The sequence below is a fragment of the Amaranthus tricolor genome, chromosome 3 (genome assembly GCF_026212465.1).
Source record: "Amaranthus tricolor cultivar Red isolate AtriRed21 chromosome 3, ASM2621246v1, whole genome shotgun sequence".
Taxonomy (NCBI): domain Eukaryota; kingdom Viridiplantae; phylum Streptophyta; class Magnoliopsida; order Caryophyllales; family Amaranthaceae; genus Amaranthus; species Amaranthus tricolor.
In genome coordinates this window covers 36,594,487-36,722,390 of record NC_080049.1, presented here as the reverse complement: position 1 = coordinate 36,722,390, position 127,904 = coordinate 36,594,487, and the positions used below count along the sequence as shown (strand labels likewise).

Sequence of the window (127,904 nt, the reverse complement as noted above, 5' to 3'; positions counted from 1 at the left end):
GAAAACAAGTTCACATCCCCGATGAATCTGAGAGGGTGATTCCTCCTCAGACAAGGGGGGTGAAAAAGAGTGGGAAGAAGAAGAGGAAGCGGGATTCTTCTTCCCGCAAGGAGAGCTCGGCCAAGCGGCCCTCTGTGGGTGCGATCCCTACGGCCGTACCTCTCCGCATAGGGTCGGTTGAGGAGGAGGCGTCTCCCCCTTCAGACTCTCTACGGCCATCTTCAAAGAAGGGGAAGGAGAAGGTGGGGGAGTCTTCCGCGGCTCCCTCATCACAATTCGCGGAGGTTTATCGTCGTCGGGAAGTTTTTCCTTTTCGACACGAGACACCCTTTCCGGAGTTGGGGCATAAGGGCTTAGTTGTTCGTTTTAACAGGGCGACGTCCAACTTAATCAGCAAGGTGGACGTCGACCTACTAGAATCCATGCCCCCCCGTGACAGGGTGCGTCAGGCACAAGCTTCGGCGGCAGAGGTAATGACTCTTTTATGCTTAGTAGTGTTATTACTTGGTCTCCGGACTTCATCCCTTGTCGTTTCTTTGCAGGCATTCATACGGTTGGCTTTCGAGCTCGACGCAAACCGTCAAAGTGCCGCGGACCAGGAAACCATTGCCGCCCTTACCTCCCGCTGTGAGGAGCTGAATGACGAGATATCAAAATTGCGGGAGGACCTGCCGGGCCTAAAAGAGAAACTGGCCAAGTGTTCCGAGCTGAAAGAGCGCTTGGTCAGGACCGAACAATGGCGGGAAAGGGCAAGGAAGCAGCTGGACCAGACCATCGAGAACTTAGATGCTGCTTCCACCTGGTCTGCGAGCCTCGACCATGAAGTCGGCTTGCTGATGGATACCCATGCCAAGCTCGTTCATCAGAACCAGCAACTTATGCAGCAAGTATCGACTGATTCAGCCCACTTCAAGATGATTCTATCCGCGGCCAAAGTGTATAAATTGTGTCTAACCAGGAAGGCCCGGATGGCTCGAGATTGGCTTCTTTCGGATGAGCCGGAAGCGTCGAAGTTCCTTGGAGATCTGACGGCGGAGATGGTGAGAGCCGGAACCCTGATCAGCGACGAAAAGTATCGTTTGGCTGCCGCAGAGTTGGGCATGGACTTTACATCTCTTCAGCAAACTGCTGATCAGAAGGGAAGTGAAGCCTTGTCCAACCTTGCTCCTGTCTTGGACGGGGAGTCGGCGGTACTGGTCGACGCTGCTTGGGATGCGGATGAAAGGAGAGCCTGGTCCGAAAAGATGAATGCTGAGGCTGAGAGGGAGGCTCTATGCCTAGACTTGGATCAGCTGGCTCTCTCTTCTCCTCCGGCGTCAGATGTCCCGGAAAACTTGACGCTCTCCAACCTGGAGGTTTTGTGCCTTGATGTATCGAATCTTATTATTGACGAAGGTAGGAACCTCCAGGGCTTGTCCCGAGAGCTGTCCGAGATTGGGGTGGAGCCGTTTAACGTTGAAGATTATGTAAGCTTCACCCCCAGTCTTGAAGAGGGAAGGATCGAGCCTCCTCTGCCGCCGGATCAAGACGTCGAGGCTTTTTTGGCGGGTGTATGATCTTGCAATTTTGTAATTTTGATTTTTGTAAACATTCAACTCTGTATTTTGAATATTTGATGTATATATTCCTGATTATGGAGTTTATTCGTGGTATCCATGTTTTTATACGTTGAGCCGTGGCTTCTCTCTTTTGAGGCTGCGGAATAATACTTGGAGGACGTGATTTTTCGATGTCACGCGCAGACGTCATCAAGGAAATTTGTACTTGAAATATTTTCAGCCTTTAGACCCCAGTAAGGGGGTCCGTCTTGTAGATGTCCCGGTTGCGGGTTACCTTAGTGGGAGACCTGGGATTTTCTTTTGAACTCAGGGACCACAAACTGGGGGTCCGACTTATCGATGTCTCGGTTGGGTAGCGTCATAGTAAAAAACTTAGAATATTTTGAACAATAGGGACCCCAAACTGGGGGTCCGATTTATCGATGTCCCGGTTGGGAAACATCATTGTGAAAAACTTGGAATGTTTTGAACTCTAGGGACCCCAAACTGGGGGTCCAACTTATCGATGTCCCGGTTGGGAAACATCATCGTAAAAAACTTAGAATATTTTGAACTCTAGGGACCCCAAACTGGGGGTCCGACTTATCGATGTCCCGGTTGGGAAACATCATCGTGAGAAACTTGGAATGTTTTGAACTCTAGGGACCCCAAACTGGGGGTCCGACTTGTCGATGCTACGAACAGATGGTGAATGCTTCAAATGATTTTTGGTTTTGGAACCCTATTCTAAGGGTCCGAATTATAGCAAGTTTGTTAGTGACAAAATGATTTGATGATGGGCCCCCTCTCAAGGGTCCGACTTATGGATATTATTGATTTAATAAGATTTGCAAAAGAATTTTACCAAACATTTGCGAACATAAGAGCCGGACAATCTGAAAATAGAACCTGTTTATTAATGATTGTTAAGGATACAAGCGATGATTGAAGTAATTTTGAATTACAACGCAATTATGTTGCGGAAGGACTGTAGTCGCGGAATGATGTTGCTAACACTGATACTAGTAACTGATTGCCCCTTGCAAATTTTATTAAATGAAGAATTTCTTTAAGTGGTCTCCATTCCATGGACGGGGTAGTTTTTTTCCTTTCATGTCTTCTAGTTCGAAAGTTCCTGGTTTGACGATTTGGGTGACTCTGAAAGGTCCGTCCCAGTTGGCCCCTAACTTTCCTTTCTCCACGATCTTTCCCGTAGCTTCTACTTTTCGGAGGACTAAATCACCAATTTGAATACGTCTGGTTTTGACATGACGGTTAAAGCTACGGATCATCTTTTGTTTTTGTGCTATTGATCTCAGCATTGCGTTTCCTCTTGTCTCTGGCAGCAGATCTAAGTTTACTCTTTTTCCTTCCTCATTTTCGTCGTGTGAGTAGTAGGTGACCCTTGTAGAGGGTACGCCTATTTCGACTGGGAGCACAGCTTCAGATCCGTATACTAAAGAGAAAGGTGTATGCCCCGTTGCGTCCTTGATGGTCGTTCGACTTGCCCATAAGACGCCTGGTAGTTCTTCATCCCAATTACCTTTGACCCCCTCTATCTTCTTCTTAATGCCATTCAGGATCTCTTTGTTTGCGGATTCTACTTGACCATTAGTTTGCGGCCTGGATACTGAACTGAATCTGATTTGGATGTTAAACTTGTTGCAGTACTCGATGGTGTTCTTGCTGACGAATTGCCTTCCATTATCTGTTACGATCACCCGGGGGATGCCGTACCTTGTGATGATATTCCTCCATATAAACTGACAGACTTGTTTGTCCGTGATTGAACTAAGGGCTTCCGCTTCCACATACTTTGTGAAATAATCAATGGCCACAATGATGAATTTGCGTTGCCCTTTTGCCGGAGGGAAGGGACCAAGGAGGTCCATGCCCCATCTGTCGAAAGGCAGGACGGCTTGCATGGCGGTCAAGTAATTAGATGGCTTCCTTCCTATCTTTGAGTGGTACTGACATTCAGGACATCTTTTGATCAAATACTCCGCGTCTTCTCGGAGTGAGGGCCAATAATATCCACTTCTAAGGACTTTCCCAATGACGGTCCGTACTCCTTGGTGTATACCGCATCCCCCTTCGTGTATTTCGCGGAGGATATAGTTTCCTTCTTCAGGGGATACGCATTTCAGGAGGGGGTGTGTATATGACTTCTTGTAGAGCGTTCCTTCGTGGAATTCGAACCATCTGGCTTTCTTCCGGAGCATTTTGGCCTGACATTCATCTTGGGGAAGTGTCTGACTCCGCAAATATTCGATGTATGGCTCCATCCATGTTTCTGATCTGTCGATGGTATCGACCATGAAGTTGATGCTGGGGTTAGGAAGTACTTCCCAGATTATCTCTCGAGCCGCGGATGTTTCTGCTGAGCTGGCAAGCTTGGCCAAGGAATCAACTTGGGCGTTCTGGGATCTTGGAATGTGCTCCAACGTGAACTTGTCGAATTTTTGAACAAATTCCCTTACTTGCTGCAGGTACATTTTCATGCTGTCATCTTTAGCTTCGAATTCCCCGTTCACTTGTCCAACAATCAATTGGGAGTCGGAGAAGGCGGATAATTTTTTGGCTCCCGTTTCGTAGCAAATTCTCAGTCCCATCAATAATGCTTCATATTCGGCTTCGTTGTTGGATGCTGCGAACTCAAACCTGACCGCCCTTTCCATACGGACCCCGGCGGAAGACACAATTAGGAGTCCAGCACCACTTGCTGATTGGGTAGAGGACCCATCTACATACAACTTCCATTCCTGATTGGGTTCAGGATGATAGGGGAGAGTGCTTTCAGCAATGAAGTCAGCCAGAGCTTGGGCTTTGATTGCCGTTCGAGGCTCATATTCGATGCCGAAATCCGCCAGCTGGTTTGCCCAATCTGTGACGCGGCTTGATTTGTTTTTTCCTTCCAGAATCTTTTTCAAAGGTTGATCAGTCCGGACGATGATCTGGTGGGATTGAAAGTAGGGCTTCAATTTCCTGCTTGCCATGATGATTGCGAATATGACTTTTTCGACTTCACCGTAGTTTCCCTCCGAGCCACGGAATGCATGACTTATGTAGTATATAGGAAGCTGTTTCTTTTCTCTTTCCGCAACCAGTACTCCGGATAACGAATATTCGGAGACAGAGACATATAGGACTAGCTTCTCCCCTTTGATGGGCGAAACTAGTTTTGGCAAGGTGGACAGGTGCTCTTTAAGTTGGCGGAAGGACTCTTCTGCTTCTGCTGTCCACTCGAACTTCTGTTGTTTTATTGTTTTAAAGAAGGGTAAACATTTATCCGCGGACTTGGAAAGAAATCTTCCAAGAGCAGCCAGGCACCCCGTGAGCTTTTGTACTTCTTTTACTGAGGTGGGAGATCTCATGTTTTGTATAGCCCGGATTTTATCGGGATTTGCCTCAATGCCTCGCTCGTCTACCAGGAAGCCCAGGCATTTCCCTCCGGTAACTCCGAACACACACTTGTCAGGATTGAGTTTCATTTGGTGCTTTCGAAGGGTAAGGAACGTCTCTCGTAAGTCTGCGGCGTGCTGACTTGCTTGTTTGCTTTTTGTGATCATGTCGTCTACATATACTTCTAAATTCCGTCCAATCTGAGATTGGAAAACCTTGTTGACCATCCTTTGATAAGTTGCCCCCGCGTTTTTTAATCCGAAGGGCATAACCTTGTAGCAATAGACTCCCATGCTGGTAATGAAGGCCGTGTGAGGTTGGTCTTCAATTGCCAACGGAATCTGATGATAGCCGGCATTGGCATCCATGAAGCTTAATAATGCATGGCCTGCGGTAGAATCTACCAGACGATCTATCTTTGGAAGTGGGTAATCGTCTTTAGGGCACGCCTTGTTCAGGTCCGTGAAGTCGACGCACATCCTCCACTTGCCATTTGGTTTTTTCACCAGGACAACGTTGGATAGCCACTCAGAATACTTGCATTCTTTAATAAATCCGGCTCTCAACAACTTCTCGACTTCCTCTTTGGCGGCCTCAGCCCGCTCTCTTCCTTGATGTCGTAGCTTTTGTTTTATGGGTTTATAGCCTGGTTTGATGTCAAGTTTATGACACGCGACACTGGTAGGGATGCCAGGCATTTCTTCCGTGCAAAAAGCAAAGACGTCGCGGAACTCAGCAATGGTGGCCACTATGTCCTGTTTGACCGTGCTAGGAAGATCTTTCCCTACCTTGATCTGTTTCCCCTCGAACATGTCTACTTCCTCGTATCGTTCTATGGGGCGAGGCCTTTCATGCGTGCTGAGATTTTCCATGTACACGCTCATGACAGCTGGGACATTTTCTTCCCTTTTTCTTTTTGCTCGTGTCTCAGAGGACCCGCGCTTCAAGGTGTTGACGAGGCATTGGCGAGCCGTCACTTGGTCTCCCTTGAGAATGCCAACTTTTCCATTATCTGTCTCGAACTGCAGCAAGAGTTGATGGGGAAAGATTGCAGCCTTGATCTTATTAATGAGTGGGAGCCCCATGATAGCATTGTAGGGGAAGTTGAGATCTACCACTGTGAACCGTATGGGCATAGTCCGGCTTTCACTTCTTTCCCCTACCCGTACGGGGAGAATGATCGTGCCCAACGGAATGACCTGACTCCCTCCAAACCCAATCAGTGGTTTGTCTAGGGGTTGTAAGTACTTTTCCTCGAACTTCATTTTTCTTAAGCACTCCATTGTAATAAGATCAGCCGTGCTTCCCGTATCTACCAGCACCCGTCTGACTTTCATTTGCCCAATTTTGAGAGAGATCACCAGGGGATCGGTATGGGGTTGTTGCAGCGGTTGGGAGGTCGTGGCATCGAATTTCATGACCGGTCCCTTAGATGTGGCCATGGGAGGTCCTTTCAGCAAAGTGTGGACGCTGTTTTTTGCCGCGCGGATAGTGGGATATTCCTCAGTGTATCCCCCAAAAATCATGTTGATCGTTCCTTGAGTGTCGGAACTTTCGCGTCTTGCTTCGTTTGGCTTGGGGGATCGGCGTTTCTGTTGCCATGGCCTCCTTTCCTCTTCTCTTCCAGCATCATAATCTCTCCTGTTGAGGAACCTGGACAGTTTTCCCTCATTAGCCAACTGATGCAAGATGCGCTTTAGTTCGCGACATTGTGCCAGAGTATGGCCGTGCTCTTTGTGATAATCACACCACAGATTATAGTTGCGCCTATCAGAGGGGGTGGTAACTGGAGGTGGAGCTGGCAATTGATCTCGAATAGCGAAGAAAATGTCCCTCCTGTTTCGATTGAATAAGGGGTCGTTTCCTCCATCTCCCAGATTCCGCGTCCTAGTTTCTCCTTCTGTAACATATACGGGTCGAGCTCGTGGAGGTCCCATATCAGACGGCGGCGTAGGATGACGCGGCATGTAAATCTTCTCTCTCCTCGAAGAATGCTCCTCCCTGCTTCGTGAGGATTGACGGGGGGGCCCATCATCTTTTTTCTCAAATTTTCGCCTTTTTGGATCATGTGCTTGACATATCTCTGACGCCGTGACATAACTTTGGCATTGTTTCATGGCCTCTGCATACGTCTTTACTTGACTTTCCACCAACTGGAACTTCAGCCGCTGGGCCTTCATTCCGTTGATTAGGGCGTTCAGGGCAACCGACTCCTCCAAATCAGTCACTTCCAGCACTGCCTCATGGAACTTCTTAAGATATGAGGATATGGATTCTCCTTCCAATTGAGTGACACTAAGCAGGTGGAAGTTTGATTTCTCCTGCCTTCTTGAGGCTATGAAGTGGCCTAAGAACTTGCCCTCTAGTTGGGCAAAGTTGTGGATGCTTCCTCCGGGAAGGGAGGTGTACCATGTCAAAGCTACTCCTGTAAGAGTAGTTGGAAAGAACTTACACCATAACGATGAGTTGGTGGTGTACAACAACATAAGATTCTTATACGCCGTCAAATGTTCCTGCGGACATGACGTGCCATCGAAAGCAGCCATGTTTGGTACCTTTATTTTCCTGGGATTGGGAGTATTCAGTATCTCTCTGGCCAGGGGAGAGACTAATGATATGGGTTCTTCGGGAAGGACACTCTTGTCGTCCTCATTCCGCGGCATGGAGGTGGGAGTGAGGGGACGGCTGGACCCGGCGAGTTGTGCCTTTTTCCTTTCCTCCCTTCTTTTATCTACCAGGGATTGGACGCTCTCAGACGTCTTTCGCTTTTTGCTCTCTATGAAGGTTCGGGCATCTGGAGTGGCGGTTTTGGATTCGCCATCTCGTGTATCTGTCTTGCTATGGTGCGGGTAGGTTTTGGACCTTTCCCGCCTATTTTTATTGCGTCTACTGGAATGGGAAGTCCTCGAGTTCCCGTCTTGAGATTCATGAGATTTTGGTATCTCTTGACGGGGCTCGATTCGTTCCTCTAAGTTCTTTATTTGGTTCGCCATGTCTTCCAGTACCCGTTGTTGAGTAGGGGTATTGTTTATGACGGCGCGGAGTTGTTCAGAGAACGCGGCCGTGAGATTTCGCGCTAGCATGTCCAGATCACGGCGAGTCACGGCTTGATTATTAGCGTGACCCGCTGAAGTGTCTGTGTCTGTGCTATGCACGGTGGCGGTTTGAGTCGGGTTCTTCTTGGGAGCCATGACTTTTTGTATAGTTCCCCACAGACGGCGCCAAACTGTTTCGGTGATGAAACGAGGAAGTGGGATACGCTTGAAATACCTGGAGACAAGTAGAAGTGTGATCAAGAGAAGCGACTTATGATAGGAGGTGACCTGAATTCCTGCAAGATAACGTTAGCCTTGTCCGGGGGGTGATCTCCCGGAAAACCCTTCCGACGCTCAAGTTAGAACGTAAATCGGAAATTAATGAATGACAGATTATAGAATGAATGCAAGAAGGAAGGTCGGGATTGAGATTGCTTGTTCTAGTGCTAGTGGTTGGGAAGGCTTGAGGAGGTAGTGTAAGCAAGGATACTAGGAAAAGCTGTTTTTTTAGATGTCCCTTCCCCTCTGATGGTTGTCCCTATTTATAATATTGAAGGGGGAAGTTACTTCAGAGAGGAAAGGTGGAAGATCATGGGAGTAGTGGGAGTAATGGGAGGTGGACTGGTCATGGGAAGAGTGGACAGTTATTCTCTTGAAACAAGGAGAGCCAAGCATGACTGAAGAGTGGAAGGTGGTGGGCAGTTATTCAACTAAAAAGGAGGATGGCCAAAGAAGATAGATGACATGGAAGTTAAGTATTTCTGAAGGTAAGATGCCATGAGCCTTCCAAGGAAGATGGGAAGTTCAGCAGAAAGCCCATTGACCAAAAGTCAAAGTCGATCCGGAAAGGTCAAGGGGTATTTTAGTAATATGATGTTTAATTAATAAATAAATAAATTAATTAAAAAAAACAGTACCATGACATTACTGTTTATTTTAATAAAATCACTTACGTAATTTAATATTCAATAAATAAATAAAAAATATGCACAATAATATATCTGAAACAATTTTATAGTCCAGCATTTAGCAAGTATGCTAATAATAATGCAAAAAACAAAAAAAAATAATATAAAGATGAAAAATTAGGCGAGGCAACAGACCCACAACGCACACATTCTTTATAATCAAACACAGCAAATAGCTTAGAATCATAATAAATGGACAAAACATGCAAATATATGTTAAGCGGTCAAATTATAGTGAAAGACTTAAACATTTCGATCTACTAATTTCATTTGTATGATCGTTTTTTCAATAGCTAATGAAATTCGCTAATAATGTCTTAATTATAGCAATCATTGCGAAATGTAGCATTACGTGAGTTGTGTGTAATATTTGGATTTTGGAGTCGATCGAAATGGACGAATAAATTATGAAGCAGAAAAGAGGAAATTAAGAAAAGAGAAAAGAAGGAGAAAGGTGAGTAAATAAGAGGATGATGAACACTCATATCAAGCAGGAAGCAGCAAAAATTAGAAGGTGAATTGAATTCCATGAAGAAACATAGAATGCAAATAATATGAAGTCAAGCTCATAGCACATGCCCAATATGAAGATTGGATCATGCTGCCCAGTGAATCAGTAATTTAAAAAACGTGTCCTCTTTTTTATTATTTTATTTATTAGAGTTCTTATTTTTCTAAACTTTTTATAATATATGTTTTTTTGTATAAATAGGAAATCAGGTTTTTATTTTTAGAGGGGATGCCTCTCTTGGTTACAGAGAGAGGGACTCTTATCAGTATAGTTTTTATTTCTTTCTTTTTACCATATTTCTATGAAGGTTAGATTTATTATTTTCTCTTTAATTACTTTCTCCTTAATTGTTTTCTGGGATTTTTTATTTTTATTGTTTTTATTATGACTATTGAGTAGTTCCACTCTAGAGTAAAGAGACGAACTCTCATATGCATGATTTCAAATGTTGTTTGAAATTGTTAATTAATTAACCCATTAAGTTAAAATTTTTGTAAGTCACTAAATCAAGATGCGGGAGGGAGCTGTGATTGAGATTTAACTTTGTCTTAATGTATTAAGTTAAACATTTATTAATTATTTATAAATTATTTGTCTTAATGTATTAACTTTGTCTTGATGTATACATACTAATAATTTTTATAAAAATTATCTCTTATTTTTTAAGTTTTATATTAAGACTAGTATACAAATTCGTGCAATACACGAAGTTTGTTAGTATGAAAATATCTATAAATAAAATTATAAAAAAAGATGCAATTGCATATTATAGTGAACATAATTTGAATATCCCACAATCACATTTTAACTTGTAAAAATTTTTTTATTTGGCAAAACTCTATAAAATCGTCATTTGCAAGTTTCGTGTTCTTTTATAGTATTGTATGATTTGTGTAACACCCAAATTTCCTTTCCAACCCCTCCAACGAAACCAAAATCGTAAAGGACAGGAGGAAATTCAGGTGTTACAATTTGATTTCATAAAATCTTTTTGAAAACTTATCTTTAATACTTAAAATGATAATTAATATAATAAAATTTTTTGAATATCAGACAATCACCTTTGATTATGTACAAATGCTCCATTTAAAAAAATTCTTTAAAATCGCTATTTGGAATTTTTTTCAGTTTTCTTTTGTAGTATTGTATGATTGTATGATTTGATTTAATAAACATTTTTGAAAACTTAACTTTAATACTTAAATCATACTTAATGTAATAAAATCTTTTGAATATCATACAATCACATTTTAACCTATAAAAATGTTATATTTGGCAAAACTGTATAAAATTGTCACGTGGACTTTTCCGGTTCTTTTATAGTATTATATGATATGATGCTCCATTTGGCAAAACTCTATAAAAATGCTATTTGGAATTTTTTTCAGTTTTTTTAATAATATTGTATGATTGTATGATTTGATCTAATAAATATTTTTGAAAACTTAACTTTAATACTTAAATGATAATTAATGTAATAAAATATTTTGAATATCACACAATCACATTTTACCTATAAAAATGTTACATTTGACAAGACTTTATAAAACTGTCACGTGGAATTTTCCAGTTCTTTTATAGTATAGCATGATATGATGTTTATACAAATAATCTATTATTTTTAAATGTCTTGTTTTGTAAGTTTATATTAGGATGTAGTATATACAAACAATCAATAGTAAAAATTTGGTAAAATATACTACTCCGTCCTCTTTGATTTGCATCAAAGAGAAATTTGTGTATTTTTAAGAAAATGGTAATAAATAAAGGGAGAGAATGAATTGTGGGGATGAAATTAAAAGAGAATTAAAATGTGTGGATGAGATTAAAAAAAGTGGTGAGCCATTGTCCAAAAATAGAAATGATGCTGAATTAAGTAGAACGGACCAAAATGGATTATGATACAAATTCAATGGGACGAAGGGAGTAATAATATGTAATAGAATAAAATCAAATTTTCCTTATTTAGTTCAATAAATAAAACAATCAACTAATGTGATTTTTCCATGTGGCAAATTTTTATGATGATGCGACATGAAATTTTTCAATCCTTTTAATTAATTGTATGATGCTCAAATAAACATAATGAATTTCATATTGCTTTAGTAAAAACATTCATAACAAAGTACTAACCTAACATATGAGATATTATTCATAAAATTAAACGGAAACACATAGAGATTTAAGGTTAATTTATAACTATTGTCGAATTTTCTATCAAAATTCTTACATCAACTATTTCTTTCATTTACTAGAAAAATATATAGATGACACTTATATAATATATCTAAAGTCTTTCTAAAGTCAATCTTCAACTCTCAACTGTCAAGAATTATACTTTAGGTTAGTAATTGAAAACTTTTTCACCCTTTTAAGAAGAGTTTAATTATGATCGATTACTTGTCACTAATAAAACAACATTTATATCAATTATTCACAAACAATTATTAAAAAGTTTATTTTTTCACATTTGTGACTCGAATATTAAAAAGTATTCTCTATGCTTCTTTTAATTTATATTACTTTTCATTTAATTTTAATCTGTCATACTAATTTCACGTTTTTTGACAATAGTGCCACCTACTTTCACTTAATCTCATAAACAATTTATGTTGTTATTTATTTTGATCACTTATTTAAACTGTTCACTTGTGTTTTTATCTTGATCGCCAATCTAATTTTCATTTCTACTAACTTTTTTATTTAAAAAGTTATACAAGTGTTAAATGGAGAACACCTCAACGTTTCAGAATTCCCAAACAACCCTACGGGCACCGTCATTCTGAGTTAACGTCTTATCGATGTTAAAGAGTAGGATTTATATACCCCTCTTATTCACCACAAGTGTCTCATTTACTTTTTGGACACTATTTATCTCTTAATCTTAATTTGTATTTTATTATTAATCTATAAGTTAAAACATTGTTAAATGAAATCTTATTTAATTCGTCTCAATATAATGTATAAAACAAATAGGACACTTGTGGTGAATTTTGCGGTGAATTAGAGAAACGGAAACTTATATTAGACACTTCAATATTCATCGATTAAAACGGTCAATTCTTCACATTCCACAAAGTATAAAATTTTACTCTGCCAAATGCTTACAACTGTCAACTGAACAACAAGAAATGGCTCCAAAGAAGGAGGAGACCTCACAGTCACCCCCATCTGTTTCAGATGGCATGTTTTCTGGCATGTTTGTATTCTTAGTTGATTCTGGAGTTCAACCTCGCAGACTGCAGGTTTTATTTTGTCACTCTTATAGGAAAAAAAAACTGGCTACTAAAAAGGGATTTCTTTTTTTTTTTTTTGTTTAATTGTAATTTTGGGGAAGAAGGAGTGAACTTTGATTAAAAAAAAATAAAGTCACAAAACCGATGTTTTTCAAGGGTTATTTTTATTTTCATTTTTGTGCGTTGTGTGTTAAGATAACATTTTGTTGTCCAAAATTTATTTTGAGAAGAAAGTAGTGAACTTTGATTGAAAGATTACAATTTTATTGCTTTTTGATGGGTTAATTTTTCAATTTTGTGCATTATGTGTTTTGATACATTCCCTTGTTTAAAAAATATTTTAGGGAAGAATCTAGTGATCTTTGATTGAAAGATTATAAATTGGTGATGGAGTATTAAAATTTTGATTTTCATGAATTGTGTGTATAGATATGGAAGCAGAGGTTGGAACAAATGGGGGCTAAAATTGAAGACTATTTCTCTAAGAGAGTTACTCATATTTTTGCCATGAATTGGAATGCCCTCAAACAGAAAATTGATTCTGATCGTTTGTCAAATTTCAAAGGAGTAAGTTTTTATTGTTTAGCAAGTTTATATTGTCATTTCAAGTGATGAGCTTTTTGTAGTGATTATGTCTGCTGATTTTTCTGGGCAATACCCTGATCCCCATTATATGATTTGAAATTGTGTTGGATTGTTTTATTGGAAATTTTAGGTCAAATTTGATCATTGCAGAAGATAGGCATAATGAGATTGATTTATGATGTCTTTGAATGATGGAATGCTGGGTTTGTTTCATAATTTGCAAGTCATGTCCAAATTTATACCTTGTAAGAAATTGTTGACAGTTTAGCAATAGATTTAGAACTGAACGGCATTGAGAAATGCACTATGTGTCAAGAAAGAGAGGTTATATTTGGTGTAATACCGACAAATAAGGAGGAATTTTACTAGTGAGTATGTGATGATCTCAAAGTGAATATGTGGATCTTCGATTATGAGTCAATTGTCAGGATTTCGTTTCTTTCAAAAAAATTTTGTTTGATTCATAGCATTTAACTGATAGCTTTCTGTTGAGAGAGCTTGGTGGCAAGACTTTCTTTTATCATGTGTTGCTAAGCCTTTCCCTGTTAATATTCATCAATCTACTATTGTAAATTGTGATTTCATCTTGTTTTGTTCTTCCTCCCAATTCAGGAATAGCAACAATGTGAAATGTGTACTCGGGTTTGGACTGAACTACTTTTCAAAAATTTTATATTTCACTTTGTATTATAGACTTGTGTGATGATTGAATGAGTGTACATTTGGAGTCAATTAATAGATCAACATTGCGTACGAGGTCAACCTTCTTAAATCTCAAAATGGTGCTCTTTTGAATATGCATATATTGGCATTGAGTCGTGATGTGTTGTGACAATAGCAGTTTATCCAGCTGTTTTTCAGTATTCAGTGAGTATATTGACAACATAACATTGATTACATGTCTAATGATTTTCTCGTCATTGTGCATGTTGGCATGTTCACTTTAAATTAACTCTCGGTGTATGATAAAAAACAACCAGCACTTTTTGGAGTTGGCGGCAGTGTTAATATGTTGTCTCTTATGGTAGATTTTTCTTTTTTGCAGATTATTTTAGTGTACCAGTGGTTGGAAGATAGTTTGAGATTAGGGGAAAAGGCGTCACAGGATATCTACATTCTGAAAGATGAAGCTAGTGGAGAAGCTTGCCATCAGTCCTCTGGGGACGTCTCTAGTCATGGAAATGGATACTCTTCAGGCAATGAAGAGCTTCCGCATCACAAGAAGCAGAAAATTTCTTCTCCTGAAAAGCCAAAAGATCCAACCTTGTCTTTGCCTGTAGATTCTAGACATTCAAGTGCTGAGAGTAAGGGAACTGCAACAAGTGATGAACTACACGAAGAGTCACTGACATCAAGGAACTATGATTTGTCGTCTAGCTACTTGGAATCACAGACTGCTAATTTCAATGTTGCTGAAAATCCAGATAAAGTAGTCAATATAAATCCTTTTGTAATTGATCTGAAGTTATTCGGTTTCTTTGTATGTTCTCACCTGCAGACATGTATGATGTAGATGCGTATTTGTTTAGATGGACACTTTTCCTGCTCTTTTCTTGCGGGGGGTGGGGATGGGGGGGTTGAAATAAGGCCATTTGAAGCATTTTGTGACTGATAGTATTGCGTCAGTTTAACTCATCAAGTCGACTTATGAATTTTATAAGGTTTTCTGATAATCCCTCTGCAGGTTAGCACATATAACCCACCTGATTTAAACAAGAATATCACTGATATCTTCAAGAAGCTCATTGACATATATAGGGGTGAGTTTAGACTTTAGAGTTTCATGCAATGATCAATTAGAATTTTGGCCATGTCTATATCTGCATTCTTATTCCTACAATTTTACATGTAATAGCTCTTGGTGAAGATCGGAGGTCATTTAGCTACTATAAGGCCATTCCTGTGATTGAGAAGCTGCCTTTTAAAATTGAGAATGCTGAGCAGGTCAAGCACTTACCTGGGATTGGAAAGTCACTGTGTGATCATGTAAGCCATTGAAAACACGGCCGAGTTTCAATTTTTGTTTTTCAGTGTTTACTCAATAATGACTGCGGCCTTTGTTTTTTATGTTCTTTAGTTTGGAACTTCTTATGGTCTAGAAGTAGACGTGCAGTTACCCTTTTATCTGGTTTATCTTCTTTCATAATGATAACTGTTTTATTTGTAAAACCCTGTGGAGAAGTTGGCATAGGCTCCTCTTAGATTTAGCTAAGACAATGAAAGAATATCTTTTTTGGTTTATCTTGTGGTCCGATTTTTGAATTATTAGGTCAATATACTTGCAACCTTGTCATGGATGGTGTTTATCCTGTTTTCATCTTGTTTAACAGCTTCAATATGGAACACATGCGCGTATTGACTATTGAAGGCTGTCAATGAAATAAATTCCATTGTTGATATGTTTATGTTGCATGAACTACTGATTGTCTTGAAACCGTTTTAGATTTTGGGAAGGATCAGTCTTCAGCATCGGCATATGAGTCTTGTTCATAAGTTAATTCATCTTACCAATTGGCATGTATGTGCATATCATTGTGGGTGCTTGTCTTCTAATCACTTGGTTCTAATTATGAAAAAGCCTTGCCCTTTGAGAATTTCGCTTTGTAAAGAATTGATGTGATATATGCAGGCAGAAACTGTCTTTTGTACTTGAACTGTTCATACTTCCCTTGATTTTTGTGCCTTATTGTTGTTTTATACAACATCAGGATTTGTTATCGAGAATGAAAGCTGCAAAGTCTTGATGATACTTTACTCGTAATAGTTTTTATGCTTCTCATTCAGCTGTTTCCATTTTCATCTGTAAATGACATGTTGAGATTTTTTTTGGCGTATGTTGGAAATTGTTTTATTTCTAGCAGTTTGTGCTATGTGCGCTAGTTTAAAATGTTTTTACTACTAGTGACTCTTCAAGAAACCATCAAGTGTAATCTTGCATTCATGTTCCTGATGGAACCTATGGTGGAATGTGCAATTGCTTTTTAGATTAGTTCCAGAGGATTTCGAGTAATAGACTAAATTAATGCCTACAACTCCGATGTTTGTTTCAGATACAGGAGATAGTGTCAACTGGAAAAATGTCAAAGCTGGAGCATTTTGAGAACGATGAAAGGGTAGGTATTCCTTTAATTTCCATATTAGCTCATTTTATACTTCCTTGTGATGCTAAATTTCTTCATTTCATATGCTTTGCATATAACTACTATTTGATCTTCTAATGTAGGCATGGCTTGGCTGGGCTTCTGTTGTATATTATTCAGTCAAGAACCAAGCTTTTCTTATGTTGATAGCTATAATGTAAAATAATTAAATAATGGTTGACCAGGATTTTCTTGAGAATGATATGTCATCTATTTGTCTCTTTTTGTTTGTTTGTCTTACCTTATTATATCCTATGGTGAGTCTATAACTGCAGATATATTTTGCAACAGTGGCTCTCTTTGGGAAAAATCTAAAGTGGCATTTACTGGAAAAATGCCATAATTGATTGGCTTGTGTAGGGCTTATAATGATTCTATTAACTTCTAGCATTACATAAAAAGATTTATTATTTTCCATTAAAAGAAAAAAGGTATATTTGGTTTACCTGTTCAGTTCTTTGTGCTACATATCATTGCAACGGATTTTATTGCAGACCATATTATAACATGCTCAGCTTCATGTGCAGCTTTAAGTTTTTTCTTCTGAAAGCATAAAAGCTTGAAAATGAAATGAGTTGTTCAGCACTAGTCCTGTTCTTTCCGTAAACCATACAATTTTTTTTTCGGGGGTGGGGGTGGAAGTGGGGTGGAGGAGTATATGATTTCCACTAATTTTACTTGTCTTTATGGTATCTTGGCCAGTCACCACTTTGGTGAGCTATGGATAGGAAAGCTGCAGTCAGTTTTTCTTGTGGCTTTTCATTTACTTTATTTTCACATTATGTTTTTGCAATGTAGCATCATTTTGAGCATCTTTTTGAGATTACATTTTAGAATTTAGAAGCAATCTTTAGACAGGTCTTGAGGTGACTGTTGAAAATTTGGTGGTATACTTCGTAACTACATACATTCTTGTAGGTGAAAACAATCTCTTTGTTCGGGGAAGTTTGGGGTGTTGGTCCTGCCACTGCTCTAAAACTTTATGATAAAGGACATCGTACTTTGGAAGATTTGAAAAACGACGCTTCTTTGACTAATGCTCAGAAGTTAGGTTTACAATATTTTGATGATATCAAGACAAGAATTCCGCGGCATGAGGTTTCATCTTGTGCTTTTCTATTCTCGATAAATCGCTCTAATCTTTTGATATTGCTATTAGGATTTTCATTAGAATCATGCTTCATTCAAATTAACAGGTCACAGAAATGGAGAAATTGCTGCAGAAGGTTGGAGAAGAAGTTCTGCCAGGAGTAAGAACTAAAAACATTGATCTTTCCTTGTAAATGGGATGTCATAATGTATACCTTTCTGTAACATATGTTTCTTCTTTACCTTTTCTTTTTGACCCCTGTTCATGCAATGTGAGGGTGTGTTACTGTGTTAGTTGTTTTATGTGAGTTGGTGGGAATGATTGAATCAATAGTCTGTTGGCCTTCTTTTCTCTGGGAGTGTCACAGAGTTGACATCGAAGATTTGATAATGAGCATTTCTTGAGTAACTTGAGCATGTGTTTTTTAGAGCATCTCTGACTAACCTTACTTGTATCTACTGTTTGGAAGGTTGTCATTGTGTGCGGCGGGTCATATAGACGTGGAAAATCATCATGTGGAGATATGGACATTGTAATTACCCATCCTGATGGGCAGAGGTAATTAGCTTTTTTTTTTTTAAAACTGCATAATTTACAAGGGTTAATGTAACTCTCATTTGTCCTTTGCAAGCGAATGGTACTTTTTAACTGCGGGTTTCTCTCTTTCCAATCCTATGCACCTACCAATTTTTTAAAAATTCAATTATTAATGTAATCATGCTAATGCTAAAAGGAAGAAGATTATCCATCCTTTTGTTTTTGATACTTAAATAATTTATTAGGTCGAAGAATTAAGATTAAGGCTTGACAATACTTGAATTTGGATTTTGGATGCTTCGTATTGTAAAAAAAAGCTTGCTTTTCTCTTTTACTCATGATTCTGCTACTGTTGTGCTATGTTCCTTCTTACGAAAACATGAAATGATTGTCATGATCATTTCAAATAACATGCTTTTGCTTATCCACCATTCAAAAAGTGAATGGCATTAGTTGGTATATGAAAGCTAGAGAAACTCTTGAATAATATGGGAAAGAAAGCTTTTCCTTGTGATGGTCCAAAAGAGGAAGAGTACCATGAAGTAGCTTGCACAACTGAGATGAATAAAATTACATCTTTTTCAGACAAGATCTAGCCAGCCGACCCCATATTTCAGAACGAAGGCTTTGGCATTGTTGTGTTGCGGATAAGAATTAGCCAAAACCGCCCAAAAAGATATCGTACTTTTAAAATGGTTTAGTGAGGCGAGGCTTGCACTATCCTCCCTCTTGAACGGTTGAACCCATTCCCTAAAATGTATTTTTAACAAAGGTTGTGGTTAAGTACAGGACGTAATATGAATTAATCAAGTCAATAATTTTCCTTGTTTTAGCCAACTTATGGGTCTTTCTGCCAAATTTTAGTCACAAAGGTTTTCTTGCGAAGTTTGTTAAGCGTTTGAAGGATATGAATTTTCTGAGGGAGGATTTGGTCTTCAGTACGCACAGCGAGGAGGTAAATCTTTCTTTAATCAGACTATTCCCTTAATCTTTTATATAGTTTTTTATTGTGCTGGTTTATTGTCAACTTATTGTGCTGGTTTATAGCTCTTATGATCGTTCACTTCCATAAATGTATACGCAGGGTACTGATCATGGAGTGGACACGTATTTTGGTTTGTGTACCTATCCTGGCCGAGAGCTACGCCATCGCATAGATTTGAAGGTATTTATCAAAATTGGAAGTGTTTTTTCCAGCTTTTCATTTTCATTTAGTAACCACTGAGGAGGTGTATATTCTTCGTAGAATCATGTCTTATGTTGCAATGTAAATGAGCAACCTTCGCTTTTTTCTATGAAATAAAATTGATTTGATGTGATGTATTGGAGTTACTCTCTCAATCTAATACTAGCCAGTGCTCGTTGTGCCAAAACAAAAGGAAATTGAACAAAACTATAGGCTGAGATGGTGAAGGTAACACCTTTTGCCTTGTTTTGCCGTAGTATATAGAAATTTCGGAAGATCAGTTTCGTTGCGTTTAATGAGGCGGTTTAGAATTTCTGTGGGCTTTTTACTGTGCGGCTCTTTTGTACAAACCTGTGGACCAGAAGGCCGAAATAAAATAGCTGTTGATTAGGTTTATGATGTGATTAATGTTGATAATTTTTATTTTTTGGCTAGGTTTATCCAAAAAATATATACCCATTTGGGCTGATTGCGTGGACTGGCAATGATACACTGAATAGAAGGTATGAGTTGGTTTGCATATACGCAACATATTAAATGTTACTTTGACATCATCTCTCTTGAGTTTCTTCTTTTCTCATAAGATCATCGACTTCCGATTGTTATATAAAGCAATTTCGAGAGAGCTCTTAACAATTTTTGTTGATTGAAACTCGTTTTGGAAAAACAAAATTTATCCTTAGGGATGATTTTCCCGTTGATATATGGTTAGTAAGATGTTTTTCTTAGTTTTTGAGCATAATGATAAGGAATATTTGGCTATTGTCTATCTAACTACGGGAAGGAATATAAGGACACTCAGAGATACGAGTAAAAGGAGAATTTTGCTATTTGCGAAAAGAATTTCATGAGTCATTGTTAACTACCACATGATGCAGTGATAGCTTAGTACTTATATTTGTGTGGTATTTCTGTGTAGACTGAGATTACTGGCAGAATCAAAAGGTTATCGGCTTGATGATACAGGGTTGTTTCTGTCCACTCCAGGCTCAGGCGGAAAACGTGTAAGAATTGAAGTGTTGCTAAATTGTTGGAAATTTTTCATTTTCTTCCTTGTGTTCACGAATGTTTTAAACAACACTTTATTCCAGGGTTCACGAGGGACTGCAAGTTTGCACTTCGATACAGAAAAGCAAGTGTTTGATTTTCTAGAATTTCAGTGGCTCGAACCACACGAAAGAAACCTTTGATGTCTAATGTGTGCAAGTGTGTTGTACATGTGCAAGGTGTAGCCCTGGTGAAATTTTGCTGGTAGGAATGTGTATACGTCTGTCTGTAGTCTGTATCCGATCGAAAATGTGTAGGAAATATTCACTCTGATACTTTGAAGTTAGCAGAAACATGTTTATGGGTTTCTATTCAGCTTAGTTTTCCATCCAGAGTTGAAGATATTGCTCAAGCATATCAACAACTGAAAATTTGTTTCACTCGGGCTGGTGGTGAATCCAGGATAATATTATAAGGTAGACTAAGAATTTAGGTATAATGAGTTGAGGTCATATTCAAAAAAAAAATTAGCAAATTCATTAGAGCGGATAAAAATGAAAAATAGAGCAAATTGAGTGGAACAGAGGTGTAATTTTTATTTATTAAGGCTATCTATTGTAATTCAAATTCACAACTAAGTCAAAATAAGATTAAGATTTGAAAGGATGCGCGATGCAAATTATCCAAATACTAAAAAAATAACAACAAAATATATCTTAAAATAATTTTTATGATTGAAGTTTTAAAATAAAATAATTCTCATGTTTATGGTGGATGGTTTTATTTTTAGAATGAGCTTACAGTTTTTTATTTTTTCTCTTTCTCGTAATCAAGTGTCGGGTATGTTATTTTAGAGTGTGTTCTTACTGAATTCTAATAAAATTTTTATTTTTGTATTGCATATTAGTTGGTTAATTGTTTTCTATATATACAAGATGTATTTATTCTAAATTTTAAGTTTTGTTTTGACTAAAGAATGACTCGGACAGAGACAAACGCTCATCAAACTCAACTATGCATACTCCACCCGACGGATCTCCTTTTGAAATTAGGAGTCTAATTGAAGGAAATAACCAGAAAAGTAATATCACATTACTTCTGGCAAGATATTGGAGGGTCACCAAAGAATACTTGAAGAGGGTCAGAGAATTAAAATTTTGATGATAATAAATAAAGTGTACAATGAAAATTGGGTCTTTAGTATGAAAAAGTTGTCCAGATAACTTGAAGGTGAAGTTTGACACCTACTATCTACTATCTTAAAGGTAAAGTAGATCTTTGGTGGAAGATACGAGTAGTGAAGAGTGTTAGAGATTAGCCTGGTTTTGATTGGGACAACCTGCAAGCTTTGAGGAGGAGAAATTTTATCCCGTCGAAAGAAAGAGAATTCTCTGGATCTTCGACTAGGTGATAATATGACTATTCAAGAATATCTTCACTAAATTTAATGAGCTTGCTCGAAATTAAACCGACAGACTCTATGAGGAAGGAAAGGTTCGAGGAGGGTCTGATCTTTAAGATTCAAGACAAAGTGTCACTTTTGATGAGTGTTATGAATTGGCATCTCAGGTTGCATGGGTGCAAAAGAGAAAGAGATGAGGTGGTGGGAAGTAAAAGGCGAGTTGATCAGCATGGTCAGCAACAAAGCAAAAGTGGTTTCAAGATGCTTAATTTTGGTGGCACACACTATAATCAGGGGTGGAAATGGAATGAAACAACAAGCTTCACATGGTTTATTGGTGTGTAGCAAACAAGGGCACACGACTCAGTAGTCAGTATAGCACCCACACTCTATCCCCCGCCACCTAGTTCAAACTTTGTAGCATACTGTAATTAATGTTATTTTTCACTTCCTCTGTCCCATGACAATAACCTCAATCGTGAAATGTTATTTTTTAACAACAATTTTTATTTGAGTTTATTTTTTAATTTTTTAATTTTTTGTTGTTGTTTACTAGTACTATATCAATGGTTAAAATTAAGAGAAAAAAGTTAAAATGTGGTTAATATTGTAAGGTTGTGGGTTTGTGCAGACCTCAGTGTGAGGTACCTTTCAAAATATGTAATGAACCAATGTTACTTATATGTAGGGATGTAGAAAAAGAAAAATGAAGCTTATAAAGTGGAATATAGAGAATATAAGATTTGGATTAAATTTAGCGTTATTTTGATTATCTTAGGCAATTTTGATACGACAAGCGAACTTCTTAAATAAATATTTTAAGATGAAGCTAATTGGTATCATTTACTCTAACTTTATTGTTTGAACGACTCGTTCCCCTCAAAATATTAACCAAGTTTCGCCACTGCTATTATACAAACTTGATCTTTTTGATTTGAAAAAGCCTTACCCATGTGAAGCTCTAGCCTCTAGCCCAATACTTTAATGTAATTATTTGAAAAATGAATATCAATCAATTTTTTTTTTTCTGAAAACACAAAATCAAAAGACTTATAAATAAATTAAAACAACATAAATGCATTTATTCTTCATTGATACCATTCCATACACGATCAATCCATGTCTAGACAGGGGTGGGTTCGGATTGATATTTATTTATTTATTTAATGGTAAATGGTAATACAAGTAAATCAGAGTTAAGATGGTGGAGCAAGTGGTCCAACATCATTATCAGCATCAACATATTCTTTTCCATCTTCCTCATTGATCTCTTCATTATCAGATGATGGGAAGTTGGGATCAGATTCTCCGTCAACACCATCAAGGTCCTCCAAAGGTGGCATTTCATAAGTCCGAGGAAGAGGTAAAGGATCACTTACAACATGATCAACAATTGTGTTGAAACCAGTGAAAACACCATCTTCCAAGATTCTAGTCTCATGGTTACCATCAATATGAATATCACGTTGTTTGTAAGAGTAAGGAACATCAATAAATCCCTGGGTAACTGTAAAAGTCACCATTATTCGACTTCTAGGAGGTATACTTACCTTTACTGAACGCTCTTGTGTTTGAGTCTCCCTATTTACGTTGGACCATTCAACATTATTATTTCCAGACTTTTCCATACCAATTTCTGTTGTAGAAATTAGCCTCGGGATGGCAGTAACTTCTACAGACGAGGGTTCAAACACCTTCCATGAATGCGATGAGTAGAACCTATCTTCACTCACCTTTTCGAAAGAGAAGGGAATTTTTTCATCCAAGTCTTCAGTAAAAGAATAGTTGGTTCTTGTTCTATTCACAATCCGTCGTGTTTGTAAATTATATATTCTGCCATTCTTCACATCGTAACTGTTTGTTTTTTATGACATAAAAAATTTATAAGACTTGGTTCCATATTACAATCTATTCCTATTTAGTTAGCATAAGAATTTTAATCTTCTCTACTGCACCGTACTTTCTCTTTCGTTATGAAGCTATCATTTCTATATTTAAAGATCGCTAACATGTCACCTGTTGCACTTCAAAATTGTTTCTAAGGAACGATCATCTTGTGACCTGTTCGTGTATTCTGTTTTAGGTGATTATCTATTTTAATTCATTTGTTAATAATGCTCTTAGCTCTCCTAATTTTGTAGGTCCATTTTTGTTATTTTAATTTTTTTTGTGAAACATTTATTATATACTAGTTTCGTCTTGTAATGATACGATTTGCAAATTAAAATATTTCTTATCAACAAAATAGTTTTCTTTACCTGATAATCAAGATATTTCTATCCCGAATTGGCTCCTCAACTGTCATCACTGCCTCAGGGATTATGCTATCTGTAGAAGCACAAAGATAATCTTGACCTTCGTTGCCATTCCATCTCATACAATACCTATTCCTAGCCAAGCTCAACAAAGCAATGGTTTTGCTTTGCGTACTTAGCCTGACCGGGCGGAACAGAGTTTGTGCCAAGGGGGCTGCATCATTATATCTAATCCATTCCCAATTATTCCTCGCCCAAAAAAAATTAGGATGATCAGGGGCCTCAAACCTAATGAAGAATTAGTAACAAATGAGTTAGTTACAAACATAATAAAATAGAAAAAAAAATTAAAACACGTACGAAAAACCTTCGTATATTTTAACATTCACCGATTAACATAAAATTAAAAGTAAATTAGTTACTTTGTGTTAGGATTATTAGAATGGTGACTGGTTTACTTAGTTGAGCTGAAAGGAAAAGCCAATGAGCAACGTGTCAATGATTTAAACTCTAAAAAAAAAACAAATTGTTAAACACCGTTTGTATCTACTAACAAATGTAATTTTAGTCAAAAGTTTGCGGACTTTTTTCCTAACAAACAAAAAGTGATGAGTAAAACTTCCTAATTTTCTACCACTTTAAATTTACCTAACAACTTCTTGAATATTAAATCCACTTGATAAGTCCTGACTCCTTACACCACTTGAATAATAAAATTTACACCTTAGATTACTACTCGATGATTTCAATATTAATGGCCAGATTAACCCACATTTTTGGCAATTTCTCCCCTTTTCTCCCTCCTCATCAACTCTCTCTTTGCATAATTTTCTACTTCTTGGGTCTTCTCTCACATCAAACCTTCAACTTCATAACCAACCAACACGTTCTCATAAATAAATATGTAATGAGGAATAACATCACCATTATCCCATTCGATATAACCTATACTTGTACAAGGATATCAAGCCTCTCTACTGTTATTATTTGAACACTTACCTAACATCACCATTAGGTTGAGTACGTGCAACGTGGTGCACAGTTGAAGTTAGTCTGTCTGGCTTTGTGAATCGGAGATAGAACCTATCTTGTCTATGTAGGTACATCCCATTGTCTCCTTTAAATGTCACTTGCCTCGGCATCATCACCAACCTCACCAGGTCTGTTACTATCAAGTTTTGAACAACGTTGCTTGTGCTCCCTATTATTGTTTGTTCATCCAAAACAACAATCACAAATTAAATCAGAATTAATTAATCTCATGAAACTTTTTTAATTAAATCATACTTTAGCGTTCATTAATTATAACAAACAAAGTCAAACTTCATTAATTATAGTTAAAAATTTTCATTTATAGTTCCTTAATCATGAGTAAATTAAAATCATATTGGAGTAAACATATTGCATAATTATTAATCAAAGTTTATAGTCTTTAACATATAATAATAGTTCATTACAAAAAAATTCAAATCATCAATCAAAAAAATCAATTTTTGTTCATAATCATAATATTTTTTTCATAACACCCTAATCAAAATTCATATGATCAATATCAATGTTCCAATCCTAGTTCTTTTTTATTATTGTTGTAGTATCAGAATTTATATTTCATCATCTGTCAAATCATAGTAAAAGTTCATATTCATAATCAAAGTTCATTAATAATCATCATTATAATCATAGTTAAATAATAATGAAAATTGTGTAATAAATTTATAAAAATTATAATTTAGAACTTATTAATAAGAATTATAGTCAACGTTCATTTCAATATACAATTTGTTATTTCGTGTACACATGTAACAAGTATACAATATATAAGCAACAAAAGTATTGAATTGAATTTGAACTTGAACGGTCATATGCGGTTAAACTGACATTGAACCGCATCGAAAACGAACCGCAAAGTAACATGTCAATGTTTAATGGAAATTGATTTTGAACCTGAACGATATATCATATGCGGTTCAGACCCAAGTTCAGAAAAATTTAGACCGCTAACCAGCTCGAAACCTACACTAACCTGGCCTCTTTTAAGAGTTTATACATAGAATAGAACGTAGCAACACATAGACAAAGAAAAATAGTAAAGGAAGTGGATGTTACCAACAGATAAAGATGATGATGATATGATAACCGTACGCTCGGTATTTCGGGACTGGTGGAGAAGACCCAAGAGTCCATTTTGCCTGTTATAGACATACCTAAACAAAGTGCAAGATTCTTTAGAACGGTCTTCCTCGGGCACATGAGCCGTTGCAACCAAAAATGACGAACCAGGTTCGAGTCGTAGGAACTTATTGTTGTAGGTGGTTCGTATGCTGACCATGTTACGAGTTCTTGATTGCACCACTTCAAACCTTGTAAAATTCGTTTCACTTAGTATCACCGGACTTGACACCCGCACTCTGGTGTGAAACGTTTTGGTTCATATTGCAAGAATTGTCTTGCATTTTGGAACGCTAAAAACCTTGGTAGCAATGCCATTTTTTTTTAATGTTGGTCTTTTACTTTTTTATTTGTTGTTGGCACATATGATATGTTATACTTCTAATTTCTCTCTTATTTATAGAGTCCAAACATAATTAGCTTCACGTTTTTTGTAACATGCATATGCATGTGGTCCTGCGGATCTTAAAAAACATCAAAAGTAAAACAAATTGACTACGTCTCATGCAACTTTGGTGTTTTTTTTTTTTTTAAGTATTGTTATTTGTCATATTTTATAGATATATTATTCCATATGTTATCTTTGTTGATATTTCTTTCAGTTTTATTATTAAATCTATGCAACTTTAACAATTAATAATATCGTAAAATCTATTATATTAATTATATAATAAAAGTATTATTAATTAATTTGCATTAGTGTATACTCCCGTCAAATTTAATGAATGACTACATTATTTAAGATTAATAGAGTTTTTATGTAATGACTATATTTTCTAAACAAAGTTTTATTTTTTGTATGAATTTACCCAATCTTTATAATATATAAATTTTCTACAAGAGTATGCAAAGTATAAATTAGGGTGAAATTGAAAAAATTGTCTTCTTTTCTTATGAATAATTTAAAAGAGAATTGAGCCATTAATTAGAAAAGGAAAAATAATTGTCAAAAAATACCTAATAAAATAATTTTCTTTAAGAACCTACTAATATAATTTGTTTATCAAAAAATACCACTTAACCATTTTTGTTATTTCACCATTGGTTTTTTTGGGTTGAACAATCACGTGAAACTTACGTGACTCGTATCTCCTCCCTTTAGTTTATAGGGAATTGGTTCTCATGTTCTAAATTTCTTATCTAAATTTCAGAGTCACGGTTATATAAATCGACATCTATATTTGTTTCAAGTTTAGATAAGACAACTACTTAATTTTGTTATTAGGCTTTTTCACATACATTATATGAAATGAATTTGCTTATAGACTCTTTAATAGACATTTAGAGAAGAAATATAAGGTATTCTGTCTTTAACACTATGTTCGGATAACAATTTTGGAAAGAAAGTAAAGGAAGAGAAGGGGAAGGGAGGGTAGGAAAAGGCAGGGGAGAAAAATGCAAGTGAAATAACTCTTGATTGTATAGAAGAGAATGGAAAGGAAATGAAAGGAGATAAAAGTTTCCTTTCAAATCTTTCCAACTTTAGAGAGATTGAAACATTAACAAAAAAGTATACATTAAATCCCTCCAATTCCCTCCCTTCTAAACCCTTTCCCTCTCATTTTATTATCCAAATGATGAATTATTTATTCTTCCAATTCTCTCCCTTCCTTTCTTTCCATTTTCTTCTATCTAAACACATCCTAAGAGCATACATAAAAATTTAATTATATAAAGAATGTTTGCTATTATTTCCTTAATTACTTTCAAACCTCTTGCACTAACTAATTTTAAAGCAATCAAAAATACCTCAACAAAAAACCAAAACAAAAAAGACCAACCCCTAGTAAAGCATTAAAAATAATACTTCTTTTGTTTCATATTAGTTGCAACATTATCAAAAAGGGAACTATTCATTCATTACTCTTAATTTGTAAATAGTTTTTAATTTATAAGTTAAAACATAGTCAAATGAGATCTTATTTGATTCGTCTCATTGCAAAAATTATAAATATCAAATTTTTATAATTTTTATTATACATAATTAGAGATATTAAAGATTAAATTAGTACATTAGACTGCGTGAAAAAAGCAAATATTGCAGGTAAATTGAAACGGAGAAAGTATCAAACAAAATACTGTCTAATCAACATCTATCTCATCTTATCATCCAAATCTAATACTAGTTTTAAAACAAATTCTTGAAATGATAAGACAAATTTTTGTATGTGGTTCATTTAGTACGAATGTTTTCAATGTTTAGTGAAAATGACATGTATTTTTATTAATGTTTTTAGTATTTCACCAAAAATATTAATTCACCATAAAAATAAATGTTGCATTTAGCCACACAAAAAATGCAAGTAGTCACACTTATATGTGTGAAAATACATGCAACCTATAAAATTCATAATATCTACATACACTATTTTATTCAAAGATGGAAATGGTAAGACAAATTTTTGTATAACTTGTAATGTGGTTCCTTCACTTTAGTAAGAATGTTTTCAATGTTTATTGAAAATGACATGTACTACGAAAATAAAAAGAGTTCGCGACTAAACATTAAGTCGCTTATTTGTAGGCAAAATGAAATTGGCGACTAAATAGTGACAAAAAAGCCAAGTCGCATAAAATATAGTCGCGAAAAGATGTTTTGTCCCTAACAGGTTGCCACTCGCGACCAAACAAATTTAGTGGGCAACAGGTACCAATGGCGACTAGACGACTGAGTCCCTATTGGGTCGCCAACCATACAAATTTAGCGACTAAATTCCTGCTCAATTTTGGTCGCCAACTTTATACAAAAAAAAAATTTACAAAAATTGTATATTATTTTTAAATTTTATTTTAAATACTCTTTTTTATTTTAAATTTTATTTTTTAAAAACAATAAATAAAATTAACAACAAACTTGGAGAAAATAACATGAACTTAAAAATAAATATCAACATAAATAAATAAACAATACAAATAACCAAAAAAATAACGTCCACAAATCTAAAATAATATATTAAAAAATAGAAAATAAACATGAAAAAACTTAAAAAAAAATAAAAAAACCAACATAAAATATAATGAGTGTGTTTAGGAAACAGCTGATAGCTGATTATAGTGGCTGATTTGACCAACTGATTTTACTAACTGGTTTGACCAGCTGATTTTGACCCCCTGCTATGAGCAGCTTGTTCAAAACAGCTCATTCATATCAATAAGCTGTTTCAACAAGTAAATTCACCAAACACTAGCATTAGCTAGTTTGACCACCCAACCCTCTACATTAAAATAAGCTAATTTGCCAAACACCCCCAATAAATAATTAGTACTACAAAATAAAAAAACATTGAAAAAAAACAACATAAAAACCTAAAATAATAATCATAACATAAAAAAAATTAAAATTAAAAATAGATTATCAAAATTAAAAAGAAAAAAAAAGAAAATAGAAATCCGCAAAAAAATAAGAAAAACAATACCAAAAATAAATAAATAATAAGAAAAAAAAACAAAAAAAAGAAAGTAGACACTTACAATAAATAAACTTGGACAAAAAAAATAACAAAATCTAATATTGAAAATACTTATATAATCAAAAAAAAATTAAAACTAGCTCTTTCAAAACATATTGTTAAGTATGTCTTGAGTCTTGGCTATCATATAGCCATATAGGTATGGATATAGCTTCATGTGGGAAGCTTTGGTATGGCCCTTTTGAAGAGGAGAAGGAAGGTTGGTTTTGTGTATGTGCAGTAGAGGACAGCTGAGTCGGCTATACGTCGAGATTTCATGATAAATTGTTTTACTTGATCTATTGTGAAGGTATCAGATAAGGATGGTCATGGGGCGGGTCTGGAGCGAGTCTGGCTAGACCCGGACCCGGACCCTTTTATTTTTTATTGATCCAGACTCGGATCCGGACTCTAAGGGTTTAAAATTGAACATTTTTCGAGTCTTTTTGTATTTTTGTAAGCAACTTATTATCGTATTACAAACACTTGTTCGAGTCCATGAAATTCAAATACAAAATAATTACTAAAAAGTAAAAAAAATATTTAATTGTATAGGGTCCGAGTCCGGGTCTGAGGGATGGGTCTAGGGTTTGGGTCTCGAGGTAGGGTCCGGGTCTGCACCTTGAGACCTGGACATGGACCCGTCAAATATTTTCTGGATCCAGATCCGACCTGGATCCGATGGGTCTCAAAAAATAGACCCAGACCCTTAAAAAAGGGGCGGGTCCAATAGGGTCCTAGACCCATGACCATCCCTAGTATCAGATAACCTCTTTTGGGTTTGTTTTAGGTGCTTATGAGTCTTCAAGTAAAAGGAAGGATCATCAAAAGTTTTTGGCCCCGTCTTCAAAGATCGAGTAGTTGCAAAAGGTTGTTCTCAAATTGAAACAATCGCAGAAACTAATCTTATTTTAATCACAAATTTAACGTCTAAAATATCTTTAATTAGTGATGGTAGTACTTAAAAAAATTCTACGATGATTAGAAACTTGTTAATGTTAACGTGGTTATGAATCGTAAGAAGTAATGTAAACTTTGGAGGTAAAACTTAAAGTTGAGCAATTGCCCACAACAATTTGGGAAAATTATAATACTCATTCAAAAACTTTATTTACTCATGTTAGGAATAAATTAAGTATTTCATACATATATACAAGTAATTATTACACAAGAAATACAAGTTACATAACTTGTTACATGTACAATAATTTTTACCTAAACTTTAAATTATCTTAGATAAATCTTTCTTACACTATATTAGACCAAATTGAGGATAAAAATCACCTCAAATCAGCCCCAAAACAGCCAGCCCCTAGCTGTCATACTACCCCTCTTTTAGCCCCAAAACCCACTTATACACTCCACCATACTTTCTACCCAAAGCCCCTTTTGTTCTTACCCAAAAACACCATCATAACAAACATGCAAACATGATAAATCAAAACAAATTTGCTATCCCAATTTTCATCTCCATCTACCTTCTTTCACTCTTCATTTTACTCCTAAATTCATCCATAAGCACAAAAGAATTTCAATCTAACAATTCCTAGCAAAATCACCTTTTTTTCTCATCAAATCTTCTTCAGAAAAACCCAACTTAACTTCTGAAAATTTATGTTTAGAAAATCAAATCTTTCACAAAATTAATCTTCATTTTAAGAGCTTTCCATAGACACAAAACTTGAAGAAATTCACTAAGAATAAAGTAAGTTATGTTTATTCCTTTATTTCACTAGTTTTGTTAAAACTTGTTCATATAAAATTCTTTTTACATGATATCTTTCTATAAACTAAGATTAATATAAAATGGGTATTTCATCATAATAACTAAGAAAGTTAATCTCCTAAGAAGGCCTAGAAATTTCGTCCAAACGAAGAAAATTTGAAATATTTTTCTTCCATCAACTTACAATCTCCTATTTATGTTTTCTAGCCAAAGCCAAAAAAACTCTCAAGTTATAGAACTTGTTCAACAAGTGTTACTCAACGCTAATCAATTTCCAAAATTAAAAAAATATCAAAGGGTAAGTAAATCTAACAATCTTTAGTTAGAAATCAAAAGTCATCAAGTTACATAGAAAGATCCGAAATAATGGTATTTTTGAATTCTTTAAAAATGATTGTAGCAAAGGAGTTGGATCTTAGTTATTGAGAAGTTGTACCAAAGGTTGAGATGTACTTTTGGAGCTAAGGAACGAGGTATGTCACATGGGGTGATTTTTAAAGGATTTCAGAATAAGTTGGGAAAGTTTGCATAAACCTTTTTTAAAAATAAAATTCCCAAAGAGAAGTTCTTAAATCTTGAAAAATGATATCAAAATGATGATATTGAATACATGTATTATTATTGTGGGCATCATGGATGTTGATTTTATGAATTGTTGTATGTTTAAAAGCGTGTTCAATAATACTTTGTGAAAGCAATTGTAATGAAAAAGATTATATGGACTTGAAAAATATTTGAAATACATTTTTAAAAGTAATTTTCAGTACCTATATGTTAAGAAATTCTCTTGGATTTTTTTTTCTAAAAATGTATTCGTTAAAATGATATTTTAATGGATTATAAGGTGTTAAATATTCTTATTATGAAAAATGGTATTAAATAAACTCTTCATCATCAAAATAATTAATAAAACATATTATAATATATCCAATAAGATTTTGGCCAGAATATTATTAATTTGGAATTTTCATGATTTTTGAGTAACCGTTTAATTGTTTATCGGTAAACTGTAAAATAGTAAAAAATAAAATTATTACCAAAAAAGGACGTGTGGACTTGAAATTTTTATCACATACTCATATGGACAGTAACTAACTATTGTAAAATTTTGGAAACGTTTCATGGACATTTAAGGACATTAATAATTTTTACTCGGTTATTAATAATCGCTAACTTAATAAAATGGTAAAATATAAAATAAATACTAAATGACGTCTTTTGGACATGAAAATTTTATGAGACACTTATATAAGCAGTAGATGCATGCTAAAAAAATTATATGGATTTTCGTGACCATATATGAACTTAAATAAATTTTTTTTGTTTTATCGGTAAATTAACGACATTAATTACTAAAAATATCCAAGTAACTTTTAATGGTTATTTAAAATTTATATCCCGTAAAATAGTTTCTCAAAAATCAAAAATTATAGAATTTTAATATTATTTTATTCAGACTTTAATAATTTTAAACCGATTTTATTTTATTTATCGATAAAATGTCTATACAAAATAATAAAATATCATACATGACTTTTATGAGTTTAAATGGGCTAGTAAAGGTGTTATATTACTTTTAGAACTTTTTTGTATAATTTTAAAAAGCTAATTTTTAATTATTTTCTAATTTATCAAATTAATAGAAATTGTTTATTCATTAAAAGGTGTGATATTGGTAATTTAATTTGAGTAAAAATAGACCTATATCAAAAAGTTATAATTTTATCAAATAATTTTAACTTATATGGTTTATAATTTTACGGATTTAAAACATCATTTAAATAACGGTAGATACCTAAATTATCGAAAATAATCGTAAAATCGTAATAAATTGGCATGACCAATTATAATCTGATGGGAAAATCTTAAATTCATTTTAAATAAGGCATTATAATGACATGATTAATTAGAGCCTTGTTAGATAATTAATATGTATTTTGTAAATCAATTATCAATTTTATTACCGATAAAACTATTTCATATTTAAGAAAATAGTGTTTTATGAAATCTTCTGTCATAATGATTTTACAACATATGAACTATATTCTAGTTTGTTTTGAATGAATTTCAAAACTCTTTTAACTTATATTTACTTTAAGAAGGATTAAAACAAAACATTTTAGTGGTTTCCTTGAAAAACCGTATTGAATTTTAATCACTTTTTGTTACGATGTATTTCCATACATGCTAGTGATGCCTCAATATAATACAAAGGTTACGTTTGATGATGTGATTATGCAAAGCATGTTTTACCCATGTAGGAAAGATTATGATTTGATTTTACTATGTTGCAAATAAAGTATGTTTTATTATGTTGCTAATAAAAGATGTTTTATCATATGGAAAAAATTAATATTTTTGACTTTTCAAATGCTATCGAAATTACAAGATATATATTATATACAAAAATATTTTAGCCTAAATGGCGAGTACATATGCCACAGCAAATGTTGTGTGCATGATTAAACGACTTCCAATGTTGAGCGCGTATTGTTCATACCATTGTGTTACACTTGCCGGATATGTCGCGGACGATAGATCGACTACCAACTGAATCACAGGATGACTCACAGACTACCCATGCAAACTTATAATCTGAGTTTGAAGTTGATTTGGATCCATTAAGATCTTATGATTTATGATGAAAAATGAGAACTAAGAATTATTATGAAACCATTGAATTGAATTTGAATGATGATATGATTTATCAAATGAAAAAGCATCTTTCAAAATGAATTTACTCAAAACAAAATGTTTTAACAACTTGTTTGACAGGCACTAGTGTGTTATACTCAACCTTTTGTTGTAACTATGCTTTGTATGTTTTCCAATGGTTTTTGTTTTTAGAGTGAACCCCAATGGCACCTCGACGGAGAATTGATATGCGAGCGAAGGATGAACTTGATTTGAAGTTTGACTCCCTTTTGTTTAGATCTCTTTATTGTATCTGAGAGACTATTAGTACAGTTGTTTAGATTTGGACTATTTTAAAGATGTAATTCAAACATCAGAATTATTTCGATTTGGTTGTAATTTTCCTTTATTTTGGACAGCTAAGACTTCCGTTATATTGCTTTGGTTTTGGTTCAAGTATTTTACTTGGACATTGGTTTAACCTTTAAGTAACCCTCTTAATTGTGCTGGCAAAAGTGAGCTTCCTATTGATTAATACTAAATTCCAATTAGTCTTTACGTTCATAATTCGGAGCGATTACACAAATTGAAGGTTATGGTTTTATGAGGAATTTTCTTCCTTTGTGAGATGTTCTTCAATTTAGAGTCCTACTAGTTCTTTGATGGTGATGGTGGACTTGGTACTCTTTATGTGATTTAGGGGTCTATATCTACATGAAGCAATCATATGGTTGGGATAATGGGTAAAGAAGATCATGTGTGTAGTCTGGAGAAGGTTCTTTAGGATTGAAGCGCTCTTCAAGTTTTTGGTAAGAGATTATTTGTTTACTTCTTTATGTTACAAGGTTATGCACAAAGATAATATGGTGGTTATGTCTACATGAAGGGTATATGTGCGGGTTTCTTGCTTTATCTCAAAAGGTTGGTTGCATGAGGTATTTTTTGCTTGAGGTGGAGGCTTTGACAAAGCTATTTTCGAAGACGTTTGATATGAAAATCTTGGTGAAATGATTAAAGATTTGTGGCCACTTATAAAGCAAAATTTTCAGCGTTCCATGCACAAGTGTTGTGGGTAGTGTGGATACTTCAAGAAGCATGTTTTAAGTTAGAAGTAGGTTTTCTAACCCGGGGAAACAACATAGGAATGCGGTGATATGTTTTTTGTTGAGAAACATGATGGGTTCTTCATATGTTGTCTAAATCTTGGTGAAGACATCAGGTGTCTTATTTGTTTTTTGGTGACTCGGTTTATGGCAGAGATATGGGGAATCATTTTCGGAGTTCGTAGTTACTTTGGGTAATGCGGTGTTGAGTTGGCTATCATCTTTGCAAGATGTGAAGGCCATGTCTATGATCGAAGCGGTTCTTCCTATGGTCATTGTGGAGTCTTTGTATATGCAAAGTGGGTTATGGTCTCATAAGGTTTTGTGTTCTAGCCTAGATTTGGTTTTGTGAAAGCCAAATTATTTTTTCATTTGGTTTATTGATAGACCAAATATATTGTCATCAAATAGTTCTTCATTGGAATATGCGATATCAAGATGAAGTGGTTGTTTTTGGTGTTGAAAGCTATGGAAGACAATTTGGGTATATGATGACCAAGACTTTGTCAGCCAACAAGCTCGAGGTATGTGTTGATTTGGTTGGGTTCTTTCACGTTGTTGTTGTTGATGCTCTTGAAGATCTTATTTGAACATTAGTATGTAAGTTACTGGTGTGTTTGGGTGAAGGTGGAGAATATGAGTTTCTCAAAAGGTTTATGTATGGGCTTTACACATTATTGATGTTCATGAGATTTGGATGTTTTGAGGTAATGCATGTGATTTACATAGAAGGAGAATGTGATTTTCTCAAAAATAAAAGAATAGTGTATGCGATTTACACAATGTTGATATATATGCTAGTTATACATCATGCTAGCTCTTGAAGTTGGTTTGTTGTTTGATGTTGTATGGATGGAGATATGGTTTTGTGTTTGGGTTCGTGGCTTATGAGACTCAAGTCAAGGTGGAGATTGTTAAGTATATGTCTCGAGTCTTGGCTATCATATGGGCATGGATATAGCTTCATGTGGGAAGCTTTGGTATGGCCTTTTTGAAGAGGAAAAGGAAGGTTGGTTTTGTGTATGTGCAGCAGAGGACAGCCGAGTCGACTGTAGCTCGGGACGGCACCAAAGCCGACTCGGCTGGAGGCAGAAGGCAGCAATTTGTGGCAGATTGTTATGCCGACTCGACTTTCATAACTGATCACCATGAAGCCGAGTCGACTGCAGGTCTCGATGGGCGTTTTGTTTCGTTGCTTTATCTTAGCCTTTTGTCATGGTAAGTATTAGTGTGTATGTATTATAAATACCCATAATACACTAGTTTAGATGTGCCAATTTTTGATTATTATTCTCTCTCTAAAAGTGTGATCCATATTTATTCATCTCTTCTTCTTTCTCCAACCCCTCTTTGAATGAAAACACCTGAGCTAGGAAGGATGTACATTAGATGAACCTCGTTAATTGTGTGTGTTGTTTATTTTTTATGTTTGATTCTTGGAATTACTCATTTTAGAATATAGATTTTCAAAAATCATTGATCCTAGGTGCATTAATATATGTTCTAATTTAGTTAGGACACTTAATTTCTTCACATACCATAATTAATATATACCATAATAATTAAAACATCAAAAAAAAAAATTTGAAAAACTAACCCAACGTATATATCACGTAAAAACCGTAACAAAAATTATATAACAAATTAAATTACATAACAAATATAAAAAAACCCAGAAAATTAAATAAAAAACCCAAATCATATAACCATAAACAAAATCAATATAAATAACATAAAAATAAAAAAATTACGAAAATAAAAACCTTTCCTTCCTCTTTGCGTCGCCTAGCCCCGTCATCATCGCATTCGTTGCCAGAAAATCAAGAAAAAGGTAAAAATTACATTGTAAGAGAAAGAGATATAAAATCTAGTAAGGGAAAAGAATGAGATCATAGGGTAAATGGTAAACAATATAGAAGATGAATGTAAAATAAAAGTTTTAAATGAGAGACTAAGAGTAAAATGTAGAAGATGAAAGTATAAGTTTAGAATGATAGAGTAATAGTAATTTATAGGAGAATAAAATGAAATTAAATGAGCAAAGAAGGTAAAAGGCGAAAAAAAGAAACGTTTGAGTACAAAATTCAAAATTTGAATTAGTTATTTATGTGGTAATTTTTAGATGGGTGTTGCTAAACTTCGCCACCCTTTTTATTTTTTCGCCACCCCTCCAAATGAAATTACGAATTTGCCCCTAATTTTTTAAAAAATTACAATTTTGCCACTCATTTCAAATTTTTTATAATAATAGTAATAATAATAATAATAATAAAAACAACAATAATAAAATTAAATAATAATTATTATTATTCAAAAAAAAAAAAAAAAAATTGAGTCGCCCAATTTTGGGCGACACAATTTTTTTTTTTTTTTCTTTTTTGGAAAATAATAATAATAATAATAATAATAATAATAATAATAATTTATAGATTAATGTGGTCTATTAGTTCAGTTGGTTAGAGCGTTGTACTATTAACGTGAAGGTCACAGGTTCGAGACCTGCACAAGCCATTATTTAATAATTATTAATTTTTTATCATATTTATAATAAAAAATTAATAATTATTAAATAATGGCTTGTTCAGGTCTCGAACTTGTAACCTTCACGTTATTAGTATAACGCTCTAACCAACTGAGCTAATAGACCACATTAATCTATAAATTATTATTATTAGTATTAATATTATTATTATTATTATTTTCCAAAAAGAAAAAAAAAAAAAATTGAGTCGCCCAAAATTGGGCGACTGGACCATGGTTCAGTCGCCCAATTTTGGGCGACTCCACCATGGTCCAGTCGCCCAGATCTGGGCGACTCGACCATGGTTCAGTCGCCCAATTTTGGGCGACTCAACTTTTTTTTTTATTGTTTTTTTTTTTTGAATAATAATTATTATTATTTAATTTTATTATTGTTGTTTTTATTATTATTATTATTATTATTATTATTATTATTATTATTATTATTATTATTATTATTATTATTACTGTTATTATTATTATTAATTTTATTTATTATTATTATTTAATTTTATTATTGTTGTTATTATTATTATTATTATTATTATTATTATTATTATAAATAAGAAATTTGTAAGGAGTGGCATTTTTGTAATTTTTTAAACTACAGGGGCAAATACGTAATTTTAGGGGGGAGAGGGGTGGCGAAAAAATGAAAAGGGGTGGCGAACTTTAAGGATTGGGTTTTTAGATTTTGAATTTCTGACTAGATCTTTGGATTGTAGGATCGTAAACTCGTATTATGATCCTACTATTTAAATTTTTAAGCTAAGTAGGATCATATGATTCTACCACATTAAGATCCTACTTACAATTCGAGTCTGTTGCCTGATTTTAAATCGTAGAATCGTAGATTAAAATCATAGTTATTAGAATTTCGATTTTAATTGTAATCGTTGCAAAGTCCGGGACGTGAAATTTGAGTTATGAAATATATATCTAAACATTCTATAATTCATAGCCCTTATACACTATTATATTGACACTTATAAATTATAATATACAAAGGGGTGTTTGGCAATTAGCTATTGGCGTTTGACTTTTTTAGTTGGCTTATTTGACCAGTTGGAAATGTTGGCTGTTTTTGTTAGTTTTTATGCTCGCTGAAAAAGTCAATTGTTTGTGGAGATGTTTGGTAAATTTGATTATTGACTGTTTATTAGAAAAAAGTGAGTTAAAAGCCAACCAAAAAAACTAGCCGAAACAACTTTTTCATTTTAGCTTAAAAAATAATTTTTCAGCTACTTTAAAAGTCATTTACCAAACATTTTAGCTGTTTGATCAACCCATATGCAAAAAACCAACCAAAAAGCTAAACCAAAAACTATATACCAAACACCCCAATGCAATTTGTCAAACAATCAACAAAATTTTATTAGTCAAGTAATCTATATTATAGAGTACTCCAAAAAAAAATAAAGTTAAATAAAAAGAGATAAAATAAGGAAATTTGTATTTTTCAGGTTGAAACTTTTGTATATTTATTAATTGGGTGTGAGAAATAGATAAAAATAAAACCCAACTAAACTAATCTAAATTTGTTTATGTTCAAAAAAGTACCTCTGTATCTGCTTTTTTGTTTGAACAATAAAAAACAGATAAGGTGCAACACTGAAAGAGAAGAGAACTGAGTAGAGAAAACAAAACATAGGAAATGGCTTGGAGTAAAGCTTTAACTTTATCTCTTCATCCATTTAAATCCAATAATTCCTCAATCTTCATTACAAACCCCATTTTCAGTCCTTCATATTCACCCTTTTCTTCTTCTTGTTCTTCCACACTTCTGGGTATTAATACTTATAATTCAAACTCAAAGCTGGTTGCGTTTAATCTTCCCTTACAAAAAAACCCTTCAATCTTCATCAATTTCATTTGTAAGGCAGCTGAGTACAAATTTTCTGACCCAATTTCTGAATTTGCTGAATCTGTAAGTTCATGATACTTTCAATTTTTTTTTGGGTTAATTTTTTGTTTTGTATTTTCGGCCCATTTTAATTTTTTTTTAAAGGATAGAGAAGCTTGAGAGCTCATTACAATATTGAAGGAATTACATCAATGAAGAATTAAAGAAGAGAATGGTCAGGAGAATGGGAGGCTCAACCTCTAAGCTTGACTCTTAATACTACAACAATAGCAATACAACTTATATAGGCAAGGGGGACTTGGGAAGCAAAGAGCCAAAATAGAAGAAACAAGACAGCAGCGTCTGTTCGCTGGCTCGACACCTGCTCGGGCGAGCTGCTCGGTTGAGCGGCATGCAGGCCATGCGTTTGACACTTTACCAGCTTGTTTGCAAGGTCTTTAAAGTCTCCTATGGTCTCCCCTTATGCACCCGTAGCTAGTGTGTAGTACATTGCCTTATTTATCAATGGCAAACCCATGTGAAATACTTCATTGCTTTGTATTATGCATACAATAAGAGTGTGTATTACTTCATGAATTAGAGTATGCTATACCACTCACACATGCTTAAGGTCTAATAAACAATTTGCTACTTCTAACCTTTAATCTATGATTCTTCAATATTTTAATTGTCATCTAATATATAACTAATTAACACAAGACTCAAGTCACACATCTTTCAAAACTCATATAAAATTATTTAATTTTTTAGGATTAAGATTTTGGTATTGTTGTATTAGTGTAAAACCAATTCTTTTGTGTATTTATTTAAGGTTGTAAAAAATTGGCCTGTTGGTACAAGATGCCAGGCAACTTTTCGCCTTATTTTGAACGGGCGGAAGTTTATAGAGTTGTTTGGTTTTAGATTATTATAGACTATATGATAATGACTCTGCACCTTGCCTTTGGGCGGGGACTCTTTGGGATGATGATGATATTATATTGACTTCTTAAATGATGTGCGTTGCTTAGATGATATTTGCTGCCAAGGGTCAATCGGAAACAACCTCTTTGTTATCACGAACAAGGGTAAGTTCCGTACAACCGTCGATTCCAAATGGCCAAACCCTCCATAGATGACTTTCATTTATTGGCATTGGGGAATGATGTTGTTGAATGTTAAGGAGTTTAAGACAAGAAATGCTGAATGATATTGCTTGAAATTGTGTTCAAATCTGGTTTGGAGGTAATTAGAGGTGCCCTGAATCCTGATGGCTGATGTTAAAAAAATTTTAAAGTTACACTAGATGGTACAACATGTCTATTATACATGTTTGGGCGCCATTCGGAACACAAACTGAGATGTACTATTAGATTGTACAACATGTACTATTATTTGTTCTTAAACTTATTAGTATATTCGTATGGTTTCCTTATGATCCATCAATTTGTTAGAAAGAATAATCTGCTCAGACTAAGTAAACTCTATGTTGTTGGATTCTCGACAGATCTTCGAAAACTTCCTGCATACAGAGTATGGTGGGCCAGGCACTTTGCTAGTACTCCCTTTCATTGACATGGCTGACACTCTGAATGAGCGTGGGTTACCTGGGGAACCTCAAGCTGCACGAGCTGCTGTCAAATGGGCTCAAGAAAATGTAGACAAAGATTGGAAAGAATGGACTGGTAGCAAGTAAAGACATGTCAAGAGAATTTTGATGTTTTTAGATAGTCTTAGGTATGATAATCTCTAAGTATATCATCTTGAAAGATTTTGATTTCTTGATAGAGAACCAGCAGAAAGACAGCTTCTATTGCTGCAAGTTGTAGGTCATTAGGTCATCCAGAAGATTCGAGCAATTCGTAGAGATCCATATGATGGTTGAATAAATGTAGCGTGGTTAGACCGTTGGCTGATAAATTTTTTCTTTGCAACATGGAATATTTTATGATAGAGTGACCAAAGTTCGTTACAAAGACTCATATAATGTCTAGTTCAGGTTTATGAAAATTTTGTGCATATATTTCGTACTCTTTTGACTTGAATTAATTAAATTCACAAAAGACGGCTTTTATTTATTTGAAGTTTGCAGTAAATTGAGATGATATTTTTCTAAGCACATATACATTTAGCCCTCCAAACACCGTCTAAATGGAAGCTTAGATGAGAGTCTATACCACAATAGAATGTTAAGTTCCATCTTTTTTCACTTACAAAGTTCCCATCTACTAGAAGTATTCCAGTCAATTTTTTCATGCAATAGACATTGGCAAATAGTGAACAAATATATACAAGGCATTTTACTCACATTAGCAACAAACAAAATCTGCACCACTGCTTGATTACCTTTTAAGTTACTCTTACTTACAATTACAACCTATACAAGTTGGATAAGTTACGAAGGAAGACAACTTTAGTAGCACATAAACAAGGCACAACTCCACAGAGCAGGAACAGCTAGATATCACGAGTGGAGTTGCTTCAAAAGTTCTTCCCTGTCAACAAACCATTCAAGCATCTCTGGTTCCTTCAAAACAAGACATTTTTCCTCCTTTCCACATATATCATAGCGTCGTTTAGCAATGTAGTCATAGATGGCATCTCTTGCTGGAGTTGGAATCATCAAAAGAGAGCTCAATGCTGAGTAAGGGAATGGCAAGTATGATAGAACTTTCAGTGCAGCTGGTAAGACATTCCAAAAATAACATTAGGGCACTATGTGACATTGTAGATAGAGGTGTATAGATAAGATAAAATGATTGAAAAATTGAAACGGATGTCAGAATACAAGAACTAAATGAATCTAAATGGCAAGTTTAAGAAATTGAAATAGTCAGAAGAAGAAAATTGCAGCACAAACAGGAAACTCGACTGTTAAGCACTGTTATGGTTTTAACTTCTAAAGACCTTCAATGAGAACTTGTTTCTGATTTGCAAATCCAGTTCAAGTATTTCCTGTAGAGAGCAACCAAACCAGAATATCCAAACTGACATAATCCATAAGACACAAATGCTAAAATCTACTTCAAAAAATGTCACCTTTACAAAACACAACTCACTCAATTTAGTACAGACCTTCAATAATAGAGAAGGAGCAAGAATTATATAAACCAGAAATGACAAAGTGTAGGGAAAAACCAAACTAGCAGTGGACATTGGACAGTTAGGTAATACAGTAAGTAAAGGGTCCTAACCTGTAGAACCCTGATGATATTGGCCTAGACCTTCAATGAATATAAAGCGGCGAAGCACATCCTCCCTTTCCACACCACAGAGTTTCATATATGGTTCAGCGGTCTCAGACTGAAGGCAGCAGAACTTTATTTTCTGGTACTTATCAGCCTTTATAACCAGCTTCACACCTAGAAAGTCAAATGAACAAGAAAACATAGGGATTAAATACTTGCTAATAATGTAAAAATGGATTATCAACAAATGTGGTTGACACAACTCCTTTTTGTTAACCTATATATTAAGCGATTCAAGACACCTTTTGGGGGTACAGAACTGTTGTTAAGGGCTTGAGCCTTGAAGTAGGATTTCTAGATCCAGTTGATTATCAACAAGTCTATTGCTCAATATATATGCTAAGAGGAGCAGTGAAAAACTAACAGAAGCCAATTTACAATCAGGTCAGTAGGTTTCTATCTACATCCAATTCTAAAAGGTCAACATTGCTGCTTAGTTCTGAATTGCAATATCATCTTACTTCTAATACGAAAACCCTTTTAAGAACCTTTTTCCTCTCCCTAGACAATATACAACTAATATAACTAGAAAACCTATCATGTACTCCCTCCAATTTAAAATATCCGTAACACACTTCTTTTCGGGCCATTCTCAAATTCTTCAACATTACAACATTGCATTCCTTACCCCAATGCCATTACATGGCTCCCGCCTAAGCGGAAGCAGGGCTAGGAGGGGTAAAATATGCAACCTTATTCTTGCAAATTGTAATACAAAGAGGTTTCCAACTGACTCTTGATCACCTATGTAAGGTGTGAACCTTAAATCTCTGCTGAGTTTTTTTGAAACTAAGGATTGAAAGTTTGTAACATATGTTCCATCTCACACTCAAAATAATCATCAAATCATATCAAAATAAATTACACATTAGGTATCACAAAATATAATTAACTAAAATTTAGTGGTCGAAGTACTAGGACCGACTTTGGAGTTTTGAATTTATTTGCAAGCTAACTTTACATGTTCCAAATTATAAAACTTTTAAATTTTAAAACAAAAGGTCGGGATTTGAAGTTGCTTTTACATAATATCGGTCATTAACTATAATATCGGTCTAAATTTCTGACTTTGCCCCTGGCAGCGTATGTTCAATCAGGAGTACTTGATACACCGCAGCTCTTCATCGTCATTAGTAATCAGAAGTTTGAATCAAATTTCAAAAGCAATAAAAATCAGGAAATACTTCAATTAAAACAATAGTTACGTTCTTTTCATGAACTAAAATGTTTAATGTATAGCAATGAAATTAAATTAGTACTAAAAATAATTACACAATTTTAAAGTACAGCTTAAAGAATATGAAAAGTAGCGAAACGAGAAAGAAGGGTATCGCCCGTACCAGAATGACAGAGACGACAAACGCCGTCAAAGACAACCACACGTGGTTGAAGAACATTGGGTAGAACCACGGGTTTAGTAACGGTTACTGGCGGCTTACGAACAAGGTCAAGATTGTCATCATCGTCATCGGCAGCAAGATCAGCAACAGCACCATAGGCGGAGGATGAAGAAAGCGGAAGCTTTGAAGTGCAGATAAATGGCGAAACCGCCATTGATTTTGGTTTGAGAGCACGAAAAAGTAGAAGGTTCCACATGTAACTTCGCTGTCGGAAATGGAAGGTAGGGATTGATTTTGATTTATATAGGTTTTTTTTAATGGTAATGGAGGTTAGAACTTAAAAGGGGTTTTGTTTTGTCAATTTTTTTTACTAAAGTGATTATTCACGATCTTAAATTAATTGCTTATAATTTTAAAATAATTAATTAAATAAATTATTTATAAAAACTCATCTCATATTGAAGCAGTTACATACTTTGGAAAGTAGTGTGTTTTAAGAATATTTGATTAAATTTGATTTTCTTTATATGTTTGATCACAAAAACTTGGAAGAGACCGTCAATTAGGGTTAGCCCAATTCACGCGTGTGACAATCTCACATGCTTTTCCTTTTTTTTCATTTTCTGCGCATTTATCAATTTGGACCTTAAATACATCAATTTTGTCTTTAAACGTATCAATTTCAACTTAAAATAAACCTTAAATAGATCAATAAAATAAAAAAATTGAATTTTGACCTAAAATTGATCAATTTTGACGTTAAACTGATTAGTTTCTACTAAAATATGTTTTTTTTTTACAATTTCAAAATAGGGATAGTTTAATGGTATTATTCTATGGTTGAATTTAAACAACAAATGGATGGTATAATATTATCAATAATAGTGTTAAAACATTGCCCATTATAAGTAATCTTATTCGATGCAACAAGATGGTTCTAATGAAATAATGAAACATAAGAATACTTGTACTCTTTAATTATCGATCAATAATAGTGATATTTCTCTTTCCCTAATAATTTTTTGTTCATAATAGACTTAGAAATAAAGTTGTAAGTGTAATAATTTCTTACCTTGGATGTGAAGGTGGCGGAAGTAAGATTTCGAATTATGTTTGCCAATTGATTCAATAAATACTCTTGGAAATAACCTAAAATTCATGGCTTCTTTGTTATAAAAAATTTCAATTTTAATCTAAAAACGATCAATTTAAACATTAAAGTGATTTATTATGATTAGTTATAACTTATAACAAAATTCATTTTTAACCTTAAATGTATCAATTATGACCTTAAATAGATCAAGTACTTAGCATATATTGAAAAAAAGTTATAATTAAGCTGATTGGGCTATCCATCTCATATTGAGACCATGTCGTCCAAGACCAACTGATGTTTGATAAGATTTTTTCTAATACTAAAGTAACCCAAGAACAAACTATCCACTATAGTACTGAAATCTTTACGACACCTGAAATTCGTTTTGACTACCAGGCTTTGTTTTCCTACACCAAACTTAATTAAACGTCAGACTCGGAGGGCTGCAAATGCTGACAGATCTTTCCCTCTTCAGAGAAATGTTGCCTCAAAGGCGAATTTGGCTCATTTTCACTAGAATGTAACAAAAAGAATGCTGTACACTGCAGCAGTTTAGCTACTGAAAAACCTCCTGTACTTCACCATCTACAACAGCCGAAGAAAATGTCAAGAGTAAGCGGGACCATAAGATTAGGTAAAAAGGAGAATTCTACTCACCAGCAAGAGAGACAGCAAAGTTTGCTTGTGCATCAGCATCCGAGTTCAAATCCTGCAAGTATTTAAATTATCGAGTAATTACATAAAAGGGCATGAAAGTTAAAACTAGCATTAAATGTTGATGGTAAAATCCTGATCGCACCATCCAACACCATCACCTCACTAATGATCCCTGGCCGGTTGAGAGGTAAAGCATTAAAACTAACCACTTAAGCTAAGCGTACACAACATTTAACAGAGAATAGATATAACAAATGTCACAAGACAGAAGACGTTGATAGACGCATACTCACCCTTAGAACATGAGTGATCTGGAAAGAAGAAAACTTTTCCTTCAGTTTCAAGGTCTCTTCATGGAAGGGAGACATCTTTTCATTGACTTTATATAAACCCAGAAGCTGCAATTATTGTGAACTCCCAAATAAATAGAAGTAACAAAATAAGCTAAAATCAGAATATTGAGTTCCGTATTTAAGAGCTGAGCAATTGCAGTACATAGATTAAAATGTTCACACAGAAACAGTAAGTGAGTTAACATAAAAACAGGCCATGGTTCTATCTCATAAGGTAATTTTCATTGCAAATCCATTTACAATTTTCATATCAAAGCTTTAACCGCCATTTGGTAGTCGGTATTAAATGGTAGGATTTGGAATGGTAATGAAATATTAATGCTGGTGGAAAAATCTCTTAACAAGTTAAATGAACATGCTTATTCTACTTCAATTATCTCATTTTCTTCACTAAATTTATTCCAAACGTATTACTATTTGGAGATGTGGTAATGTTTGATGATGGAAAATTGTGAACAAAATTTTTTTAATGATCAATGTTTTATTACCATGGAAATGACTTGGTTAATTTAATGATTAATTACATTATCATTCTGATTACCGCCATTTAGTACCTATAACCAAACGGGCCGTAAAAGTTCACATGGCAGCAATAAAGTGATCTTCCATAATCAGGGTCAGGCACAAGACACATTAACATCCTTGCTTTCACTTTTCTTTTCCATCACTAGAGAACCCATGAAAAGTATCAACGTTCTAATCTTCACACATCAATAACGTAAAGTGTAACGCCGCCAATTTAGAAGCTTAAAAAATAAAATTACTATCTATAAATAAAATGAGAAAATAAAATCAGAGATAAAGGTATTACCGTCACACACACAACTAAAATCTAAAGAGCATATCGTAAGCATAATATTACTCTTTAAAATAAACTCTTAAAACACTCAAGATCCACCTGTATTTCAATTAGGATTTACTTACTTCTCATACTCAATAGGAGTACTAACCTAAAAAGATTAGCTTCTAAAATTAAGTAGGAGTACTCTAATGCAAAAGGGTCCGTAAAAACAGGGAATGAGGCTAGTATTACATATAGAATTCAAAAGGTAACCTGCATGCAGACAAGTTTGCTGTCACCCAGCACTTGGATACTTGTATAACCCATCTCCAGAGCTTTCTTTAACCCTAAAATAACGGCATGATATTCAGCAGCATTACAGGTAGCAACTCCCAAGCCTTGACGAATTCTACATATCTGTATGGATTCTTACGTTGAACAACCAACAACCAAAACTGAGAAATCCAATTTATAACTAGGCCATATTTAATCCATAGCAACTTACCAAGGCTCCATCAGATGTTCGAAGCACAACTCCGGCACCAGCAGGACCAGGATTTCCTTTTGAAGCACCATCAAAATGAAGGATACAGGAACGCTGCACATGACAAAGGAGTAAGTGATCAGAAAATTTTACTGCTGACTGCAGTATCTAATGATATTTCCATGCACTGCCACATTCAATCACGGACTAAAAAGGTGTTATCTTCTTTGGAAACAAAAGTGCATAGAGCAAGGACTGAAGGACATGAGAAAACAAAACATATCTCAAAATCTGCACAAACTTAACCTTACTCACACTATCGGAAGGCACATGGTTTAACTTCTGCTGCTTGGTCAATGGGTCAGAAGCATTTGACTGTGATTCAATAGCCCCCTGCACAAGAGCTAGTGCGAAATGAGAAAACGCTAATGATTTTGTCTTATAATGACAGTTTCAAGAGTACATCTTTTTCAATTCAGAAAAATGAATATATATAATCATTTGTCTATAAAATTGCCATATTTTCCGGGAAGGAAGAGAATGGCATTAGGGTTTATGGACTATAGACGAACCGACTCATACCCAGTCATTATTTTTGTTTTATTTTAACGCTACAGCTCACAAAAAAATAGAAGAGCTAAGTCTTTGAGGGAAGTCAATCAACCAATATTCATTGCAACAGAAATAAGGTTGCATAATTCTCAATCTGATTCGCTTTCTTAATCCACATTTTGGCCAAAATTGGCCATTGCTGAACCATAACCGCTTGTAATTAGCTTGTCACAATTCACAATTCACAAGGGGATTAGTGAATTAGGTAACCAGAAAACTACAATAACTTCTTTTTCCAATCCCTTCCAAAAGCCGAAGTGAAAAACAGCAAAAGTGGTTGGTAAAACGCTAAAAATCCTAATTTCTATAAACTCCAACAAAACTTCACAGTATTTATAGTGTGAAGCCATACAACGGAGCTGTGATGCTAGGACTTCACCTTTACCCCCGTTATATCAGTGTTCGTAGGCAGGACACCGATACCGGTATGTAACGTTGGTCTCACTAGAGGGAAAACAAACACGTCACCAAAGAAAAAGAAACACTTTAGAGTTTCAAAAACCATAGATCTGATAAGGGCAACAAATGAAACTTTGGGGAATCTAGGCACCACACTTTGCATCATGAAGAGAGGCTAAGCCACTAAATGAATACATGGGAAGTTAATTGCTCCAACCGCTAAGGATACACAAGTACACTACAATTTACAAATACAAAAATACATTTATGTTTGCATGTGAGAAATTGAGAATTATAAAGTGTATATATCTTTAGAGACTTTTTAGTTGGTACGAGTCAAAAAGAAAATAATAGATATATAACTTGAGAAACTCAACTATAAACTGGCACTGGTATAGATGTTTCAAAAACCAGCACCTTCTTTTCTAGCTTGATAACAGTTAAGAGTGTTGAAAGACCCATTATTTGTCACCAAATCAAACAAGTGGGGGAGGGGGGGGGGGGGGGGGGGGGTAATGCATGTAGAGCTTCTAGAGGCCTTCTAATAAGTTTTGAGTGTTTTTTCTTTTTTTTTTTATTTCTCATTAACGTAAGGTCATGTGCATACAAACACAAGCTTCCTATGCAAGTGAACTTTTCTAAGCAAGAAAAATAAGCATAGAAAGGCAACACAAATCTGCCACTTTGAAGTATTCACCTAGATGCTGACTCTTAATAAACAATTTTTAAGGGGGGCAATCATGGGTAAAGCCACAAGGGGACTGGTAAGGGCAAAACAAGTTCTTCATTATCTATCATTTAGCTCATCGTGTAAGACATGCAAGACAAACCACTTAGATTTCCCAAGACAAATTTGTTCCATTCTTTAGTCTAAGAAAACAAACTAAGTTTAGAACTGCACTTGTTGATTGCATTAATGTTTTGCTGCTGAAGTAAAAACTCACCTGATTTCCTGCTTCTAGAAGATCGTGAGGCCTTTTCTGTGGCAATTCTGTGACGGACATTTCAGTTCTAGAAGATCCAGGTTCCTAAACAGCAATGGAAATACCTCTGCAGTTACATTTTGACAGGCTAAGCTGAATAGAATCGCATGAATAAACAGTAGAATGTTTATGCAACATTGACATTCACCACTACATTATATTTGAATTCAAGCTTAAAACTGATCTTACCACTAAAGGACAAGGGAAAAGTTTGCCAAAAAGATCATCTTTCAGATCTGAAGCTTTGATGGTATAGAAAGCATTCTGAAACCCATGAGAAGCAAGATATTCCTCCGAATCTTTAGGCAAAAGAAATCCTTTATATACACTAACTGGAGGGTCGGATATCTGCGCCAATAATGGAAGGAACAGTAAGCTGGCATACTTCACCATCCTCTTATATGCTAATATCACAAAAGAATGAAGAAGCTAAAGCGAATTTATGAAAATGATAATTGTGTCAAGACTTGAGCAATGATTTGGTGAAGAAAGCCATGCAATCTTGTGACGGTAGTAGCTACTAAGATAGGCTCACAAGCATGAACAGAATGCAAGATCCTAATTTCTATTGGGTAACAATCCCCATACTCAAGCACGATCCTAAAGATACTGGATTAAAGACCTATTCACCCCAAATTTTTAAAAACTCTAACGAGTTCAATTCAGTAAATATCAAATGAACAATGTCACCCAAACGTAGTATATACCATGCGTCTCAACATTCAACAATACCCATATATGTCCAGTGTCCTCAAACTAGGCTACTTTCGGTCTAAAATGAAGTTTAAAAATCTCCAAATGAAGAGGATTCGACAAAGGTACTTGTGGGAAAATGAAGCGTCTGAGCTTCACAAACTAAGAAGTTTAGTTCGATCCTAATAAGTCAGTTCACTTAATTTCAAATCTAATAAGGGAATGTTTGGTTTGGCAGAAAACAATTTCCCAGAAAACTGATTCATCCATCTTTAATTGTTTGGTTTGACAAGGAAATCGAAAATAGTTGTTCATCACTTTGTGAAATTTACCTCAAAATTGGAAGAATACCAATTTTCCTCCACAATTCCCATCAGGCCAATACAACCAAACATTACAAAATTAAATATCATTTGCGTTTTCTAATAATAAAGAGTTTTTCTTGAAAATTGTTTTCCAATAAAAGTGTTTTTCACGAAATATGTTTTCTGCTAAAACAAACACCTCTTAAGCTTCCCTCATCACTTCCACTCTTACATTTTCACTAAAAAATCACTTTGATTCTAATAATCTCAACATAACAAATTCTAATCAAATATTATGCAAATTGAATTAAAACAAAACATACTTTTAAGAAAAACAATCTTTAAACAAAGGAAAAAATTACAAATTACCGAAGATCCAACTTGTGCTTGGCATTCACTAAAACTCTTGTAAACCCCAACAATATCCCCTTTACGAACAACAAAAAACCCCTCCTTTTCCTTATCATCTCCCTCGATTGTACCAATCTCAGAGTTTAATTTTCGATTCTGGGTAGATTTTTTCTTAGTAGTATAGCACTTAAAATCAATAAACCTTGCCAACACAGATGAATCTGACCCAAAGTAAATGGGTTTAATATAGGGGTAATTAACGCACTTTTTCCAGTGTAAATTGAAACAAGATATACTCCCATGTAATGAGTGAGAAGAAGAAGAAATTGAACGAACTGATTTTAGTAAAACTGAAGTAGAAATTTGAAAGAATAGGGTGTTCATCACACTACTCCTATGTTATACCCACAAACAAACGAAAGACTAATGAAAACGAAAGACCAATGAGTAGTTAAAATTATGGTCGGTTTGGCTTTTACAATTTCAGGGAGGTTTATTTTCATTTTAAGGGTATACAGATATTTAATTTATTTTTTCCGCGTGGATATTTCTCTTTTTTTTTTGTGAGTTGAGGGATTGTTTTGGCCGTGGTCTTTTTTATGAATATGAGTTATCATCGTCCTTTCCTTTCCAGACCATGTTCATAATTTTTCTATGAGCGGGATACACTGGGTAGGATGATGATGATTTTCAGTGTTTACTTCGCAGTAGTTCTTGGACGAGACGGTTTCATAATGAGACCGTCAATTTGAGCCGGCTCAATTCGCGCGTTTAACAATCTAGACATTTTTCAATTTTAATCTTAAAGATATTAATTTTGACCTTAAAAGTATCAATTTTTTCAAAATTGATAAATGCTCAAAATAATAAAATGTTATTACGTGCGCGTGAAATAAGTCGGCGGACAATTCGTCCTAACTTGCGATGGTCTCGTCCTAGTTTTTGTGTTTAATTCGTTGTACTCATAGGTTCATATGTTGGGTTTGCTAGTGCTGAAGAAAACTTTCAACGAGGAAAATTGTAAAAAGGCAATAGTCCCACATCGTTTAAGAAATATGGTAACATTAGACAAATACTTTAAATCACCTGCCCAGCTTGCTTTTATTTTCACGCAGCCACGCAATGAGTGCATAGCGAACTATTCTTTCGCCTTTTACTAAAGAATACCGTGTGCTTGCTGCATTAAGTGGTATACGTTTATTTTTGGAGGGAGTTCCACAGTGGAACTTCCAGCAATTTAAGATCAATGTTTTGTTAGCTTATTATGAGCTTCTTTTCTATAGTTTAAGAATGTTAATGTTGAGCGTATCTTAAAATCATTAAGAGAAATAATCGTTTAACGAATTTCACTTTTATATGCTATTTATTCACAAATATTAAATTATATGCACTTAAATATGTAGGAGCGATTATCACATGAATTCACAATATTAAATTATATGCACTGAATTTCACTTTCTTTTATATACTATTTCGTCAGAAGAATTTCACTTTTATATACTATTTAGTCACATATTAAATTATATGCACTGAATTTCACTTTTATATACTATTTAGTCACAAATATTTAATTATATGCACTTAATATGTATGAGCGATTATCACATGAATTTAACATTTATATACTATTTATTCACAAATATTAAATTATATGCACTTCTTAATATGTATGAGCTTTGCTTAAGTAAAGTTATTATATTACTTGCTATTCTTTCACGAATATTGTATTTAGTATTTCCTTCGTTTCCTAATGTTCTTCCCATTTTGTAGTGATAAATTTGATTAAGATTCTTAAGACATATATAGATGATAAAATATATTCATGTGAGATCTTATTAGATTCATTTTATAATATATTTTTTAATTATATATTTCTATGATGCGTATTTAGAGATTAAAATTCAAAGTTTACTTTAAAAAATAGAAGTAAAGAACATTAAAAACGGAAGGAGTATTACATGCACTTCTCAATGTAAGCATAGTTTGTGAAGTTTTATTTTGAAAAGAAAGGTTAAAGATCTCTTAATTAATGGACAAAACAAACACAAAGCAAAAATACAAAGATGTTTATAGGTGTCTTAGACACCTTCCCTCAAATAAGATTGTATTTCATTAATAATTTAACAATACATCAATGACACAACTCTTCCCTCGCTTGAACTCACACATTCAAACTCAAAGTTCTCATCTTAGATGTAAACGCATTCTAATACATAGAAAGAACTCTTTTTGACACTCACATCCTAATTCCTCTTTATGTATTAGCCTCTACTTTATTTCCAATATTAATCTAGTCCTTTATATAGGCCCCTAAATCAGATAAATAATCCTAGGACAAAATGCTAGACTTTGTGCAAAGCAGAAAACCCGCATTTCCCAGAGTACTTGAACAAGCACATCTTGCTCGAATGAGCACCAACTCACTATTTGTTACTGTTAGCTTTGTGGTGTGCCTTATTTAAGGTTACCTTGTACCCATTGCCTCGTTTAAGGCACACTCTATAACCCTCCTTGCGCACCTTCTTACCTTATTCAAGGCACCCTTTATACACCTCTTTAATCACTTCATGCAGTAATCCAAACATCAAACTTCTATACTTCCTTGCACACCAAACATTATCCTTTAATGTGCAAGACATAAAATTGATTATGTAATGATCAAACTCACTCCCGCTGTCCCACACGACACAAGGAAAATTAACACTTGCACTAACATATTTAATTCATTCTCATGTATTAATTAATCAACTCTCATTTTTATTTATGTCTAACTAAAAGCATTACATATTAAAATGATTCATTTAATAGCACACATGAAAAGATTGCAATTAAAAAAGATCAAGCCTATTTACTTTCACCTGCATGCTTAGCATCTAATTTCTGATCATCAAACATCTCCATATGTAAACCTTGTTATCACAATAAAAATAACCCGCTTTGGAATACATATTCAAGTACAGAAGTACTTTGTATTACCACCCAACAAATGAAGGACAAGTCAAACAGTCCATAATTTGAACTTCTGTAAGCTGATAAAAAAATTAGCATGCTAAAATCTACCTTTGTTTGAAGACAATTCATGAATATAAACAACTTGCAGAACAAGAATTGCCATCTATAACAAAACCGTGACAACTGTAGTCGACATTCATGCAGATCTTGCAACAGGCAGCTGGACTTCAGGGCACAGTCTGTTCCCACATCGTTACACATACGTCGATACAAAAGGAAGCATACAACAAAGATCCTTGACCAACGTCGTTTGGCAACATGTTTATGATAGTTTCTTTTTTCAAAAACATGCTTTTAATCAGTTTGACCAAAGGTTAAGAAAAACTCACATTGAGTTAGCACTGAAAAGGACGTTAATATCGCTCTCATTTGATTGATGCAGTATGCCATCTCTTCATAACATCGAGCATGATCTCGTTCCACGCATCAATCGGCCCTGGCAAGCACCAATGCACGCAATCATTCTGAACACGTTCTTTAATCCCATCAGCAAATGGGTTGGGATACATGTAAGGACCGGGGTGACCATCGGGTCTCAACATCGCCAACTTGGTGATATCTAACGCTGTTAACCTAACCTTACGTGAAATATCGTTATCAGCATTTAACAGAACCATAGCCTTTTCCACTTCTTCAACCTCTACTTGCCTCATATGGGCATCCATTCCTTCAAGGGACTTCTCATCTTCCATGTATGGCTTTGTTTTAGGGCAAGCCCCAAATTTATCCCATTCCCCTTCAAAATGATGCGGTGAAAATGTTGTCACAATAACATCAATGCCATTTCCCTCCGATTTTAGCTTCCTTTCAATAATTGCCTTTAAGGTGGTGTTAAAAGCCTTGCCAAACACATCAAAGAACTCAACCTCAGTGCAATTTACGCTGTCAACAGAGTGACACCCGAGCTCTAAATCCCCATCAAGATAAACAGCAGGATGTAAATACCAATGACCAATCGACAACACCACCATATCAATTGAATCTAGATCGGAACCCCACTTTTCGTCAATAGAATCAAAGAATAATTTGTTGTAATTTTGTTTTCCATCATTTGTTTTCTCAATCCCTTTAACAAGAAAAGGAGACCAATAAACAGAAACATTGACATTATGAGAAGGAAAATGCCATCTCCTGAATTTATAGTCATCCCCTTTCGAGTAAATCAGATTAGGAGGCGAAAACGAGCCTAACATGCATAGTAAAGATTCTAATTGGTTCCTTGCCATGGAATCCCCAACAAAAGCTAAATGTTTTCCTTCAAGAATTTGTAAAAACGAATGAGGATCAAACCTGGGTAGTTTGCAGTCCCGCGGCATCCACCTCCAATAAAGGTAATCCTTGTCAGGCCTCCCATGGCTCAAGCAATTTTGCCCATCCTTGATAGTTCCACAGCTTGTGCCATTGTACAATGGACCCTTCTTATCTATAGCCCATTCCCCATTTGTGTAATCACAAGTTGATGCAATTTCATTTACCTTCTTGTCTGGTAAAACCACATTTTCACTTCCTTTTTCTGATCAAAAAGGCAGATAATTGATCAATGCCCATGTCAGTTTTAGCACTATATAGAAATTTAAAGGTAAGAATCAAAATCACACAAACAATGGGTAATAAAGATCTAACCTTTGGGTATAAAGATGAATCTAATAAATCATTCACATTTTCTTTTTCTTTTCAAAACAAATCAATTCAATAAAATACACAAAACCCATGAACTCAAATGAGAATTTCGTCCAAAACAAAAGCAAAATCAGGAAAAGATCTCACCTTCGGGACGTTCAATGGATTCTGGATGTAAAATTTCGTTCCCATTTTCTGCACAGATTACAAATTAACCATATTAACAACTGTCGGTAAATATGCAAACACCAGAAAATCCGGAATTCTTGGAAGTATTTAACAAGATTTATCCAAAACAGCAAGAGAACAAGACAAAGATCTCACCTTTGGAAAGTTGTGACACTGAATCCAATACCCCATTTTCCCTTTTTTGTTCTGTTACAAACAACAAATAAAAATCCTCATTTTAGCATCATTAAATACACAAAACCCACAAACTCAAATGTTACATTTCACCCAAAAATAATAAATCAAGAGAAAAGATCTTACCTTTAGATGATGAATTAAAAAATACATTTTAGCATCAATTATACAGAACCCAAAATCTTAAATGCATTAATTTTCCATGAAACACACTAAAACAAAATAATTATCAAAAAGAACTTACCTTTAGGAGATGATGAGGAGGAGGAGGATGATATTGAAGAAGAAAAAGGGGTAAGATTAGAAAAATGATATTTAGCATGAATTTCAGGAAGAGGAGGAGAAGGGTATAGGTAAAAATGAAGGAGGGCTAAAGGAATAATGGCATAAAGAACATAAGGTAGAAGCTTTCTTGTTAAAGATTGTTGGGTTTTCCAAGGAGTTGTAATACTCATTTTTTGGGAGTGTTGTTGATTCTATTTTTCTTTGTTTCTTCAATGATTCACAGAAAAATCTTGAATAAATTTTCTCTGTTTTCCTTTCCTGATTAATAAAGTTCCTTTAATGGTGAAAAACTTCAATACCTACCCAAGATCTATCTGACTTTTTGCTTATTTTCTTCTTTTTTTCCTTTTCTTTTAAAACCCCTTTTGAATCCGACATATAGACACACAGAGATAAGAAGTAAAAACAAAATTTTAATTTTTTAATTAGTGAAAGTTGTATTTCTTAATTGCAATCACATCTTCACATGCACTAGGTGGGTTTGTGTTTGGGTACGTCAAATCAACATTAAATACGAGTTTTTAAGTTGGTTTCGCCATAAAATTTTCTTTTCATTTAAATTATTTTACATTAACTCTAAAATTCAATTCTAGCCATCTCGGTCCTCTGTCATATCTACCAAATTTCAGTGCATCGTCGCATATTTAAGCACCATTTTCTAGCCCATGAAGGCTTTGATCGATGAAGAGGAAGGTTCGAAGGTCATTCAATGAGTTTTAAGTCATATAAAGGTACTTAGTGGAGTCTCGAGCGAAAGTCTTAAGCTTTGGTCGAAGTTCGATTGAAAACAAAGCTGTTGGGCATTAATAGACTTAGACTTGAGCGAAGTTAATGAAACTTCGAGCGAGATTGGGGAGACTTGAGCGAGATTGCAATTGAACACATGTTCTGTTCTTTGTTGGATGAAGCTTCGACCGAAACTGCGTCCAGCCTGCTGCTAACCGCTTGATTTTATTTCTTCCTTCGAATCCGGATGTGAACAAATAACTCATGAGGCATTATCATTTAGTGGGGGAAGTTGGGCAAAATTTAAAGGTAGTTCATTCAAGTCATCAGGTAGATTTTGGGTCAGATGTTTTTGATTAGTTCAAAATCGGGTTTTCTGTCCATATTGGTTTTTACATAATTGTAAATTATTTTTAAGTCGGGCCAAATCGGGTTTGATTACAGGATCAGGTGAATATCAAATCATTGGATGTGTTTAGAACACCTGTAGGCATTATTAGTATAGTTAAGTTAAGGAGGTGAATTTTATTTTTATGTTTAGATTAGTTTTAGTAGTAAAAGTTAGGAGGTGAACATTTTTCTTTCTTTTTAGTTTTAGAACTTTTTTCCATTTTTTCATAATTTTATGCTTTTTAAAGATTTTCTTAATTAAGCTTTAATCTTCTTTTAATTTTAATTAGCATCTTTATGTAATTTAAAGTTCACGGTTTTGTTCGTCATCAAGTTTATGGTTTTATTCTTTATCATCTTTCGTTTTTAAGGTATTATTGCTTTTAAATCTCTTTAATTATGTTTATTGTTTTTTTTTCTTTTTGAGATAATATGCTTATTGTTGTTAGTATTGTTTATTTGTTTAATTTACTTGTCTCTAAGTATTGAATTAGTGAGTAGTCTTCCTACTAAAGTAGAGGGATGAACCCTATAAAATATGATCAGATTGATAGATAAAAGTATTGTTTTTGTTTATATTGATTAGATTAATTGGTTGTTTCACCCATTAAGTTAAATTCTTTGTTGATCTTTTATCAAGATGCAAAAGCTGCGATTGAAATTCAACTTTGTCTTAATGAATTAAGTTAAAACCTTGTTAATCTCGGAAGTTGCGGTTGTAATTGATCTGGCATTAATAATTAATCAATCTAAATTATCTTTTAATTGAACGTCCATAATGAATTATGTGTAGTAGTGGGAATTCCTGAAGCCTTGGTCTTTTATTATATTGAATTTTAATCATTTCCGTATATTGCGAACGTAGTTCAATTTAAACTCTTGATTATTGGTTGTTTGATAGCGATTGATTAACTAAATAACTCAAGAAACAAAGTCTCCTCGTGATTCGACCTGTAATTATGTTATATAACCAGTACGCTTTTAGTATTAAATAAAACTCCTAACACCAACCCAAATCCGCCCAAATCTAAGGGTTAGAGACTAGTGGGAGAGGGAGATTAGCAAGTGAGGGTGGTGGACAACTGGGCATTAGCAAGTGAGGGGTGGGCAACGATGGGGTTTGGGAGAGTTGAAGGGTGACAGTGGTGGAAGAGCAATTTCGCCGGTGGGATAAGAATGACAGTGGTGAAAGAGCATTTTTGCCGGTGGGATAAGGGTGATAGGGTAGGGGAGGTGAAGTGGTGGCACTGGCGGAGGAAAGGGTTTAATTTTATTTTACTTATTAAAAATATACTCCCTTCTATTCAGCTAAAGAGTCTCATTTGACTTTTCAAGGATTTTAAAGTGGGTCAAAATTGAACCCTAAGGGTAGGAGAGAGCGATGTTATGGATTTTTAATGAATTGATTAAGGGATTAATGATTCCCTCCAAATTTGAAAATACTCTTGAATGGTGTAAGACTATATGCTGCGGGATAGTCTAACTATATGCTGCGGACTGCGGTTTTAGGAGGCCCGCAGCATATAGCATATTATTTTATTTTTTTTTGCCTTTTCGTTTAATATTAATAAATAATTCAATGATTAATGTACAATGTAATAAACAATGATTAATGTACAATGTAATAATCCAATGATAATCTCCAATTATCACCGATAATCTCTTTGTAAACTCTCGATCGTATATATAATAATATGCACATATACAAATTAAAGTCCTAAATCTAAACTAATTACATTATTTACCAAGAACAAAAATTAACAAGATACGCGACAATCTTATCTTTCAATTTGCGCATTTCCCCATCTCTTAAAGGGCATGTTTCCTTTAGACTGTCGCATAAAACCTATAATATAATATAAAATTAAATGATACATAAACATTAGATTTTACCAATAGTAAATATATAATATTATAATTTAAGAACGTAACAAATACTTACGACATCAATGTTTTCGACTCCAACCTCCTTTATGGATTGTAAGATATCGTCCATGTACTTGAGAGTGTAGTAGCTGCAATCAACGGTATTATAATATTGTCGTAAGTACTAAGAGAAAATAGATGTTAGTGCCAAAAAAGCTTAAAAAAACCCTTAAAATCACAACTTAGCACGTAATTTCAAGCATATGACTATGATTTTCAATTCTAACCACTTCAACACAATAATATATACTAAATACTGTTGTGTGCCAAGTTTCGTGCAAAACAAACCAAGTTTTAGCTACTTTATGCGCGAAAGTGTCAAAGAAGCTTAAAAACCCTTAAAATCGCAACTTAGCACGTAATTTCTAGCATATGACTATGATTTTCAATTCTAACCACTTCAACACAATAATATATACCAAATAGTGTTGTGTGCCACGTTTCGTGCAAAACAAACCAAGTTTGAGCTAGTACTAGACCTAGGTTTTTTAGATCAATTTAAGCTTTGCAATATCAAAAAGTAGCCTTCAATGTACCACAATTACTAAGGGCTGTGAGTAATGCATTTGACAATTTAAGTTAATGTTTAAGATTTGTGTTCGTAACATTACAAGCATGCATGATGGAGGTCATGAAAAGGCTAGGGGGTATTGACTATCATATCCCACATATGAACAAAACCAAAGCAACTAGGGAAGGGACTTTGCCTGACTATCTAAGTGTGGACAAACAGTTAGTTGTTAAATCTCTTCAACATTTATTCACAAAAAATAGTTTAGAGACAATGAATCAATTGGTGGAAATGGTAGGGTATCAAGGGGGTATTGAAGAAGGTCAAGTTAATGTCACTAACAACATAACCACCACAGCAAGCCAAATGAATGAATAACATATCCAACAATAAGAATGAGCCACAACAGCAAGTACAACAGTGGATAAGAAGTTTTTTGGGAGCAACAACGATGAACAAAACAACCACAAACAACCACAATGAACATCATTTTGGGAAGAACAGGAGCTGATCTAGCATAACAGCAACAACGAACACCAATACAACAACTTTCAACATGAACAACAAGCAACATAGCAAAACAGCAACACAGAGAAGGAAACCACTTACCATGTGAACACAACAATTCATGCCTTTTTTGGACAATTTTTAAAATCTTAAAAATGGAATGTTTCAGATCTAAATAACAAGTATAAAAATATTGATGTTGTTTAAAAATGAAACATTTGTACTCATGCTTACAAGAATGAAAAAAAAGTGGTTGTTTCTTAGAAATTAAAACGAAAAATCATCACCAGTCAAAATGCAACCACAAAAACAAAAACATACTTGAAAATGGGTCAAGTTTTTCAAGCCAATCTTCATCCTCACAATCAGTGTTAGAAAAATAAAGCATCAATAGAAGAATATTCACGATCAAGCCACAGATCAACCTTAGGAGTGTAATTGGGTTCACTCTCAAAGTCTAGTTCTCTACCCCAATTTGGATCTGTTTCAACTGAAGAGCATTCATCATCATAGGAGTTAAAAAATTCATCGTCATTAAACTTAGGGTTTGCTAGAGGAGATTTGGGGATTTTGAGAGGGAAAATATTAGGCGAGTTAGGGTTCTTGAACGAGGAGGTACTAGGGGATTTAGGGTTTTCCATGAAGATAGAGCAAGGTAAAGCAAAAAAAAAATGCAACAAAGAGAAGAAGGAGAAGAAACAGAAACCAGAAAAACGCAAAGAAGGAAATCAGAGACCCAGATCTAGGGTTCTAAGGAGGAGTTAACAATGGAGGAAACAATGGAGAGTGAAGAACACGAAGAAGATAATGGAAGGGGATGGCCTAGGGTGGGTAGGATTAGGGTTTAAATTAGAGGGAAGGATTAAGTAGTGTTTAGATTAGGTTGGTTTAATTGATTATTTAGGATAAAAAAGAGTAAATTAGTTAAGTTTAATGAGGGCATAAATGTAAATATATTAACTCAAGTAAGGGCATAAGAGTAAAAATTACATACCAAAAATAAAAATAGGACATTTAGGGTGACTTGACCCTAAATGGAAATGAGACATATAAGCTGAATAGGAGGGAGTATTTAATTTTTTTGGGGGGCAAATTGACTGGTTATTGGTAACTCGAATTCACTCTAAGCAAAGTCTCCCTTAGGATTATCTGCGCCACTCCTGAGAGAGCGTCTTTATAATAGACGACTCTCTAGGCCCAAACCCAACAATTAGAAAAAAAGAGAAAAAGCTAATAACTGACGCGCACGTTTGACCTTATTTGGAGTTGGTGTTATAACCTACTGAAGTTGGTGTTATAAACTATTGAAGTTGATATTATAACCTATTGAAGTTGGTATTACAACCTATTAAAATTGATATTTGGAGTTGGTGTTATAACCTGTTAAAGTTGGTATAATGACCTATTTGGAGATACCAACTTTAGTAGGTTATAATACCAACTCTAATAGATTATAATACCAACTTTAAGAGGTTATAACACCAACTTTAAATAGGATTATACAGCGTGCGTTTTTTTGGGTTTTTTTTTTATTAATAATGGGTTGGCCCATTTGAGACGCGTCTTTTACAAAGATGGTCTCAAGTAAGAATTTGTGTAGGATTATCAATGGTTATTCAATACGTCATATCATTGTGGAAAACGAGAAAAATAATGGATTATTGTTGATAAATCTTCCTTAAATGTATTGTGTGATTATTAATTTATTTTATCCATGTTTATTCATTTTTTGAAGAAGCTTTGTTTTTTTTTGAAAGGGTTAAACATCACACAAAATCAATGTTTATAAAAGAGAAAAATATTTTGAAACTATTTTTCATACCTTACGCATCACAAGTCAAAAATACTAAGTTTGAATAAAAAAAATTTACTTAGGGTGTGTTTGGTTGGTTCATTTTTAATGGTATGGAATGGTATCACAACCATTCCAATGTTTGGTTAGACATTTTTACATTGGGATGTCATACCCTTTGGATTCTCATCCCATTCCATTCCCTAAAATCCCATACCCTCATACCCCCCAAGATTCAAAATCCATTCCAGCCATATTCAAACCCTAAAATTCACTTTTCTTCTTAAAATTCCTTCTCTTCCTTCAATCTGAAATTTCTTGTTCTTTCTTCAATCTTCTTCCACCTCCGTTCAATCTTCTTCAACCTTCCCTCACCGGTGACCTCCTGCTCCTCTGTTTAACCTCCATTTCAGCCTCTCCGCCAGCAGCCCAGTCTCCTCCATTCCATCCTCTCCTCCAGCGTCAAGACGGTAGCAACCAAGACTCCCCCAGACCGGCAAACGCACCGCCCATAACCACCAAAGTATATACCTTTTTTTTTTATTTCTTTCCCTAGAAATTTTAATTTCAATTGTTAATTTGCTATAGATTGCTTTGTTAATCGTTAAACAATGTTTGTTAATCAATTCGATGAAACTGCATTGTACTGGAGATTGCTTTGTTTTGGAAATTTCTTTGTTTGCCAAACTCAATCCCTAGAAATTTCTGATTGCTTTGTTTCCAAAATGTGCTGGTGGTATTAATATTATTGAATTGGAAAAATGAAATGTTGCAGCTATTATGAAATTTCTGATTGCAAGGCTGACAAGTTGTTGGTTGATGTTTGTTGATGTTTCCAAGGTTGAAAAATGGAAAAATGGAGTGTTGGTTGATGTTTCTGTTGATTTTTAAATGAACATGATACTTTGATTGTTGTTTCTGTTGATTTTGAATGGAAACCTATTTTTTGTACTGGATGTCATAGTTTTGGTTTGTTTCTGTACTGGAGATTGCTTTGTTTCTGTTGTTTTTCTGTTGCTCTCATGATTTTCTTTGTGGTGGTTAAAACGTTATTGTTTGGGTCTTTAGTGTTTGTTGAGCTGAAAATAGAAAGAGTTATGAATTTGATGCATTGCTGCTAAACACTCAACATCAATAATCTGATATTATGACACATACAATTATGTTATTGTTGGGGTTTTTTTCCATAAACAATTGAATTTTTTGAGGATTAAGTTTTATTTGTGTGTATTATTATTTGTTTAGATTTGGTAATAACTGACAGATTTAGAAGAATAAAGTTATAAATAATTGTATTATTATCATGTCTTCTCTACTTTTAAAAAATGTGCTTGCATACTAATCTAGGCTGCCTCCAATTAATATGATGATGCATGTATACATTCACAGAAATGATTCCATCTCAATTAGCCATAGTAAGAAGAAGGAAGAAGAGACAAATTGAATTACTACTACTTTTCATGGTTGTTAACAATGTCTTTACAATCATGTACTTGGTGATGTGTATGATGGGTGTAATTGTTTATGAAATTGAACGACCACGTTATAGCAAAAGTGAGAAGAAACACCTTAGACAAAAGCACTTGGATGCACTAATCAAGGATAGTGATATAGTCTGCAAAAGTGAACTTCGTGTGAATAGAAAAACCTTTTATGTCCTTTGTGAGATGGTCAGAGATGTCGGTGGTTTAAATGGCACATCTTTTTTTTATTCCATTCTTGTTTAATTTCAGCAACACAGAAATGCTCAAGGATTATGGAATGTTCTTTTTCCATTTTATGATCAACTGTCAGTTATCTTTGGTGCCAATCGAGCTACTGGAGTGCAATCTGAGACTTTTGTCGAAGCTATTGACAATCAAGAGAAAGAGACCATTGAACTAGATAAGGGTGGTAGTGATGAAGATGATGAATTTGATGATAATGAGTCCGTCAACCAATCAAAACAATCAACTCCAAGTGAACCTTCTTCAAAGAAAGCCAAAAAAGAAAAGGCTCCAAATGAACAAGGAAGGAAAAGGAAGAAGCCGGAGGTTGTGGACTTAACTTCTTCTTTTAACAATATGTCTTCTAACTTTTCAAATCATATGAATGAGATGAACAAGCACATGTCTACCATTGCAAGTGCCTTCTCTACTACACAACTACATGAGCAAGCTATCATGGCTCGTGAAGAAGTTGAGGAAAATCAAAAAAAAAAAAATTGGATAGTGAATTGCTTCGCATAGACGGATTGACAAGATTTGAAGTAATGGAAGCTTCCAAGAGGTTGGCCTTCAATCCAAGTGAACTCTCATTCTTTTACCAATGCCCGGATGATGAGTGGAAGAAAGAATTTATAATCAACCTCATTCATCCTAACTTGGGCAAGTGATGTAATGAAAATGCTTAACTTATAAATTATCTAGACTTTGTGTTTGGTTGTCAAAAACATATATTGGAATCTTTTTGTGTAGAGATGTATTGACACCATTTTGAGTGAAAATGTATTGAACTAGTACTTTGTGTGCATGTATTTGTGTGTTTAATAAATGTATGTATGTATCTATATATATATATAAACTGGACAGAGAATCCATTCCATAATTGAACCAAACAGTGTGAATGGATTGAATATCTATTACAGGATTGAACCAAACAGTTTTAGTCTGGTATGGGGTTCTGAATCCATACCATCGGGGTTCCATACCATTTCAATCCTGCTCACTGAACCAAACGGACCCTTAATAGATTCAAATGTTTTGATTTCAATTCTAAAAATAACTAAAAAAAATTTAAGGTTAAAGTTTATTTATTTTCAAAATTCCAGTTCCACCCAAAATTTACTTAGTCTTCTCTCACTTTTTTTTTTTGTTTCCATAACTGAAAACACCTTAGACATAAATAAATTAATAAATATCAACTAAAAAAAAAATTAAAAGATATATATAGTATACCCATTCTCATTTTTATATAGTGCATGATTGGAATACATAAGGAAAAGTTTGTTGAAAATATGGTATTCCATCCAGTGGTGGATCCAGAAAAAAAAAAAAAGAAGTGATGTCAATAATAAAAAAATTACAATCACCATTTAATAAATTAAGGCAAATGCCCATGTCGTGTTTTTATATTTCGGAAGCGACGCATAATGTCATCATTTGACAAACTATGAAACAAATCACACTCAAAATAAGTTGCAAATCACATTAAGATTAAATGACAAAAAATTGTAAAGAAAAAAGAAAAAAAAATAACCTTAAACAAGAAAAAACATAAATGGTCCAACAAAAGACAGTGATGTGCAGCGTGGTAGACGACAAGTAGAGTGGTGGACGCCGGTTGCTATTCAGATGGTGCCGGTCATAGTATCACAGAGGATTTGGGTCTTTGGGAAAGGCTTCGACATTCACCGGCTCACTGCTGCCTGAAAAAGGGGTAATAAAAACAGAAAAAAATATTCATGAATGCCGTTAAAAAAATTTGAACCTAAATCTATGTTGTGGGAGATGAGAGTACTAACCACTGATTTAGCATATATTTTTTCTCTATACTATTTGATTTTATTTTTGATTTTATATTTGATTTAAGTGATGTCAACTGTGCTCATTGATCTCATTTTAAATCTGCCTCTAATTCCCTCCTATTCAACCTACTTGTTCTATTTATCTTTTTCGCATTTGTTGAGTAACACTTTAACCTTTAATATCTCTAATTGTAGAAAAGTAAAAATTATGAAAAATTAATTTTAATAATTGTTGTATTGAGATAAATAAAATAATATACTACTTGATTATATTTTAAATTAAGAGTGATTGGTGAATAGTTAAAAAAAAACAAAATGAAACAAGTAGCAAGAATACCAGAGACTATCATTAAATTAAAATGAGAAAAAGAAACACCGGTGGCGGGTTGCCGGTGGGGATATGAAACATGAAAGCCACATTATGCTTCAAAATTAAAAGCAAGAATCAGATCATCAAAATACGTCAAAAACAATGGCTAAATCAATGGGATTATCTTCTAGTTCATCCGTCTTCTTCAACCTTTTATGGTAATATTTTTTCTCAATTATCAACTTGTTATAACATTTCCTGTAATGTAATGCTTCTGAATAAACCCTAATATGAAAGTTTTGATGTGAACCTTACTTGGCTTGCTATTATTGCACATGTTTGTTCCTAATATATAATCAATATGCTCTAAATATTTTGATCTTCGTTTATTGTCACTTTTCCTTTAATTGGAAGTTTCTGATTAAACCCTTACATGAAAATTTTAATCTTTTTGCATTTTGATTATTAATCATTAAATAAAAATACTATTTGCATATAATTTGTGCTTAATTTAGAATCTTTTGTAGTTTAGGTTGAGTTTGATTATGCTTTACAGTTTTAGTGATTATATGGAGTTAGTAGTGTTAGGATCCTGCGGCGGGCTCACTCGTGTGGACACACCCAGGGGGCACCCGTAGGCTCAGGCCTACAAACCCACGGGCACCCGTAGGCTTTGAGCCCACAAACCCTTGGATATTAAGTGTGGACTTGCACACACACTTGACGAGGTTTAATTTTTTTCCAAAACTATAGATTATTTGATAAGGTTCACTCTTTTCACAATAGAAAATTGATCATTGATTGAAGTCCTTGATGAAGCAATGTATAATTCCAACTGGGATAATTATTTGATGATAAAACATCTTTTATTGATTGGAAAATGTTAAAATAAAGCTGTTAACTAGGACATTTTATAGATTTTTGCATTACAATAAGAGTAGCTATTGGAAATTGGATACAACACTATTGAAAGTAATTTGAACTTGAAATATCAGCAAGTGCTAATAACTCAACTAAACCACAGGTATGTATGGCCGGGGTCAACTAGACGAGAGTTTTCTGGTAGATAATAGGATTTTTGGAATCATCTGCATGAAAATATCACATTTGTGGAACATTTTGGTTTAGAAATGAACTAGAAAGTCTTTGCTGAATTCTTTTACTATACTTAATGGGTGCTGATGAATCTTGTTTGTGAAATTCTATGAGATTTCCCTTAGTGGTTGTGGTTTATGCAAGTGTTTTCTTTGCATTGATGTAAAATTTTTTAATAGTCATTGAATTTGGTTTTCGTTTGCTTATGATTTACATACAGTCAAATACGAGTTTTTGGCTCCTCCCTATGGTGAAATATGAATTCTTGTTTACTTATGTGAAATTCGAAATTCTATGATTCTTATTTTACTAAGTAACTTGGTATATATTGTTATATGTAGATATTCAATCTCCGCTTAATTTTTTTACATGCTTTATTTCATGCTCCCTCTGTACCGTAGCCATCAACATTGGTTGGTAAAAACAAGAATATACTTGTAATAAATATTAATTGGTTGACACTAGTTGGAGATGAGTTCTCCAAGATTTTAATTTAGATTGAGTAACGTAATTGTTTCATATTTTGGGAAACTTCCAAATTCAAAAGGAATAATTTTTTCGAATTGTAATGTTACTTTCCTTTATAGGTGTTCTTGAATCTTGTTTGTGCAAATCTTCAACTTTTTGGCTCCTCCCTATGGTTGAGAAACTACTTTGAGTTCATGACAACTTTGATTTTTTAGAAGGGTTATTATGTTTACCTCTCAATATTTAACTCCTCTACTTATAAATATGTGTCTTCTTTTATTTTTCTTTTTAGTTTGTAACTTCATCCCAAAAATGTACAACACAACTTTTTTTCTACCAAAAAACATGATATTGATAACTATTGGCGGTAACATATAACTTTTTTAGGTAAAATTGGAATTAATTTTATCTACCCTCTATTTTTGGGTTTTGTTGCCTGGACTTGTGAAGTGAGCCCGGTTCTGACTGTTATCTGCCATTCTGCAGGTATTATTCCATAACAGTGGTGGTCATAGTGAGATTGATATATCTGGTTTCTTGAGGAAATGCAATAGTCAAGGTGATCTACTATGTCTTCACTCTTCATGATATACACATTACTGTTGATAGATAAGACAACATAATTAATTCTTAGAGATATCCCAATACATTGCCCAAATCTATCAATATGGCTATGTTAGTATGTTACTCCTGTAACAGTCGTCTACTGTAGATCAACATTGTTAAAGAGGCGGTTCAGTAAGTCAAAATCTTTTTTCATCCAATATATTTTGCTTTGGGGTTGTGAATCCGTGCTGTGAAATTGTGTCTTGTGTAGATTTTGTTATGTATGAACTATCTGGTTTCTATGCCGGGCACAAAGGAGTGTTTTTCAGTATTTGAGTGTACTAGATTAGTTTTAAGAAGAGTGAACTTGGGTTTCTAGTCGCTTTTAAAAAAACTAATTTTTAATGTTATTTTATATTCATATAGTTTTTCAAGTTAGTTAAGTAAAAATCTTTAATCATGCCAATCTTTGATTTTCATATCCATAGATGTCCAGTTCTCCACCGGAGCCAAAGACACAGTTATGTAGATTTGGACTTTATAATGGAAGTAAAATGACTCGGTTAAACTTACACTTTATCCTTGCACTGATGGGTCAACTGAAAATATCCTTTTCTATATCACATGATGCACATAGAAGGCTGCATGCATTTGATCTCTCCTACGCGGATGCCACTATAATCGGGGAACTTAACATTGTGTAGTTTTTGATGTAACTTCATGTCTATACCATATCATTATTTATTGAATAACTGTAGAATTTTGATGCGAAGAATCTTGTTGAGTTGCTCAGTGCAGCTTTTCATTTGAATTCTACTATCTGTGCTATATTGTGTTTCATCTTAGTTGAGGGGAATGACAACTATTTGTTGGTGGTTTATTTCTTACTAGTAAGTAATGGGCAAGAAAAGAAGCATAAGATACGCCAGTTAACAAGGTTATAAACGATCCATTTTCTTTTAAATCTTGTAAGTGTTGTGAGAGGGTAAGTAGTTATGCACTTTTCATTGTATTTTTTGTTTTATCTTTTCTCTTCTACTTAAGGAAGAGTCTTATAAGCCGTCAAAAAGTTGAGATATGATTTTCTTGAAGCTATATCAGGAAATTGCGAAATCTAAGTTATAGTGGAAACAATGGATCATAAATATCTTGTCCATTTTTGCTAGGAAATAAAAAAAAATCTTCTACTTTAGGATATAATTTATATTTTCCCCAAAAAAGTCTGCTATAAAGATACAGCTACAATATGACCTAGCGAACAGAGAAAATTTTTAATTAGTTTGCTAAAGAAATGCAAAGTCTAAGGAAGGAGCTAGTATGGGATTCAAGTTCACCGAAGTTGCTTAAAGCTTTTAGTTTACGTTGCACTGAAGATACATGTAGGTAATTCTATTTTCTCAATCTGATTTACAAAGAATTTTTTTTGGTTGTATTTGGATTTGCTTATTTCGATGGGGCCAAAGATTTTTAGTTCTTTGTTTTGGATTATAATAGACTAAAGTAAAATGACTCATTAAATCATGCGCATTTCTTATATATGTGCAGTTGCTCTTGACTTTTACTACCAATGGTCAATAGGAAACAATCTCTTTATTAGTCTTATCACTAACAAGGGTAAGGTGCGTACATCCAACATTCCGACCCTCCAAACCCCTACCTAGGTGGAAGCCACTTAATAACATTGGGTAATGGAATGTTTTTGTGTTTATCTTTGGATTTATTAGGACTTGCATCAATGGGAGGAAAGCAAAGGGGTCTAAATTTCTTGTTTCAGTTAGTTATAAATGTTTTTCTTAATTCTTTTTACGATTTTCATTGCAAATGACATTTACTTTACTGATCTTCAGGCAATGAAGTAGGTTTCTCGTGCTCTTTTTATATCTTTTTCTGTAAAGTATTTAATCAATATTGGGGAAAGTTGGGTGTTTAGCGAATGAAACAAACTTTGTTCATATGCTAGAAGGCTTAAGTGTAGACTGTTTTTTTAATCAAAAATGTTTAATTAGAGAAAAAGTGAACTTATGTAGACGATCATCGGGACTAGATAGAATCTTGTTTCATGTAGCCGACCCCCTTCTTATAAGATTAAGGCTTTGACGGTTTTGTAATATGGAGAAGAACCTCGTGGTACTTGCAAATCTACCAATCCGTAATGTAGAGAAAAAGCAACTGCTATAGTTGAATGTTCGTGTCGTCTAGCCAAGGGTCAAACCTTATGGTCTTCTGCATTGAAACGTATGAGTATTCCTGCCAAATGGATCCCTAGAATTGTATTATGGATAGATTAAACTGAATGATTTCTGTTTTCTCTTTAAATGCCTCCACCCTCATTAAAAATTGTGAGTTCTTCCCTTACTGAAAGTAAATTGAATTTTTCATATATCTTTCTTTTTCACCTTTTTGGCGTAAAAGTGAGAGAAGCAGATATGACGGATCTCGGCTATGAAGATGGTGTAGATAGGATCAGTTGTTTGCCTGATCATATTCTTTGCCATATTCTATCTTTTCTCCCTACTAAATATGCCGTAGGGACCAGTATTTTATCAACTAGATGGAAATATTTGTGGACTTCTGTTTCCGTTCTCGATTTAGATTTTAGGGTTCATGGAGGGTTATGCTCTGCCTTAGACATGAATGCAAATCCAGGATCAGAGTCCACCTTCCAGAATTTTGTTAACAGAGTAATGCTCTTAAATGACGTTACTCATCTTCAGAAGTTCCGCCTTATTTATGAGTGTCGCTATAATCCTGCTCCTATTTGTACATGGTTGCATGTGGCCATCTCTCGTGATATTATAGAGCTCGAACTTGACTTGTATTTGTCTATTCGAGATGAATATGTCAAGTTGCCCAAAAGTTTTTTCGTGTCCAATACACTTGTTATTTTGAAATTGTCTTGCATACCTCTTTCTATCCCTTCTGTTGTTTGCTTGCCTATGCTTAAGATACTTAAAATTAGGAGGGTGATGGGCCTCAGTGACAAGTGTATTCAGAACTTGCTTTCAGGTTGTCATGTTCTTGAAGAGTTGGTAATAGAAGAAATCAGTAGAGAGAAGCCAAGAGTGATAGATATATCTATGGATACACTAAAACGCTTTTCATTTAGTTACAGATTTGTGATTGATATATCGGTGGATTTACCTTACAAATTTATCGTTGATTCCCCAAATCTTGAATACTTCCATGTCAAAGGTCGTATATCTGATGCTTTTGTGATAAAGAGTTTGGCAATTTTAGTTACCGCACATCTTGATCTTCGTCAAACTGGCGTTGGTGCTGATTCCTTTAATCTATGCGTTGAGCGTGTTTCGGATCTCTTCAAAGGAATCCCAAATGCCAAATTCATTTCCCTGTCTAATGACATCGTACAGGTACGTTGTACGTTACTGATTCTAATATTAATCTCTTATATGATAATATTGATTGCATTATATACAGAATGTTGTGATTTCTCATCGATACGATGCTAAAACAGTGTTTCTTCTCTTGGACAGTTGCTATGTGCGTCCTACGATCTAAACCTACCGAGGTTTCCTAATCTGACAAGGCTAGCAATTGGAATTGGTGTTGGTATCGGCTGGAAACAACTTATGACAAAGTTTGTTAAATGTTCCCCTAATCTAAACGTTCTTACGTTAGATAATAAGGTCAGTTCCGCTCACTTCATGGATTTTACAAAACATCTGATTCTAAGGTTCCTCTAAAAAAAAATCATAAAAAACTTGACTTAATATCATTTTACTTCTTTTCGACAGCAAGGAATTATCAAGGACTTGAAGGAACTGCGAAAGAACCCGTCTTTGCGCATGCCTGAATATTTGGTATCTCACGTCAAAGGCTTTATTGTTGAAGAGCTTTATTTTAATTTCGTCCCCGAAGCTGTAGAATGTTTACTGCAAGATTTGAATGTCCTAAAGAAGCTTGAATTCAACTGTCAGTGTCCTTTTTTACTCAAGAACCAGATTGGATATGCCTCTGATTCTAATGATTCATTTTAAACTTTCCTGATTGAAAAATTAATTGTCTTTTTAATGCAACAACCTTCCTATGCAATTTCTTATTGCTATCATAGATTGTAATAACTTTACAAAATGGATTCTTTTATTCTTTTTGATATTATGGTGTAACTTTCGTGCAGAACTTGCTTATGTTGATTGCAACTACCGTCTTTGCTTTTATGTAACCGTCTTGCTGATTTTGTCAAATTTGAATTTCAGAAAATTTAAAACTAATAACACACAAGAAATATGTCAAGAAATATTACCAATTGAGAAAAATATTCCTTCACTTATAACCGTAGAAAACCCTAAATTTTTACCTATATTTGCAATATTTTGTAAGAAATATAATATCTTCTTTAAATAGTAATTTTGGACACAGTATTTTGGTTGTCTTAATATTCAGCCAGAAATTTGCTTTGAATGATTTACTTTGATTTAGTTAAATAAAATTAAGGAAAAATTACAAAAAACTACCTATTTTATAGTATCTTTTGCAAAAAAAATTACATAATCCAATATTTTTCTGCAAAAAACTACCTTAATCCTTATATTTTTTAAAATACTTTTAAAATAAAACAAATATTTTAATAAAAAAAGAAAAAAAATCTTAATATTCACTTACACCTACTGTCAACCATTCTCACAGCCACACCCACCTAGTGCCAACGGCCTACCATTACCGCAACAACCACCCTCACCCACTCAAGCATCACTTCAGTCGGGAAACTTCAGTTGTGGGAGGCATGGGTTAGGGTCACCGATCGAAGTTGGGTCTCATATATCCATAATGAATAAATTATGTTCTTCTACACGATTTAAGTGTACAAATTGATTCTCATAAATCCCATAAATCTCTCAACTTTCATTAATTCAAGTTGAAAGCTTTAAAATTAATGACAGTAAAACTGATCCAATTACACATAAACCTCCCTCCAATTTCATCAACTAAAGTTGAAAACTTTAATAACCCAAAAATCCAAAATAAAAATAATCAAAGTGGTGTATTTTTTCAAATTTTCCAAAAATTTCGTTAAATTCAAGTAAATTAGAAAGTGGAAAAGAAGAAAAAAGAATGAAAATTAATGTTGGAGTATTAGATTCTGCTCTATTTTCTCCAAATTTCTTAAAAGTTTCCTCAAATTCAAAGTTATGAAAATAATTACTCTAACATTTACCACTAAAATCAAGAACTCAATCTTTGAAATACCAAACACACTTATCAACTTTGAGATTTCCTGTTGAAGAAGATAAAAGCATGATGTAATGAAAGAGATAAATGGAAGTACAATAAAAGAAAGAAAAGAAGAATTAAAACAATGTATGTATGCGGGTAATAGAGGTAAAATTAGGAAATTTGAGGGAAATAAAGAAAAATAATGGAGAAAAAGGTAGATTTAATGAAGTCACATGCGTTTCACGTGCAAGGTCAAAGACCCACTTGACGGTCAACTAACTGATTACGTCAAGTGGTAGTCTTTTGCAAACAATAATGTATCATGTAAGGTAGTTTTTTATAAAAAAATTAGATTAGATAGTTTTTTACAAAAGGTGTTATAAACTAGGTAATTTTTTGTAATTTTTCCTAAAATTAATTATGGTAAATAGAATTATTTGCAATCTTTTTACTTATGTCAAATGATAGTGTTTGGAATATCAACAACTATGCAGGTACTACCAATATTAATATATAATATAGCAATTTTATGATTGACAAATATATTTTTTAATGTAGAAATAGATTCTTGAAAATTATTGTTGTTCATGTTGACTTTTCATCGCCAATCAAATAAGTACAATACCAAAGTTTTAAAAGATTTTTCATTTGTGATTTTCCTTTAAAATTAGTATTACGTACATATGCTCATAAATTTTTTGTTTTCTTATTGGATCGAATCAACCAATAGGCAATAGATAGATGTACATACTCCTTTTTCTTAAGTACTTCCTCATTTCCATTTGATGTTATTCCTTTAAGAAATATTCAATTTAAGGAGAGAAAATTGAGTAAATGATTTTTCATGGAAATAGTATATTCATAGGAGATGATCTTGATAAATTGGTCTCAACATATAGAATTTTAATATATATTTTTGTAATTTTTTTAAATGCAGTGATTGATTTGATTCTTGAATACCTGCTTAATTTAAAAATTATGAAAAAAAAGAAAACATCAAATAAGAACAAATAGAGTACTTATCAAGAAAGTATCAAACTAATTAACCTCATGAATCTTGCATGATTAGATCATCTACAATGTATTTTTTAAGGATGAAAGTTCAAAAATTGTTTTCAAATGGATTAAAGTTCAATAAAATGAATCTCTGTCATCTTTTCCTTGGTGATGCTTGGAATGACTAATTCTTATTAATTTAAATCTATTCTCTAAAGACAAAAACCTTAACAAATTTTAATGCTAATTGAGTGCCTTTCCTCATGAATCATGCATCATAAAATCACCCATAAGTGTCTTTCGGTAAAACGATCTCAAAAATAAGAAGTCCCTATGCTAAAAATTTGTATTATTAGACTATTTAGCCCATATACAAGATATGTCTCACGATGAGACCTAATATTTATTATCATATATAATTATACATCATAAAAGTATTACTAATCACTAGTACGGACAAACCCCAAGTAATTCATATAAATAAACACAATAATCATATTTTCAAATCACAATATATAAAACAAAACACCCTATAATTATTCTTCAAATAAATCACAAAAAATATTCAGATTGATCAAGAATTAACCATTATGAATAATAATTGGATTGTGAAAGGATTGATAATCTTTTCAGTAAGTATTTCCATGATCACAATCGTATCGACAGGATTATGGTTGTTGAATCAAACCAGCGATAAGTGTTTAAGCAACACAACCACAAGCGGAGGCCATGGAGAATTCACTTCATTTATCTATGTCGGTGCAGGATTATGCCTAATATTTTCAGTTTTGTACCTGTTTACAGTACTTCCTGTGCGCCAGAATTGGAGACATAATGGTGATCAGCGTATGATTCTTGCTATTAGTTGCTGCGGGATGCAGCTTCTTATGCTCATATTGTTTGCTAGTCTTTACGCACTTACTCAAAGTAGTGTTGGTTTTGGTACACTTAAGACGTGGATTAGTCGTCCAGAAAGATGGATGAATATTAAGCATTGTCTTTATGAGGATACCAGAGTTTGTGCTGATTTTCAGAACAAGTTTGCTGATGATACTCAAGATAAGTTTTTTCATAGAGATTTCACACCCATTCAGGTTAGGCTAGCTCCTTCTTGATTTCAATTTTATACTCTCCTATTCACCTAAACTGTGCCATTTCATTTGACTTTTCATTATTTTTTAAGCGGTCAAATGAAATTACATGTGAAAAGAGAAAGAACATATTGTTTTTATTTATTAGTTTTTTAAAATTTAATAGGAGTAAAGTGGGTTAGTAAGTGTAAACGTGAAAATGTTAAGTTTGTAAGTGTAAATTTACAAAATTAACACCCTAAAATAGAAATAAGACGTTTGGGATCACATGACCTAATAAGAAAATGGGACACTTAGGGTATTAGGAGGGAGTATGTTTTTAAAAATGATTATATATACATAACTATCAGCTTAAGTTTCTTAATTTAGTTGTTTTCTTGACATAATTATGTTAAAAGTTAATGTGATGAGAGGTCACGGGTTCAAATCCATCGACCTTCATGACAAAGCAGATTATGTAGCGCCATATATGAGAAGCATGTATTTCATCTATGTTTCAAGCCAAATAGTTCTTGTGAGAAGGGGTATACGTGATTGAATATATATATGATTCTAGGGCTTCAATCATGTCAAAGAATTAACGGCTAATAAAATTGATGCCTAATAGGTTAAATTTTTAAATATGTTATATACTTTATTAGTAGCCTATAATCTGGGAAAACTTGAGCCTGATCATATTAGGCTTCTAATTTGTTACATGTTCAAATAATAATGGGTTACAGTCAGGATGTTGCAAACCGCCATTGGAGTGTAGCTTCAGTTACTCCAGCCCAACTATTTGGATGAAGCCAGAAAATGGTACCTACTCAAACCATGATTGCTATGAGTGGGACAATAACCCTAAGAAGCTATGTTACAATTGTGATGTCTGCAAGCTAGGTTATGCTCATGAACTGAAGAATGCATGGACTATCAGTAGTTTTGTTGTGATTGTAGCTTGGTTAATCTTTGTTTTAGGTTTTATATTACCCAGAGTTTTTATTAGGAATCAGGATGAAGTTGAACAATTAATTGAGAATCATCAATTATCTTAGTGGTTGAAAAATTTTCCTTTATCCCTGTAATAAGTGTTTAATTATATTACAACTTACAGCAAAAATTTATTGATTAACGATCTGCACTTGCTTATAACAATTCTCTAGCCTATCATATATCATATATAAAAAAGTCCAAACAATTAACTAGTTGTTTAATTGTTTGCGCTTGAATGAAAACAAAATTGGTACAATATTTAAAAGCTTTGATGAATCAAACGGTAAATTAAACCATTTATGAAAACAACAACCAGCACTTAATAAGGTTAGAAACGTCAAAATGCTGAATTAAACGGAAATTGACAAGAATTTTGTAGAAAATGCTACAACAGTTAGATAAGGCATAAATTGGATGCTACCATGTGGAAAAATCTTACAAAAGTGCTACCACCGGCGTTTCATGAAAATTTAATGCTACCGTGTGGAATTTCTCTTTTTAAAATTAAGCATATTGTTTCGTAAACTATAGTTAAAGTTTAACGTAATTAATTAAAAATTTTTAAATATACATAATTTGGCTTTTCTATTGACTCGTCTCATAGTGAGATGTTCTCATACAAGATAAAATAATACATCTATTATTCTATTAAATTATTAAATTATTCTATTAAATAATAATACTGTAATTAAAGATATTACTTTTTTAAAAAGTAAATAAATTCATTAAATGAATACTTTTAGTCAATTATTTTTTTTTTGATTTGGTGGTGTGTAAAAAACTAATTGTCAATATTTAATTTGGTAACTAAATTTTTCTCCTAGTACTATTATATATCGAGTCAAACAATATAAATCTTAATCCTTGAAATGCGAGAATGGTACGGTTGGTATAACAAACCTCTTACAATCAAGTTGAATCTAATGTAGACATATTCATATATATAATATTGTTAACCATTACCTATCAAATCTCCATAAATAACCTACTTCCAATCTTCATAAATCTACTTCTATAAGAGAGAGTAATTTTTTTTAAAAAATTTTTATATTTCATAAGGGAAAATTCTATCTTTTCTACAATGAGCAATTTAAACGATTTTTACCTCCGTGAATTTAATTCCAATAATCTCTCACAAGAAATCATCAATATACACATCATACCCAAATTACCTATTAAATCCCTTTTAAGATTTAAAATAATCTGCAAGAAATGGAATTCCTTCATTTCTGAAAAGAAAGTCTCTACGAGGTTCAACAATGAAAAACAAATGAAAAATATAATGTAAAGATAAACACAAGTGTATATGAGGTATTTTTGGATACCTCCCCCTCAAATGTAGTTTATTATATTGAATTCAGCAATTACAATGTAATAAACCTCCCCTTATCTTGAGAACAACCTCTCAATATCACAAATACTAAAGCAAAAACACTTTTAAGTTTCTAACAATGTAATAGCCCTCTCAATAATATGTGTGTATCATTCTTAGAACTTCTCAATTACTCATCATAAAGCACGTTTAATAACCCAAGTAACACCCTAATTAACTATGACAATAAATATTACAATAAATAATAGAGTAATGCACAACATTATTGTATAATCACTACAAATTCTGACCAAAAACAGGATCCAATGTAGTCTGCTCGACTACCGCTCGATCGAGCCACTATCTCGCCCGGTCGAGCGAGCTTCTAGTGAAGCTACTGACTTGTTTTGGACATTCTGCTCGACCGAGCCAGCACCGCTCGACCGGTCGAGCGAGGCAATGCTCGATCGAGCACCTGATCAGGCCACTCACAAGTTGCTTCTTTTGTTGTTGCTTTGATCAAGCAACTCTCATCAACCGTTTCAAACCTTAAACTACCCATATCCGACATATTTTTATCGATCCTCTCCAAAGTACAAGACAAAGCATTTTCGATTATATGTTTAAAGTTAACATCATCATTAAGATTATTGACACTTGTTTAAACAATTTTAAGCCTTTTTTTGGAAAATTACAATTGAATCAATCTTCTAATAATAGAAAGCAACACTCTCTCATCAACCAAGAAACATGTTTTCTTTCCTATGATTGTGAGAATTTTGTACAAGTTCCTGAGCTCCATCTAGTTCGAATGTTTCTGATCAATGATTTTCATTTCCTATGAGTGGAAATTTTGTGTGTTATGTTGAGAGTCTTATTTCTCCTTTTGGTTAAAATTGTAAGTCAAATCATGGAGTATACAAGTATTTCTCTGTGACATGATCATAGTTTTATTAGAATATGCCAATTTTAATGTCAAACTTATTTATGATTTCTCATCGTCCTCGACCTATATATTTATGTGAGATGTTGATAGATTCGTCTTAATATATATTTTTTATATAAAATTTAAAAAACTCACAATTATAATTATTTGATTTTTAGGTTTGCATTGAAATCCATCCATTGAAATACACAAAAAAAAGTTAATAAGAAGAAGAAATAAAAATAAAAGAAGTACTTTATTTAATGCTCTATTTGAGATTTTCATTACTCTATTTAATTTAGAGCAAATGTCCTATTTAAAATTTTCATAATATAAAGGCAAAAAGAGAACTACAATAAAAACTAAGAAGTATCCACATCTACAAATTAAATAAATAAATTAGGAGACCACAACAAAAAATATAGTTAGTCTATTATTTAGGGACTTAGGGTCATAGTTGGTTTTAGTTAGCTAGCAGTTAGAGTTATTTTTAGGAACAAATGACTTAGGGGTTATTTGGTAAATTAGCATAGGAGTATGACTTTTCTGGTATGTTGTCTATTATCTTTCAATTATTTTAAATTATAAGGTAGAATGAATGGAGTGAGAGGTAGATGAAAATCGAACTAGGATCGTTCATGTGAAAATTAATATTATGGGTCAGATTATTTTTATATTTTGCTCCGTATCCCAAAAAAATTAAAGTAACATGTCCAAATTACGATTCAAGGTAACAAGTCAATTTTATTACTAGCTCCGTAGGGACGGACCTATTAAGATGCCTGGGGTTGGATTATTATATTTTGCTCCGTACCCAAAAAAATTAAGATAATACGTCCAAATAACAATTCTGTCCAAATAACAATTTTAGGTAACCAGTTAATTTTATGTACTAGGTAGGGGCAGACCTATAAAAATTCTTGGGGTTTTCGGGGCAAAACGATTTTTATAAAATAAAAAATAAAAAAAATCATGACTTTTCTATAATTAAACACTATGACTTTTCAATTTCCTGATATAGAAATTCTCAAATCCTACGTAATCCCAATCAGTCGACGCTTTGACATGCAGTCCTCCACAGTCCCAAACCATATTATTACCCAATTCATTTTCTCCTGTTTGTGAATTCCCGTTCGACGCTTCACAGTCGACGACCATCAACCACCACCACGACGGTCGAAGACTCGACAGACAAAAGTTCTCCACAGATTTTCCAGTGGCCACAGTCCGACAGCCCCTGTTTAGGGTTTAAAGTAAGTTCTAAACTTTTTAATTAGGTTTTGGGTAAATTATACTCAAATTGTGCTGTAAATTATTGCTAAGTTTGCTGATTTTGCTTATTGTTGAAAGCCCCTGTGAATTTGCTAATTTTGCTAATTGTCGAAAACCCCTATAAATTATTGCTACTATTTCTAATTGTCAAATTACGGCAATCTATCTATTCTTTACATGAATTGAGTAAATTATTGTTAAATTTTTCTATTGATGTAAATTGATTGCATCCATTTAGGTTTTGGGTAAATTGATGATAGTTTTGACTTTTAATTCTTTGATACTAATAGATGATAGTTTTAGTTCTTATTTCTTTGTATTGTATTTGTATAATTGTATCAATAATTCTTTGTATTGTATTTGTATCCATTGATTTACAAATAGATGATAGTTATACTAAGTGATGATAGGTTTGATTGTTAATAGTTTTAATTTTTTTATTGTTATAGTTTAGTCTTTAAAATGATTAATATAATGCAAAAAAATTATTTATTTAATTTTGCTTTGAAATACATACTTAAAAAAAAGTGTGCTATCCCATTTTTAAATTTCTGGATCCGCACTCCGTTACTTAATTCACCAATTGACCTTCAACGACAATTCACCATAGTACTCAATTAATGATCAAAATCAACACCCTTATATATTAATATTTACAATAATTCCTTCACATAAACTTACACAAATTTGCATTACGACAATATAGTGATAGTAAATTAAATCATGCATGATGACATCAAATAAAACATGATTATATAGAATTGAGCTACTCTTGTGTGAGAGATTGCCTCTCGTTAAGACGACCTCAAATAAAGAGCCTATATTTTCATAATATGTATGAAATGCACTATTTAATTCATATATAAAGTACGTTTGTCTCATACGTACACTTTATATATAATTTCATCATAAGCTTAGATGGCTTCACTTTTAAGAGTTAAGCGTTCTTTGTGCGCCTTACTTGGAACCTTAACATCTGTGGCTAAACCAAGTATTTGAAGAAGCTTTACAATATACCAAGTCATGTCAACTTGCCACCACTCTAAACCATGCCTGGCTGAGTACGGAAATGCATGGTGATTGTTGTGCCAACCTTCTCCAAATGATAGCAATGCTACCCACCTACATTTTTATTTAAAAAGTTAAAAATGAAGTACTTTGAATAGTTTTTAAACAACAAAATTCTGCAAATGCCTTAATTATAAGGAATTGTTTTGTTTGTAAACAAAGAAAATTATTACCAATTATTTTTTGATAAATCACCGGTATTCCAAGTTTGATTTCCCCATATATGACACACAGAGTTCACCATAAACGTGGATTGATGCGACAATACACTGCTTACACCCTACATTGCAAAATTTTCCTTGTGTCGTTTAGAAATTATAGATCATAAATTTTTTATGTCAAAAATTTACACACAAAAATCTTATGTAGATGAGAGGGAGTGTGTAGAAAAAAATGGTGAGGAAAATTATTTTCCATACCATTGAGAGTACTCTAAAAGACTTTCTAAGACGTTAAATTAATTTCCATAAATATATAAGATTTTAATACTAATTATTGCACAAATAACAATATAATTAATGCTTATTTTTTTATCAAAAATTATGATTTTCATTGCAAATTAGAAAAATAATATTTTTACTTACGTACCAAACCCCACACAAGGTATGGAAATCCTCCAAAAGCATAAAGAAGCAATCCAAATAAAAGTCCATGCAAAATATATGTGCTTCTGATAAACCTATAAAATGGTTGATTCTCTAGGTCTTGCACATTAACTGTTTCCCCACACTGTAAAATAATATTATCAATAAAGAGATTGGTTAAGTATAAATGTATTGTAAAGGAGAGATATCTAATGAAAAACATTGTCAACGACCAGCTTAATACATGTCTTCATTTCTTATAGTTAATGAAGCTAATAATTCCAGTTAAAAGCAGAATTAGATAAGATTTAAATGCTTACAACGTACCTAAAATGTTCTTTAGGTATTAGACTAAGATATCAACTTGGTCAACAACTTAAAATAAGTAATAATTAAGACTAATTTTCTTCAGAGAAGACTAATTAATTCAAATATATTACTATAATATTAATATATACTATTGATTAGAGAAATTAACTGATACTATCTCTATTTCTTTTTAAATGTCTTACTTGGTATGAGCACATTTGTCAATATACTAATACTATTCTTCTAATTGTGCATATTTAAAAAATATAAAAATAGATATTAATAAACCTTATTTTGGAACGAATCAAATATAATCTCATTTGACTATGTTTTAAATTATAAATTAAGAATAAAATAAAAATTTAAAGTGAATGATAATAGTATTCAAAAATCAAATAGAACATTTAAAAAGAAACGCATAGAATAGAACAAACATTACCTGAGGCAGACCTAATAATGACGAAAGAGAAAAGGGAGGATCCTTAGTTGAAGGTAATTTCGACACCAAGGACTTGGAATTTTCAAGGGATGATGGCTCTATACACTGAAGAAAGTCCCGGCCGCTGACTATTAAATAAAGATAAAAATAAAGATAAAGAAAGTCCATATATATGTATTAACGTCGGTTTTTTTTTTGTGAGTAGCTCACTTCCTACGTTCAAAATCTTCTTGTTGCCATCAATTTTATTTTTATTTTTATAAGTAATTAATTTTTTATTGCGAAATAAGATGTTTGTTTCATTAAAACTAGCTAGGTTCGACAAATTTTGCACGTGATATATTATTATTGTACATCCGATACATATCATTTGTTTCCGGCAATAGGATTGAATTTTCATGCAAAATAATTATTTCATTTTAAATTTGTAGATTTTAATTATGTAATCATAAATAAAGAATTTAAAAATGACAAAGTTTGGGTAGTCATTCTCAAATTTTCAACTTTAATTACTTTAAAAAGAAATTTAATCTAAATTCAAATTTGAAAATTTTTAATTTGCCAAACATAAAATTTGAGCTAATTTTAAATTTTCAAATGAAATCATCATTCTCAAACATAACATAAAAAAATTTGTACCTTTTCAAAAATAGAATTAGTATCGAATACCCAATTAACATGGCTGAACCAAAATCCTTTAATTGGAGTATGTGGATCTTTTTCTGAATCACAAAATTGATGATGGTATCGATGTGTGCTCACCCAACCAATTGGATCTCCCTGTATGTTCCAACAACAATTCGAACCATGTAAATTAACACAACCGAATATATCTGTTATTCTGAAATTATTATATGTTATAATTCTACTAAAATTAAATTATTTTTGTAATTCCTTACTTTTCAAATGAAATGTTTTCTACTTCATTGGATTCAGTTTATTTGTTAGATTTTAATAAAAAATTATGAGAGTTTTATTTTAAAGTGTAATAAACAAAACAAAATGAAAAGAGATCCAAATGATCTAAAATTTAAAGACCTAGGCTCAAACTCATTGTGTCTGATGGGTCCTAAATAAGTTTTAATCAAATTATTCATATTTAACTATTATTACTTTTGTTTAAAATTGGTGAATAATGAGTTGGGTCATAGGTCGAGTCTCGGGTGTGCATAGATCTTTTGCGGGTATGAGTTGAGTCTGGAACTAAAAATCCAAGACTTAGAATCAAAATTACACCCATTCATTTATTTGATCTAAATTCAAACCCAAATTTCATAAATTAACTTAATACAATTTAAAAAATAAGCCTGAAAAACTAAAACATGAAAAAGAAAAACAATTATTGATAGTTGTAGTAGGAGTTATCCTTCAAGTTTATAAAATAATATATAATTTTTTTTCTTTTTTAGAAACGACACAACTCATATGTGAGTAGTAGCCACTAGCCCACTGTTAAATAGGGTGTTGAAAGCCATGACAAACCCTAAACGACGCGAGTAAATGGATGAAAATTAAGTACTGGAGAATAATATGGAACCTGCAAGGCCAAAACCCCGCAATAAGCAAAGATGTATTCAAGCCATTTAGGTAGTTTGAAACTCTTATGAGCTAAATTACGGTGATATGAAAGTGTTACACCCAAACAACCAGTTAGTAAATATAGCACTACAGCCACTGTTACTGCACCCCAACTAAAGGTAAATGGTGCAAACAAAGCCAATGCATGCAACCCTATGAGCAAACATAAATTCCCAACATCTATAGAATTCCATTTCCGTTTTGCAAACACATTCTTTGGTTTCTTCACTACAACATTAGACCACCAAATTTTATGGGAATCCGATTCCGAATCCAGAATCAGAATCGGAATTTCTGCTGCCTCGAGTACTGTCCTCTTATTGCTTATAGAAATTGGAGATTTTGATGTTATTATTACACGCTTTGAAATGGTGTTTTTAAAAATAGGTAGTTTGGGTTTAGGGCATAGAGTTTTAGTTTGTGGGTTATTATTATTTTGATAAATAAGAGATGGGTTAAGTTTGAAGCTTGGAAATGAGGCGATAAAAGCCATGGAATTTGGTTTGCTATCTAATTGTACGTGTGACAACAATCAGCAAGATCAATACTAGACTGGCAATGCAAGTTCAGTGAATGTCTAGGGTTTAATATATTGAAGAAGTGAAGTCATTAAGCAAGTGTAGTCAAATCAAATCAAATCACATCACATCAAATTACATCTAGGGTAATAATCACATTTGACGTGTTGCCAGATGTTGCAAAAATATCTAGAAAATCACAAGAAAAACATGTACCAAAATTTAGTTCAATCGGAAATTATGTCGTCACTTTGGAAAATTTATGGTATTTCTCAAAAGGTGTGCTACCTAATAATTACTAATTAATTACCATAATTTATAAATAACTATAAAACACAAAAAAATAATATTAAAATAAACAAAATTAAAAAAGATAAATTAAAATTACAAAACTCTTAAGTCTTACCCAATTAAATCCTACCATAAAAAGATAATTTGTTAACTTCACATGGAACATAGACACTTCAAGTAAGTATCACTAGGATGGATTTTCCCCTAGTCCCTTTTCCCTAACCTACCTAATTAAAAACAAAAATTCAATATCAAGCCGAAAGAATTGTTGATGTCAATCAAATGAGAGGTTTCATCAATGCAAATATAAGAGGGAGTATATATAATCCAAGGGAAGAAAACTACCTTCACCTAACTAATATTCAAATGGATGTAATAGGAATCTATCTATTAATTATCTGTTAAAAATTATTGTTAATCAACTAACTCAATAAGAAACTTAAAGTAATTATTAATTGTTAAAGCTCTGAAATATACTGTAAGTTTTATCACGCCTCCTCACACAAGAGCTTTTTGACCGGAGTAAAGTAATTTATGAGTTACTCTATCAAGAAATATTTTCCATCTAAAATGATATAGATGATGTTTTTCATTATTAAAGATAAAATAATTACCAATACAAATGCTTCACTATTATCTATGTTGGATGATTGCTTAAAATTAATTAAAGGAAATTAATACACATTCTTATGTAGATAAACAATATTATTTTTTTAATATTAACAAATATTTTTAAAAATGTATGACCATCGTGGTACTAACCTATTATAAATATACTTTACTATAACAAGATTAGTTATATATTCATTTAAAAAAGATTATATATTATCCTCAATATTAGGAAATTTAGATCTCAAGTTGGAATATTATCCGTTTATTTTAATATACATTTTACATTATGAAAAAGAATAATTTATAGAATTTATATTTGCAAATGTGAAAGCAAATATAATAATTAGGAGTGTGTATCAACAATGATTTGGCCCCTATCAATTTAAAATGAGGGACCTCAACTTTAATGTGATTATATATTTCATATACAATTTGCTTATGATCACTTTATTAGCCTTTTTCTTCACGCTTTTCATTTCTTTTGCATTATATTTTATAAATGATACGTTGAATATGATTATGATAATAAAGAAAGTAAAAAATCAGTTCGGTGGTTATTTGATTATTACAACTATCATTCTTGTGATCATTACAACTATATCATACCATCTATTAAAAACGACATATGTAATGACAAGTGGTAATTTAAGAAAAGCTTTGACAAAATGAAAATTCCTAATAGTTAAATTTCACCTATATAGGAGTATATATTTAAGCAAGTTGTCAATTCTTAAAAGAAAAAAACTTAATTAATTATCATATTTAAAAAACGTTAATTGATTTCAATATAATATAATTGATCCTTCAAATAATTGATTACCTCTTTATTCTAATAATACATTGATTAGAAATTAATGTTTGCTTAAATTTATACATAGATATTAATCATATAAGAGTAAGAAATAATAATAATAATAATAATAATAATAATAATAAGATTATGTTATACTAATATGGCTTCGTTATGATCGATTAATTTTTACAATTGTTGAAGATAATTAATAATTGAGTAATTTTTACAATTTTTGAAGATAATTAACAAATGGTAAATTTTGTAATCACACTGAATATTGTATACAAAGAAGTGTTTTAAATCCTTTGAACTATTATCATTATTAGAAAATATTTCTTGCTTATTTGAAATGAATTGTTATTTATACTTACATTATTGTTTAAATTAATTTTTCTATCCTCTAAATATCATTTTATTTTTGTAAAATTTATCACATTTTAATGAAAAAATTAATCTTGATAAATATATTTATACTTGAATTTGTATTCTTAAAATCATAATTTTTATATTTCCTCCGTTTTTTTTAGTCGCACCCAAGCCCATTTTAGCACTTTTTTATTTTGCATATTGCGGCTAGTTGGCTAGTATACGAGAAAAAAATATAGTCATGAAAGATCTTGTTTTATTCGTCTCGACGTCTATTTTCATAATATTTTTATAATTTTTAATTTTGTATAACTTGAGATAAATTCGATTGAAAAAAACGTAAAAAGATGTTTGGATGCAAGTAGAAAAAAACAGAGAAAGTATATTTTAATTTTAAAAATTCCGTGCATGAGGTTTTGTATTAGTATCTCATAAAATAATTTTTTTATGTCTGTGGACCAAGTCATTTAATGTGTGATTAATTCAATAACAAACTGTAGCGTACTAATACTAGATGACTAAAGTTGGGCCTAATTGGATATAGAAATACTTCTTACAGAGGCCATCAACAAGATCTGCAGAGTTGCACCAAAAGATATGGTAGAGTTACTTAGTCTAATTGTTATTTTTAAAGTAGTTGAAGTTGAGGATTTGAAAATAACATGACTATCTAAGCCTTGTCATTTTCAAAAATTTTCATGTATAGTTTTATAATTGAAATCTATAATTTAAAATAAAATATTTATTCCCAAATATTAACATAAGAGAACTCCTTAATCATTCAAATACTTGAGAATAAAATATTAAGAGGTGTTTGTTTCGGAGAATAATATTTTTAATTTGCTGAATGATATTTTAATTGAATATTAGAAAGGATAATATTGATAATGTGGGAGTGAAAGTTTGTGTTGAATTGAAATGACTTGGACAAGACTACAAAAAAATTATTTCTAATTTTTAATGTTTCTAATATAAATTATAATTAAACCAAGCTAATAATATAAATTATCATTAAACTTAAAAGTACAATGATAATCGAATAAATTTAATTGAACTGAACTAGAAGCAAATGACATGAATTGAATTAAATCAAACTAAATGAACTAAATTCAATTGATAAAAATAAATTATATAATAAAATTTTTTATAATAATATCGACCAAAAATATTATGTGAAATTCAAAAACAGTACTACTATTTAAAGATCTTCATATATACAAGTAAAGCCAAAAGTTACATAATAGGAGAAAGATAGAAAAAAATAATCTTATAATAAAAAAAAATTTCAAAATAAACTTTGAAAAATTATAATTCTTATAATAAGCGTCTCCATGGTAAAGATGAGGTTAAGTATGTTCGTTCTTAGTAACAGCGAACAAAGAATTTTGACTTTTTTAAACCAATTTTTTTATTCACTATTAGTAATAACGAATATACTTGACCTTAGGCTTAAACACAAAGACTATTTTGAAAATAAAATTTTCCGAAACTTATTTTAAGAATTGTTTTATACTAAACTTATTTTTTTCAATTTTTCAGCATAAGCTACCATCCCCACTTGATTTAGGATTAATGCAGCCCATGGCCCAGCGGCTAGTGTGGAAAGCCCACACGGATAAAGAGAGTCACGTCCAATAACGTAACTACAAATTTGGGCACTTAAAAAATAATATTTGATTTAATAAAATCTCCTTTTGTATGAGACTATTTTATTATGAGACGAGCTCATATAATTAATTAATTTTTTTAACTACTTTAAAATTTTAATTCATCATTTTAAATATACTAATGTATATGGATCAGTATAATAGAAATTGTGTCATCATAAAACCGTTTCATTTAAGAATTTGCGTTTAATAAAAGATAATGCTAAATTATGCTCGGCAGAAATCTTATTAGATTAGGCTGATCCAGTTTGATTTGATCCGTTACTAGTGAAATATGAACTAATATTTGCAATAAATGTTTGTGAAGCTTTAAAAACCTTGGCTAGATTTAAGTCTTTTAAAATATGTTTCATTATTTTATATTGTTAAGGGTAAATTAAACACCATTAGTAACATCAACTAAAATGCATAAATAATAAGGTTTTTATTTTACCGTAACCACAATATAAAAATTATCATTAATAAATTACAATAGCAATTTAAATAAAAGTTGTAGATTAACAAAAGAAGGTTATCTTTTTAAAAGAAATAAAAATAGATTTGTTATGTATTCTTTCTTTAAATAACAAAAATTAAAACAAAGTACTATGATATGTTAAAAAAAAAAGGATATTCTATATGATTTATGCCCAAGGGGGGTGGGGGTGGGGTGTGTGTTTGATTAAATAATTAATTAATTATTATAATAAAGGGTTTAATTAAATAATCTAGAGGATAACCTATGTAGATCGAAACCTAGATTATTTAATTAGTTAATTATATCAAGTTGCGAATATTAGTGCTACTTTTATAGTATTTTTTGGGCCATTGACTTTGGTTTGGTAGTTTAGGTAGGGTGGGGACTGGAGGAAGGAGCAATTGAGTTTCGTTGAAAGTTGCAAGTAAAAGAACACTTAAGTCAATGGTCAATATTATCAATTTATTGTTTTCTAATGTAATAGATGTGTGAAAATTTTGATCCCAAAATTGATTGGAAATTAGTTAAAATTTTTAACCCGGTGGTCCATAATTGATCTAGCTTAAAAATGCTGAAAAAAGTGGATCAAACTCAATCGAAACAAATCAAACCGATTTGATTGTTTTTTTGAATTTTATAGACTTTATCATTTTTAGTTAAAACTTACTATAGTTGGTGCTTACCATATAAAATATTTCAAAAAAATATTTCAATTGAAAATAAAGTGAAATTAACATGTATTGGTTTTAATTTTACAATAAACAAAGGTAATACTCCTTTTATTAAAAATTAGACAAAAAATTTCGAATAAAACCCATTTAACAAAAAAAATTGAAATTAAAACATATTTTCTACAAAATCAAAATTTCTCTTTAAGTTTAGAGTAATAGGTAATCTCTTGGTAATTAGGAAAACTCCAGATCAGCTAAGTGAACTTTAGCTAAATCTTAGATCACCTACATGAACTTTACTTTATTCAAAAACTAATCATCTAGAAGCAGGGATAGTGCTATCATAGTTAAAGTTAGGATTATTTAGGAATTTCATCTCAAAGATTTTTATGTTTTTCCAATATTATAGAAGAAGGTACTATTTGACCATTAAACAATTTTATTCTTTCGTTGTCATACTAATAAATATGACGATACTCTTATCAGTCTTTTTAAAAAAGTATATTAGTTTTTAAAATTGTCATTTATATATTTTTTTTTCTTTATTTATATAGCAACTCTTAAATAAGCCATCTCACTATGAGACTATTATTTAATTAATTGTGTAATTGGTCATTTAAAAACTATAACTAAGTGACTATTTTAACATAATAAGTATTAGGTCAGTCCAATAAAAAACATTATACGTACCATAAATCGTCTTATTTAAGAATTTGTAATTTCTAAAAGATGGAGGAAATACTAGTACTTACATATTTTATCACTAATAATTAATCATTATCATCAATCTTAATATATATTGGCGCTCATTGGAGAGTGGTTGATATGTAATCTTTTATAAATAAAAAAGTGTCCCTTCAGCTACGTTAGAATCTACCTAAAATTAATCTAAAGGATGCATGTTCCTAGAAAGTCAACTAAAATCAAGTAAAACTATGATGATTTAAAAAAAAATATAAAAATGAAAGAGACCAAGCAAGTAAACAAACCCTCCCATTGCGCTCGCCATATTCAAAGAAAATTAGAAAAAGAATCATGAATTGTAATGAAATACCGAAATGGATAATCATATTCATAATAAGCATATCAATCATAGCAATAATAGGAAGCGGAGTATGGTTATTGTATCAACCAAGCGACATGTGCCTTGGAGATAAGAGTATCGGTATGATGTATGGAGTTGTTGCTGTTGGTTTTTCCCTTATATTCATCTTTATTTGTTGCCTTTCATGTGGGTGTTGTGGTAAAGATGATGGCAGAATGATGATTGCTACTTCTTGTAGTAGCTTTGGGTTGTTGGTCATCATCATATACGTGTCTGTTTATGCATTTATATACAGCACTCTTGCGTTTGGGTCCTTACAGAAGGAGATTACAAGTCCTGAAAGTTGGATGGATATTAAACACTGTCTTTATCAACAGACTCAATTGTGTTCTGACTTTCAGCGCAACTATGCTAATGATTCTCCACATCAGTTTTTTGCAAGACATTTCCCTCTAATCCAGGTGATCTTAATGATACTCCCTCTCCATCTAATAATTAATTGTGTTTTAATTTTAGTCTCGATGTTGATAATCCATCAAAATCGATCACTTAAAACACTATGTATGGAAAACAAATTAGAATAGAAAGAAAGGAAAGGAAAGGAAGGAAAAAGGGAAGGAAAGAGAGGGGTAAAAAGGGAGAGTACAAATATGGGATTAGCATGTCTAATGTTTTTAATTGTGTTTATAGTCAGGATGTTGCAAACCACCCCAAGAGTGTAAGATGAATTTCTCAAGCCCAACCGTGTGGGTAGAAACTGGAAATGGCACCTATACGAACGCTGACTGTTATAAATGGGATAATGATCCGAAGAAGCTTTGTTACAACTGTGAAGTATGCAAGCATAACTTTGCCCAAGAAGTTAAGAAAAGTTGGAGCATCAGTAGTTCAATCACCGTATTAGCATGGCTCATGCTTGTTTTAGTTATTACATCTATAATGATTTATTCAAACAAAAGAAGTGGTAATTATACTGAACTAGTTTGAATGTGCTTGCTATCTATGTTCAATTTTATAATAATGTATTATATCCGATCAAATATTTGCGAAGCGATCAATACTGATTCCAACTATTTGTAATCAATCGTGACTTTTGAAAATACTATGTATGTATTTTGAGAGTCAATCTACTGAATAATCAAGCTTTATTATTGAATTTCCGCATCAAAATACTGCCTTTGTCAAAGATGTTTTTTCCATTTTTAAAAAACGCGTGTTACTTAATTTTCAGTCTCGAGTCATTCACTTCTTTTGCAAATTGATTCGTTACACGCTTACATTTGACGTAGTACCATTGCCATTATAAAAAGAAAATTACTTATAATAATATAGTTTTTTCATAATTTTTCTAAAATAATTCTTCATCTATTGATTAATGATGAATAATCCTAATTTTAAAGTATATTTTTTAAAGCAAACTCGCCAACCAAATGACTTGCAATAACAAGTTTTATTTTTTTTAAAGATAAACTAAAAAAAATGTTAAAAATCTTCAAAAGTTTTTGATTTTCTTGATTTTTTAAATTTTTTATGTAAACTTTCAAAGTTGTCCTCTAATTTTAAATTAATATTCAGTTTACATTTTTGAGAATTTCCAACTATAGTAGGTCATCAAGTTACACAAGCTTACTCTAGAAAAATATCCTTAAAGTTGAAATTATTCATGATTAATCAATAGATAAAATTATTATAGAAAAATCATAAAAATATTGAATTATTCTAGGTAATTTTACTATGAAAAAACATTGGAATTGTGATGGTCAGAGCGTTATTAACAATGATTCTTTTTTAAAGTTCACTTTATAATTAATGATTTTTTCTCTCTCTTTTAAAAGTTTTTTTAACCTATTTTTTTAACAATGATTTACTTTTAAAAGTTCATTATTTTTTATTGATAATCATATTTTTATTAAAAAAAGAAATTTATTTTTTAAGTTTAAGCTTTTGATTGAATTAATTTTTTTTTATATAATATTTAAAAGTCAACGTGACAAAAGGTTAGTTGTTTAAATTCCACAATGTCTATAAATCTCATATCGAGTGAAATATTGAGCATCAAGTCCTCTAGTGGTATTTATTTTTTGATAGTTTGCGTACAAAATATGGTAGTTCAAATCAAAGTAATTCCCAAGCGAAAACTAAGTACAAAATTTACAAACTTCATCATCATGAAGCCATTATTTCTGATCTCGGCAGAAATTTTAAAGAAAGCATCTAAAAAAACTAAACTAAACTGTAAGTCGGTAACCCTGAGATGATGGGCCAAATTGAACATCAGATAAACCAATGACACATAAACCGATCAACAAGTGCTTAGCTGCAAGAACAACAAAAATGACACCCGGAGTGAACCATTGAGTCGTTACGTCTTGAAGAAATGCAGCCTTGCATGATTGGCAATCAAAACATAGTGTGTTTTCATCATTACTCCATCTGTTGCAGTCAATGTTGGTGTAGTTTCCATCTATTGGCTTTACCCAGATTGATGGACTTGTGTAATTGAAGTTACAATCTTCAGAGGGCTTGCAACATCCAGACTGTTGACGAACCAACTCAATTAAAATTAAAATTTTAAAAATAAAATTTAATTTTGAAATTAATGGCTTAATATATAAGATATGCTTATATATATTAGTAAGTCTTTACCATTTGGTGATTTTTTTATACACACAATATCAAGTTATTGATGTTTATTAATTGAAACACATTCTCGTTCATTGAATTTGAATTTCACTTGTTAAACTGCAAAGAAACTAATTCAATCAAAATTAAAGATGAAATTAATGGTTAGATGTTAGCCTTGATCATGAAATGTTTTATATTTTAAGACCTTTGAGCTAGAAGTGTGAATGTTAGAAAGAAGGGGAGAATAAAGTTTACCTCAAAAGCATCCAAAGATCTTTTGTGAAACTCATCAATAGTATCCAACTCATATTTATGATAGAAATTATCACAAACATTACTCTTAAGAAGAGATTTCTTGTAGTAGTTCTCCCAATGATGTAAATTATTAACCTTATTTTGCATCCACTTAGAATAAGACTCCACATGATACTCCTTATAAGATCTCCCGGGTATGGTTTGTCCACCACCTTTACTGCTGACAGACAAGGCAAAAATCCCCAATGCCGCAAGAGCTATAAACAAAGGCACTGAACAACACATGGATTTTAGTATTGCAAGTTCAGTCTCTCGAGCAAGTGAGCAGCTCACATAGCAGAGAATCATGAGAACAACTCCGATGATGATTAGAATGATTCCATAAAAACGAAACCCTGCTGAAGCAGAGCTAGTTGTACAAAGTAGATTTAAACCATACACGATTGCTGATCCTGTAGTTGCATACTCCATAAGAAAAAGGAATAAAACACATATTTGATCACTATTTAATTTAGCTATGTCTTTTGCACTAATATCAACCATGCTTTAAATCTACTAACACTACTAATAATACACTCTTTTTTCTGTTTTTCAGATAATACTGTCTTTTATGTTTTGATGATATATGCCCAAGGGGGGTGGGGGTGGGGGTGGGGGTTTGATTAAATAATTAATTAATTATTATAATAAAGGGTTTAATTAAATAATCTAGAGGATAACCTATGTAGATCGAAACCTAGATTATTTAATTAGTTAATTATATCAAGTTGCGAATATTAGTGCTACTTTTATAGTATTTTTTGGGCCATTGACTTTGGTTTGGTAGTTTAGGTAGGGTGGGGACTGGAGGAAGGAGCAATTGAGTTTCGTTGATGTCATGGACTTGCAAGTTGCAAGTAAAAGAACACTTAAGTCAATGGTCAATATTATCAATTTATTGTTTTCTAATGTAATAGATGTGTGAAAATTTTGATCCCAAAATTGATTGGAAATTAGTTAAAATTTTTAACCCGGTGGTCCATAATTGATCTAGCTTAAAAATACTGAAAAAAGTGGATCGAACCTAATCGAAACAAAACAAACCGATTTGACTCTTTTTTTGAATTTTATAGACTTTGTCATTTTTAGTTAAAACTTATAATATTTTTAGTTATTTTTTATTTTGAATCATGCTTTTGTGCTGTACCCTTAAAATTGGTACATAGTATTAAACTTTTTTTGTATAAAATAAAATTTTAAAAACAAAACGAATTATTATATATATTTTTTCTATAAATTATTTTTATTCAATTTATCAATAGGATATATTTTTTTGGAATTCAATTGAACATAATATTATTAGTAAATAATAAAGATTAATATTTAGTTGTCTTATTTTAACCTCCAGTTGTTATTATAAGTATTAGCTTATTCTGTCATATTTGATTTGCAATTCTTTTAACGAAGTGTAAATTGAAATTTCCAGTTTGTAATTTTATATTAGGTGGAGCAAGAAATAGGTGGATGAGATTAAAAGTGTGACATTATAAAAAATATTCAGTTTGACTTAGATGAGACAAATTCATATAATTAATTAAATTCTCTATTAATTACTTTCAAATTATAAGTAACCACTTAACAAACTATATATACACGGGTCAACCAAATAGCAACAGTCTTGACCATCACATTTAAAATTTGTGAAAAAGCAAAGCAGCATGACTAACAGACCAGGGCCCATAAACCATACACTTGAACCTACTAAAAAGGACTTCTTACAATAGTAAGCAGTAAGCAGCATGACTTCGGCCCAAAAACATTTTATCTATACACATTAATTTTTTCCTTCAAAATGTATCAAGGGGAAAGTAGCCAACTATATATTTACTATTTAGTACATTATTTTCAATGACCACTCAACATTGAAAAACTTTTTCCATTAATATCAATTAAATTACTATTCAAAACATATTTTCCTTCATAAATATATATTTATATTTAGATATAATATTCAATGTGATAAATACAAAAAATATATATCACAATAATTAAATTCATTCACACGTTTATACTTTTTTCTATTCTCATCCACACAAACGAATCCTTCATTTTATAAACAAATTCTCAAATTACATAAAACTTTCATTTGTAACACGGTGCAAATATATATAGAAAAAAACAAAATAGTATATATTAATTATACATAAGAGAGAAAAGTTGGTAGAAGGTAAAAGAAGTAAAATTACTTTTTGTGAGTAATTGTCTCTAGGTGAGAAGACCTCAAACAAAACAGAAAATATATATTCTTGAGACAGTCTGATACAACAATTTATGAAAGAAATATTACAATACATTGTATTGTATATGTATTTTATCCAAGAGTTCATAGTTTAGACGTTGTAGGATTGAGAAAATCTACAACTTTTGTCATAAGCTGAACAGAATTAGAAGAAGAAGAAGGGTGAAGCAAATGAAAGATGTGATCTTGTCCGTTAGATTGTAGCAATTCCACACACCCTTTCCACCCACTTTTCTCCAAAGCCTCCTTATAATACACTCACTCAATGCCCACATGTTGTCCGACAGATCTGGAATATGCAACCGAATGCATTTCGCTACCTCATTTCCGATTCGCTGCTTACCCCAAAAAAATGGGTGCACCAAAATTATGCCTTCTAATCTGGATAACACGACCATTATAATAAAAATTTAATGAATTGCATATTGAAACCCCTATATTAAGTTTAAGACTATTGATATTTACCTGTAATTTATTCTCGAACACAAATTCTTAAAATAAAACGGTTTTATGGTGAGATTATTTTTAATTTATTAAGCAGATTCATAAAAATTTAGTGTGTTACAGTGATCACTTACAATTTTTAAATGATCAATTAAAAAAATTAAGTAATTATATGAACTCGTTTAATAGTGGTACGGTTTTATATATAAAACAAGCTAATTCTCAAATACTATCAAAATTTGAATATTTTTTGAAAGTCTTGGCTATTTCAAAATTTTTGTTTTAATTATTTTTTAATTGCTAAGCAGGATATGTGTGATTTAGAAAAAAGATTTTTGGTTAGCTTTTTTTTGTTATTGAGTACTTTGATTTACGTATGATCAAACAACCAAGAAAAAAAATTATATTTTAATTTGAGCCAAAACAAAACTCCGCTATGAGTTAATTTTTTTATAACTTTTGATTGTTTAACTTATTTTATTTTTAATAAATAATCAACAATTAAACTTTATTATAAAATTTCATACAAATTGGCTTAAAGGGTAGCAAATTAGTTAATATTTTTGACCGGTAAATACATCAAACCAAATAATTCCAACAAATTATGATTATTTGTCAAACAGAGTCTAATAAAAATAATGAAAATTGTCTAGAATAATCCCAATGATTATCCATCTATTGTGATAATCCCTACAATTGATTATTTCTAAATAATTCAATATATGTATATTATTCACTGACAGCACTCCTTTCCACATTTTAATCGGCTACTGTAGATATCTACTAGCCTTACACTTACTTCGTCCTCTTATGCTTCTTCGTTGGACTTATTCTACTTTGGTGGTAGGTAGTCTAGGTATCTATAATAGCCTGTTAAAATGTTAAAAAAAATATTGTCAGCAAATATTATACATATGTTAAATTATTTAGAAATAATCAATAGTAGAAACTATTAATAGCATATGGACAATTAGTAGGATTATTCTGGATAATTTTTTCAAAAAATAATTGGCTCAAGTCTCATAACTAATAAGAGAAAAACAACGTGAGATTTTGTAATTGTGATGGTTAGTTTAACCATTGTATTTAGAGTTACCTTTGGAGCTTGCCTAAACCTTGAATCCCAACTCGCAACGCTACTTGATGTGCAATGTTACCACCTGAACTATCTCCCATTAAGAAGATTCTAGAAAAGTCTACTTGATTCCGAATATATCCTTCTTCTTCTTGTTCGGATGCTCTTGTATTGTCTGAGCAATCACCATTACATCATTATAAGAAAGAACCCATTTAAGAGCATCCCAACAATCATTATAAGCAGCAGGAAGACGATGTTCAGGGGCTCTTCTATACTCAACAGAAACAATCATCACTCCAGCTTTAGAAGCGAATTGATTGAGATAATTGTGATATTTTTTAGAAAAGGTAGATTCAAGGCAAAATCCACCCCCATGAAAGTAAAGTAAGAGTGGGATTTTGGTTTGATAATTGGGATAAAATGGGCATGGGTTATAGACCCTGACCTTGACTCCTGTTTTAATGGACATTTTAATGTCTTTGGATATAACCCCTGTAATTGGATCCATTAATGGAGGAACTGGAGGAGGGTCTAGCAATGGCAGTCGTTTAACACGGCCGTTTTTGTATAGTCGGATTATTGGTGAAGCATCAATGAGTATCTCGTCCCTTTTTTCTGTTAAACATTTGGAGTATATAGATTTGTTATACTCTAAATGGGAGAGGATTGTTGAACATTTAGAATATATAGACCTAAATTTGTATATACTACATACTAAATAAATATATTATAAGTCCAATTAAGTGCCTCAAAGAATTTGATGAATCATTACTTTAATTCATAAGTTTTGTTTGATGAATTATTATTTTTATTCATAAGCTTTGCTTGATGAAATATCACTTTGGTTCGTAAGCTTTGCTTGGTGAAACATTACTTTGATTCATAAGCTTTGCTTGCTGAAACACTTTTGTTTCAAAAGAAGGTATTGTTTGATGCATAGCTCTATAAATAGAGGTTGCATGCCAAGGGACATTTCATCCCAATTTCATATCATTTATGATTTTTCTCTTAAAAATACTCTTATTCTTGTTCTTCCTTTCATGAGATAATATTGAGAGAGTAATTAACTCTTAATATCATCAAAGTTCATAATTCACTAAAGGAAAGTGCATGAACGCGTTCTACTCAAATCAAGTTTCCGAGCGACTTCTCTGATTGTCGCAACCTTATCTTCATGGTGTCCATTTAGTGATTTACAAAGTAAGGAGTTTCATTGTCATCCACACAAGAAAAATGCAAATCGGTTTGTTTATTTGTATTTGCATTATATTTCCAATATTTTCTTTCGTACAACTTGAATCCATCTTATGATCTTGATCTCTTGCTGCCAATAAAGGTACGTAGGTAGATTTGTCAATTTTTAGTCTTGATCAATAATCTTAATTTCAATCTAAGGAAATTAAAAATGTCACATTAAAGTTTTTTTTTTATCTAGAAATACAGACGTAACATATAGAGTTAAAATCATCAACTCATTATCTACACAAGTCAAGGTTCGAAGGAGGAGTAACAGATAAAAATTATAGTCGTGCCCTTATCAAGGAGAGGGCAATAAGAAATGCGCGCAATCAATTTATTTACGGATTATTAGGTTATATTTTGTTGAAAAAAACATTAGTTAGAGTCAAATTAGTGGTATAGATAGTTAATGACTAAATTTAAGGATTATTTACAGGTTCGTTAGTTAGTGAAAATGAGTCATAAGATAAACTCTATATTTTTTGTATTAAGTTAGTTATTTGGTTTTTTCTATTTAAGCAGCGAATGTTTTCAGTTTTTCATATAGTAATGAGAAAGAATAGTAGTGAGTTTATATTTTGTTCATTATTGTCAATATGGTATCAAAAATTAGGTTGTATGACCAGGGTGGTGAGATTTTTAAAATAAAAACGAGAAGAGGAAGAATAGATGAGTGCAATACAAAAGTTTTTCATGAGTGTTATTGTTGCATGTTTTGTTGTGTATGTTTTGGGACGTTATCACAATTGTGAAGTGATTTTTTTGTGTCAAAAAGCAAACAAAAAAGTGAGTGTGAGAACAACAAATAATGATAAGTATTAGTTGCGTGGAAAAGAAAACTTAATTAAAAAATTAAGTCTAATTGTAATTTCTATATAAGATGCATCATTATATACTCCATCAATAGGAATGAGGGATCTAAATTTTATATGATATTTGAATTTGTATCATTTGTTACATAGGAATTTAAAACTATGTTAAAAGACTAATTAATTAATAATTTTAAATGAAGGTTGTAATCTCTAAAAAATTAATAAACTGACCAACTTATTTTGATGCGTTAAAATTTAGTGAATTTGAATTTTACAACATAAATTCTAAGGTGATATATTTTTCTTGCTAATTTTTAATTGTAAATAAATAGTTGATTGTTAAAACCTTAAAAATAGTATATCAATTACTTGATTATGTCGTATTCAAAACACTTTCAACATATATACCTCTAGCAACACAAAAAACACTCAATATATACATACTACTTGATCAAGTACAATTTAGGGTAACTTGAATTGGATTTCTTCTTCTTCAAATCTATTCGTGAGTTGTTTGACATCAGATGAGAAGAGACTAACACCATTTTATTGTTAGAATTAATATGCGGAAGTTGTAGTGGATTATTGATTTTGATTAATAAATATTGAAGATGCTAGTATGAAAAATAAAGAGGAGAGTTGATGGCTTTTGTGAAAAAAGGTTTTTTGTATTATGTGGCTTGGTTACAAATGAGAACATGCAACACATATATATAGTGCTTCTATGTTGGTGATTTCACCATCATTATGTTTCTAGTCTTTTCTACAACTTGTAGATAGTTCTAGACTATTAGCTTTAGGGTGTTAGTCTAGATAGTTCTATGATATCATAGAATTTTTTTACTTACTTCTTGATACATTACTCCCTAGATTTTTCTAGATTACATTATTTAACACTCCCCCTTAATCTGAAAAATCTTGGACTCCTAGCTGTCTTCTGAATTTGATGAACTTTTCTGTTGGAAGTGCCTTGGTAAATATGTCTGCGAGTTGCTCCTCTGTCTTGCAGAATTTTAGCTTGATCTCTTGTTTCTCGACCAATTCACGAATGAAGTGGTGTCGTATCTCAATATGCTTTGTGCGACTATGGAAGACTGGATTCTTTGTCATGGCTATTGCTGACATATTGTCACAATAGATGGTAGTTGCATCTTCTGTCTTTTGTTGTAGATCTTTTAGGATTCTTCTTAGCCATACTGCTTCACATGCCGCGCTTGTCGCTGATACGTATTCTGCTTCTGATGATGATAGTGCTACCGTAGCTTGTTTCTTTGATGACCATGAGATAGACTTGGACCCTAGCTGGAACACGTATCCACTCGTACTTCTTCGATCGTCGATGCTTCCTGCCCAGTCACTATCCGTGTAGCCTATGAGCTTGTAGTCTGCTTCGGACTCGTACATTATCCCATAGCTTTTTGTTCCTTTGATATACCTGAGTATCCTCTTGGCTGCTGCTAAGTGAGCTTTGCTTGGCTCACTCATAAACCTTGAGATGATGCTGACTGCATGAACGATGTCTGGTCTTGTATTTGTAAGATATATGAGAGATCCGACTAAACTTCGGTAGATTGATGCATCCACCTTTTCTTTTCCATCATTCTTTGAGAGCTTCTCATTTGTAGCCATTGGTGTAGCCATTAGCTTACAATCGCTCATGTTGAATTTTTTGAGCATATCCTCGACATATTTTTCTTGTGAGAGAAATATTTTACCTGGACTTTGCTTTACTTGCATGACAAGGAAGTACTTCATAGCTCCGAGGTCTGTCATTTCATATTCTGACATCATTGTCTTTTTGAAGTCTTCTATCATCCTCAGATTGGTGCCTGTGTAGATTAGATCATCTACGTATAGGCATAAGATGAGAAACTTTGGCCCTTAGGTCTTGATATAGAGTGATGGCTCATTTGGGCTTTTTACAAAGCCATTTTGGAGAAGATATCCGTCGATTTTGCTGTTCCAGGCCCGAGGGGCTTGCTTGAGCCCATAGAGGGCTTTTCGAAGGCGATACACCTTATCTTCTTTTCCTTTGATTATATATCCTTGAGGTTGTTCGACATATACCTCTTCTTCTAGCTCCCCATTGAGAAATGCTGATTTGACATCTAATTGATAAACTTACAATTTAAATTGAGCTGCTACAGCTAGGACTGACCTGATTGTCTCCATACGGACAACTGGAGCATATGTCTCGTTGAAGTCAATTCCAGGTTGCTGTGAGTATCCTTTTGCAACTAGACGAGCTTTGTACTTTTGAATGGAGTCATCTTCATTGTGCTTGATCTTGTAAACCCATCTGAGACCGATCACGTCCTTGTCTTGAGGTTTGTCAACAAGCTCCCATGTGTCGTTCTTTTCTATCATCTTAATCTCCTCGTTCATGGCTTCGATCCATCTTTCTTCTTGAGCTGCTTTTTCAAAGTTTTGTGGTTCTCCTGCAAAGAGTGCCATGATGGTGTGATTGCATTGATAATCTTCCAAGTAGCTTGGTGGACATCGATCTCGTTGTGATCTTCGAACTTGTTGAGCTGGGCTTGAGTGACTTGGCTCCAACCTTGAGCTTTGTGATGTAGATGTACTTCTTGGGCTCCTTGATGGTGTTCCTGGATTGGTTGATGGTGATGGACTTGCAGATGATTGAGTTGGTGACTGAATTGGATCTTCTCCTTCATCTGGGCTTGGTGGTGGAATGACTTCTACTGGAACTTCAACATCGTTCTCGTTCCATTGCCATTGCGCCTTTTCATCGAATATGACATCTCTGGAGATGATCAACTCCTTGGATTCAGGCTGATAGAGACGATATCCTTTAGACTCGTCACTGTATCCAATGAAGATACATTTTTCTCCTTTTCCGTCTAGCTTATCCCGATTCTCCTTCGGGACGTGGGCATATGCAATGCACCCGAAAACTTTGAGGTGCTCAACCCTTGGCTTTCTTTTGTGCCAAGCTTCATACGGCGTCATGCTTCTTACCGCTTTTATGGGAGACCTGTTAAGTATGTAAATAGCTGTGTGGACAGCTTCTGCCCAAAAATGTTTAGGCAAATTTTTTCCTTGCATCATACTCCGAGCCATTTCAGCAATTGTCCTGTTTCTCCTTTCTGCAACACCATTTTGTTGTGGTGTGCGTCTGACTGTGAGCTCCTTTTTGATGCCGTGTTGTTTACAAAATTTGTTGAATTCATTGCTTGTGAATTCTCCCCCACGATCGGTTCTTAGAACCTTTATTGAATGCCCACTTTATTTTTCTATTAGGGCTTTAAATTGCATGAAGTGGGATAATGCTTCTAATTTTTTCTCCAAGAAATACACCCACATCATGCGTGAAAAATCATCCACAATCAACAGAAAGTATCTTTTTCCGCCAAGAGACGGATTTCTGGTAGGACCCCATATATCAGCATGGATAAGCTCTAATGGAGCTCTAGCCCTCCATGATGAGGTTGGGAATGGTGATCTATGCATTTTGCCATAGATACAACCCTCACAAATTTTCTTTTCATTAGTGATTGGTGGTAGCCCAATCACCATTTCTCTATTTTTTAACAGTTTTAAACTGTCAAAATTTAAATGTCCGAATCTCAAATGCCACAATTCGGATTCATTCACCATTGTACTTAGGGCAGTATTAAACTCCAATTGCATTTTAAGTGGAAAAATTTTATTTGGAGCCATTTTAGTGGTAGTGATTAATTGCCCCTTTTTCTTATCATATATGTGGCATTGATTATTATCAAATTTTACCATATAGCCTTTTTGGACTAACTGACCCACACTTAACAAATTTTGTGCTAGCCCAGGGACATAAAAGACATCGGGGATGAATTTAGAGGAGCCGTTTTTTGTTTTAACAACAATTGTTCCTTTTCCGGCAACTACTTGGTTACTCCCATCACCAAGTGTTATTTGTGATTTTATATTTTCATCAAGATTAGCAAATGAATTTTTATTTCCGGTCATGTGGTTGGAGCAACCACTATCGATGTACCATGTGTCAGTTTGCTCTTCTTGAGCATTCAGACATGTGTAAAATAATTGATCATTATTAGAAAATTATTACCGTAGCCATTTATATTTTTTCCATTATTAGAAAATTTTAATTTAGCCTGAAAAGCTTGTTCAATTGGTTGCTCTTCAAATTTACGCATTCTTTCTTCATGTGCTAATAAAGAGCCCATTAATTCAGTCATGGTGAGTAAACTTAAATCTTTATTAGATTCTTCTATAACAGCCACAATATGATCAAATTTTTTGGTTAAAGTTCTTAATATTTTTCGAATTATTTTAACATCTTCAATGGTGTCTCCATTGGATCGAATTTGGTTAACAATATTTGAGACTCGGTCGGTATATGATTGAATTGACTCATTATCGGTCATTTGCATACTATCAAATTGACCCCATAAAGATTGTAGTTTGAAGAGTATTACCTTTTCCGAGCCTCGATATTTTGTCTCCAAAGTGCTCCATGCCTCCTTTGCAGTTGTGGCGGTCATGATTGTTGGTAGGATCGTCTCATCTACTCCACGATATATTATAGAGAGGGCATAATGATCCCTTCTTTTGTTTTGCTTGTATTGACACTTTTTAGTGTCATCCCAAGAAGCCTCTTCATTGGCATCTTTGGGTTGTTCATAACCATCTTGAATAATTTCCCATATATCTTGGGTAATGAAAATTGATTTCATTTGCATACTCCATTGATCAAATTTCTCCCCTTTAAATATAGGTACCCAATTAACTTGGGGATTAAATATGTTTGTGTTTGTGTTTGAATTGGGGTTAGGGGAGGCCATTTATATATATGTGGAGTTGGTATTGATATGAAATTTGGATGATATATGATTGAAAAAAAAAGGCTTTGGATTAGTGGCTCTTGATACCAAATGTTAGAATTAATATGCGGAAGTTGTAGTGGATTATTGATTTTAATTAATAAATATTGAAGATGCTAGTATGAAAAATAAATAGGAGAGTTGATGGCTTTTGTGAAAAAAGGTTTTTTGTATTATGTGGCTTGGTTACAAATGAGAGCATGCAACACACATATATAGTGCTTGTATGTTGGTGCTTTCACCATTATTATGTTTCTAGTCTTTTCTACAACTTGTAGATAGTTCTAGACTATTAGCTTTAGGGTGTTAGTCTAGATAGTTCTAGGATATCATAGAATTTTTTTAATTACTTCTTGATACATTACTCCCTAGATTTTTCTAGATTACATTATTTAACATTTATAACCTTAAAGAGCAACTATTATTATTGCCAATTGTAACCTTTGTTTACGCATATAAGTAATTGTACGTTAACCTCAAACTAACTTGGTTTGTAATGTCATTTTGTTATAGTGATTTTCAACGTTCATCGAAGATGAAAAGCACTCCAACTAATTTTTAAGTTGTCATAATCATCATCATCATATCCGGTGTATTCCACTCATTGAACAACTATGTACAGAGTCTGGTAAGGAAAGGACGGCGACAACTCATACCCAGCCATAAAGGAGAGCGCGATCAAAGGAGTCTCGGCCAAAGTACTAGACTAAAATAAAAGATAAATTCAAAATAATTGTAGGAAAATAAATAAGAAACAAAACTAATTAATACTTCTATAAAACAATTGTCAAACTAATTAATACAAGAATAACAAAACAATTGTCAAAGTAAGAACTTAAAACCTATGTAGTCGTTTGGTATGATAATTTTTTCAAATGATGTCTCATAAAGAATCAAAATTTTTTAAATTTATTGAAACATGAGGATTTTGACAACTGATAATTCTAATGTAAAAATCATTATTTTTTCAGTTTTTTATTTTTAGTTTTAAATTTTTTAAATTAAACTGAAAATAAAAAAATAAATACTGAATAGGCTTCAAAAAGATGTATAATTTACATCTATATTTTCAATTATAAACAATTTATTTATTTGAATATATCAATTGAAACAGTGTATAAAGACATTGATTTGGAAAGTTTTTGCATGCCTTATTGATTGATGTTGAAAACTGAATGATCAAGGCCAAGCTCAGTTCATTTAATGATCACTAATATCTAATTAAGTATTTTTTTTTGGAGGGGGTTGAAGACAGTAGTAAACAATCTCAAATCAAAGTGGCTAAATTTTAATGCTGAAAATCTATCTTCAGCAGAATATTATATACCTAATTTATAAGTAAATTTGTACAAATTTTTAAAGTACACCACCACTTTTCATTGCCTTATTTGGTACAAAATAATTCCTTTGTCCAATAACATATGGACAAATTTATTTATTCTATTAAATTTATTTTCTTTTTATATTTAGCAATAGTTCACATTTTTTCTTTAATCTTTAATTTATATCTACTTATTTAATTTATATTTTTATCTTATTTACACATACTATTCATAATACTCCCTCTTATTCACCATATGTGTCTAATTTGACTTTTTATCAATTTTTAAATAATTAAATAAGAGATCTAAATTTTAAAATAACTTAACTTAAAATAAAAAATAAGACACATATGTTAAATAGGACGAAGTATTTCTTTGGGTCTTTTTTTGGTTGATATTCGGATTCCTATGGGACAAAGCTGGTAAAGCGTATTACACTGTTAATCTGTTATCATATTCAAGAGTGAATGAGTGATACTGATCGAGATAAAACGTGTTGCACATTTGGATTTGAGTTAAAGCTATCACTAATTCCTTCGTAAACTGCACGTAATAAATACTGCATATTCCCTCCTTTCTTTAAATTTATTTTTATTTGTCTAGTTTGTTTTATTTTCGTCTTTTTTAAAAAATTATTTGTATCACATCTTTTGAAATTTTTAAATATGATCTTTATTTTTCTTCCATCAAATTTATTCTTCCATCAAATTTATTCTTAAATAAAATAATATATATATATATATATATATATATATATATATATATATATATATATATATTGTCTTAAAAAATTTTCTTTTCTTAATTAAAAAAATAAGGAAATTCCATATGGTAGCATCCGGTTTTTATAAAACTTCAGTGGTAGTACTTTTGTAAGATTTTTCCACATAGTAGCATCTAGTTTATGCAATATCTAATTGTTGTAGCATTTTTCGTTAAATTCTTGTTAATTTCCCTTTAATTCATCATTTTGTTAATTTACCGATTAATTTATCAACAATCTTAAATGTTGTCACAATTAAATAGATATGTATTAGTGCTTGGAATGCGCATTTGAACTTATGAAATACACCTTTTGATCTTATTAAATGCTTTAATGAATTATTTATTAGTGTTTGTAATGCATCTTTTGAACTTTATAATGTCATTAATTTGAATGAAAATTTAATTGTTACAATATTTAAGAGCGCAAATAAATTAATCGGTGAATTAAACGTTAAAATGGTGAATTAAACATTTGAGAGCAAAAACTGGATGCAACTATGTGAAAAAATCTTACAAAATGATAAATTAAACAGAAATTAATAAGAATTTAACGAAAAATGCTATGGCAATTAAATAGTTTATAAATTGAATGCTACCATATGAAAAAATTTAACAAAAATATTACTACTGATATTTCATGAAAACTAATCACTAATATGTGGAATTTTAAAAAAAATATTATTTGTTAGAACTTGTTTACGAAACAGATACAATATTTAAACATCAATCAACTAACAAACTTTATCAAGTTTATAAAGCGTGTTGCACGTTGGAGTTAAAGATATATGGTAGTAGTTTTTTAATGAAAAATTATCATTATCAACTATCTTTATTATTTAATACGCCTAAAACTTTTATTTTTTCATAGTTTTTAAAGTAATTTTCAAGTCTCAATATCTCTAAATACGTATTATAAGAAATTATAAAAAATACTATATGATAAAAAGTATACATTAGGACGAATCTAACGAGATTTCACATAGATATATTTTAGCATCTGTATATGTCTTAAAAATTTTAATCAAATTTCTCTCTCCAAAATAAAATATTCTAAATGGGAAGAATATTAAGAAACGAAGAGAGTATGTAGTATTAATTAAAAGTTAATTAACATGATAAAAAATTGCACTTAGAATCTTATCTGATCTATTCTTAATTTCTTATTTTAAAGTGGATTACTAATCAACTTGAACCATGTGATGATAAATCTCTTAATTAATTGAGTTGATAGAGTAAAATGTAAGTATGGATGCCAATTAATTCAGTTGATAACGTTTAATAAATTTGATATTTAACATTTAGAATCAAATTGCATTCGGAATATTTACTCACTGTACTCCCTCTACACACGCAAAAATATAATTTCATAATTTTGTAAGATCCAAACCTCTCAATACAAAATTGAAGGTTTGAGAATCAAAAAAAAGGTTACAATATAATAATATTCAAAAACTATTGGATTTTTAAAAGTTATAAATTGTTGAATCGTGAATTACCTAAGTAGAACTGTGATAGAGTTTTGATATTCAGCGTAGAAAGATTATTCTCTCTCATCCGTTTCCTTACAAGATTATGCAATCTTATTTCAAATTAAAGGAAAAAAGTTAGAAATTGTCTATTGACAATTCATTAACACTATTTGGATAGAAAGTAATGAAAAAAAAAGAAGGGAAACGAAAAGAGGGATTGAATTTTCTTCATTAGGGTGCCAATTGGAAAAGGAAAGGAAATGGAGAATTGGTGTCAAGGAACCAATTCAACCAAAATTTTAAGTTGATGGTTGAGGCCTCGGGATATGTTATATACTCTAACACGCTCCCTTACACAAGAGTTAATAAGACAAAAAGTGTGGATACAGCACAAATCCTCCTCATACCTGGCGTTAAATATTCCACTTTAAATAAAGGATAGTTGAGATTCGAACCCGTGACTTCAGAAATTTTAATTTTTTAATTTTTTTTTGAAATTTTCCTCAGAGCACGTGCCCGAAGAGGCCATGAATGGATCCGCCACTTTATATATATATATATATATATATATATATATATATATATATATATATATATATATATATATATATATATATATATATATATATATTTTCTTGGGTCATAAAAGCGATAGCAAACTGCAAACAATTTGCAAAGCTACAAAAGCAGGCAAAGGAGCAACTTCACATGCCTTCCACGCCGCTTGCTAGCTCATCACGAGTGGTAATAAAACTATCGATCATAATAGGGAAAAAGAAATAATGATAATTAACCAAAAACAAATATATACGTCATATTAATGAATCCAAATACAAATAAACACATATTATTAGTACATAGAAGGTCCCCTCCATCGAGATCCTTTTACATTATGGTTCGTTGGCCACAATTCTGGAGCCATTACATTATAGAAAAATATAATATAAATATTACCAAATTGTTTGACTCCTCCCTAGCTTATAACAAGGAGTAAAACAATAACATCCCAAAGAACTTTTTTTTTTTTTAAAAATGTACATATGTAACACGCTGAATTAATTATATTATTAATAAAAAATCCTAAATTTATTTGTGGCAATTTTCCCGCCAAAAATGCACGACATACACACGTGCTACACATCTTCATCCAAACAGTATAACACATTACTAAAAACAATGTTCTTTTTGAAGTGTAACATATGAAATTATTTATGAAGTGTAACATATTCATCTTTTTCTTTGAGCTACTCACTCATTATCAAGTATATATAAATATACACAAGTACACAATGCACTAATTAAGCAAGCTCCCAATACCTTTGGGAATTGCAAATGCCATTTTTCCTTCATTAAATGGCATCAGTGCAAGGTTCAAAGAAAAATTATGTTAGCTACTGCTCAAGTTGTTGATCATTATTATTTGATCTAAAACCCATTCTAAATAAGATTAGGGATCCTGATTAAAGATCATAATTATGATCATCCAACCAAGATTTATTATTATTTAGCTTTCTCCTCTTATTAGAAAAAGGGGAAGATGAGGAGGTGGAAGATGAAGATGGAGATAATGAGTCATCATATGACCTGATTTTGGTGATTTGTACTGTAACTCTGAATTGTGGTATCACTTTGATGGACTTTCTTCTACTATTATCCACCACTAATTGTTGCATTAACTTGTAGCAATCCCTAACCTTTTCCTGCAACACAAGTAATCATTTTTTTCGTCAACTTTTCTAAGTCATGCATGTTCTATACACCCCTAATTTGAAAAAAATATTCCAAGAGAACAACTAATAAAAATGGATAAAAAAAACCAAGAACAAACAAAAAGATATGTAGAAAGTAGAATAATAGTAATTTATGTTAATTAATCAAGTTTAAATTAATGGTTGAGGCCCGAGTATATGTTGAAAATTTTATCACGGCCTTTCAATGATGATTTTTTTGGGCTAGAAGTGTAAATGTAGCACTTGTCTTCCTCATTCCTCATATATACGGCGTTATATACTCTCTCTTATTCATCTTAAGTATCTCATTTTCTTATTTAGTCAATCACTATAAATGTCTCATTTCTATTTTAAATAAGTTGATTTTACCAATTTATCTTTACTAAATTTAACTTTTCACACTTTTACACCTAGTCACCTACTAACCCCACTTTACCCCTATTAAAAATTAAAATCAATCTAATTTTTTCTTTAATATGTAGTCTCATTTGACCACCTAAAAAATAATGAAAAGTCAAATAGGATACATTAAGTGAATAGGCAGGGATATCATATGCCACTTGAATTAATTAAGAGTAAATGAGCTTCAAATTTCTGACCTTCCCTTAGGGTCGAGATTATTAGTTTAAATTTTTGATTGTTTCTAAGTATTTATACTCTATCAGTTTCCTTCATTATTATAGAATCTTAAAAAATGTGGGGCTGATGATTTAATTGTGTAAACACTGTATAAGCAAAATAATTAGCAATGAGAAAAATATAAGTGAATGTGCTTACTTTACACAGCCCATCACACCATGACTCAGCATGCTCAGGGGTGACAAATGACAAAGTTGGCAATTCACTTGCTGCACAAAGTATAGCAGCTGCTGCTATGCTTGATGGCCAGTATTCTTCAAGGCTGCCCGCTGTTACACCCATTCAGCCCACTTATTTTATCTACCTTTTTAATTCATTTAATTTAAACTGTACGTGTAATATATCATATATATTATAATTAACATATGAAATAATATATACTATTTTTATTCTTTTTAATCGCTACACATTTTTTAAAGCTATTAAAAAAATAGAGGATAATATATAATATATGTGATTATTAATGTAATTACCATGTGTGTTAGAGAGGATAATATCCGTTGATCGCGCAATTAGGAGTCCTATACAATTTCCTGATGTATCAACCTTGTAAGCGAAAAAACTGATGAAAGTGAAGGGTGTAACAAGGTTTAATCTCCAATTTAAAACACTTAGAACAAGAAGTTCCATTCTTTGGATCGTCTTCGAATTGAAAGTGAACTTAGTTGGGCCGCTTTCAACCTAATAAAAGTAAATGATTAAATAAATTTAGCAGTAAATAAAGTATATAACATACATAAAATGGCATAATAAAACCATCAACTACGGTTAGAATCCACGGAAAAAAAGAAGACAACTCAAATCATAAATGAGAGTGCGGCCAAAAAATCTCGGTCAATTCTTTGATAATATGATATCAACAATAATAACACAGTAAGTAGTGGAAATTGATTATCAATGAAAAGGACTTAATAAGGAAACAGAATTTTCTGGAGGAAAAAAAAATTTGAATCATATGATAATGACCTGAAGATCCAACAAGGAAGGAACAAGAGGTTCCTCCATCTTGGCAGCTAGTGACAAGCATGCGACTGATAAAAGTTGTAATGACCACCCACCTGTTTGCTGCATTACATAAAAAGATTTAAACAACTAGTCTAAATTCCATATATCACTGCACCAAATTGGGAAGTTTATATAATAATATATTGGATTCTTCCATTAATATATAAGATTGAATTAACATATTTCTTGATCAATAATTAACAACTTTTTAAGACAACTAACTAATCAATAATTAATAATTTTACAGACAACTAATTTAGCAATGTAATCCGCGTTTAAATTATCATTAATTAGCTAGTCTTAATAATTAATATGACCGATGTTGTTGCTATTATGTGTGTAATTATTGTAACATCAAACATCTTACACGAGTTTTAGTTGATAATTAAAATATGCTTTTGATAGGTTACTGGTGAATGATAAAGACATATAATAATTTTTGGGAAATTACATTTGGTAATCTAAGTTTTTGTCTTTTTCATAAATGTTTTTTAAATCCACGTGGTGATCTTGAGCTTGCAACTTTTCAATATGTTTAATTTTTTGTTAAATTAAGTACGTATTTCGACTGGATTTTAAAATATGTGTTCAATTTGTATGATTATGACGTTTGTTTTTAACAAAATGTCATTAATAAAAAAAACTACCGTACCTTTTAGTCTACCACACAAAAAAAATTAAAAAGTCAAGATCACCACGTAAATTTAAAAAATATTTATCTACCGTGTTAAAACTCTATATTTACCATATGGAAAAAACTTTTTACCACGCATCGTACTTTATTGCAATTAGGGAAGTAGACTCAAACTTTCTAGATTTCTTTCTCTAAAAGTAAGTTTTTTATGGTTCACACATCAAAGAAAAGGCCACGTTTTGTTTGGTGAATTTAGACTTGATCAAATCAAGTGTATAGCTTTAGTCATCTATTAATATAAATATAGAAATATAGAAAATATTTCAAGAATCTTCTTACAACTAGGAAGTCCATTATTTACAACAAGTCTCTAAGTCATTACCCACCACTTAGAATAATTATATCCAAAAATAAACCTCCCATTAAGTGTTAAGGTACGTCAATTATATACTCTTATCTTTTATAACGTAATAATGATTATCTTCATCAACTTTTCTTTAAATTAATAATATTGTCTTATTTAATTAGAACTTCTGATTCATTATTAAATTTTCACCTTGGATCATATGAAATTTAAAGTAAACTACTCTTAATACTACCTTTGGATAGAATATACTATATATAAAGTCAAAAGCTCACTTCTTATACTCTTAAAAGTCAAAAGATTACTACATAAAAGTAGATTTTTTTTTTCATTATTTCTAGTATAAGAGTTAGTCGTAAATGTAGATAGTTTGAGGCCCACATATCAGAAAATACGCCTATCATTTTATTTTTGTTTTGTATTTTCTTTAAGAAAAATAAAAAAATACGTGTATAATTTTATTTTTATATTTTATTTTCATTAAAAAAATACTCTAAGTCAAGAAAAATTTATAGCTAAATGAGTGAATTTTTAAGTTAGATTAATGATAATTGAACCTTAAACCTTTCATATTTTTCTCATGTAGATATATACTATTACGAAGATGGAGAGAATTTCTATACAATAATGTTATTGATGTGAAAGCTCACTTAACACTTAAATTTTCTGTAATAGTAATGTTATTTGGTTTATTTTTTATGTAATATTTTCTTTGTTTTATTATACTTGTTACTCTATAATTTAATATATTATGCATCTAATAAATTATTTTGATTATTTATATATATATATTAGGTTATGATTACTAAAAATATAAAAAGGTAAAAATTAATTATAAAAATAGATTTTATGTGGCTTTTTTTTACAAATTAATCGTCATATATATAAAATAAATTTATATAGAAATATTTTGAAATACATGCAACTATTAGATTTTGTAGTAATGTACAATTGAGTCCTTAGTGTAATTATGGAAATTGAAATGGTAGGCCAAAAACCCTGAAATATTTAAAAAGGGTCGGTGAGTAGCCAACTTTTTTCATGAATACTCTTGTCATCCATTGCAGAGAATAGCATAAGTGAGACAGATGATAGGAGCGGGGGAGAATTTAATTCAAGGAAGAAAATAAGGGAAGTGTGGTACTTCTATTATGAGGTAGGACCCCAAATTAATCAATATACTCTTATATAGTTGTACTTTTATTATACCATCAGTATAATTTATTAGTACTCTAATTAGTCAAAACACTACATCTTTTCCGTAACAAGAAATTTCAACATTGACAAATAATATTTTTCTAACTCTAAACAACAGAAAAATGAATATTTATAACATTAATTGACATACGTTTCATATTTTTTTCATAGGAATAATTAGTTAAAATATTCAAATTTGTTACTAAAAATAACTTTTTGATATTTTAGTTATTAAGAATGTATTTACGGTTCATTTGGTAATTGGCATTAAAAGGTAAAAATGGTAATAAAAAGGTTGCGTAATTTTAGTAGGAATATATCTTGACGAGTGTAATGATCATATTTATTTTCCTTCAAAAATATCATTTTCATCAAAAAAAAATCATTTTATGTATTACCATTTGAAAATTGTAGTATTCTATAGTTAAAAAATTGTAAAATAAAAAAATATTTTATATATATGATCAAAGTTTTAATATAATGAAAATAATATGATACATATCGTAAAATTTACACTGTACACCAGTTAGTACGGACATTATCAAACGAGTCATTAGTGATTATACATATAGATTTAATTATAACATAATGTTTATGTAAATTATTTTTATATTCGAATGAGTTTTAATTTTAATGGTCCAAAAATAAGTTGATAATGTGAACCGACCTTAATATAACTTTTCAAATAAAATACAATCAATAAACTATTTATCAACAATGTAATTAAAGAATAAATATCTATAAATGAATGTCATTATACGATAATTTACTTACCGGTAGATGATGGGAATTAAGAAAGCGATCTAAGTAGTTGACAGCGAGGTATGCTGTCACTGCATGAAAGCCAAAGAACGCTCTCACCTGATTAAACAATAAACAGCAAAGATTAATCAAAACAAAAAATAATTATACGAGAAGTTAATTAGTTAAACAGAAGTTTAATATAAATGGAAAGTCAATTAATTAAACAGAAGAAAACTTAATTTCCTAAAAACAGATATGGAAATTAAATTCAGGTTAAAAATTAGAAAAAGGATTGGCCACCAACTAATTCTAAATCATCATTTTTGGTATACTTCCTATATTTCTTGATGTTATTTGTCTAATGTCTTAGTTTCCCACTTGTCCTAATAATAATGTATTATAGCTTCCCCACTTCTTTTTTTAATTTAATACTATTATTATTATTATTATTATTATTATTATTATTATTATTATTATTAACCCTTTTATTATATTATCTTTGTCATCATTTGATATTTTTATTACATTGAAAAGACTCTAAATTTCACGTAAATATATACTACCTTAACATGTAGAAATCAATGCATGAAAAACTCATATACAAAATCCTCTCATTCTTTAAATCAAATATTTCTTTTTTTTTTTACTTTTTGTATAGTTTTCAAAGTAAATTTTAAGTCTTAATATTTCTAAATACGCATCATAGAAATTATAAAATATATAATATAAAAAATTATACATTAAGACAAATCTAATCAACGGGATCTCACATGAATATATTTTATGATTTATATATGCCTTAAAAATCTTAATTAAAATTTTTCTTTTCAAAATAGAATATATTAGAAAGAAAAAACATTAGAAAATGGAAAGAGTCTTACTTATAAATATGAAATAATTACGGAAAAAATATTATTCATATTAAATCATATTGTTCCCTCCATCCCTCCATTTAACGAGCATAATGTTTTAGGTGATCATGTCTTCTAATTATTTTGTGACACTTTCTATTTAATTCCTCTAACTCTTTGTATTTCTACTCCCTAATGTTACAAAAATCTATGTTTCCTGTAAATTAAAATATTTAATATATAAATGAGGATATATTGTACGTAAGATGACAGAAATTTTTTATATTTTTCGTTGTTGTAATAGTATGTCTTCAAATTCAAAAGGTTTCTTGAGTATAAATTATTATTATTATTATTATTATTATTATTATTATTATTCATGGCAAAGTTTTATGTTTATTTATTATTATTAAAAACAAATTTTATAAAAGAAATCACAACCAAGCATTAAAATATTAGTGGTTGTAAATTCGTTTTTTATTAGACCTGATCATGGACGGTTCGGCCCGCCGGCCCAAAAAAGTGAGGGCTTGGGTACCGAAATATGGCCCGATGGGCGAGTTTGGGTAAAAAATAAGAGGCCCGGATTTTTTTGTGACGGATTTGGAATTGGCATTTGTTAGGCCGAAAAGGAGCTATGTTGGCACTTGACAATGTGAATTACTAAATTACTTACTGTGAATTGTGAACTAAAAAAAAGTTAAAGAACTAAAATTCATTATTTCATTGGTTTACTCATTTGTTTACTAGCTTGTTCATGATTTGCATTTTGAATTTGCTTTACATTATGTATAATTTGTAACAATTGTATTTGTTTATTTCAATTATTTAAAAATTGTATTTTTAATTATGTATAAATAATATATAACATAGGCCCACAAGCCCCCAAAAAAGCCCACATATTACGAGTTTAGGCAGAAATTTTTAGGCCCGCACTTCGACCCGGCCCGGTGTTTGATCAGGTCTATTTTTTATTTACCGTAATAATTAATTTATTTAGATAGAAAAACTTATATATAGCTTTTTTTTGAAGCATATATTCATCTTGATATGATATAAAATTTTCAAATATCTAAATAAATATAATTAAAATTCTTATAATATTTATTTATTGCTATTAAGGTTCAAATATTTAAAAATTTGGTTAATAAAGTCATTAGTATATTCGGTGTATTAGAATACATTAGAAATAAAAATTAGGCAGGGAGTAATCCTGAAAAGGTTGAAAATTAAAAGTGAGCGAAAATAGACTAAACGGCGCGCCGCCAGTTTCTCCGTAACCATTTCTAACGCACGGCTCAATTTAGCAGATTTACCTATTTTTTTTATTTTCCATTTAAAAAACAAAGTAGAACAATTAACGACGTGTAGCTCAATAGCAAATGGAACAGTAGCCTTTCGCTTATTATTTAAATGCCACCACCGTTGTAAACAGCCTACCGCCGGTAACTTTTCCGATTATCTCCGGTTCGCATCAACGGCAATACAAATAATGTCATTTTTATATTTTTAGTTTTTACCTTGAGAATCCATGCAACAGAACGAGATCGAGAAGAAGAGTCTAGAAAGTTTGAAGAGTATGAAGAGAGAGAAAGGCTAGATTCGGAAACGCCATCGCCGGATGCACCGGAGGCGGTAGTAGTATTAAAGGAGTTCCGTTCTTCTACGATAAATCCAGCGATAACAGATTCGTCTTCTTCTAGAATAATCGCCGGAGAATCTATTTCCGATGAGAATTCCGGAGAGTTTCCGGCGGTTAGAGAATCTCCGGATTCCTCAGAGCAGAGCAACTCGGGGTAGTATGAGAGCGACATGTAGGTGATTAATTAAGGAGATTGATCGATATGATGATAATTTAGTAAATTTAATGTTGGCCGTGGGCATCGCCTTCCATGGTGGCGAAGAGGGAGGAAATGAGTGCAGGAAAGGAGCGGTGGGAAAGATTATTATATTGGGTGCGTGGTTGGGGGAAATGAAGAGTGAAGATGAAGTTTTAGAGTGAATCTGATAGTGTATATATATATATATATATATGAGAATATTGGTCTCCCCTTTCCATATGAAATAAAAATCTTACAATATTTTTTTCACCTTCATACTTGTTGGAGATTGGTCCCCGCTTTTAGTGTTTTGTTGCCTGTAGACTGTTGTGTATAACAAATTAACAATTACTCGTATTTTCACGCTTTTGATTTTAAGTTATGTTTGTGTATAATCAAAAGCCCTCGTGGCTCAATCGATAGAGTATTTATATGTAGAGCAGAAAATTTAAGGTTTGACTATTATTGGACGCAGGTATTAATTAAGGGTTTCTTGATTGCGCGCATCTCACTTTACCCCCTTCTTGGGGGAACGGGTATGATTTATCCGCATCTTTCAGGAAAAAGAAAAACCCTCTATCCGAACCCTCAGGTATCAATTTGGGGTTTCTTGATTGTGCGCATCTCTCCTTACTTCCTCCTTGGGGGAACGGGTATGATTTGTCCGCATTTTTTTCAGGAAAAAAAAATCCCCCACCCGAACCCCGCCTTGTGCGGAATACTGAGAGTGTCCTTTACCTTTTTATTCTATGTAGTTTTTTCTTTAATTATTATTTATATTTTTTTTGATTTTATCTCACTTTTAATCATACTTATATAATTTAATAGCCTCTATTAAATATCAATTTCTTAGTAGTTGTATCAATAACAATAATACTTCTATGCTTTTATCTTAATAGTTTGCTTACTTATGCTATATGATTTTTTGGCATGTTTAGTCGATTTCTTTAAATAGTTGGAAATGTTTGGTTTTAAGTTAGTTAAATATGTGAAGTATTTATAATTTTATATTAATTTTTGGGTGTTTATTATAAAAAAAGTTACTTAGAAATAAAAAAAGAAAAATCAGTATGGCAACTTTGTACTTTCAAATGTTCCTCGTGCTATGGTCGAATTTTTTTTTTAAATTGTCATGATAACTCTCAAAATGTGGTCATAGTCTAGAATATTATGATAGGAATAATTTTTAAATTAGTAAAGTAACTTTATAAAAAAAACTAAAGTCTCGATCCTTATTAGTTAAAACAACTCCATTTTAATTCTTCATTCCTAAGAAAAATTTGTTATAGATTAAACATGGACAATTTATAACTTATTTTTTCCTTTTCTTAGTCAACTCTATAATTTCAAAAAACAAATTCTCATAAATACTGCCTATTCTATTAAAAATACAAAATTCATTTCCATTTCCATGTTTCATGTTTGTTGCTCTTTGTAATATTGGCCTCATTTTTTTCTCTATCCTTATATATATTTTCCATTAGTCATTTTTTCTTGCCTGAATACTCTTCCTTTTCTTCATATCATCTTGATCCTATCAAATTTCTTTTCACTGAACATTACCCCTACAATTGTTCTTATTAGAGTAGTTACACCTTATCTTTTTATAATTTAATTTTTAATTAAATTTTGACTCAAAATATTGTTAATAGATAAATATATTACTAATTCTAGTGTTTTCATATATGATAGAATAGATATAATTGTAAAATATTTAGTTATTACTTTAATTAAGCACTTTTATTCTAGTATATATTAAGCTTTATTAATTTATTGAGAATAACACGATAAATATATCTATCATGATATTAGTATAAGTAGTCTAAGTTTTCTCTTTTATTACTTCCTCCATTACTTTTATTCACTATACTTTTTCACACTTTTCAAAGTAAATTTTTGGCCTTAATATTTTTAGATATGCATTATAATAAATTGTAAAAATTATATATTAAAAAACTTTGTATTAAGACAAATTTAATAAGATTTCACATAAATATACTTTAATATGTATTTCAAAAATAAAATTTAAATTTCTCTCTCTAAAATGAAAAATATTAAAGTTTAAAACAAAAATGAACGAAAGATATTTTACTTTTTGTAATTTACCGTTGCAATAAAAGATGTTGATTCTTAATTCAAAAAAAAAAAAGGATGTTGATTCTCGAAGATATGCGTTGATAACCATGCACAGAAGATTAAACTTTGAAATTTGAGTAGTCTTTTTTTTATTCATGCAGACTATAGAGAATGTGAGATCGGATTATTTTGCATTGCTTTTGATTTTGATTAATTAATAGGAGTATTTATTTTTAAGTCCTTACAGTATAAAAATAATGTAAAATAAAAAAATTATATTAATAATGTAACTTTTTACTCATTCGTTGTGAATAATCCAATATTTAGATTATTTTTTAATAATTTAATATTTATCCTTAGTTAGCTATTAATATACCCTTTTATTTTATAATAATAGCTTTTGCTCTTAGTTTTCTATTAACATACCCTATTAGTATGCTGACAGCAAACTAAGGACAAAGGTTCGTTTATTAAAAAAAATCTAAAATTAGGATTATTCATAGAATAGGTAAAAGGTTGGATTATTAATGTCAATTTTTTCCATAATATAGTATAATATAATATAAAATTATTGTGTATTTTATTCCTTTTTTGCTATTATACTAGCTTTTTTTTTATAGAAAATGATATATATATACAACTCTAAGAATTGTATATAAGTAGAAATTTTGAATTTTTTATATAATTTAATATTATTTTTTTTGAAACATAAGAATCATAATTATAATTTATTATTTTATCACTTACTCTTTTTTAAAAAGTTCAAATAATTATATAAAATATTAATTCTTTCTGTTTCCATATTATATTATCTAAAAAATTTAAAATTATTAATAACTAAGAAAATTTGTTAATTTTTATATACAATCCTTAGAAATTATCCTTTTTTATGATTCTTCATGCATATAAAGTACATGAAAGTGGAGAAAATCTAAAACATTTTTAATGTTAATGTACTGTGTACATTACAAAACACTTTAATTACAAATTAATAATAATATAATACTTCTAAAAAATGATTCTAAAATTTAAAAGGACAAACAAAAAAAACAAGGGAAATTTATTTATATATTACAAATCAATGAGGACAAAAAAATACTGGAATACATTTGTATTTTTTGTGAATTTGTTTCTCAATGGATACTTCATAAATACTTACATCAAAGAAATGTCTTTGATCTTATTGTTTCATACTTATAGGGCGAATTTACGACACTAATATAATAAATTTGTTTGTCATTTTTTTTGTTATATATTAGCAGACATTTTAGAAATTTAATAAGATTTTTATTCAATAATCCAAGTTAATATAGTCATAGTCTTAATATTTTTGAATTTAATAATTCTTATAAATAATTCGTAAATCTTTTTTATTACAAAATTATAAACTAAAACACTTCCTTGTTTTGCATCCTTTACAATGTTCAAATGTTGATGTTTCGTTTAATGAGAGAAGTTTTGAGTATCGAAACAGTGGGGTCTTGAATGCAAATCTAATTGTATGAAATCACGAGTAGATTGGCATAGAACCTCAGTACCATTTTGTCCTTGGTTTCCAAACCAAACAAAAAAAATTTTATTATAACGATCAAATAAAAAAAAATTATATAGATAGAATTTAATTGTTTTTCATTACATAATAGGTAATTAAAGGAAGGGAAAAAGAAATAATTAAAAATCGGATTCATAATATTTTCTAATAAGAGATATTTGTTCTCACTATTCATAAATATATGAAAATGGGATTCATAATATATAAATTTTTTATTTTAAAATCATTAAAAAAAAAAAAGACAAGAAAGGGATAATGAAGACGGGAGGAAATGGTAAAGCACATAGGATATAGGAATATTGGATAAAAACAAATTAAACTACTAAGCAAACCATTAACATTTTGCTTTTGGAATAAAAGACAAGCAACTAAAGATTAGATTCAACCAATAAATATTGATAGCACGTGCATGATTTCCATATTGTCAAACACAAATCTCTTGATTTAATATCCACAAATTCTGTGCTTAACACCTCATTATCATAACCAAAAGCAATAAAAAGAGTAGTCCTCAGCTCGTAATTTGTATTATATAAACTTCGATGTCTTTATTGGATAATATGCAACGAGTGGGAGGCGAAATTGTGAGTATTGTAAAATCATCTTAACTCAAAATCAAAATTAATTTAAATAATTAATGTATTACAAACGAGGAGTAATCTTTTTATTATGTTATGTTAACAATGAGACTAGCAGTAGTAAATATTGTAATCTTCAACTTAACACTAAATTTATGAAGGCAGACAATTGAAAAATTACATAGTTAAATATTATAAACACATAACTCTATCCCTTTTCGGAGATAATATTGAATCAAACCAATTAATACTTGTTAAAAATCAGTGCGGTGAAATAATCAAATCCCTATTTCTTACGATATAAATAATGCTCAACCATTGCATGTATATGACACCTTTAAATAAAAAAATTAGTAAAAAATATAGTTACTTGGATGAGATAGAAAAGTGGTGGGCTGGAAATTGTTTGGCCCTATGTAGTGTCACATAAGTTTAGTATTTTGAGACTAAAGTGCAAAGAATCACAAGTGATTGCCAACTTTAGCCGGCTAAATTTGGTTGGCTTATTACTCTGCTCTTGCTTTTTGGTGCTAGAGCCAAACTTAGGACGCTCCTCTTACCCTTTTTTCCTTCTTACTTGATTAAAACTATTTCTACTTTCTCCGTTCCATTATATATGCTACATTTGACTCTTTACGCAATCCAATGTGTTATTTTGTTTATTTATACGTTAAATTATACACACTTAAAAATTATAAAAAGTTAATATTATGAATATATGCAATTAGACGATTCAAACAAGATCACACTTGACTATATTTTTACTTACACATTAGCCGCAATATATAAAATAAACTTGAACGATGAATAGTGTCTATAATCGAAATGTAGCAAGTATTTCAGAACGGAGGAAATATGTCCCAATCAAATTTACCCAAAGAAAAAAAGATATATTTTTTGAAGAAAGTAGGAGAAATTAAGAAAATGTAATATTAAATGAAGAGTACAAATAATAAATGTACGAATGATATTAAAAAAGTTTAAATGTGTAAATGAGTTTAAAAAAAGTTCTTGAATACATTTTCAAATAAAAAAAATATAAAATGAATAGGACAACTCAAAATAAAAGTAATTCAAATTGGATGGGACAGAGAAATATTTATTATAAATATAAACTTGCTTCACGCGGCTCAATAGTCGGACCATTCATGCTCTTCCTTTTATAATCAGCTTCAATAGATTCGGACATCATTTCAGTTGGAGTAAATATTATTTCATCAATCTAAAAGTTATAAATTTAATTCTCACATAATCATTCTTTTTATCAATCCACATTGTAATTAAATGAATATATAAATAAATAAATAAATTTTCATGTATGGTCCTCCGTGGCCTTTAGCCTTCTACTTATACCATGACTAATTCTAATTAATTGTGGAGTACTATTTTATTTACTTGTATTAATTACTTGCCTACATCGTAATTAAAGTATGATCGACATTAATTATGGCTATAGAAAAGTCCAATAGGATAAAGCTTAATTAGCTAAAAACTAAGAAGGTATATGAATATGCATTATTCCTTTAAAAGTAGTAAAGTACTTCAATAAGTTGATTAAATTTTAGCCATGTATATTGATAATCGTAATTATTTTCATTTATTTATATCATTTTATACTCTTTAATAATGGTCGTTGTTAGTAAATCCGTAGTTATTTTATACTCTTTAATGATCGTCCTTGTTAGTAAATCCGTAACTATTTTTTGAAGATTTATGCTACTTTACTTGTTTTGGTTACTCATGATGATTTTGAGTGGTTTTGATTGTTTTAAGCATATTCTTATGGTTTTAATGATGACGAAGTTCGCTAAGGAGATTTTAGCTCGGGTGAAGATGTTAAAACAAAGAAAATAAGCAAAAGAGTAGAAGAGTGTTATTAATGCAAAAGTTATGAGGTGAAATTTGATACATGTCTACTCTTTTGTCTATAACTTTTTATAAAAAGATCGTATTAATACAAGGTTTTCGGCATTGGAAATTAGACTTCAAAAGTTTTCCAACGGTATATTATATGCCCAATTCCGATAACCGATCAAAAAATAACGACCGTTTGAAATTCGCTGAAATTGTCAGCGTAAAACGCCGACTAGACTTCCTGGTCATGGAAGCGGCCGCCGAGTTGGCTCTAGCTTTTTACTCTACTTTTGTATTATTTTTTTTTATCTTTATATTAATTAACTTCTTAGAGTTTATTTAGTGGTTAATAAGAGACAATTTGAATAAGCCTCCTTTGAAGAGCAGCACAAAGAAGGAGACAAAAAACCTCTTCTCCTTCTTCCTCCTTCATCTTCCTCTCCATTTTAACACCATTTTAATTCTTGTAAACTTATAATTTCTTTTCTTTGATTTACTTTTTCATTATTAGTTTAATATTTCCTTATCAAATTTGTATTAGTTTAATTGTCATACTTTAATTGTTTTCTTAGAAATTTTCATTTAATAAAAGTAGTATTGTTCTTCCTTTTTTGTCTCTTGGATCTTTAATTGTATGTCTCATAGTTTAATTATTGTTTTTCCATTCAAATTTCATTATTATCATCTTTTATCATGCTCAATTTCATTCTAGGATTTGTGTTCATTGTTTCCACCATGAATAGTGAGTAGATTTATTTTCTAGGGTTAAGGTTTGAACCTATAATTCAAGTATGATTTGATGATTGAAAGTGTCTATGAAATTAGGATTAAAGTGGTTAAATTGTGCTAATAACCCTAAATTAAATATGCTTTGTTGGACTAGTCAATAGAACTAGCGTGTGAGATTAGGATCAACTTTGCTTTAGGGTAAGTTTTCGTTAAATTCTTATTAATTCGTTCAATAAAACTAGCGTGTGAGAATTGAATTAATAGGGTCTAATCTAATAGTTAATCAACGAGCGAGAGTTTGAGATTAACAAGATTGTGTTTAACCACGTAATTAATCTGATATCTCATAGACACTAATGAGAGTTTGATTATACAAGACTTTAGGGGATTCCCGACACCCTAAATCATTTATCATATAGTTTCAATCCATATTTTAATTGTATTTTTAGTTTATCAGTTAAACAAATAATCAACCTTTTTTTCTCCTTAAGCAATATAAGTAGTAGAGATTAGCAAGTTTCTTGTCCTAACTTCCTTGTGTTCGACCCGCATCTACACGTACACCGTGCTCTTGCGGTTAAATAAAATTTACACATGACATATATCATATATGATGCTTTAGTAAAAATACACTATGATAGTTATTCCCTATTTTAAAAAGATGGGTATGTTTCATCTAATTACATTAAATTAAAGTAAAATGAAAATGGTTACAAAAAGAAAGTATTGTATTTGTTTTAAAAAGATATTTAGATTGATGATTCAGACCGTTTACAAATAATGATTACGTTTTACTTAGTTTATATCTATTCTTATAGTAAGTTTTTTATCAGATAACTGCAAATATTAATTGAAAATAAATAGAGTACCTGAAATAAAGTCAATAGATTGGAGAATGAATTTGCTATCAAAATAAGCGCACTTAGCTTATAAATTTTTTTGTCATAGTGTGCATGTTGTATATAATATTGATAATCTAATTGTAATTAAGAAAAATACAAAAGGACTTATCAAAATCAAATGTTAGTTCTTTTTTTGTTTTTGTAAAAGTTAAATAGAGATCATTTACAAGCATACATCTTGAAGACTACTAATAGTAAAAATTGCAACATCATTTAACTTTAACAAGAAGGTGCATTGCATTGGATCCTTCAATATGATGATCACCATAGAATTTGGAAATAAATATGGTCACTTTGGGCGACCCATGTTTTGCACAACTATATAAGATAGTGGCTTTTGCTATTCAAGTATAAAGCAAAAGATGAAATAACAACATATTTGCTGGTTGAGTAGTGAGTCTTGAGTCATATAAGTTGTGAAGCAGATTTTTTTGATGGATAACGTACTTGTTCTTTTTCCTCTTTAATTTGCTTTAGGTGCAAATGTGTGTAAGGCACATGATTTAGTCTTTAGAGCTTCAAAAAGGCTGTAAAAGTGTCACTAAATGACATAAAGTTTTAACCAATAAAAATGGGAACTTCGCCACCCCTTTTCATTTTATCGCCACCCCTTCATATGAAATTACGAATTTGCCCTTGAATTTTAAAAATTACAACTTTGCCATCCCTATAAAATTTCTTATTTATAATAATAATAATAATAATAACAATAATAATAATAATATTTAAAAAAATAAATTAAATATAACAATTTAAAAAAAATGAAAATTTAATAATAATAATAATAATAATAACAACAACACCAACAACAACAACAATAATAATAATAACAACAATAATAATATAAATAAAATTAATAAAAATATTTAAAAAAAAAAACCCAGTCACACAAAAAACCACAAGCCAATCGGGATTCAGTCGCGAAAAAAACCGCGGTTGGACCACGGTTCAGTCGCACAATTTCGTGCGACTGAACCGTGGTCCAGTCGCGGTTTTTTCCGCGACTGAACCCCGGTTGGCTCGCGGTTTTTCCTGCGACTGGGTTTTTTTATTATTATTATTATTAATTTCATTTATATTATTATTGTTATTATTATTATTATTATTATTATTATTATTATTATTAGGGAAATTTGCAAAAAAACACCTTTTAAAACCCCTTTTTTGCAAAGAAACACCTTTTATAATTTTTTTTTTGTAAAAAAAACACCTTTTAAGAGACTTTTTTTAAAAAAAGACACCTTAAATCAGTTTCCGGTGACTTTTGTCAACTTTCCGGCGTTGACTATGCCAGTCAACGCCGGAAAGTTGACAAAAGTCACCGGAAACTGATTTAAGGTGTTTTTTTTTAAAAAAAAATCTTTTAAAAGGTGTTTTTTTACAAAAAAAATTATAAAAGGTGTTTCTTTACAAAAAAGAGTTTTAAAAGGTGTTTCTTTGCAAATTTCCCTTATTATTATTATTATTAATTTTTTTAAATTATTTTTTATTTTTTTTTATATAATAATAAAAATAAATTTTTTTAAAAAAAATAATATTAATAATAAAAATAAAATAAAAATAAAAAAAAAATTTAAAAAAAAAGTTAAAAAAAATTTAAAAAATTTAATAATAATAAAAAAAATAAAAAGTATAAAAAAATATAAAATAACAATAATAATAATTAAAAAAAATAATAATAATAATAAAATTAAAAATAAAAATTAAATTAAAAAAATATTTTTTTAAAAAAAATAAGAATAATAATATTTATTATTATTATTATTAATTTTTTAAAATTTTTTTTAACTTTTTTTAAAATTTTTGTTTTTATTTTTATTTTTATTTTTATTATTAATATTATTTTTTTAAAAAAAATTTATTTTTATTATTATATAAAAAAAAATTTTAATAAAAATTAATAATAATAATAATAGGAAAATTTGCAAAGAAACACCTTTTAAAACCCTTTTTTGTAAATAAACACCTTTTATAATTTTTTTTGTAAAAAAACACCTTTTAAGAAACTTTTTTTTAAAAAAAACACCTTAAATCAGTTTCCGGTGACTTTGGTCAACTTTCCGGCGTTGACTGGCATAGTCAACGCCGGAAAGTTGACAAAAGTCACCGGAAACTGATTTAAGGTGTTTTTTTTAAAAAAAGTCTCTTAAAAGGTGTTTTTTTACAAAAAAAATTATAAAAGGTGTTTCTTTACAAAAAAGTGGTTTTAAAAGGTGTTTCTTTGCAAATTTTCCTTATTATTATTATTATTGTTGTTGTTGTTGTTGTTGTTGTTGTTATTATTATTATTATTATTATTATTATTATTATTAACTTTTTTATATTCTTCTTTAAATTTAATGTTTTTAAAATGATAATAGTGTTATCAAGTGCGATTGGCTCGCGATTTTTCCTGCGACTGTCTTCTTTTTTTTTTTTATTTGAATTTCGAATTATAAAATTTCTTTTGTTTAATTAATTTTTTTTTAAGTTATTGTTATTTAATAAATGTTGTAATAAATTATTTTATATTTATATATTATATATTATGATAATGTTATTGTAATAATTATTTTTAAATTTAAGTAATTTATTTGAATGTTTAATTATTTTTTAATATTATAATAATATATTAATTAAAATTTAGTTGTTAATTAATAATTTAAAAAAATAATAATAATAACAATCACAATAATAATAATAATAATAATAATAATAATAATAATAATAATATTAATAATAATAATAATAATAATAATAATAATATAATAATAATAATAATAATAATAATAATAATATTAATAATAATATTAATAATAATAACAACAACAACAACAACAACAATAATAATAATAATAATAATAATAATAATAATAATAATAATAATACCAATAATAACAATAATAATATAAATAAAATTAATAATAATTAAAAAAACCCAATCGCAGGAAAAACCGCGAGCCAACTGGGGTTCACTCGCGAAAAAAATCGCGACTGGACCACGATTCAGTCGCACGAAATTGTGCGACTGAACCGTGGTCCAGTTGCGGTTTTTTCCGCGACTGAACCTCGGTTGGCTTGCGGTTTTTTGTGCGACTGGGTTTTTTTTTTAAATATTATTATTAAATTTATTTATATTATTATTATTATTATTATTATTATTATTATTATTGTGATTGTTATTATTATTATTATTATTATTATTATTATTATTATTATTAAATTTTCATTTTTGTTTAAATTATTATATTTAATTTATTTTTTAAAATATTATTATTATTATTATTATTATTATTAGTATTATTATTATTATTATTATTATTATTATTATTATTATGATTATTATTATAAATAAGAAATTTTAAGGGGATGGCAAAGTTGTAAATTTTTTAAATTCAGGGGCAAATTCGTAATTTCATTTAGAGGGGTGGTGATAAAATGAAAAGGGTGGCGATGTTTAAAGATTGGGAAAAAATTTCTTATGGAAAATTACTCTGAGGTGAACATGAGAAAAAAGAATTTTTGGGAGAAACAAACTCACAGGAAAAGAAAAAATCACTTTTTAAGTTTGCATAGTATAATGAGTTGTTTTATTTGATCTTTTATATATTTAAATATGTATAATTAGTTAGCGATATTATAATAATTTGATGATTGAAAACAAGATTCAAAATGAATTAAAATTTAATAATATTTCATTTTACAATATTTTTTAAAATACAATGACACTTCGTATATTTAATTAATAATCCAGATCAATCAATTCAAAAGAAATATTTTTAATCCTTTAACCAATCCCAACCATATAGCAATTCTATCAAATGCAGATTTACAAACCTCATGGGAGTATCTTAAATTGACTAAACTTGAATAGTAAATTTAAAACACAAGCCACCACATACATAATCATCACTATGCAATAATTCAGGCTTATGATAAACATGTAATCCATCTTGACACCAACACAAATAGATGTGTCTATGCAATTAATATTTAATTGTGCAACATTATATAAAGGAATAACTATTGATTTAATTCAACATATATGTATAGTTGAGTGTTCGATCAATCTTATACTAACAAGTCTTAACCACCAAATCTTTCCAATTAAATTATTTACAACATTTTAAAATTGTAATTGAAAACTTAATTTCTTCATCATACAAACGTACACCCAATAAGAACATAGTATACCGTGCTATAATATCCAGCACCAACAGCATAGACAAAAAAAAAAAAAAATTAGCCGCTGTAGCAACAAACTTACGCAACAACAATAACAAACACAATTGTATTTAAGTAGCAAC

The 127,904-nt window shown here is 31.5% G+C and overlaps 11 protein-coding genes, 1 non-coding gene and 1 pseudogene across 16 annotated transcripts; 6 read left to right on the top strand and 7 right to left on the bottom strand.

Moving 5' to 3' along the window:
• Nucleotides 1–12,519: 12,519 nt before the first annotated feature.
• On the top strand, nucleotides 12,520–22,079 carry LOC130807581 (DNA polymerase lambda). Of its 2 annotated transcripts, none has more exons than XM_057672848.1 (14): nucleotides 12,520–12,699; nucleotides 13,120–13,257; nucleotides 14,321–14,755; nucleotides 14,960–15,035; nucleotides 15,131–15,261; nucleotides 16,326–16,388; nucleotides 17,334–17,513; nucleotides 17,612–17,665; nucleotides 17,975–18,063; nucleotides 18,907–18,997; nucleotides 19,127–19,207; nucleotides 19,664–19,731; nucleotides 20,148–20,232; nucleotides 20,320–22,079. In XM_057672848.1, exons 1-14 carry the CDS (start codon nucleotides 12,586–12,588, stop codon nucleotides 20,416–20,418), a joined length of 1,704 nt encoding a protein of 567 aa, XP_057528831.1. In that variant the 5' UTR covers nucleotides 12,520–12,585; the 3' UTR covers nucleotides 20,419–22,079. The 2 variants fall into 2 exon arrangements, with proteins under 2 accessions (XP_057528831.1, XP_057528832.1); XM_057672849.1 differs by having other exon boundaries at nucleotides 14,321–14,704; nucleotides 20,320–22,077.
• A 471-nt stretch (nucleotides 22,080–22,550) lies between these two features.
• Nucleotides 22,551–26,486, bottom strand: LOC130807580 (uncharacterized). The gene is made up of 4 exons (XM_057672847.1): nucleotides 25,979–26,486; nucleotides 24,872–25,073; nucleotides 23,876–24,160; nucleotides 22,551–23,471 (listed from the first exon to the last, which is right to left on the bottom strand). Exons 1-4 carry the CDS (start codon nucleotides 26,199–26,201, stop codon nucleotides 22,814–22,816), a joined length of 1,368 nt encoding a protein of 455 aa, XP_057528830.1. The 5' UTR covers nucleotides 26,202–26,486; the 3' UTR covers nucleotides 22,551–22,813.
• A 12,542-nt stretch (nucleotides 26,487–39,028) lies between these two features.
• On the top strand, nucleotides 39,029–41,328 carry LOC130807578 (protein PLASTID REDOX INSENSITIVE 2, chloroplastic-like). Of its 2 annotated transcripts, XM_057672845.1 has the most exons (3): nucleotides 39,423–39,770; nucleotides 40,348–40,404; nucleotides 40,824–41,328. In XM_057672845.1, exons 1-3 carry the CDS (start codon nucleotides 39,729–39,731, stop codon nucleotides 41,010–41,012), a joined length of 288 nt encoding a protein of 95 aa, XP_057528828.1. In that variant the 5' UTR covers nucleotides 39,423–39,728; the 3' UTR covers nucleotides 41,013–41,328. The 2 variants fall into 2 exon arrangements, with proteins under 2 accessions (XP_057528827.1, XP_057528828.1); XM_057672844.1 differs by lacking the exons at nucleotides 39,423–39,770; nucleotides 40,348–40,404 and adding an exon at nucleotides 39,029–39,400.
• A 140-nt stretch (nucleotides 41,329–41,468) lies between these two features.
• Nucleotides 41,469–51,094, bottom strand: LOC130807579 (uncharacterized). Its single transcript, XM_057672846.1, has 11 exons — nucleotides 50,637–51,094; nucleotides 49,459–49,617; nucleotides 49,231–49,314; nucleotides 47,582–47,668; nucleotides 47,297–47,389; nucleotides 47,065–47,208; nucleotides 45,951–46,055; nucleotides 45,658–45,709; nucleotides 43,905–44,090; nucleotides 42,511–42,678; nucleotides 41,469–41,998 (listed from the first exon to the last, which is right to left on the bottom strand). The coding sequence occupies exons 1-11, from the start codon at nucleotides 51,000–51,002 to the stop codon at nucleotides 41,781–41,783; spliced, it is 1,662 nt and encodes a 553-aa protein (XP_057528829.1). The 5' UTR covers nucleotides 51,003–51,094; the 3' UTR covers nucleotides 41,469–41,780.
• A 637-nt stretch (nucleotides 51,095–51,731) lies between these two features.
• LOC130809538 (U5 spliceosomal RNA) lies at nucleotides 51,732–51,847 on the top strand. Its single transcript, XR_009040841.1, has one exon. It is a non-coding gene; the product is annotated as a U5 spliceosomal RNA (small nuclear RNA).
• A 1,506-nt stretch (nucleotides 51,848–53,353) lies between these two features.
• Nucleotides 53,354–56,308, bottom strand: LOC130807577 (xyloglucan O-acetyltransferase 1). The gene is made up of 4 exons (XM_057672843.1): nucleotides 55,858–56,308; nucleotides 55,575–55,625; nucleotides 55,398–55,445; nucleotides 53,354–55,143 (listed from the first exon to the last, which is right to left on the bottom strand). The coding sequence occupies exons 1-4, from the start codon at nucleotides 56,066–56,068 to the stop codon at nucleotides 53,996–53,998; spliced, it is 1,458 nt and encodes a 485-aa protein (XP_057528826.1). The 5' UTR covers nucleotides 56,069–56,308; the 3' UTR covers nucleotides 53,354–53,995.
• A 9,296-nt stretch (nucleotides 56,309–65,604) lies between these two features.
• On the top strand, nucleotides 65,605–72,049 carry LOC130807576 (F-box/LRR-repeat protein At4g14103-like). 3 transcript variants are annotated; one of them, XM_057672842.1, is made up of 5 exons: nucleotides 65,605–65,783; nucleotides 67,615–67,687; nucleotides 70,681–71,045; nucleotides 71,169–71,321; nucleotides 71,430–72,037. In XM_057672842.1, the coding sequence occupies exons 1-5, from the start codon at nucleotides 65,781–65,783 to the stop codon at nucleotides 71,670–71,672; spliced, it is 837 nt and encodes a 278-aa protein (XP_057528825.1). In that variant the 5' UTR covers nucleotides 65,605–65,780; the 3' UTR covers nucleotides 71,673–72,037. The 3 variants fall into 3 exon arrangements, with proteins under 3 accessions (XP_057528825.1, XP_057528823.1, XP_057528824.1); XM_057672840.1 differs by having other exon boundaries at nucleotides 67,615–71,045; nucleotides 71,430–72,049; XM_057672841.1 differs by lacking the exon at nucleotides 65,605–65,783 and having other exon boundaries at nucleotides 67,619–67,687; nucleotides 68,163–71,045; nucleotides 71,430–72,049.
• Nucleotides 72,050–74,435: 2,386 nt separating this feature from the next.
• Nucleotides 74,436–75,970, top strand: LOC130808603 (tetraspanin-9-like). The gene is made up of 2 exons (XM_057674055.1): nucleotides 74,436–74,939; nucleotides 75,659–75,970. The coding sequence occupies exons 1-2, from the start codon at nucleotides 74,436–74,438 to the stop codon at nucleotides 75,968–75,970; spliced, it is 816 nt and encodes a 271-aa protein (XP_057530038.1).
• Nucleotides 75,971–79,156: 3,186 nt separating this feature from the next.
• Nucleotides 79,157–84,508, bottom strand: LOC130807575 (palmitoyl-monogalactosyldiacylglycerol delta-7 desaturase, chloroplastic-like). Its single transcript, XM_057672839.1, has 6 exons — nucleotides 83,355–84,508; nucleotides 82,457–82,597; nucleotides 81,818–81,922; nucleotides 81,074–81,214; nucleotides 80,659–80,765; nucleotides 79,157–80,539 (listed from the first exon to the last, which is right to left on the bottom strand). The coding sequence occupies exons 1-6, from the start codon at nucleotides 83,886–83,888 to the stop codon at nucleotides 80,332–80,334; spliced, it is 1,236 nt and encodes a 411-aa protein (XP_057528822.1). The 5' UTR covers nucleotides 83,889–84,508; the 3' UTR covers nucleotides 79,157–80,331.
• Nucleotides 84,509–89,621: 5,113 nt separating this feature from the next.
• LOC130807574 (tetraspanin-8-like) lies at nucleotides 89,622–90,996 on the top strand. Its single transcript, XM_057672838.1, has 2 exons — nucleotides 89,622–90,276; nucleotides 90,506–90,996. The coding sequence occupies exons 1-2, from the start codon at nucleotides 89,806–89,808 to the stop codon at nucleotides 90,800–90,802; spliced, it is 768 nt and encodes a 255-aa protein (XP_057528821.1). The 5' UTR covers nucleotides 89,622–89,805; the 3' UTR covers nucleotides 90,803–90,996.
• Nucleotides 90,997–91,853: 857 nt separating this feature from the next.
• Nucleotides 91,854–93,445, bottom strand: LOC130807573 (tetraspanin-7-like). The gene is made up of 2 exons (XM_057672837.1): nucleotides 92,696–93,445; nucleotides 91,854–92,352 (listed from the first exon to the last, which is right to left on the bottom strand). Exons 1-2 carry the CDS (start codon nucleotides 93,236–93,238, stop codon nucleotides 92,044–92,046), a joined length of 852 nt encoding a protein of 283 aa, XP_057528820.1. The 5' UTR covers nucleotides 93,239–93,445; the 3' UTR covers nucleotides 91,854–92,043.
• A 1,612-nt stretch (nucleotides 93,446–95,057) lies between these two features.
• On the bottom strand, nucleotides 95,058–99,091 carry LOC130808602 (probable carboxylesterase 12; annotated as a pseudogene).
• An 8,649-nt stretch (nucleotides 99,092–107,740) lies between these two features.
• On the bottom strand, nucleotides 107,741–116,115 carry LOC130807572 (cyclin-D1-1-like). Its single transcript, XM_057672836.1, has 6 exons — nucleotides 115,628–116,115; nucleotides 113,287–113,373; nucleotides 110,279–110,377; nucleotides 109,786–109,993; nucleotides 109,451–109,581; nucleotides 107,741–108,643 (listed from the first exon to the last, which is right to left on the bottom strand). Exons 1-6 carry the CDS (start codon nucleotides 115,919–115,921, stop codon nucleotides 108,404–108,406), a joined length of 1,059 nt encoding a protein of 352 aa, XP_057528819.1. The 5' UTR covers nucleotides 115,922–116,115; the 3' UTR covers nucleotides 107,741–108,403.
• Between the last annotated feature and the right edge of the window lie 11,789 nt (nucleotides 116,116–127,904).

Bases quoted from the DNA above. Each gene is read 5' to 3' on its own strand.
- LOC130807581 (XM_057672848.1), top strand. From the start codon at position 12,586: ATGGCTCCAAAGAAGGAGGAGACCTCACAGTCACCCCCATCTGTTTCA. The intron at 15,262-16,325 runs GTAAGCCATTGA...TGTTTGTTTCAG, and splicing joins GAAAGTCACTGTGTGATCAT to ATACAGGAGATAGTGTCAAC. The intron at 19,732-20,147 runs GTATGAGTTGGT...ATTTCTGTGTAG, and splicing joins AATGATACACTGAATAGAAG to ACTGAGATTACTGGCAGAAT.
- LOC130807580 (XM_057672847.1), bottom strand. From the start codon at position 26,201: ATGGTCAGCATACGAACCACCTACAACAATAAGTTCCTACGACTCGAA. The intron at 24,161-24,871 runs GTAAGTGTTCAA...ATTCTTCATTAG, and splicing joins CAACCTAATGGTGATGTTAG to GTTTGAGGCCCCTGATCATC. The intron at 23,472-23,875 runs GTAAAGAAAACT...AAAAACAAACAG, and splicing joins AGAAATATCTTGATTATCAG to TTACGATGTGAAGAATGGCA.
- LOC130807578 (XM_057672844.1), top strand. From the start codon at position 39,128: ATGGCTTGGAGTAAAGCTTTAACTTTATCTCTTCATCCATTTAAATCC. The intron at 39,401-40,823 runs GTAAGTTCATGA...GATTCTCGACAG, and splicing joins TTTCTGAATTTGCTGAATCT to ATCTTCGAAAACTTCCTGCA.
- LOC130807579 (XM_057672846.1), bottom strand. From the start codon at position 51,002: ATGAACACCCTATTCTTTCAAATTTCTACTTCAGTTTTACTAAAATCA. The intron at 46,056-47,064 runs GTTACCTTTTGA...CAATAATTGCAG, and splicing joins GCAAACTTGTCTGCATGCAG to CTTCTGGGTTTATATAAAGT. The intron at 44,091-45,657 runs GTGAGTAGAATT...TTATCTGCACTT, and splicing joins CTTTGCTGTCTCTCTTGCTG to CAAAGCTTCCGCTTTCTTCA.
- LOC130807577 (XM_057672843.1), bottom strand. From the start codon at position 56,068: ATGAGTATTACAACTCCTTGGAAAACCCAACAATCTTTAACAAGAAAG. The intron at 55,626-55,857 runs GTAAGTTCTTTT...TGTTTGTAACAG, and splicing joins CTCCTCATCATCTCCTAAAG to AACAAAAAAGGGAAAATGGG. The intron at 55,446-55,574 runs GTGAGATCTTTG...TAATCTGTGCAG, and splicing joins AGTGTCACAACTTTCCAAAG to AAAATGGGAACGAAATTTTA.
- LOC130807576 (XM_057672840.1), top strand. From the start codon at position 69,990: ATGCCTCCACCCTCATTAAAAATTGTGAGTTCTTCCCTTACTGAAAGT. The intron at 71,046-71,168 runs GTACGTTGTACG...TCTCTTGGACAG, and splicing joins TGTCTAATGACATCGTACAG to TTGCTATGTGCGTCCTACGA. The intron at 71,322-71,429 runs GTCAGTTCCGCT...TCTTTTCGACAG, and splicing joins TTCTTACGTTAGATAATAAG to CAAGGAATTATCAAGGACTT.
- LOC130808603 (XM_057674055.1), top strand. From the start codon at position 74,436: ATGAATAATAATTGGATTGTGAAAGGATTGATAATCTTTTCAGTAAGT. The intron at 74,940-75,658 runs GTTAGGCTAGCT...AATGGGTTACAG, and splicing joins GAGATTTCACACCCATTCAG to TCAGGATGTTGCAAACCGCC.
- LOC130807575 (XM_057672839.1), bottom strand. From the start codon at position 83,888: ATGGCTTTTATCGCCTCATTTCCAAGCTTCAAACTTAACCCATCTCTT. The intron at 82,598-83,354 runs GTTCCATATTAT...TGGAACATACAG, and splicing joins GCGGGGTTTTGGCCTTGCAG to GGAGATCCAATTGGTTGGGT. The intron at 80,540-80,658 runs GTAATAATTTTC...ATAAAAATGTAG, and splicing joins GATTTATCAAAAAATAATTG to GTGGGTAGCATTGCTATCAT.
- LOC130807574 (XM_057672838.1), top strand. From the start codon at position 89,806: ATGAATTGTAATGAAATACCGAAATGGATAATCATATTCATAATAAGC. The intron at 90,277-90,505 runs GTGATCTTAATG...TTGTGTTTATAG, and splicing joins GACATTTCCCTCTAATCCAG to TCAGGATGTTGCAAACCACC.
- LOC130807573 (XM_057672837.1), bottom strand. From the start codon at position 93,238: ATGGTTGATATTAGTGCAAAAGACATAGCTAAATTAAATAGTGATCAA. The intron at 92,353-92,695 runs GTAAACTTTATT...GTTCGTCAACAG, and splicing joins GATCTTTGGATGCTTTTGAG to TCTGGATGTTGCAAGCCCTC.
- LOC130807572 (XM_057672836.1), bottom strand. From the start codon at position 115,921: ATGTCGCTCTCATACTACCCCGAGTTGCTCTGCTCTGAGGAATCCGGA. The intron at 113,374-115,627 runs GTAAAAACTAAA...TTGTTTAATCAG, and splicing joins CTGTTGCATGGATTCTCAAG to GTGAGAGCGTTCTTTGGCTT. The intron at 109,582-109,785 runs GTAATTACATTA...TGGGTGTAACAG, and splicing joins TATCCTCTCTAACACACATG to CGGGCAGCCTTGAAGAATAC.